The sequence below is a fragment of the Vidua macroura genome, chromosome 6, assembly GCF_024509145.1.
Source record: "Vidua macroura isolate BioBank_ID:100142 chromosome 6, ASM2450914v1, whole genome shotgun sequence".
In the NCBI taxonomy this organism is placed as follows: domain Eukaryota; kingdom Metazoa; phylum Chordata; class Aves; order Passeriformes; family Viduidae; genus Vidua; species Vidua macroura.
Genome location: NC_071576.1, coordinates 60083496 through 60218319, shown reverse-complemented (window position 1 = coordinate 60218319; position 134824 = coordinate 60083496). Strand labels below are relative to the sequence as shown.

At 40.4% G+C, this 134824-nt stretch overlaps 1 protein-coding gene and 1 long non-coding RNA gene across 4 annotated transcripts; one reads left to right on the top strand and one right to left on the bottom strand.

Annotated features, from left to right (window-relative positions):
- Positions 1–60721: 60721 nt before the first annotated feature.
- LOC128809173 (uncharacterized) lies at positions 60722–64234 on the bottom strand. The gene is made up of 3 exons (XR_008437642.1): positions 64088–64234; positions 63496–63593; positions 60722–61774 (listed from the first exon to the last, which is right to left on the bottom strand). It is a non-coding gene; the product is annotated as an uncharacterized LOC128809173 (long non-coding RNA).
- Positions 64235–66406: 2172 nt separating this feature from the next.
- Positions 66407–134327, top strand: SYT9 (synaptotagmin 9). 3 transcript variants are annotated; one of them, XM_053980933.1, is made up of 8 exons: positions 66407–66635; positions 96490–96835; positions 98896–99442; positions 125789–125909; positions 126955–127126; positions 127711–127840; positions 128420–128576; positions 129580–129669. In XM_053980933.1, the coding sequence occupies exons 1-7, from the start codon at positions 66488–66490 to the stop codon at positions 128525–128527; spliced, it is 1572 nt and encodes a 523-aa protein (XP_053836908.1). In that variant the 5' UTR covers positions 66407–66487; the 3' UTR covers positions 128528–128576; positions 129580–129669. The 3 variants fall into 3 exon arrangements, with proteins under 3 accessions (XP_053836908.1, XP_053836909.1, XP_053836910.1); XM_053980934.1 differs by lacking the exon at positions 128420–128576 and having other exon boundaries at positions 129580–134327; XM_053980935.1 differs by lacking the exons at positions 128420–128576; positions 129580–129669 and having other exon boundaries at positions 127716–127808.
- The last annotated feature ends 497 nt before the right edge of the window (positions 134328–134824 follow it).

Genomic DNA, 134824 nt, shown 5'->3' with positions numbered 1-134824 from the left:
TTCCTTCGTTCAGTCTGCAGTTCTGTTTTTGTAACCCCTTGTATTTTGTCAGTTCTGTCTCTCCAGCCATCCACCACTGTCAGCAGCTCCATTTCTGAGGGGGAACGTGGGGGTGAGGTGGGATTGTGCAGTAGAGCTCTTTGAACGATTCCCTGTTGTCTGGGTATCCCTTTGCCATCAATCATCTAGAAATTTATACTGCTTTTCAGATCAATCAAAGGAATTAAAGCTCTTCAGGACAAAATTCCCTGCAATTTCTTTTCCTGGCAAAAGAAAAAAGAAATTCAATCTGTTTTCTCTGAAAGTCCAGGGAAGTATTACATTGCACGCTCATGTTCAGACCGCTGAACATAAAGGTGTCTGGCTCTATATATCTTCATTTTCCTCTCCTGGAATCAACAATCATTGTATGGATAGGGTGTAAAAGCAGGTTCAAAGCCAGCTGAGGCAGAGATCATTTCCTTTTGATGCAGCACAATGCAATCAACATCTGCAGGAAACAAAAGCCTCTCGAAAGGGCTTACAGAGCTCAAACAAAAGAGGGGCCCGAGGGGCAGATAATCAGTTTACACAGAACTCACTGTGCCCGTGTTATCGAGATGGAAAACAGCAGCAGGAATTAGGCTGAAGCGAAATTCCGTTTTAGGATGGCCAGGGAGGGCACATTGCACCCAGAGCTGCTCCCCTTGGCAGGCTGCTGGTGCCACTTGTCACCTGGGCAGGCAAAGGGCTGAGCGGGCACTGCCAGGTCCCTCTCGTGTCCCCGAGGGCAGGCAGAGCCCTTGAACTGTCACAAAATCCCCCAGGAGAATCCGGTAGCAGCTAAAAGCACCTGGAGGATGAAGCACTTTGGAAACCGCCTGCCAACTGTAATTTGAAGCACTCCCCACTCCCATCTCCTGCCACCTGTGTCTGTCACCAGCAGAAAGCTCTGCTCCGTCTGAAATGTAGAATTTCTTTCTGAAATCTCATTTTGTTTAACCAATGCCTCTTGTTGCCTTTAAATCCTGATTTTGGGAATTCTAAAAATGAAGCACAACTCAAAAGGGAAAAAATTGCATTTTTCGCCCTCCATTTATGAATAATTTTGGTTTAATAACAATGGCTTTTTGGTGATGGCCTAAGCATAGCTTGTTTAGTTAACTATTTATCCAAAATAACTTCCCTGGCTCTAGCCATGGTCCCAGGGCACTTCTGTGCTATGTAAAGTTCTAAAATACCATTCTCTGCCTGTCCCAGTAGCATCACATCACAAAAATACAAAACTTTCTACTATATTTTCAGCACTTAGCCCTTTTTTTTTAAAACCATCCTTTGCCATAACATGAAGGATCTCTTATTGCACCAGTCATAAAAGACCTCAGAGATTTGTAATAGATCGAATGTTACTAACCCAGTCTGACATCAGAGGAATGAGGTCTAAAATGTTTCCTCAGAGGAACAAATGTCTGTAAATAACTCTATTGTGTTAAAAGGTCTGAGAGCAGCCACTTTATGACCTGTCCAGTGCCTGCTTTGGATGTGCTTCCCTTTAGAGACTCCAACAGCATTTTATGTATTTAACAGTTACTATGGAAAGAGGTTTTAATCCCACAGTAACTACGTCTGGAGGCATTTGCTTGGAATATACCAAATTAGGAAAAAAAAAAATAAAAAAAGTAAAAAAGCCTTAGGAGAAATAGCCCCATTATATTTCAAAACCAATTATTTCTGTCATAATTCTGCTGGTACTTTACCACAGGTTGCCATTTCACCATGACAGAATCCTCACTCTCCGCACTCCGTATTCTCTACTGCTATCACCAAAGTAACGAAGCATCTGAGATGAAAAACAGTGAAAAATTCAGTATCACCACTATGAATTCTTCTGTTGCAGCTGCTTTTCTCCTCACTTCAAATTATAATCCTCTGCATAGCCACAATATCCTAAGCAGTTGCATCAGAAGTGATTAAGATATTACACAAAAAGGAAGGATTATCAAACTGAGGGAATCCTGACTGGAGTACAGAGATGAACAGATGAATAACTCTGATCCTGCATGGAAAATAAAGAATTAAAATACATGTTCAACGAAATAAACTACCAGCTGTGACACAAATTAGTATTCCTGTCTTGACTTTCCTGGAGCTATGCTGATTTACATCAGGCAAAGATCTGTTCCACGGTTTAGCCTTGTCATGTACCATCAGTAACTTCTTTGCAAATTATTAACGGTGTGCTGGAGGCCAAGGAGGCCAATGGCCTCCTGAGGTGCTTTAGGGAGAGCATTGCCAGCAGGTCAGGGAGTGACCCTGCCCCACTGTTCAGCCCTGGGAGGCACATCTGGGGTGCTGTGTCCAGCTCGGGGCTCCTCGGGACCGGAGAGATGAGGAGCCCCTGGAGCAGGTCCAGGGGAGGGTAACAAAGAGGATGAAGGGGACAGGAGCATCTTCTGTCAGGAAAGGCTGAGGGAGCTGGGCCTTTTCAGCCTGGAGAAAAGAGCAGAGCCTGTCAGTGTCTGCAGAGAGTGGACCAGGCTCTGCTGGGTGGTGCCCAGCAACGGGGCAGTGAGCAAAACCTGATCCACAGGAGGTTCCACCTAGACCTGAGGAAGAGCTTCTTCACTGTGCAGTGATCACACCTGGAACAGATTGCCCAGAGAGGCTGTGGAGTCTCCCTCACTGAGATAGTCCAGACCCATCTGGACACAATGGGCCCTTCCAGCCTGACCCACCCTGTGATCATTTTCTCTGTTATTTCAGTTGTCTCTTTACTGCATCATCAGCAGCACTCTTCAACATACACATAGCATCCTCCCTGACAGCCTCAATTTCAGCCTTAATCCAGTGACTGTCACATTAGACAGTCCTTCTTGAAAAATGAAAGACTTCTAAAACAGAAGTTATTTAGAGCTATACCAGTCATTCTGAGGATCTGACACATTTGCTTTAAATAACTGTTCTCCCTCTTCTAAACTGTTTTGGGGTTTATCACATTTAGTAAGCAATACTTTTTCAAACTTCTTAGATTCCAGTTCCAACCCTTTTACCTTCCTGTGTCTACCAGTTCATGCTTCCATATAATGAGGCTGTGTTTTCACTGAAAATGCTCTGAACAGCAAATGACAGCCTTTCATCTCTCTCATGTGGCTATCAGACTTCAGTTTGCTAGCCAAAAAATGACTGCACATATCAGTTACCAAACACATTGAACCTATGCCTTTGTATGTTTCTCTCCAGGTAGACTGGAGAAACCACAAGGCAAAGACAGAGGACAGCTGTAAGGTAATAAACTGAAAGGATTTACTTCAGTCTTTGAGACCAATGTCACCCTTTTTAATTCACACGTTCAATATTCTGATCTCCTAAGTAGCTGCCTGTATACACGACCTTCTCAGGAGATCATGCTGCTAAAAGTCACTTTGCACACGCTAAGGGAACAAAGGGCTACCTTGAAATTTTATACATATTTACTGGGAATGGCACAAAACAATTTTGGTCGTCTACCAGATGGAATTACTCCATGTAGACTTATGAAAACATGCTTCCTATGCTGCACATTTTAGACTAAATTGTTGCCAGGATAAAGAAAATAAATTAAAAAAAATAAAAGTGAAAGAAACTCTCCTGCTGCCTCATATGAATCTCTGTATGGAAGGTGTGAGAGGATGAGAAGGAATAACAAAGGGCATCACTTGTGTGCAGTCAGATTGGACTCAGTTTCTGTAGATTCAAAAAAAAGTCTCAGATGATGCCTGGACAGGTTTTCCCCTGCTTTCCAGCATGCTGACATATGCTGAGCTTTATTGCTTCTGAAAGCACCCTTGCAGCCATTCCATGAGACTTTACAGCCTCCCGGTGACTCAATACTCACTGCACATTAGCAGCTCTTGGAATCTCTCACGGGTACTTTGGCCTGGCTTGAGCAATGTTAAATGTGGCTAAAGAAATGCTGCTGTGCTGCTGGGGACATTCTTCACATCACAGCTGTACCCAGGGACCCTGCCAGGCTGAGCTGGACACTCCTGCCTGGCCCTCAGAGCACAGCACACTAATGGCCCAAGAGGAAGAAACAGAAGAGAAAAAAAAAATGAAGTTACAAAGCCTTGCTTAAAGCTCAAAACACATCTTTTGACTCATGAGCCAGTACCTTTTGCCAAGGTCCTGCGTGCACAATGAGCAATAAGATCAAGCACAGAGTAAAGCTGCTTTAAATCACATCTCAAAGATTTCTCCAGTGCTTGAGGGCCCTCAGAGCCACTGTCTCGGTGCTGCATCCACCACTTTTAACCCTCACTAGGGAAAAACCTAAGGTGCAACTCATCTCAGAGTCCCTCTGTGAACAGATGGAGCCTGCCAAATCCTCCCTGCTTGATGCCTCAGGTTTTAGCTTTCATATTTTTCAGATTCTGTACTTTTTTAGTGTGCACTTCTGAGCAATATATTAGGGAATGGTGAGCGCTCTGCACAGAGCAGGGAGACAAAACAATTCCTGCTCCAGCTGGGCACCAAGGACAAATGACCCAAAGCTCAGGCCCAGGAGCACAAACAGCGTGGGCTGGAGAGAGAAAAACAAGCAGGATGGGAGTGCCTGGGCTAAAGCTGGAATGGGACAATGAACTGCAAGGTGCAAATGGAGCAGAGCTGATCCCAGTGAGAGCCCCCGGGAGCGCTCGTGCATTTTGGGACCATTTTGGTTCCTCTTGGCTGCAGCCCTGGCTGGGCTCTGGTGCTGCCCAAGGTGGATCCATGGAGGAGATCCTTTGAATCAATCCCTGCTTTATTCTTTAGCTCTGTCCAGCTTCTGCTCTAGGTCAGCCTTCCCAAGGCATCATGCTCTCACTTGTTTCAGACCCAAAGTGGAAATTTGGGGAAACTGAAGGCTCATGCCTGTTTTCATTTTTCATGCCTCAGGACCTGAGGAAGTTAAACCACTTCCACTGGGGTAAAACCACTCACTCAATTGTATCGTGTGACATTTCATCCACATTTCTGTTTTTAAGGGCAGCAAAATCCCACAATGGAAAAAATTAATGAGTTCTCCCATCCTGTTCATCCCACTGGACACAGAGGCTGACTGAAACAAATGCAATGCAAATTGCCTATATATTATCAGACAAAGCTGAATCCCACAACAAACATTAAATCTGCTTCCTTGCTGCCTATACCCCACAACCTCTGAGAAAGAAATAACAAAAAAAATGTAAAGGCATGCTGTATTGCAGCCTATTTAGAGGCCTACTGTGAAAAGGGCTACCACACAAATAAGTATGATGAAATCTACCCAGAAAATATTTTTTTTTCTCTCTTTACAGAATGGGCTGAGGTAAATGAGACAGTTTTATCTCATTCTGAGCTGAAATGACCTGTCTCAACAGCTCCTTGAGAAATGTCTTGCTTTTGTCTGCTACCTTCACCTGTAGCAGAGCTGCCCTCCTACTCATGTTTGCAAGGGAAATTAGGCATGTTACTGTGGTTAAAAAACAGCACAGCTCTGCAACAATATCATCACCCCTGAGTCAAGCTTTGAGGAATTTCTGCTTTCCCCAGCACTGAGCACGCTGCTCACATTGTGTGCTGTGTGTGCACGTCAGTGCTGCCATCTCAAACTCTGAATATTTACTGTGCTTTTATATCCCACTTCGGCTGTGTCTCCGAATCCCCACTCATTCACTTCTCAGCATCTGAGTAGGCAAACCCATCACAGTTCTTCTGGATCATCACTTAAGTCTCCAATTCACTGACTAGCTCCTCCTGCTGATTTACAGGCTTAAACCTCAGCAACTACCACTGGGTTTGCAATTTCTGAAGAAATCTAATATCAAAGGTAGTCATTACATGAAAAAAACCGTTCTTCCTACAAATAAAACCCAAGATTATTTAAAGGTACATAAATACAAACTCGCTCCTGGAGGAGGCAGAAAATTAATTTCTGATACACTCACAGTTTATCTAAGCTGCAGGATGACAATTTACACTCGTACAAGATTGGACATTCACCCATTATTGTTGTTGCTTCCAGTATCAGATAATTTCCTCCTCAGCTTGTGCTGCTGGTATCCATGGCAGCTGTGCCCCCCACCAGGGGCCTGCTGAAAACACCCTCCCAAAAGGGGCACACAGAAAGTACAGACAGAGGGCAGAGGAAAGAAAATAACACAAGGTTTGGAAGACAAAAGTGCTGCACTTTGATATTTAATTGAAAAAAAGCATGTTAATTAGAGATTTCCACAAGTGAAATAAGTCAGACATAAGACATAGACGTAAGTGATAATTAATGTATCACTAAAATAAATGCTAGAAGGCAAAACCAAAGCAGCCCCTCAAACAATAATTCTGTCAATAAAGAGTAAATAGTGAATCCTGAATACTTTTTATGCCCTTTTGCCTGCATTCTCCTTACACACAGGCAATTGCAACTGATGCCTTGTGAAGACTGACCTTGAGCAGAGTCTGGATAGAGCAAAAGAATAAAGCAGGGATTGATTAAAAGGATCTCCTCCATGGATCCACCTTGGGCAGCACCAGAGCCCAGCCAGGGCTGCAGCCAAGAGGAACCAAAATGGTCCCAAAATGCACGAGCGCTCCCGGGGGCTCTCACTGGGATCAGCTCTGCTCCATTTGCACCTTGCAGTTCATTGTCCCATTCCAGCTCCAGCCCATGCACTCCCATCCTGCTTGTTTTTCTCTCTCCAGCCCACGCTGTTTGTGCTCCTGGGCCTGAGCTTTGGATCATTTGTCCTTGGTGCCCAGCTGGAGCAGGAATTGTTTTGTCTCCCTGCTCTGTGCAGAGAGCTCACCATCCCATAATATGAAGCCCAGACCCACACACTGAAGCAGCACAGAATCTGAAAAATATGTAAGCTAAAACCTGAGGCATCACATCATTAAGAACCAGTCCAAAGGACGTTTTGCCACTTGTACCCAGAGGGTAGTGGAGAAGCAAGAAAATTCCACGTGTTTTTTCCAGGGACTCCTTCCTTTATTTTAGCCACTACCAGCTTTCCCTGGACATAATTCAGTCATACAGAGGAAACACAAAATTTTGCAGAAATGTCACATCAATACTCTGCCAGTGAAGACAATAATTTAAAAGTCAATATCTCATGTAGCAGGACTAAAGTAGCACAGGGTCAGGGCTGGCAGGGAGCACAGGGGCAAAGCCAGACTTCAAGAATCACAAATTTGAGGATTTGTCAAGGCTAGGAAAATGCTACTATGTCCAAGCAAAACATTTACCACTAGCATGTAAACCTCCCAGAGGCATTTCTAGTACAAATCAAAGCAAGGCAGGCATTCCTCAGCGCTGCACCACCTGAACACCTGTGCTGTTTATGTTAAAGAATAAAAATCTTTCCCCAAAACTTTATCATGAAACCCAAAGACTATTCTCCTGAACCTCCTCCTGCAGTAAAATCAAGTGGAAGATGTGGAAATAAATATTTGACAAAACAGCCACTTGAAAGAGGCCATTTAAAACCCTGCCTCATTCATAGAAAGAGACCTATTGATTGGAGTATGTGATTGATCAGGGCCTAAACCAAAGCCTTGTAGGTTTATTTCTGCCAGACATTTCTTTTTAAATCTTCCTCTAGAATAAACTGCAACAGGAAAATTCATATATTTCATATATGAGGTGATTGAGGAGTTCCAATCAACAAAATCCTTGAAAAACACTGAAAACTTGTCCCTAACTGTGAACTTTTGAGAAAATAAAAGTGGGTACAGCAATTACTGAGATGTAAAGCAGGAATTTCGTGGGGAGAATTAATAACAAAATGAAGCAAACATGTTATCACAATGTTGGAGGGAGTGAATTTCTCTCCACTGTATTATTTCTGTTAATAAACAAGACTAGAGAGAAAATACACTGAGAAATAATCCCAATCATCCAGCTACTTTTAAACTCTGAAGAAAAATGCCCCTGCAGTACTTCTTAATGCTAATTAATTTTCTGTAGCAAATCTCAATAGATCCACTGGATCCAGGAGCAACTTGAGCCTTTTGAGCTGGAGCAGACTGTAAACCCCCATCAAATTCTTGTTCTGGAAACCCCCACATCTGCTTAGGGATGGGATCTGGTGCAGTCCCAAGATCCAGGAGTCCTTGAGTCATGATCTTCCTTCCAAGGTGCTCATTAGAAAAATGCTAATTGTTTTTATGGGGAGGCAGCAAAGTAAAAGGAGAACCATTACTTTGCTGCTTCCAACAGCTTTACTACTAATTTTTGCATTCCCCTTTCTCCTATTTTATTTTTATCTGTTTTGAATGGCCCATGATTAAAAAAAAAAAAAAAAAAAGCTTACTTGAGTTACAGAAAACAAATTAAAAAATTCACAGCTCAAGCAAACAAACAAAAAATAACCCAACAAAAGTTACAAAACCCTTGGCTGAGAGGAAAATGTAGAACTTTTTACTTCTGCTTGGTAACTCATGGAGTACAGTAGATGATTAGCCATTAATTATCCATTAAAAGCAGAACTTTTTTATCATCTTAAACTTGGGAAAAGCCTTTTGGGAACAATACCTTATCAACAGCAAGTTTGGGTTTGCAATTTATAATCTATTAAACTAAGGCTAGCATTTTCTGCCCTCAAAATAAGAGAAAATAGATTTTTTTTTTCCCCTGTTATTTCAGATTCTGAAAATGTGTAGCATCTCTTTTATCTAAAGCTCTTCCTTCAATGTTTGAATGGGCAGGGCTTTGGCCACGTTGGAGTATAAACCAATCAATAGCAATGTCTCTGCACCTTAGCTAGAAAAGAAGAAATTCCACAGTGAAGTCCTCAGGGCAAATGCCAGTACAGAACAAATTTAAAAGCCACCCCTATCAGGGCTGAATGTACAAACCAAAAAGCTACTTTTCTATGAGCTTTTCCAACACTGAAATGTTCAATAAGTTCCAACACATAAGAATATGTTGAAACAAACTTATTTCCAATTTAACTAGTTGAACAAAACACTGCACCTTATGTGGGTTTTTCCTACCTGCTTTTGTGCCACAAGAAGTTCAAGCCTCCTAGGCTATTGTTAAATACAATTGTTATGTTGAGTATTAAATCCATAGAAAAATAGGGCTTAGACTCAACCCTCTCATTCAAGTGGAAAAAAATGGTAAAAGTCTAAGCCTTACATTCCTAAGCCTGGGCTTCCAGTGCTGCTTTTTCCTGCCTGCAGAAGCAGCAAAGTAGTTCCCAGATCTTTGGGAAGCTAAATCAATTGAACTTGAGTAATTAATGTCTTTAAAACATCTCGTGATTATTGTACAACAAACCGAGCTGCATTGCTAGGTTAAGTTACTTGAATTATATTTTAAGAGAAGATGTGTAAGTATTAAATAAATAACATCAGAGTTTAATACTAAAAATCAGCACAGCTGGAGTTATTGCAGCCTGAGGTAACAGATAAACAATCAGTATTTCACCTAAACAGATATGCTCTAGTAGAATTACTGAAATTACAATACCCAATTCTTTTCTTTGGAGAGAACTTTAATGCTAGGAAAAGCTCATTTTTACACAAGCACTGCCTTGTCTATAAAGTTAGCACAAACACCCTGCCCAAATACATCAGCAATTATTTTAATCAGATTCTCCAGCAAACCACCCCCTCAGCCATGTACATTATACCCAGAGACAGCACTGATAAGTGCTCATCACAAAATGCTAATTGCATGCCATTAAAAATACTCAAACAGTCTATATGATTTCAAATATTGCATGCCATTTCTGTCTAATTGGTCTAAAAGGAATATTTTCTTTTACCTTTGGTTTCCATGTGAACTTCAAAATTGTTCTGGAACCTGACAAAGACAAACACTTTGATGTTTCTTTGCGTTAGGAAAATCTTTACCCAATAAATTACAATTATGTAAATACTGGCCCCTCTGGGGTATAAGTTCCTCTTTGAGGCATAAGATGATTAGAGCAGAAAAATTATTAGATTTGTCCATGGCCATGCTATACTTTCCTTCCTCAGGAAATTCTGTTATCAAAGACTTTAATCCTATTCCCACTAAAGCAAGTAAATTCGGCCACGGAGTTAAATGGAAAAAGAATTCATTTCACCCATTCAGGCAGTCCCCTAAAAACCTGGATGATAGTAACATTCCCAGCATGAATATTCACTTCCAGTTTTTAACACTGTGCTTTCACAGCCGTGAACGGTTTTGCTCATTCCCCTCTGCGCTGATGGGAAATCTCAAAAACTGCACAGAGCTGCTACACCCCGCTGGCAGCTGGACAGGCAGCAGGAACAGCCCCATCTCCTGCGAGGTGCAGGGGGATTGCCTGCTGCAGGGGAGCACGCAGCACTGCTCTGGACATCCCTGCTGGCTGGGGGATGGCCTGAGCCGATGCTGGCAGGAAAACACGCCGGTTCCTGCAGCCCCGGCTCCATCACCGAGTCCTTTCTGTCCCCTCTGCACAAGGCACAGTTTGAACCCTGCTCCTGGAGGCTTTGTGTTGAGCTCAGGAGTCTGTCCAGGTAGCAGGCAGTTTTCTCTGTTCCATCTTGCCTCGTGTGATTATGAAAGGCTCCAAGAGAGCTTAACCTCCTTTCCCTCGGAGCAGCCAGCCGGTTTGGGATTCGGTGTAGCTGTTACCCTGTCGCCCTGATTTTTTAAGATTTTCTGAAGTTTACGTTCTTGTGGAGAACTTTCTCACACAACTTTCTGTAAATAACCTGTTGCTTTGCAATCTTTCATAGAGGCAGAGAAATTTGATGTACAGGTGGTTTGTCCAGTGTCGTTGGAGAGGTGGCACGTTCACCCTCCAACCCACTGGCACCTTTTGAGAACTATAAATGATTGGAGCCAGAGGAAATAAATTAATGTCTTCATCGTGACCATAGCTGTGGTGTGTCATTTTTCCTTGTGTCCTCTGGTGACATTTCCTTGTTGCTGAAGGCCACAAGGCAGTCAGTCCCCAGAAATGCAAAGGAGGACAGAGCCTCTTACCAGCAAGCGCAGTGGATTTGAGCTGGTTTGTGGACATACCAGGCTCCAGTGAGGGAAGGAGAAAGCATTATCTGAAATTTATGGATTTATATTCTGTGAAAAACGCCAATCGCTTGTTTTTTAAAATTTTAAAAGTTTATTAGTAATAAAACAGTTATAAAAATAGTAAAAAAATTAGAGTAATAAAAATGTGGACAATGAGGATACTACGAGACAATAAAAAGCAAAGAATTTCAGACGTCCAGATGTTTTTGGGCACTGAGCTGCCAAAACCATGCCTTGCAAACAAAGGAACAACCCTTAAAAGCAACAGCCTGTTGCATATTCATATATCTCATACATGATGCATACATTCCTTGCAAATTAAGATTTTTTTCTGGTTTTTGTCAACTTCTTCCCCTTAATCCTGGTGGTTCCATAAAGACGGAGAGAAGGTGGAAGAATGTTTGTCTTTTCTGATAAGGAGGCTGTAACTCTTTATGTGCCCTGTCACCTCTGTGCAGAGTTTCTTGGTTATTTTATTTCTTTCTTGAGCTAGTAAAAAATATTTTACATTGCATAGTTTCTATTTTAACATTATATTATAACCTAAAACTATATTTAACACACTACTTGAGAGAATTAATACAGCACAACTTTCTAACATTACACATATAATATTCATAGTAATATTTGTGAAAAGCCAATCATAAAATACGCATTTTTCACATATTCAAAAATAAGAGGCCAGAGAATACAGCCTCCTGAATAATTTACACATGAATGTTCTGGAACACATTTAGGAGAATGAATTAGGCTAGAGATCGGCGTGGAATTTTTAAGAAAGCTTTTTCTTCTGCACATAGAATAAAAGGGAAAGTGAATGGTGTTGCATGTTCATGTTATAACACAGAGCCTATACCCACTTTGCCAAGGGGTTATGGTAACTGAAGTGCTTAGCACAGAAATAGGCCAACATGCCAGATTCCAAACATGTTGAGAAGCTTTTGAACTATTTTCCAGAAGGAAGATTACTATTCCATACATTGGAGGGCTTGTCACCTGCTTTCAGCCCGTAACACCTGCTTAAAATACTTTTGTACGTACATGCCTGCATGAAAATAACATATTTCTTTAGAAGCACAAAAAATTATTATCCAGAACTTTGGGCAGGGCTGATGGGCCTAGAAAAATCACAGAGTGTTATGGGAGTATTTGATGTTCTCACCCTCAGGTGGGGGCTCTTTCCAGCCCAGCTGTGGAACACAACTTTCACTTTTGTTCCTATTACATCTGTGTTATGTTACACGCACGCTAATATGTGTATATTTGTGTTTATCATGCTACACAAAGATTAATCTTGTCTCCCTCCCCCAGTGCTATATTTGTACACAAAATTGGTATTTATGAAGGTAATTAGAGTTCACCAGCATTCACATGAGGAGATTAAGCCAGTGGTATCTGCTCACTTTAAGTGCAACTCCTGGTCCTTTGAACCTGGAACTCAGCATTCCTGGAAGCATTGCCTTAACATCTGAACAGAAAATTACAAGTTTTGCCCTGGTTTTCTGGGGGAAATTTTCCTTGCAGCAGAGAGGGATAGCTGAACTCCCAAGGGTGCAGAAGAACTCTGGGAATGAGGATATTCTCCTGCTGCCAGTGATGGGCAGGTCTGGCTCTGCCCCAGCCCACAAGCCTACTGAAGTGCCCATTGTAACTGATCCATGCACTTGAGTACAAAGGAGATTAAATTTTCTTTCTGGTCTACTGAATATGACTCAGCCACTCAGCTTCCTTTTTTTCTTTTTTAAAGGTTTTTGAAGAGAAAGAGTACAAAAGCTCTGCCAATCATGTTTGCTTTCTCTTATCCCATAGCCTTCTTCATACAAGACAAGCTGCAAAATATTCTTTTCAGCTTGTTTACCTGAAGTTTCACAAAAACCATACCATTTTGAAAGCCTAAAAGCATTTAAGGAGAATTTCTTTGTAAAACATTGCTAAAGAATGCAAATAAACTTTCACAGTGGCCTGTAAGTACCTTCCTTTGCCAGGTAATATTAGCATGAAAATACATTACAAAATTTTGTCTTGACAGCCTTGTCTTAGGTTTTTCACCTTTCCAGTGCTGCAAAGGGAAAGCACTATCCAAGAGAACCCTTCTAACCTTGAGAAACATGGCAGGGCATTGCCCAGAAAGGATTTATTCTCTTCTAGAGAGATGACTGTAGGTACATTCAGATATTTGTACACAATCCAAACAAGAGAATGTCTCCACTCTTATTACTGAGTGACAAAGTTGGCTGAGGTTGCAGCTCCAGACTTTGGCCCAACCAGTCCAGCACAGCAGAGAAATCCATTACTAAAATAAACTCCACGCTGCCCTTACTGCTGCTAATAAAGCTGCAGCTTAACTCCATTCTTACTGAGGGTAATATATTATTCTGTACCTGATTTCAGCCCATTTCAGTGTGTATGTTAAGGCAAGACTCAACAGGGTTAGGGAAAGGAAAATCAGGATCTGTTACTTATTTTCTGCCCTTCATTAGCATCTCAAAGAGAAGCAAAACAAAATGAGCAGCTTTAGCAAAATAAAATATCTGAAAGTGTGTTTTTGTTTTTTTCCCATTTCTTCATCTTGATAGGGATCTGCCAGAGCATTGCACTGTAGCTTACATATATTATTTATTTATATATACATGAACATGGCCTCCATTAACAAACTGCTACTAATTTTAACTTTCTCAGCAATACTATCACATGTCTAAATCGCTTTGGAGGCTCTCCAACTGATTTGAATGGTATCTGATCTTAATCAACTTTTCTTACCCTTATTCAAAGAGTTGGTATTGCAGCAATGTACAAATTTGCAAATATTGTGGCAGCTGTTTGGACTTTTACAAAAAAGAAAAGCATACATTTAAGCAACACATATTTCTAATTCGTGGTCTTCAACAAATCAGCATCAAAAAATCCTAGTACAAAAACTAAAATAAATAAAAATCAATGATGCCCTTTATGGCTATTCATCATTGTTAAGAAGTTACATCTACATCCTCACTTATCACTTAAAAGTTTTGGGACCTACTTTCTAAATGCCAAGGCCATTTCTCCATAATTTTCCTCTCAGCACTGCAGCTTCTCCTCTGGCAGTGATTTTCAGGTAAAGCAACATTTCAAAACTACAAAACTAACAACAGCTGGTTTGGACGCTATTCTCTCTTTTCCTCTTTACAGAAAGCAGAAGAAGATGGACTTACAGACAATCTTCTCTATCCTTATATATATCCTTTGTTACTATAATTATCTCAAGACAACAGACCAATGTAGGGTAATGAAAGAAATAGTTTAAGATCTGCCTGTGAGCAGACAAAACTCAATTCCCCGGTACAGGCAGGTAGCTAAAAACCTGATAAATTACTGCTGTATCACATATCTTTCTTAAAATTGGAAGAGAATGGACCAAAAGTAGCAGTAAGAGGGCTGTTGTGATGCATGAGTTGGAAGGAAAAATAACTACATTAGAAATGTTCCACTTCCTATTCAGCAGTGGAAATTAATGGAACATTGTCAATTAGCCTGAAACACTTAGCTTAATGGATTTGGAATTTGCATGATGGATGGTTTATGTAACTCCATAACAAAGCCCAGCACAAGAAAATTGGTTCCTTCAGCTTCTGAAACTATGTTCCTCACAAAGGGAAACAAAAAAAAAATCCATATATACACACCAATGTAACATTTCCCAAGGGTAAAGTTGGGCATTTGATCCTGCATTCAGGCTTTCAAACATTATCCAGAAGTAAAGCCCTTGTTAAAACCCCAGAGGCAGAATCTGAGTAGCAGTTGCACAGCAGACACCTCCCAAGCTTAACTCACATGTGGTTGTAGGACTCTGAGCACTGGATTCTAGATTTCAGACCTCTGAGAGTGCACCCTGCTGTCACACCTGCATGAACTGCAGGTGCCTTCTGGCCAACACCATCCTGTTCTCCTCAGGCAGAGCCACCAGGTAAAGCAGTGCCACAAACTGCACTGAGACTGCAGCCACTGGCCAAAGGGTCAGCATCCCGCTCAGGAGCTGGTCCTTGGAAAGTAAAGGAAAAAAATTCCCCTTGCTTGTAACTCTCTTCTTCCTGTAAAACTGGCACAAGAGCCACCTGGTGGTGCTTCTCCTGGACTAAAGATTGGTTTGTGCAGTGAAAACGACTTGTGAGTTTATGAAGAACATCTTGCGACACAAATGCAAACATCTCAACAGAGGGTTGTTTTGTTTTGTTTTAAATTTGGGATACAGGGAACTTTAAAGAAATCCCTAGTCATTGTAGCATCTCTAGACTAATTTTACATCAGTGCATTCCCCTGATGGAAGTTCAGCCATCTGTGTAACTCCCTATGGAGCAAGAAGTCAAATGCATAACACATTTTAAAAGTATAAACTATTCATCAACAGGCAAGACCTCCCTCAGGTTGCTCATCAAGAAGCCACATACTGGTGCAGTTATAGAGTAGTAACAGCATGTTTTGTCTCCACTTTTTCAGCATTAATTTAGCAAAAAATTAATTGGAGTTAAATAAATTTACATTCTTACACTTACTCCTGCTTTCTGTTGAAAAAAAATAACCTTCTTCTTTGACCTGAACTTTATGTGAGCCCCTGACTAAACCTTTCTCAAATCAAACTTTTTATTGAGCATTTGGCATTTGTCACTGGTATAGCTCCTCCCTTTTCCATTAATCCTGTGTTAAGGGTGAGATGAATTCTGTGCAGTTTCTTGAGCTTAGACCTCCCCCACCAAAAGTGATCAGTGACCTGGAAACTATTAGAAAACCTAGAGAGAGCTGCAGATGGTATTTCTGTGGCAGTCCAAAATGTTTAAAATCACTCTCCTCCCAGAGCCAAACCCAAACAAAAATAAACATAGCATCAGATGCCGTTACATATATTGGAGCTGCACACTCAGTTTTTCACTTTTATTCATAAAATGGAATCACAATCAGGTTATGTGCAGCAAGACACCTTCACCCCGTTAGGTTCCATCTGCTCCCTCAGAGAAGAAGTTGGAGCTGGGGTGGGTATGGAGTTTCCAGGGGATTTGTTGGCACTACCTTCTCCTGCTTTCCCCACAAACAGGATATTCCTGCAGCGGGTGCAGAGCTGTGGTATTCACACAGAACCTTCCCAGAAACTTCTTTAGAGAGCAGAGAGGCACAGAGAGGGCAGATGAGCAGGGACTGAGTGTGTGGGATGAGCTGCCAAGTGAAGGGAGGAGAGCAGGAGAGTTTCAGGTGGAGAGAAGACAGAGTGGTCCAAGGAGAAGGCAGATGGGCACACCTTGGCAAGGGCTCTGCAGGGGTGGGGAAGGAGTAGCTGGAGGAAAAGAGGCAAACACTGACACTGAAATCCAGCCAGCTTTAAATTCAAACAGATTAAATTATCCTCTATTCTTTTTTATTTTGTTATCTGTATACAATTAAAACATAAATCATCTCACTTCCAAGCAGGGAACTTTAGAATGATGAGTTAATGTTGACAAGAGCTCTGCTTCCAGAGGTATTTAGACCTACATAAATATAGTATGGTTGCTGAAAAATTTATTTTTTCAAAACTTCACTCCATAACCAACATTCATAATATACTCCTTCCAAATGGGCCCAAAGATGACGACGGTACTGTTTTCTTAGCTGTGGTTTTGAATTCCATATTTAATAGTGACATTTATTAAATATTAATTGGAAAATGCATAATTTATCCCAGTGGCTGGCATAGGTGAATAGTTCTGTCACTCATGACCTCTGCTTGAGCACTCATCACTATTCATACTCACTTGGTCAGGTGAAGGTTTAATTTTTTAACTCTTCATTGTGCCCAAGTTTCCCAATTGATTTAGCACCCACTTATGTTGGCAATCAATAGGTGTCCCTCTGAGCTCATCTGGAAGCCACCAAGAGCCCAGGGCAGAAGGAAACCAGCCTCTCTCCCATCTTCATCTTTGGAGACTGAGTAAAGCAATGGAAAACCCTGCAGAAATTCATGGCTGAGGAGCAGTGAGAACAGTTTTTATGACTGCATTAACCAGAAGTGGTTTTATGAATGCTCCAGGTCCATTTCTGTGCTGAGCCAGGCCAGGCTGAACCACCATTTGGAAATAATTTATGTTAATCTATTTGATGCTGCTTTGAAAGCACTGACAGTGGTCACTCAGACAGTAACTAACAAAGGAGTTGAAAAAGCAGTTTTACTCGAGCCAATTATTTCTTCTCACTTTGCAGTGACTGAGGTGTAGAAGACAATATGGAACATGGATTTTAGAAAGGAATTACCAGGAGGTGAATATATAAGAATTGACTGGTGCAAAGGCACTTACTGAGCTGCAGATGTGCATCAGTAAACCCACAGTATTAACCTGAACAAAGCAAGAGAGAGACCTGAGAGCTCCCTGGTCAACATGATCAGAACAATGCAGAAAATTCCCTGGCCTGCACAGATCTCTAAATAACTGAGAGCTTTTGCCTTGGGTCCTCCTGCACTTCTATGCACTGTTGGTGACACAGAAAATAATATTTCCTTGCATTAGCAGGTGATGCACAACATTCATACTCATAAGCACTGAAGTCAATGTGAATTAAGAATTTCCAGCATTTGATCAGGGTGAGATACCCTGAACATGTCAAACAGGTACTAAAATCTCATCTTTAGTCATGAGTGTGCATATATATATATATCTGTATCTAAGATATGTATCTAAAAGCATACAAATCAAAAATATTCCCATTCATTTGCTTGTAACTGCAGTTCAAATTCCAGAGGGAAACTGTCAAATGAACAGATTAAAATTGTAGATTTTCCTCATTTAATCCCTTTCCTACAACACTCAAGGAAAACACCAGGAAAAAGCCCAGCAGCAGTTTCATTGACAGTTCCCAGCCTTCAAACTTTGGTAATACAGACACAACAAATCTCAAAAACAGCCTGCTTAATAGCAAATTGTTTAATTTTTACCATTTCAAAGGCTGCTACCTCCCAGCTGTAAGGCAATTATAAAAGGCAAATGAGAATATATTTGCAAATGTGTTTTTGAACTTGCAAGCAGTTACACTGACCTAAACCCAATGCAGTGCCACTGAAATCAAATAAATTTCATGGGCATAAAGTTGGAGAAGAATCACAATATCGACATCCAAAAGTTAGCAGAAGGTGCATCTTATTCAGCAAATATCAAGCACTACCTTAAAACTTGTTGATTTCCATTTTCAAAATTTTAAAAATACTGGCATGTGGCAAATGATCAGCTGCAAATGCCTCATTCCCAAGAAACCAAACAGTTCATTTTTGTGAACTCCTTGCTTCAAAATTAACAATCAGTGGAACTTAATCATGTGTTCCTCACTTTTCTATATTTTTATTTTTTATAAATTTTATATATTTTATATATGTTGTATTATTTATTATACATATTATTTATTTATATTTCTATAAGTCATGAGTTTTAGAATATTTTGTTTTAATAAGTTAAAATTGGAGTTGTATTTTTTTAATAAGGTTTTTTAAGGATAAATTGTTTAAGAAATGATACTTAAATTATTTTTACTTTTAACTTAATAACTACTTGTGGTTTGTAATGTGGATTTGTTAATTTAATTATATAATACTACATAAATTTGTGAAGAAGGTGAAGAAGAAGGATTAGTTGCTATTTTAAAATTTTTATCTTATTATACATATATTATTATATTCTAAAACTTTAAAACTCTAACTTTTCTATCACATAATATTACACACTTTTATTTAAACTACATACGCATAATCTTAATTCTATCCTTTAATTTTAAAAATCTTCTCTACAACCTCAAATCAAATACAATATTTTCTTAAAAATCAATATCTATCAATACAAAAAAAAAAAAAATCTAAAATTCTCAATAGCCAAAATTCCAGCACCTGGGGGTTTTCAGGTTTTTTTTTTTTTTGGCTGAGAACTGAAACACTTCTTTGGGGGCTGCAAGGCAGCCTAAAAGCAATCCCCCATTTCCAAAATCCCTCTTTTCCAGTGTGGCTGCTGCCCTCCCATGCCATCCCTCCAGTGTCCTGGGATCCTGATGCAGCTGAACCTCTCAGCAAAGCTTTCCAGGCAAGGGAGAGGAGAAAAGGCACTAAGAGGGGCTCAAGGAAATCTCCAGGAAGTGTAAATGACATTACTGCCATGCCTTCTCCCAGCCTCCTGCGATGTGGAGCTCAGGCAAATTTTGTATTTATCAGCCCTAAGAGAGTTCCTCGCCCGTTCATTTCTTTGAACTGCTCTTGAAAGCTGTGTAAGCTTTCAGAATTTATGTCATCTTACTGGAAAGGTTTCCACTGCCTGATAACACTGGGTGAAGAACACAGGAGTAAAAAATGAAGATTAAGTTTCTGCTGTGGGCTTATTTTCTCTGAGTGTTCCTTCTACACCTTGATCATCTATCAGCCTCTCTAGCTTCTTAATTCTGATGTATTTGAAAAATATGGATTTATTATTCACCTTTTTTTTTCCCCTTCCCTCTCTTGTTCTTTCATGTTTAACCTGCTGGAGTCACCAGCCATTGTATCTTCCCCTTTGAGCACAGGTTCACCTCCTGGCAGGGTATTTTCCTGCTTCTTACAGCCCCCTTGTTCTGCTCTTTAACAATGACACTTTATTTCTGGGCTTTGCTTTTCAAAACATTTGGATAAGTAGGTTAACCCTGTTTTTCTGGTTCAGCATCCTTGGATAGTCCCCATTCTGCCTACAAGGTATTTACTTAGGTTTAAAAACAATTCCACATCATTTTTTTTGTGTTAAGTGTCATCATTTTAATCACTTTTTTGAATTCAGGTGAACCTGTCCCTCCTGTGTAGACTTCCAGCCCTCCAGAGAGTTCTTTAACCTTGATGAAATTGTTCCCTCACCCTTGTGGGTTCTCTCCCACATTCCCATCTGCACATGGAATCTTTCCTGCTCCATGTCCTTACCTGTGTTTACCTCCAAAGGGAACCACAGGCTGAACGCTGCAGAAAAAAGCCAAGTACAGCATGAAAATCTCATTTCAACCCTCAAGTGGCCCGTGATCATACAGGATAATCCCAGATTAACCCCCCCAGTGCAGAATTAGTGTAATTTGGGTGAGTTTGTTCAAGCCACGACACCAGGAACTGTGACCTGTTAGTGCCAATTTTTGCCTGCCTTTTGGAAGCAAATCTTAATCCTTTTTTTTCCAACCACCGAGCCAGAGCAGCTTCTGAAGATTTATCTCTAAGCACTGCTAATGAGTTGTAGTCCACCAAATATGACACTGCCAACATCTCAACCTGTCAGCTTTATGGGGGGAAAAAAAAGATAAAAGGGAGTAAAGAGCAGTTTGATAGCTATTAGAAATAAATCACACTCTCACCTACAGTTCATGCAACAATTTATTCAGCAGGGAACACAATGGCAAATAATAAATAATAAAATTAAGCCCCATTTTAATGAATATTAAGCAATCTTCCATTTGTTTCAAAACAGTGGCTTTACCATTGCTCTCATAGAAGCAGATCATTATTAAAAAATATTGCTCTGAATTTCTTTAAAACTCTAAAAATAGACAGTGCATCCTTATATACTATAATATAATAGTATATATATATACTATAATATAGTAGATATTATTAATATACTATATTCTATATTATTAATATACTATATTAATATACTATATTAATATAGTATATTGACAATATACTATATTAATAATATATAGTATGATAAAGTAGATATTAGTGTATATAGAGTATATAATATTAATATAACAGTACACTTATATAATATAATATATAATAGACATCCTTATCAATATTTTATGCTGATTCAACTGTTCCCTATCCCAAACCCATCCTGCTGCTTTGAACAGAGCTATTTTCACACTCATTTCAAATGTGCTTTCCTGAAGCAATCATTACAACATCAAATGAAGAAAAAGATGGAAGAAAAGTTCAGGCTCTCATTGATTTTGATGTAATGTGCTGGAAAGTCTCTCATGATACATCCAGTGTGTGAGCAGTGATTGGATTAGAACTGGAGTAAATTCTCCCAGCCAAATGCAACATTTGGTAGATACTGAAATGGCATTTGTGAGGTAGCACTATCAGAAAAAAACACACACAAAGGTAAAAAAAATGAGGGGAAAATACATCAGGGTCTCTGCACACAAAGTAATTCAATATATTTTCCTCTCCATCTGCTTTATTACAGCAACAAGTACCTGAGTAGGCAGAACTCTGCTTTGCTGCTCTTATCCTATTGTATTTTATATTTTATTTATTTTGCTGTGATTTAAAGGTCTGAGTTATTGGACACAAGTAGCAGCAACGCCAGCAACACTTCCTGCCTAAGGTTTATTCTTATCAAACTTGAGCAAATTATTACAGTGGGTGCTCCAGATTTCCAGAACATTAAATTATGCTGAATTTGGGCACAGCAGTGCCTTTCCCTCCATTTTTCTTACTACCAAGAGATTTACCTTATTTCTTCAAGCACAAATGCTACCAACCACCCTTCCTCCCACTGCAGATGCCTCAGTGTCCTGGAAGTCATGAGTGGGAATCTGTGGGGTCCTCTCAGGGCAAAGCTGGGAGCTGAACACCTGGGCAGACATCAAAACCTCCCTACTAGCAGCCAGATTAATTTCTCTCATTTCTGACTTTGTTTCGGGGAATAATGCCTATAATACAGAAAGAATTTAAAATACTCTAAATTCAAAAGGACTTCTGCAGTGCTCAAAGAAATTCTACTTCCTAAAATTTTCTTAGGCAGCTGTCAAAAAACATTAAAAGAACATAAAGGAAGTACCAAAGATGCTGTGCTAGAGCCAAACAGCTCCTGCAGAGCTCGTGCTGTATGGCTTTCTAGGATTCTGCAATAAATACAAGTTGAAATACCAAAAAAGCAAAGAGTAGATCACGTACAGCAAAATGCACTACAGAAATAAGGAATATGGTATTTCACCCTAAATTAGAACAAAAGAGTAATCTTTGATCTATTAACCCACCTGCCTTGGTGATGAGCCTTTCTTGTTTTGAATTTTTTCCTGAATAAAAGTCCTGTTCCCACAACAAATCAAATACTTTTGAGTCTGTTTTAATTCAGAACATTTTTTGCCTACTTTTTTGATTCACACCTCAAGTAAACAGGTTTGTTTTCATCATGAGTGGTAACACAGCCTTTTCCAACTAAACACAACTCTCTGCTGCCATTCAATATTATTTGTTCATTTTAAATAATGAATATAGCTTACCTAATGTACAGCAACTTTGAGATGCTTTATTACTCTAAAGGGCTTTGCAATGCACTTAGGAAGAAAATCGGAGTTTTTAAAAATATATATATATATAAATGTGATACTCCTTTCAGTATGTATTTTTATTTAACCATTCTAGTACTTCTAGCAATAGAAGCCCACGATTATTTAATTAACAATAACTCAGAAAGCCAAAGCATTTTTATATGATGATATGTGCCTATGCTATGCTGAAAAAGTGGTTAAGAAATGACGTGTCTTTATCACCATAATGGTTTCCATTGGATATTCAGTCACATCTGCAATTATTTTATTTATTTATAGAAAATATCAGCACGCAGTGGCATTGCAGACAAAATGCAGGTACAGGAGGGTGAGATTAGATGGGTTTTGCAAGAGTCCTAAGGGTGAAGAAAAGAAGAGTTATGCCAGATTAAGAGAATGCAACTGGTTCAGTTCAGGGCTTCTTGACAATCTGTTTCTCATGTTTTTGATGGGTCTTCAGGGAAAATTTCCCAAAAAACATTTTGTGAGGCCTCAACTCAATTGACAAACAAAGCAGCTGCTGCTTTCTCCCTTGATTTCAGCAGTTCATCCTTCCACACAGACTGTGGGTTTGGCCCCCTGAGCTCCCCCCAAGCTCGGGGCTGCCATGTGAGGTGGTGCCTCATTCCAGGAGGTGATTTCAAACATCCCCAGCCTGGACACGCTCCTGAGAGCACCAGTCCTTTAGAGAACCTTCAATTCCTGATAGAATACCCAATTCTAATAGAAAAGCCTGTTCATGTTGCACTCAACAATCAAATATTCTTGCATTTTTTTTTTCCCCCACATTCAGAGTGGCTCTGCTGGAGTCCAGCTACTTCTGCCAGAAGGCACCAAAGAGGCTCCTCTTTTCTTTCTATCTTACAGAAAGATCAAAAATAAAGATTCCTCCTGGAGCTTTACCTTCTCCCTCTTTAGCTCTCCAACTCCATGTGATTTTAATATCAGGTTATTTCCACAGCTCATACCAGAAAACAAGGTTTAAGTGCTTTTTACCCAAAATTAAAGAAAGCTAAACAGTTTGTGAACAAAAGGTTGAACCATTTTTGTGAGACTTAATTAATATTCTTGAAGATTTCAAGTATTTGAAGTATAGGTATGCTGTAATATACCTGCTCCTGTCTGCTTCAAGTTAATAAAACTGAGGGAACCAGATGTCTTTGAGATTATTGCAGATTTCCACTGCCAGTAACAATTAAGCCACAGCAGGGAACTCATGGGGTAGGAGAAAATTGTAAAATTAAATTTCAAGAGCCTACAAACTAATCATACATTTAAAGCATACTCCACTGATATAGTTTTGAAATCATCATTCTGGCAGACTATTATTTTTTCAAAGAAAATACAGATATCTGATGAAGAGAGCTTTAATTAAAAAATCTTGGCAAGACACCAAGGCTTAGTCCTTCAAAAGAGTATTCTTTAAAAGCTCAGTCTCAGGCCAAAAATGTCACCACAGAAGGAAAAAGAGACATACAAAGCTCTTAACATTTTAGGGAGACTCTGAGAGCATATGGGTAAAACGGGGGGGATTTTTTAAAAGCCCAAATTAAAGATTGGGTTGTTTATGAGAGAGAAGCAGTCAGCAGTTCTCATATTCAGAGACTATTCAAATATTCGACATTTAGAGTGGTCTTTGCTTTGAAAAATCAATGCAAGCAAAGATTCAGCAATCTAATACCAGAGCATTCTTGTCTTCTAGGAAGAAAAACGAGGCACTTTCCACCTGGCACGGCTCTGCTCTGCTCTCACAGCCCCAGGGTGGAGTTAAAAGCAGCGCTGTCAGTGGTGCTGAACTAATTTTCCCAAAATCTCCGGGTCCCTATGTCCGGTGGTCAAAATTAACTTAACTTCTGCACGTGTCTCTACAGAAAAATGTTGTCCTCGGACAATTTTGTCTCTCATGTCATATGCTTGTCAAGGGACAGATTTCTCCTGTAATAATGGTCTTTCATCAACAGAATTATGCTGCCTGTTACCACTATAGAAAAAAAAAAAAAAAAAGTCACATAGAGAATCACAACAGCCTTCTACAAATCCAGCATTTTAAGGATCACAAAGCCATACAGCACTTCCATCAGAAATCTGCAGGAATTCTTTTTAGAAAAGAGATAATTAAGCTAATTTAGTTATAGTCTATGGGTACAGGAATTGGAATAACTGTATTTTGTTTTAATGTTCTGTTTTGGATGACAATCTTAAAGGGAAAATTGTCTTAGGAACAATTCTTAATTTAAAATAAAAGTTCACCAAATAAGCTTTGTTGATATTCCTAAAAGAATTCCTAAACTGCCCAAAATAAATCCCCCAATGACCACTATCACCAAATATATAAAGAACAAATATTACTTGAATTAAAACACAATATCACAATACAGACCAGCACAGTCCTTCCCAAATGTTCTTTGGCACATTCCCCTGTTTCTGCCTTCATAACACATTGATTAACATAGTGGCTACTTTTGTGTTTCTGATTAAAGCAAAATCTTTGGACAGTTTTAAACAAACAAGGCTTTACCTGAGCAACAGGATTTGTTTCAGTGACAATTGCTACTGCCATGTAAATGAATCAGGCTCAGCTGGTGCTTTCTATTAAACTGTTACAAACTAAAATCTTTTTCCCATTTAACTTTTTTGCCCATAAGGCACAGTCAAATTTCTTTCTTAGCCAGATCTTTTAAGGAAATGAGATTTATGCATTGAAATTGCAAGACTTACAAATCCATCTGCAATTTTTCCTTAAATGCAGTGGAGATGTAAAAATCCCCAGGTATTGGAAGTGTTTATAAACTCCATTACATGCTCAGGAAGAGAGGCCTTTGCAGTCCCCACTGATGGCAGAAAAGGCTGCAGAATGAACTTGCTCTCCAAGAACAAAAACATGAGTTCAGTTTTCAGACATAAATTCTACCTATTCAGAAATAAATTGTGTTTTTAAACTTTCTGACCCTAAAAACTTTCATCAGCAGATGAGGGCTTAGGGAACATCACATGCTTTTACCACTCAGACAGCAATTGAAATGAAGCCTTCATTATTAATTCCAGGTATTTCCTGGAAGCAGCTATCCAAAAGCATTCTGGCTGGCTACCTGAGCAGCACTCATGACTTCAGTTCAGCTCTCAGATTGCAGATTTCTGTCCTTAATTAAACAGGGAACATCAACAATTTCCTCTCAAAGCTGCAAAGGGTGCAAAGGTGACCCAAATAAACTCTCAGTTTTGTTAAGCTCTCCAGATCAAAATGGTGTATGGACCACCAAGAACTTAGACTGCATCCACCATGTGCTTTCTAGACAACCAGAGGACTTTTGCCCCCCAGGCTCCTCATGCACCCCAATCCATGAGCAGTGGATGTGTTTCAATGCTATTTCATAGGAAGGTTCACCCCTGCACATTTGCAAGCAACCCAAGCTAAAACTTGAACAGGTGAGCAGCACTGACATTTGATGTGATTTCATCACAAGGAGTAAAATAAATGTTTATTTGAATCAGACATCCATGGACCTATCCAGGTCCAAATCATCACTGGAATGAAAATGACAGTGTAGCTCATAAACAGGTGGATGTACTCTCCACCAAGGAGTTTCTATTTTTTTTTTTAAGAATATAACTGAATTGTGAAGTCTTAACTTCTTTTTGCCAGGGTTGGGATTATATGCTCAAGACAATATTTCATGTTTGGACTCAGATGTTTATTAGTTTTTATCTATGTTACAGTCTTACAAACTGAGAGTTCTACAGCGCTTCACTCTCACAAACTAAAAATGGAGCCCCATCTCCCTCTCTATGGGGCCTTTTAAGGATAAACTGTCCAATTAAGAAATGACACCTAAATAGTTACTTTTAACCCAATAACCAACCACCCATGCCCTGCAATGTGGACTTTTTATCCAATTACACAAAACCACCCAAACCCATGCAGAAGAAGGTGAAGAAGGACCAGCCACTGCCCTAAAACCTCCATCTTGCTTTATATCTATTACTATATTCTAAATCTTTAAACTCTAAGTTTTCCACCCTGTGATGTTACACACTTCCATACAAACTCCACACCCACAATCCCAGTTCTGTCATTTCATTTTGGAAGCTTCTCCAGGGCCTCAGGCCAATGCAGTGTTCTCTCGGGGGTCAGTGCCTGTCAGCACAGAAAGTCAGAAATTCTCAGGAAGCAGGGTTCCAACACTGAAAGAGTAATTATTCTTCAAATTTATCTTTCAGAAGGATGAACAAATTGTGTCAGAGACTGTACAAATAAAAATCCCTCCAGTTTGCCCTCAAAAGCCAGAGGAAGAAATATGTGTTCTCAAATGTGCACACAACACCAGCACAAACATAAAACAGGAAAATGAAGACAAAAACCATCAGAACTGATGAGGGAGCTTTTTAAATGTGCTTTAATTGCAGCACATGCCAATTCATGGATGCTTACTAGAGGAGAAGCCCAGTTCACACTGGCCTCTGAGGATCCAGATCTGAGCCCAAACACGATGCTGCTGGATGTAACAGCTGCTAGCCAACCTCCTCTGCAGCCAAAACTCAAAGAAGGCAGCTAACTGACATCCAGCATGGTCATTTTTCCCCCCAGAAAATGCTGTCCCAAGCCAGAATGTCTTTGGAAAAGGAATTTAATATCCACATTGAGATTTTCAAAGGGGTTTTTCTGTTAAAACCAGTAAGGAACAGACTTCAGAGTAAACAGTTCTAGCTGTGAGCATAAAGAGGCCTGTAAGAATCACACTTTTTATAACATTCCCATATAATGTCTTCTATTGTAATAGAGACTAAAATTGTATGAACACTTAGCCTCAGGAACCTCTTCCCCAATGCAAATCTGCCTCCTAGAGCCGTCAGTATCAATATTCAAGTTATTAATAATGTTCACAAACTTCTGCTGACTTCTGATTGCCCAGGAACACTCAGGATGGCAGCTCTGCACCCACAGGTTTGGGATAAGGCATAGCCAGCCCCAAACTGAGCAAATATTCCTGTACCACAAACTTCACCCAGGGTGAAGCTGCCCACAAAAACTAGTTTTTGTTCTTAAGTGGCCTAGCACAGAAATATAGGAAGTCTGAGGCATTAACTTCAAACACTTAAGAGCTTTGCCCATGCTAGCAGCAGTTCTAGATGCTAACCAATATTTAGTTAATAAATAAAACTTGGGGGTCATCTACAAAAAGACTAAAAATGACAGAGTGCAAATATATTTAAATGGTTAAAGTTTCTTATGAAATGATTAAACTCAAAGAAATAAAATTTACCTTTTTTTTAATTTAATAACAAAAAAATATTTGTGCAGCAGCAGCAAAGAGACAATGGCCTAATACTGAAAAAATAAAAGTTCAATACATCTGAAGCCAGCAACATTCACTACAGGGTTGTTCAGAATACAAATTAAAAAAATGTATTCCTAGCAGCATTCCTTTAAGCCTAGACACTGTATTTTGCTCACTCTCTCTCACACAATTAACCTGAGAAAACATTAGTGGTTTTGTAATCCTCCATGGTTTCTTTATGTACCAATCTATTTCTTGCTATTGGCAGTGTGTGAGGCCAATAATGCACGTTCAAAGGAATAAAAGCTATATTTAGAAGCCAAAAGGAACAAAGTGACAAGGGGAAAAACTGCAGCTACAACAGAACTCACAAGAACGTATGCAACGTGGAAGAACAGAGGTCATCCTTGCTGGAGTGAACGGCAGACAGGAGAGCATGAAGCAGAGCTGGCAAGAAATGAGACTGATGCCTGAAGTTTTAGCTTCCATATTTTCCAGATCCTGTACTGCATTATTATACACCTCTGAACTTCATACAGAGTGTTAGCAAGTCCTCTTCACAGTCCAGTTAGACAGAACAATCCTTTTCCAGCCCAAGGACACCATTCAGGCCCAAAAAGTGTAACAGCAGTGAATTGAGGAGAGCAAACTGAGAGGATGGGACTTCATAACCTGAAGCAGTAATTGGACAATTAACCCCAATATGAAAATGGACCAAAACTTATAAAAGTGTGAAAACTCGTGACCAGTTGTCCATTTTGGCCCTAGCCCGGGCCAGGCTCTTGTACTGCCCAAGGTGTATCCTGTGAAGGCCTTTTAATAAATCCCTACTTTATTCTTTATCTCTGCCCAGCCCCTGTTCCAGGTAGTTTCTCAAGTCATCAAGACCACTAGTTCCACAGAGCATGCAGACTGAGCTGCAAGATATCAATTTTTCAATGTTTTATACACATCAGAGGACTTTTTAAAATTAATTCCCTTATTTTAAGCTGGTCCCTACAGCTCATTTTGATGCCTAACAGTACCATCTCTCTTTAGCTTTCTTTTCCCAGTTCTCAGGTGATTTCTTTAAACATCCTCCATTTGATTGAATTTGATTTCTGCTTTATATTCTCTTCATTTTCATACTAATGACACATCTCTGTATTTACTCTTCCCCAAGATGCCTACATTATCTCTTTTATCAGAGAATTTATCTTTCCATCCTTAAATCTACTGATTTTCTCTCTAGTCTAATTCCTTTTTGCTTTCTGTGATGCAGCCTGACCCTTTTATCAGCTATTCCATCACTTTTCTATCATTCTTCTCTCTCTAAAGTGACTCCTGAGAGACTGCAGACCTGAAACAGAGATCCCCTGAAGATCATCAGTGTCTGGAGAAGAGAGATTGCAGTTTTTGACATCAAAAAACACCCTGTTTCAGGGCTCTTCCCTCTTACAGAGATTACAAAAATTTCACAGCACCCTGAGAGTGCTGTGCCATTGCACCTGATATTCTTTTGAGGGGTGTGAGGACTTGAAAACTCCTCTGTGACTTGGAAACCCAAGTAGCTAAAATGCTGAGAGGTGACCCATTAGCCTCTCCCAGGACACAGGAGAATCACAGGAGGCTGGAAGAATGAGCAAGAACTAAAAGAAAGAATGTTTGTCTGCCATGTTCAAAAGCCAGGCTGCATGGATATGTGAAAGCCTGCCAGTCAAATGGGCATGAAGAACTTTATAAATAACCTGAGAGTGGAATTGCAGTGTACAGTCACGTGAAATGTGTTTCCAGCTACAATAGAGCCAAAATTCAATAGCAAGCCTCAGGAGTGTCTTTAAAGAGAGCCTATATTTGAGATTACAGCGAGTCATGGCTATAACCAAAGTACAAAGAGAAGCTTTTTTGATGACTTAAGGTACATATTAAATGATAGATTTTTGGATGTCAATGAATATTTTCAGGAAATACCTTCAATATCAATCAAAGCAGTGCTGCCATTCTGAAGAGATGTTATTTCTCAGCACTGAGAACAAAATCACTCTTAATCCTTGCCATAACTTCCACAACTCGGCTGTTAGTCACTGTGTTGTGACATATATCTCCCTATATGAAAGGCTGAGCTCTTGAGAGAAAACAAAATAAAAATCACAGTTGAATACATAGCTGAGCAGAGATTTGCTTTGAAATATCCCCACTTGAGGTCTAAACACAACTGCACTTGCCAGTTAGCTTTTTTCTCTTATTTCATGGCACATAATGGCTAAGAATCCAATCCTTTCAGTTTCTCATCTGGCTGTTTACTGTAAAATCTTTTAAAAATGTCACCAATAGTAAACTAGGGGTACCAAGATATCACTTGCTACAGGACCCGAAATGCCATTTGGCTATTTTCAAGTTCAAACAGAGCAAAGCAGATCCATCTTGGGCACTGCAAACTCTTCCCAAAAATTTAGGAACCATTGTTAGGTTTTATAAAAGCAGGGAACCTAAAAATAAAGTGAAACATTTATCCTGCCACTGCCACCCAAATGTTCTGGGCAGAAGGAGGCTCTCCCAGTGTGCCCCAAAGCCAGAGCTTGTCAAGGAGCCCGCTCACCTCCCACCAAAGAAAAGAAAGCCCTACAAATATAATCTTGGGCCTTGTTTTACACCATGGAGTCTGGTACATCAGACAGAAAAAAGAGAATTCCTCAGAGAGGTTCAATGCCACTTAGAACTCCACAGTCTGAAACACCATTCAGTCTACCCCAAAAGCCACGAAGGAGCGGGAATTTTTATGATGCTCTCGCACACACATCTACTTCTTCACAAAATTAAACAGCCTAAAAATAAAGCCCCCATTAAAACTGCTTTCTCTAATCCACTTGTGAAGATAAACAGTTGCTAATAAATCCTTTATTCTATAAACATCATCCTTAATTTCTTCATCTTTCAAAGACTAACCCAGACCTTTCAGGTTATACCACAATGGAATTAGGCAAACAATCCACAGCACATTATGTCAACATCATCAAGTTGTCACTGTTAAATACTCCTGACATTACACTGCTGGTCATAAAAATATTAATTATTAAATGAGAAAATGCATGGATTTAATAGCATATGGTAAATATTTATCTCAAATAAATGTTTTAGTATCGAGTGTTTCAGAAAAGGAAAACATGTAATGCTAATCTGACATAATGAGGAGTATTTTAGGTTATAGGATTAACATTTTACCTGGAAAAAAAGCATTATTTCAGGACTTTTTGCAGTAATTTCTGTCCCCAGGATCCATACCACGATTCTGGTTTTGTCTCTCAGGCTGCAGTGCACTTTAAAATATCCTGTGAATTGAGAGAAAAGTTTTTACTGAATATTCTTCCAAACAGATGAAAACAATTCATGTTAGAAGACAATTTTTGGTCCATGAATAATTATCCACAATACTCCCAAAGGGTTGAGTCTCATATACAAACAAAAACTGACATCTGTTTGCTAATAATGGTTAAGAGCATACATTGATTTTTGGATTGATTAACTGACTGGAAAACTGTTGGGTTAGACAATGAAGTCCCACCATGTGGAGAAAAACATTCTACATACTGCAGCTATTTCTCTACAACAATTACATCCAGGTGAGCAATTACAACCCTTGAAGTTCCATACATAAGTTTATTAGGATTAAGAAAAATTACCTTTTAATATCTTGACAGAATTTCCCCACTGTGCAAACAATCTTGGCACGCTTGCAGCTAAACATCATTTCTAACGTGGACTTCTGCATTGCCACCTGTTTTGCAGCTAAGCCAAGGAAAATGGTTATTTATATAAAAAGCTTCCTTGAAGTTTCATGATGAACAAGAGGAAAATTGTATTACATTTTTTTTTTCCTCTTTGCACTCCAACTCCTTAAAGTATTGTGTATTGAAGAGGCTTTTAACCTTCAGTTGGGGTTCATTGTTACTGCTGCCCGCTGGATTTTTCAATTCTCTCAAAATATTCTATTTACTGCGTCCATTATTGCATCCTCTAAACACACAGGGCACGGTCCTGACCCAGTGATCAGATACAGCAGAGCTGAAAGGGCTGCAAAAACTCCCTGTAAAGCTGCCTAATCACTGCACCATCTCCTGAGAATGCAATAAAGACTCCCTGTGAGCTGTAGGGATAGGATCTGCAGCTACTGCAAAGGCTGAGGCTTCTCTAGACAGCAACCAAGTGACAAGAGGAAGAAGTTACACAGGGCACTGCAAGGTCAGCACCACCAGGTGAAAGAGAGAAGGGGTAAATATAACCTCAAAGTTAAATCATTGCATTACCTTCTACAACAGCACCTAATGTCCATGCACACGATTGGAGAAGCAGTTTCTGGTTATGAATCCCCCCAGGTGTTAATTGTTCCACTGCCAGGTGTTCCCTGCCAGGTGACTGCAAACACAGCACTGTCCCAGCTGTGCAAGCAACACAGCTCAAGGCAGAGCTCCCTCCTGGAGGAATGTCTCCAAATAGAACATTGTGGTGAGCATAATTGGTTGCTTGTAACAAGAGTCATTTCAGCTGCAGCATTTAAAAATTACCCACAAAAAGAAAAGTCAAAAATCTGCCACCATATTTCTTAAGGAGCAAATATGAAACTGGAAGAATTAAGGGTAGGGATGCAGAAATCCACTTTATTTGGGATTTAAGGCAGGCAGTGCACCCAGGGAAGGATCTGGCTGAGGTAGAGGAGGAGGAGCCATCTAACTAAGAACAGGGCAAGTAGTTGTAACGCAGAGAAATATGAGCTGTGGCACAAACACAGGGCTCCCACAGACCCAGCTCCATGAAGTAAGCACACTTTTGGTCCTTTTCACCTCTAAACTACCTCCTAAAGCAACAGTTCTGCTGAGGAAGAGGCACATTCAGCTGCTGTTGATAATTTAATGCTCAGGCATTTCACAACCAGCGAGAAGTCATTTCACAACAATAAACTTAATTCACAAATGCTTTCTGTCTTTTTCTAGAATCACTGCACATACATTCCATTTTCTTCAGGAATGTGAACAACCTTCACAAAAAGTTGCACGCCCTACATGCTGCTCAGGGTAATCTATGCAATCAGCATTTCACCAGGGCCAATTTCTTTCTTCTTTTTGGAACAATGTCAGATAACAATTAGACGTCTCTTTCTCCAAGACAGGAGCTGCTTCCCAAAGTTTATACCTGAATGGTTTTCCTTGGCAGAAGTGACACGAAACAACTAACCATTAAAACCTAAGTTATTTTACCTGTATTCTTTCTTGCCTACAGCACTAAACTACTTGCTCAGTATAAAACCATGGTGCAGCTTAGAATATTTTTTCCTACTTTTGAATATCAACCTCCCAAACAGAGAGGCAAAACAACACGCTAAAAGCATGGTCTTTGTACGATCATAAATTCAGAAAGGAGGGCTTGCTACCCTTGGGGGTGCCAAGAGATTTCAAATGTGAGGTATTTTTGTCCACTTCATCTAAAGTATTTTATAGCATTACCTGTTTTCACAGTGTCTCTTAAAGACATTTGAGTTTCAGCATGCTTTGCAACAGCCAAATGACAGCTTAGCAGAGGATTACCTGTTCTCCTCTCTGTTGATTATTTCTCCTCCTCACACCAAGGGCTATTACTGGCAGCGCTGTGCAAACATTATTGATAACTTTGCTGCACTGCAGCACCACGGACCAGCCCCAGCTCTGGAAGTCATGACCAAACATTCCTGCTGGAGAATTCCCCAGGGGCTGGGCACAGCAGCCTCGCTCCCAGAGCCAGCAGGATGGGGCAGTGGGTGAAAGCAGAGGCCCTGCTGCCCAGCACGGAGAGGAGCGAGCAGCACAGCTCGTCCTGTCCCAGCGCCTCTCACCAAGCAGTGCCCTGGCACCCAGAGCAGCTCAGGGAGGGACTGGCTGGCACAGCACAGCTGCTCATGACAGCCCTCCTGGACTCATCTGACACAGAAATTAAAACAGTGCAGTGCAGAATGGTGCAGAAAGCCATATGCCTCTTTCTATCCCCAAACAAAGGACGTGATCATTTTGAAAAAGCCCTTTTCCAAATCTGCCTGGCTGCTGGATGAACAATCATTCATGAGTAACTTCTGGATGCTCACAGGTGGTGCAAAAGCATTAGAGAGAGCTGCAGAGTTCTGCGTGAAGCCCATAATTAAGCAAGCTAATGATCTGAGATGATGATCCATGGCAGAACTGGTTTGAGTTTATTTTGAACTGGCTTTAGAATTCTCAAAGAAATGTTTTGCATTAGTGGATAAAAGGCCCTGGTAAGTCATTTGTGCTTGCTGATAGATGTTAAATGCCTCTCAGAAAGCATATAAGAAGTCCCTGAAATGCTACAGATTATTACAGCCAGCATTCCCTCCAGTTAACATATTCAACCAACAGCAAAAATCAGAGAATAATTTCAAGGTTGAAAGGGACCATTTGGGCTTTATCTGATCCAATCCCTTACCTTCAAACAAACAAATGTTTGTAAATCAGGACCCTGGAGCAGTATTTCCAGTGCATCCATATCTCTTGCAGGACTGGGAACAATGATGTGCACAAGTCTCAAACGTGGATCTAAAGGCATAAAGATTTTCAAACCCCAAACTGGGTTCGTTTCACGTGGCATTAGCCACGGCAGCTCTGGCCCTGACGAAAACGGGATGTGGAGAACAACTGACATTTTGCTCACACAGACTGCATCACTCGGCACTTCTAAGAGTCTGGAATGCCCTGATTTGAAATGCCCCAGCTGTACCTCATGGCAGCAAGGGCTCAGCTTTCCCCTGGGCTTCCTCTTGGCTCGGCCACCTCGGGGGTGACATTTCCAGCAGCTCATCCCGCCTGGATGAGCGAGCGCCACGGGCGCCGCATGGCGCGCGGGCTCTGACCCAGAAAGGGAGAGATGAGAAGGGGCTGATGAGATAAACTGTGCCTGTCCCGAGTTAAACACCAGCACAGCCACGCTGCACTCGCAGCATACCCAGCAAAAATATCTGTTCTTCCCGAGGATTTATTTTTGTACAGCGTTTCCGCAGTAAACAAACTGCTATTAAATATGCTCCTGATGGAAACTGTGTCAACGGTGCCGTTGGAAAATGTTAGACCAGATCACATTTTCAAACTCCTTTATGTTCTCTTTTTTACAAAAAAAAGAAACTGTCAGGATTTATTTGCCATCTGATTATTACCTCTGTGTTAATTTTTACTTATTATTTGGCCTAGCTTTAAATTTTTTATTGAAACCTATTCTAGGTGGAAACATTGTCCTTTGAATAGTTGTAATCATGAGACAGACTACAAAAGAATGTTTTCTCTAACATCTCCCTTTCCCACCCAGATGCTCATAAGCAGACTTTACTTCCATTAGAATATTCATGGGGTATAAATAATAAAAAAAGCATGAAAGCTGCTGGAGTGTAGGTAGAAAATTTACTCTCCTTGCTAGTTCTTCACTTTCACCAAATTCCTTACAACTGGTACAATAACTTGAAGCAAAATCTGTCCTTTGAGAGGAACTTCTAAGCAGTTAACAATGTACTCCATCTTTTAAATCCACACACTGCCACAGGATATTAATGTAACAGTCTCATCTCTGATAATCTACACTGCTGCCTATTAAGAGCAGGAGCTGGGGAAGCTAAAAAAATGTTATTCAAAATTAAGCAAAGGAAATTTTTTTTTGTGCTTAAGCAGATGGTATCTACAGAAAATTTTAAAACAAACTTATTTCCAGTCTTTCTCAGGACAGTTCTCTCCCCACCAAACATAGCTTGTTTTACAAAACGTTGTTCTAATTTACCTTTCATTAATTGAGTAGCTTTCCACAGACTCTTGAATTTCCTTTGAGCCTCTACAGATATCAAGCATGAACTAGACAAAGTCTTGAGTTAAAAAGGAACAAAACTATTGGTTTTTTTTATATTTATGTTCTAAAAGTTATGGCTCATTATTAGGCAGCATTTCCCCCCAAACTGTTGAGGTTTATTATAGTAACTAATCAGTAGACATATATTGCTTATAAAGCATTACTACTCCAGCTGCATAATTAATGGTATATAAAGCATTCATGAAAAGTACAACTCAAGGTGCATTTACTAACATTTTGTGAATCATTTAAGTATGAACTCTTTCAGTTGCACTGTAGGTTCGCTATTAATAGAAACAGGAGTTTTAATAACTCAGTTTTGTTTGGAGTTTAATGGCTAGGTCTCCTTTACTAGCCACAGGATTTTCAAAGCAGTTACCAAACACGCGAAGGAAGATTTGAAAGAATTGGAATATTTCAAAATTCCTCTTCATAAACTTATTTTGCTTCATGAAACTTTGATTGATGTACCCTCTTCAAAGTGCCAAATTGCTAACAGCTACATCTTTCAGAAGTAGCTGTTAGCAATTTAGTGAGGTAGTTTATGTTGTGGATATTCTTTCTGGGAGGTTTTAGAAGTTGCCTGTACATCTAAGTCACTAAACTTCTTTTGCAAGACTGCTGGTGAATTTTTTTGCCATGTTTGACTCTTCCCTGGCAGATCCAGCACAACAGGATGTGCTACTTAGTAAGTTAGTCATCTTGAACATCTTTGCCTTGCAGAGCACAGAACATAAAGCTAAACTAAGCTCACACTGAAAAAGACGCCAGGGTTTCACCAAAAGAGTTTTACAAGATGCAGTCAACACTTTGCATTATTTGTCCTTTCTTCAACTCATGTTTTGACATAATATTGCTACAAGAGAATCAGTCATCCACACCTATTTTTAAGCTATCCAGGTTTAGAACCAAATGATTCTTCCATTTCTATAAATCAGGCTGTTTAAAATATAGCAACAAGCAAGTGTATTATTAATTCATTCTAATAAAACAAATCTGCTTTCAAAGCAGGGGCCCCAATTAATCGGATAAATGGAATAGAATAGTAAAAAAGAAAAAAAACCAACACCACAAGAAAGATTTGCAATGGGTTTGTCATTTCTTCCAAATGTTTTGGACCAGCCACGAGGCCTTGTCTGACCCAACTCAGCTGATTAAAATCCCCAGGGCACTGACTTTAACAGACTGAAGTGCACTCTTAGCCTGATTCTGACAGATCTCCTATGCCCCAAAGCACTCCAAGAGGCCCCAGTTCAGGGTAATATTCAGCTGGAAAGTACTATCAGCTATCCTGCTCCATGCCATCCAGGAAAGAAAGGCAACAAACCCCAATTATCCTTGTTAGCAGAGTTCTGGGTTGTGTTTAAGTTTTAGAACAAAAATATTTCAGACCAGTCCGTAGAATGATTGTAGAATGACAGAGTCCCAAACCCATCCCTTATTGTGGAGTGGTTTGGGTTGGCAAGTCCAACAACCCTCCAAAAAGCAGGGATGTCTTCAACTAGACCAGGTTGCTCAGAGCCCCATCTCCTTGCTCCTGTGTTTTACCGCCCTCATTGCAAAAATCTGAATTATCTGAATAATAATCTGAAAATCTGAATTTATCTAATCTGAATTGACCTCTTTCAGTCTGAAACCATCACCCCTTGTCCCATCACAACATGCAACCCTAAAATGTCTGTGCCCACCTTTCAGCTGCCCCTTAGGTACTGAAAGGCCACAATAAGGTATCCCCAGAGCTCTCTCTTCTCTAGGCTGAGGGCTCAGCCTTGGCACAGGGACTGACTTCTACACTCCCCTGGCTCAGTCTCACTCCTCAAGTGGAAACTGTACTCCACGTCTTGCAAGCCCTGAACAGAGGGGAAGGGTGGGAAGGGTGCCAGCTTCACTCTGGTTAACACAGCCCAGGTCACAGCGGAACAGCAGGAAGAAGCTGGAACATGCATTAGGATCCTACATTAGTACTACATTACAAACACACATCGTTGCTAAACCTTCAAAAAAAGCATTATTTGAAATAAAGCTACAGTTTGTAATTAATATGAGCAGTTAAATTAACAAAGACACATAGAAGGCAATGAAAAAAATTCTGACAGAAAATGACTGAGCAGCTTTTTCCTCTTGGGCATAGTCTTTAATAAGAGAATCAGTCAATCATTCTTTGAAATTCTGCTATCAGGACAAACAGAACATGTCTCCAGGAAATTTAGGATGACGGTTTCTGGAAAATGAAAAAAAAAAAAAAAAAAAAGAGCATTTCCAAAGCATTCATATCTCCATCCAGCATTTAACAGATGCCTTATAAGCCTTGAGCTGCAAGGACTGGAACGAGATGCTCTGTGCATTATTCTCTCACCTCCCCTGTTGAAATCCCTGCCTGTGTTAATATAGGTAACAGATTTTATGTTCTTACCATGAATCAAAGAGGTTTGAAACACAATGGTAGTTTTTGCAATGCTCATCCAACCTAATGGGAATTCACACACACCTCAGAGGAAATTTTACTTAAGACAGAAGCAGTGCACAATGTGGTTTAACAGCAGTTAGTATTTGCTGATCATTAAAACATTCTGCCCCACCACAACAAACTCATATTTTAGAGACATGTGGGCCCAGTGTCCTCACCAGTTTCAGTACTAAAAGTGGGCTGCTCACAAGCCAATGAAAAATGTACAGAAAATATTAATTACTAAATTACTCCTCGTCACATTATAAAGCACTGCTCACCTGCAGGCACGTTTTGATGGCTTTTTATGGTCCAGCAGGTCATCGTTGGACTCTAAAGACAATGAAGATTCCTGTGAAAGTCAGCCTCAGGCATACATTTGCCAAATCTTTCTTGCACATGCAAGAGAAAATAGTGAGGCATAAGAAGAAAGAGAAGCTTTCAATGTAGAATAGAAGGAAAAAAAAAAAAACAGTAGCTTTTTTTCCTAACAAGACTCCATTACATACTTCTAATTATATTTACTCAGAAAAAAATGTAGGTATTTAGAGTGGTAATAAAATTACAAAGGCAGTACATTGCAAAAAGCGTTTCCATAGCTATTGCAGTGTTCTTTCCCAAGATGAATTATTAACATTAGTATCACTGCATTTTTGAAGTCAGGGATGTGGAATCATGAATTCACCACCAACAAGACAGAGACACCGTGCACAGTTGCAAGGAACAGTCTTAAAATGGTGGCAAAAAAAAAGCAACAGCGTCTTTTGCTTGCTATTGTGAAGAGTTATGCCTCATCCTATCAAGGAGGAGAACAGCAGGATTTTATGTCTTTCTAATCCAGGTAGTTCAAATTCGCAATGAGAAATACTGTCACGAGTTACTTACAAGTGGGTTGCACAGAATTTCCCTTGCCAAAATTATTCAGCAGATATGTAAATAATTCTGAAAAGCATCTGGCTCAGAGTTACCAGGTTTTGCACACGGGTGTCACTTTATGCAAATTATCCCGTAAACACGTCAGTATGTTTCAAAATAAGACCGAGCAATGGACAAACTGTTCTAACCCAACCAGTTGTGGCAGATGGCAGGACGCAGGATGTCTGGAGCCTGCCAGATCCATGGCTTCATCTGGAGAGGACAGCCTGGAGAGGCGTGGCATGTGACCACCATTTCCTTCCCCCCACCATCCTTTTCTCTTTACGCCTTTCTACGTCCAAATTCAGAAAGTGTTAAAAAGATTAAGGTATGAAAAAAGGATATTTAGACCCAGCCAGGCAGTCCAGCTAAAGACAGGTAAATGCCTCAGCACAGACTTATATATATTCAACAGAGACCAGGAGCATCTTTGAGGGAAAAAAAAAGACAAATTACAAAAACCAAGGTGGGTTTTCTTGTCTAAGATAATTTGTTTCTAGCAATCCACTGTTTGGAAGCCTCTTGAACATCATCAGCCTGGGGATTTTTTCTCCATAACTCTATCAAATTTCTTTTCTGAACTCTTAGTTTTGTTCCCTATTGCATCCTCCAAAAGTAAATCTCACTGCTTAATTTTAACTGTTTTAAAGGAAAACCAAACCAAAACATCCTCAAGAGGTCAAAATTTTTGTGGTGACAGTATTGCCCAGGAATTTCATATCGAAGCCCTCAGGAAAAACCTCATTGCCAAACAAAAATAAAATGTATCATAAATTAAGACAGAACATCTCAGATTAGAAGGGTCCTACAAGGATCATCAAGCCCAGTTCCCTGCTGCTCTCAGGGCTACATAAAACTAAACCATAAGACTAAAAGAAGTCCAGACACTCGTTGAATTCTGGCAAAGCTTGGTTATGTTCCCCATTTACATTGCACATCTATACAAAACTACTTCAGCACAGCCTTTGTGTAGAAGACAAAAAAAAAAAAACCTCTAGCTATTAACTCCAGAGGTAGAAGTTTTGTAGCTAGAGCTGAAAAGTTATGTTATTTTTCGATTTTAATTGTATTTTTTCCCACATGCACTCAAATTATGCATATTTCTAAAGCACATACCATAAGCGTCCAGCACAGAGCACTGATGTATTAAAGAAAAACCTTTCACACTTAAAAACTTTTAAAGACCCTTGCAATGCTTCTCATCCCATGACTCAATATATTGCAGTACAGATTAAAAATGATAGAATCAAGAGCAATATAAATAAATAAATTTAAAAAAAAAAACAGTCAGCATTGAGTAGCTATCTCCCAGCAGAGTTTTTCAGCTTGCATCCCACACAGCTGGTGCCAACAGCTCAAGAAGGACCTGGGCAAGACAAAATTTTTCCAAGGACTTTGTGTACTTTGAAGTCAACGTAGCTATTATATTCTGTGTTTTAATTCCTGCTTTCTGAATGTCTGGGAGCAGCCACTTCTGTTTGATTCAGAAATTGCCTTAAAGAAATAGGAAAAAAAAATAGAAAAAGAAAAAAGAAACTAGTTTCATTGTAATGGAGAGCCATGCTTTATTCTGATGACTTTCAACTTTTGCTACCTCTTTACTGCACACTGCACCCAACTGTCTGCATGGGGAGGTTTGAACTTTATATTACAGCATGTCTTTTTTTTATTCATTAAAAAACAGGAAATTGTCCAAGTATTTTAGCTATTTCTCCTGACTCTTCAGCAAATGCTCTAATATTTAATTACTTTTCACATTTATGTTTGCCTAATGGTGGTTTATGTGCATAAAACAGCTCTACTGGAGGTCTTCTATCATGTTCCAGGAACGCACTGCTCAGATTTGGTCTAAGTAAAATCCAAGTAACATTATCAAAATAACATTTCTCATGTAATGATCCCTGACTAGTCATGATGAATTATAAAAAGTCACAAACAAGCTTAGTCTAGGAGATTGGTGTTCAATAGCAAAAATAACTGCACTTATTGCCACATTTATTTTCACATGGCAAGGCAAAAGAAGAAGCTGGATGCTATGTTAATGCACTGGCTGTTTCCCAACATCCTCTTGAACATCTGTTGTATCTTTCCCCTATAAAAATGGAAGTAGAATCAGCACTTCCATTGCCTCTTACATAGCAACTTAATCTAGCACTTTTATTACCCAAAAATGGATTCCAGCAAACAGCCCCCATATCCTAATGTAGCCAACATTCTTACTTCTCTTTTTAAACCAATGAGAAAGAGAAATTTAATATTTCCAAGAACTAGAATAGTTTTGAAGTTTCTGTAAAACTTGCAGAATCAATAGGTCAATAGGAAATGCAACAGTTAGTAAATTATCTTCTGGTACTACAGTAGCAACAACAAATAAACTGAAAGCATTATGAAATTAGTTGCTTTGTTTGGAAAACCACCCCAATGGAGTCCTGTTTTCCCCAGCAATCTAACAAAATATTATTTGTACAAAGGCATTGTTTTAAAAAAGCAGAAGTTTTGGAACCAATTAGTCAGTTTAGAATTTAACAGACTGTACAGCATCAAGTGATGAAATTGAGTAAGAGGGGATGACTGAAATAACATAAATATATTTCTTTCAGGCAGTATTAAAACTTCATCTGTAGCCCTTAGGACCATATTAAAAATGCACATATGCTCAGGAGACCTTTAATCTATGAACAGTTTATCAAAGCCACCAAGTTTTAACAGAGTAAAAACCTTTCCACAGAACAAGGGCTTCCCAATCTGCCTTTCCTACACATTATATCTATTACATAGGAAACATGAGAAGTTCTGCATCACATTTTACATTCTAATTAATTTCAACTGTATTCACCTCAAGCATTTTGGAAAGTGAGCTCACTTGCAGTCTCCTGGAAAACCTTTTTAGAGATATGCAAAATCTCTCAAACCCTAAGTGTCAGGCTAATCCAATAAAACACCCAAAGCAACCCAACTATTCAAAAATGTTTCATGTTGAAAATTCCACCTTGCTGATAAATAGCTTCATGTAAATTTGACTCATGTCAATAATTCACAGCATTATGCAGGAAACAGTTTAAAAGTTCCAGGGTTTTTATAAACTCCAAAGAAAACCATGCATTAGTATTAGAACAAAATGTTTGCTTTTATTTTTCAGCTTCTTTTCCCAGTTCCCTCTGGGTGGGATAAAAATATTTCAAGCCAAGCTGCAGTTAGTTACTAATATAACTGTGCATAGCAAAGAAAAACAGATTCATTAAAATACATCTAGCTGTAGAGATCCTCCACAAAGCAAACATCTATCACCAGTCATAAAGTGCTGACTTCAAAATGAAAGCAGAGCACCATTACACAAACTTTATCTTCAGCTGAAATTCAAATTATCATTTCAATACTCTCCTAGTACGGAACACTTTTTAATTCTATTATTGATCCTGCTTTCTTTCTGCTGTTGAATACTCACACCAGAACCATGGACACAAACTGGAAATTTTGCAAAAAAACTTAGAAGCATAAAACTAGAGCTTTATCTGGAAGTGAAAGAACATCAGACCACCTACAGCCAGTAAAGGCTTTATTAGCCCATCTCAGCTCCACTTAGTGCACTCGTTCAGCTTTCAGGATTATTCCCAATAGGCTAAAATCCTGACAGTATTAGACAGAAAAATTAAATTAGTCTTTACCAAATCACTTTGATATAAGTTATTCCCAGGCTCATTAGATCAATCCTGAACCATTAAAATGCTTTAGTACTGACTGGGAAAGAGTGAGACAATTCACAATTGATTTCCATGCAAGCTAAATTAAATTACATGGAGTTATATGTCTAGTTCAAAAAGGGCAACAACAAGTCAATGTTGTGTGCTTTTTAAAGAAAAAAAAATTCTCTAATCTCCACTTCCTACAACAGTCTTTTCCAGTTTCCATAGAGAAAAATCCAGCTAATACAGGCATCTAGGTGCTGTGACAGTAGTTTGTAGAGATTTTTTTCTTTTTTATTTTGGGAAGCATTTGTGAAAAAAAAAAAAAAGGGGTTTTGACCTTCCTTTCCAGAGTATCCTAAAAAGATAAGACTCTGTCTTGGGCCTTGTAAATTCTGCATGTAAGACTTCATCTGTGGCAATTTCAACTTTATTTGGACCATGCACGATTTACATGCAATCTTTTGCTTATTATTGCTTTTCCATTGTAAACTTCCATGGCATTTTCCAGCAGCCGTGCACTTGGCTGCCTTGGGATTTATTACTCTTGAAAGTATCCCCTGACAGCTCCTCCGAGCTGAGCACCAAAATATGATCTAACAATCTACAAATCCCCAGAGCTCCATCCTTGGCCCTGTGCTCTGCAACATTCTGAATGACTTGGACACGGGATTTTTGGAGGAGCTGTTGTCTCCCTGGAGCCAGAGGGGCCCTGCATAGAGACCTTGATAAATGAGAGGCCTGGGCAATCACCAACTGCATGAATTTTAACAAGGACAAGTGCTGGATTCTGCACCTGGGATGGGGCAACCCTGGATGTACAGACTGGGGAATGAGAGGCTGGAAAGGGACCACAGAAAGGGACCTGGGGTCCTGGTCAGTGCAAAGTTGAATGTGAGCCAGCAGTGCCCCGGAGCCAGGAGGGACATCCCTGTCCTGGGGGCATCAGGCACAGCATCACCAGCTGGGCAAGGGAGGGGATTGTCCCACTCTGCCCTGAGCTGGGGCAGCCCCACCTGGAGTGCTGGGTGCCACAATGGAAAAAAAGATATAAAGGCACTAGGGAACACCCAGAGGAGCCTTGAGAATGGGGATGGTTTTGGAGGGGAAGCCGTGTGAGGAGCTGCTGAGGACAGTGGGTCTGCTCATCCTGGAAAAGACTGAGGTTGGAGCTCACCACAGTTCCAACTTCCTTGTAAGTGGGAGAGGAGGGACAGCATTGATCTCTGCTCTGTGGTGACAGTGACAGGACCCAAGGACTGAAGTTGTGTCAGGGGAGGTTTGGGTTGGATATCAGGAAAAAGTTCTTTCCCCAGAGGGTGGCTGGGCACTGGAACAGGGTCCACAGGGAAGTGGTCACAGCACCAAGCCTGACAGAGCTCAGGGTTTGGACACTGCTCTCAGGCACAAGGTGTGACTCTTGGGGTGTCCTGTGCAGGGCCAGGAGTTGCTCTTTGGAGATACTTGTGGGTCCCTTCTAACTCAGAATATTCACTGACAATAAAAATTGGGAAATGTTTTAGACAGGCATATCTTTCTACATTCAGTGCTACTCATTTTGTTGTCCCTTGTTATATTATAAGTCAGGAAGAAGAATGACTAGTAACTTTTTCCTATAAATGATAAAAGACCACCCCTGTGCATAATTTAGTCATCATGCCCATTTGAAACTCACTACTGGTTAACCACAGAAAAATACTGCAGAACATTAAATGCTAACAGAAACTCATGTCCACCTCTCCATGGATAAATTTACCTGAACACACAGAAATCCCCTAACAAGCTTTGCTTTGCACAAAAAGACACATAGTAGTTATTTCATATTGTTGTATCAGATTACAAAAAGCTTGCCATTGATTCAAGGAGAATCAATGTAGCACTGGAAGTTGGGCTTCAGCCATTGTTCATCAGGACACATGAAAGCAACCAAAAATCAGGCCCTGCGCTGGGAAGTCAGAGAAAGAACACATATGCAAACCATTCAAATGCCAAAACAATTACTTGCCATCTAACATGTGCCACAGAACTCGCCCAAATACCCAAATGCACTTTCAGATCCAGTTTTCCATCAAGTCATTTCTAGCTCTACAGCAACCTGCTCCAGGCAGAACACAACTGAACTTCTAAAATTCAATGGACACGGTCACAAGATGTTTGATGAATTGCTGTTGGTTGGCATGGGCACAGGAGAAAGTCTGCTGACCAGGAAAAATCAGGAAAAGAGCATGAGAATGCTGTGGGAGCAGTGTGTCTCCAATTCTGTCATCATCAAGAGCCTCCAAGAGACCAGAAAAAGTAAGGGCATACAACAAGAGCAGAAAGGAAACACACACTGTACCAGCAAGGCAATTCTTCCTGATTTTTAGCAGCTCAGAAATTTAACAGAACAGAGCTGTAGGAATGTGCCTCCTGTTGACAGAGTAAACAAGTCACCCTTTGTCTCCTTAAAAAGGAAAAAAGCCCAGAAGTTTCTCTCCTCAATTTGGTTAAAAGACACCTCATAGGACCTTGGGGACTTCACCTCAAACTTAAGGATACCTAATTGGACAGGAGCCAAAAAGTCCCACCAAAGCAATTCCCTAGAAAAAGAAGAGAACAAAAGAAGTAAATAACTTTTGTGAAGTGTTTTAGCAGGAGCAAGAACCTCTTGCCCTGGCTCGGTTTTTCTCTGTAAAGAGCTTTTTATTTTGCCTTTTATTAAAACGTTTTGTTTCCAGCACTGTCACAGGAGCCATCCTGCTTCTTTTATGCCACCTGAGGTAGCTGAGCTATCAAGGGTATAATGCTTATCTCTGAGAGCTCATAAGACCTGGATTGAAGAGAAAAAGCATTACAGAGCAGCCTTGGAGACTGAATTTTCACAAGAGACAATGTGGATTGCATGTTGCACTAATTACAAAACCGTTATTAGTAGTGGAGAAATAATCTGCCAGTTGGACAGCCTAAGCCCACAATAAAGTGCAATGTGTGAAAGAGTCAGCTCTAGAGGCACATGGAACAGCAAAAACATAGCTGCTGTTCTGGAATGGTGCAACACACTCCTGGCAATTAAACTGGCTGCTGCTAGAGAAAACACTCAGCAATGCATCTGAAAAAAAAAAAAAAAAAAAAAAAAAAAAAGAAAATATATCCTTTCCCACAGAGATTCACAGGTACTGTGTGAGTTTGTTCAACAGGGGGATTTTCAAACCTTAGCATGTGATTCCTCTGGGCATAATAATTTGATACTAGATTTTTTTGTCGTCTGGAATCTTCTCAAGTCAAAATCCATACCCAATGCACTGCTCTGCTCAGTCCCAAAAATGGATTTGTTCTAGTTCTCTTAATAGTCGAGTACAGAAGCAAACCTTGTGGTTTCCCCTCTATAAGCAAAGTAGGGTTTAGAGGAAATGAGGAGTCAAGCTCAGGCTTTTGCTGTGACCTATGTGACACCCCATAAGTGTCATCTGGAGAGGAATCAGAGATGCATCACAAGACGAAAAAGTGAATTTTTGGCATGGCAGGAGCAATTCTATGCCTTAGAATACATCCATTACACTGTATGTATCTGTACATGAAGAAAATTCCTATCACACTGTCATCTTTCTAATGCCTGAAGCCAAATCATAAGGTCAATAGCTGTGATACAGATCAAACCCAATTAGGCTCCCTGCAGGTGGTCATTTTCCCTGCACTAAACACTGCAATGTACAAGAAATAGTCAGTAAATAAAGATGCTTAGAGACTAAATCTCCTAAGAGCACATCTGTCTAGTTGCTGCTTTTCACCGCAACTCCCTTAGGTAAAAAAATCACTCGTCACGCTGTATCTATCTTTTAAAGTAAATATACTTCTATTTGATCTGCTAAAAGTGTGTCTGACCTACAGTTAGTAGACTCTTAGCACCTTCCCATGTTCCTCCTCCTTGCAGTGCAGCACTAGTAACTCCATAATAACAGCTGCTTCAGTGGCACGGACCATAAATGATCTCTTTACCAACAGAAGTCTAAGGTTTATAGGCAGAACATATTCCACAAAGCTTTTATTTAAAGCATTTGCATGGAAATAACCTTGCACTGAAGACTGGACAAAAGACAGAGAAACTCCACAAACTGTCAGGAGTAAAAGGTGAAGGGAACATCTTGCAATGCTTTGATTTCTAATTAGAATGCAAGGTGCTTGAAGCAAATGCTACAACTGAGGTGGTCAATTAAGAGTGCTGTGATTGTTCTTCTACTGTAAGGCCCCCTCAACCTTGCAAAAGACAGAAAATCATTACAAAATCATTAATGCTTCAGTGTCTATGTGGCTATCCTTTGGAGAAGAAAAGCCTTATTTTTATCAAAATACAGATAGGACTAGAGTAATTTTATCTCCTGGTTTCCAAGGAGACAAGTGACCTCTATAGACTTCTCCTAACAAGTGTATCAAAGTCATATCAAAGCAAATGAAGCCATGAAAGCCATGAGAAAGTAGCTCAATGCAGAGAAAATCTGCTGCTCAAACCTGAAGTTTAACAACTTGGGTAGTTTTCCAACGCCAATTGCTTCGCTATCGGTGTCACTTCCCAAGATTCCTTTTAACAGAGCATTCTCTGTAACAGATATTACCAATCTTTACTTCAAGGCAAAATAACAGGCAGGAAAGGCTCCAACGTGGCAGCACAGACAGTAAATTACAACCAACAGCAGGGGCAACAATCTAACTTTAACACTCATGAGGCACACCTTCCCGAGACCCAAAATCCATCCTTTCACAGCCCATCAGCAACGTCCTGAAGCCAACATTTATGTTGCATCAGCAATTCTCTATTTTAGTATTCTGGATTCTCTGGAGGATTCTGCTTTCTTCCTCAGCCAAGCTCAGGAAACCTACTGGAGCCCACAGGATGTATAATCACGTTTGCAATGCCTTCCTAATCTACAAAAAGCAGATTTGTTTTGGCAAAGTGCACAGTTAAAGAGATTCACTGTCTTTCCCCACGTCCCTATTGTCACTCACACGTTCTCAACACACTAGGGAAACACTGAACCAGCTTTTTCTTGGAGAAATTGCTTCAAGTTTCTCCAGTTAAAGTTTACCATCCATCCCCAAGTACCTGCACGTGTTTTGGCTTCCTCGTGTGGCTCACCCTCATTTTCCTGCTGGTGTTCCTCCCTGTATTCACTTCAGGCAGTGCTGCAGAGCCGACATGGAGATGGTGAGCTGCAGGACTCTGGGGTGCTGCTGGGAACAAAGAGCATGCCTGGGGAAACTTATGATTAATTTCAGCCTGTCCTGATCTAGCTCAGCTGACAGCAATAAAAGGAAGCAAAAAAAAATCATTAAAATATATGAAAACCCTAGAGAGCAGTTCTGTGTTGTAACTGTGCAGCAGATTAATGTGTTCTCTGTGGCAATTCCAAGATCAGCTTTACAGCCCGGTATTACTTGTGGGGTAGGGCTGGGAAAGTGCCCTTGAGAGATTCACAACTGTTGGTGGCAAGTTCCTGCATCCTAAACATCTACCTGGGCACAGGCTAACCAAAAATTCAGGAAAAGCAATGAGGAAAAGTTTTGATTCAGGAGACAGAAAAAAAGTCAGGTGGAAGAAACTGTTATTTTAGACCTGACTAATGAAGCGTTTGAGAATATAAATGTGTGAAGGTGTTTTGAATGAGATCATGAGAGACAGCGCCAATGATTCTGCAGAAAATAAGAAGTGAGAAAAGCTGAACAGGAGCAAGACAGCTCTAGGTCAAACTCACAGGTGCCTCAGATGAAGCGCAGTGCTGACAAACGTGGGGAAAAAACATCGCCGTGTAATGCCAGAATTGGGGGTTGCAGTGTGAAATGGATTTGTGGAAAGACACAAATAGCAATAAGAAACATAAAAAACTAGACCTAGACAAATACAAGTCCAGGATTTCTCCAATAAGACAAATTGCAAATGCAAAACTCCCCAGACACTTTCAATACCTGTTTTGCTTAATCCTCAAAGAAGACTGAGACCAGATATTGAGCACAGCTGGTGATAAGAGAAAACGAAATAAGGAAAAGGGTTTGAAATAAAACCAGCAAAATCCCAACGCCACAGAAAATTCCAACACACACAATGATAAGGGTGGAGGATTGATCTAGTTGTTCTATTCCCCTTGATCCTGCAGCTGAAAAAACACACAGAAGAGAAAGTAGCAGAAGAAAACCCACAAGGCAAGGGCCTGGCGAATGCTCAGGTGCAGGGCTTTAATCCACTACCAACTCAACAGCAGAGTTGTCACTCAGGTTTTTACTCACTGCTATTTGTGATGAGTTTTACAGGCAACCAGCTGTAATACAGGCTTCTTTCTCCTACAGATTTCTCCATTTTCACACCCTTTTGTTGCCATATACATACTGCTCTATCACATTCTACCCCTTGACCAGTCAAGCATGTCTTACACTCATTTATTTGGTTTGTAATTCTCTCCTTGTTTGCATAAAGGATGGTCCTTCACTTTGTATGGGACAAATAGAATCAGTACTCACAGAAACGTATTTTTAGAGAAAAAGTGCTGAAGTTACCGCTTTTGAACTTCCCTATCTCAGAGGATCTCTGAGAAATTTGCGTAGCTCATTCACAGAGCATCTCCCCAGTGCTGCGAGCTCTCATTGCAGGGATAGAAAAGAAAATGAATCAGAAATCAAGTGTTGAGCATTCACAGTCCTGTTCTTGCTCCTCCTTCTCCTCGGAAGCACAGGCTCACGTAATCACAAGGCCCTCAGCACTCCCAGCTGTGTGGTACAACGTGACACAGGCGTGCAGCATCCTTTCAGAAGCAAGGTGGGAAACACAGGCCTCTCGCACCGGGAGCTCTGTGACAGGGTATTTTCCAGAATTCCTGGGCTGATAAGCATTTGATGATCCTGAAGGCTACATAAATAGACAGCGAGATGAAGGTAGATAAGAAAAGACGTGACAGAGATTGACAAACACATTTTGGGGTACAAGTCTTACAGCACAGTCAGCAGAAAGACCAAGGCAAAGTGGTATTTTATTAAAGTAAATCACATAGCATGGAGAAAGGTTATCAAAACTTCTCTTTTCATCACAAATGAAAAAAAAAAAGACTGCTGCTTACAATTTAAAGAAAGGTCTAACTATTATCAACCTTAGCCATGGAATTCTCACTGAAACTGCTGCTTTTACAAAAGGTCTTCTCTCTCCCACTGGCAAACAACAAAGCATCGGACTGTGTTCAAAAGTCCTCAACTAAAAGCAAAGTAACAGGTTCAAAACCACAAGTATGTCAAAGAGCTAGAAATAAAAAAGCTACAGTATAGTTTGGCTGAGTGTATGAGTTTCATTTTTTTTTTTTTACTACAATCAAAGCTCTTCATGTCTGTGCCCTTTGTGATTTATCAATAAACAGGTGAGCAATATTTGCTGTTGCTCAATCTTGATTCGAGGGAAGTAAAGGACCTACTTTACCTGCCATAATGTAAATTTATTATGCAATTGGTTATTTTACCTCTAATTTATCATAGGAGAGCACAGGGTTCCTGCAGTAGAAAGTCTTCCAGTGACTCACAGCTGCTGGGTGGAAGCACTTAGCTTAACATCACAGAACATCATTGTCTTCAACCACCAGCCTGCTGATCTTTCAAGGCACCAGGATGCTGGCAAGGCCTCAGCACTCAGAACATCTGGAGCACTCCAGGAATCTTAGGTGTTGCCAGCCTTCTTTTACTCTTCTCCTCATACCTTTTGGAAAAGAGTTTAAAGCTGACAGTAACTATGTGCATGCAGTTAGCCTTGATATAAAGCATTTCCTGAAATCTCTTAATAAAACAAACATAAGCCAACAGTTTTCATTCATTTCTGGTAAGATCTCGTTCAGTATGAAAACTCAAGATCTTAAATATGATTCTGAAAATTCAAGACCTGAAAACAGATTTTTCCATTCCTGATGTTGTACTAGCAAACTGTGTTTACAGATTCATTCTAATCTGGGTTTTCTGCTCCCAATCTACTCTGACAACATCAGCCTTCCAACCTAAATTCTGCTATTTACAGATAGGATATTACATTAAATTCACAGTGATTCCTTTGTAAAATTGATAAACTTCATTTCTTCAAGAGCAAATATCTTTTATAAGTATCCTTCATCATCCAAAGGAATAAATATTTTAAAAATTCTACCATTCAAAAGGTTGAAGAAACACACTTTGGCAGCTGCCAAGCTGGGAAGCATTGGAATGCATCAGAGAAAACATGCTTGGACTGAATTTAATCTAGCTGAGGAATCATGTGTACAGCTTTTTTGATACTTTCATGGTGAGGAAGGCTTCACCACACACATCCATGCTGGCTCCCTTGGATGGGAGCCAAGCTTTCCAAGAGATCTGCTGCCATGGAGAGATCATAGCAGGTTGACACATTTCTCAAGAGAGCACAGCACACAAAGTACTCCCTGTGCTTCTCCTGGAGAGAGGCTCTCCTTGGAAAAACCTAACCCAAAGGGTAGATGGGGGTGGGTGGGGAGCTTGAGCCTGTCTCCTTGCACCCTGAAAATGTCATGCAATTGCACAGGGAAAGGCTACACATAAGCACTGCTAGGGCTATTAGTGCATAGGACAGCTTTCTGTGGAAGAACAGCCATCTCTGAGAGTGAAAAAGTGTGGATGCATATTGAATTGGTTATGTAAATGCATTATTTCAACAGGCTTTCCAATCAAAATTTTAGTTATGATTTCTCCTGCACAGGTATAAACTCGATTTATCTACCAAAGTAAACACAGCAGAGAAATTAACAGATATATATTTCTAGGCTAGAGGTGTCAAGCAGAAAGTCTGAAGTCCAGAAAACAGAATAAAGCACTGAATTCAGTAATCCACACACAACTGCCTGAAGGTTGGGAAGAAAAGGGAGACTAAATAGTACTGGAAGGCCTGTAAACCTCAAATTGGTTTTGGATTACACCTCTGTTTTGGACAAAAATTATTTGACTGGCTACCTAGAGAATCAGGTTGGTAGCACTTGGCTAGGTTTATTACTTGGATTAAGGAGGCTCAGACTATGAACAGGGATCAGGAAAGCAGGGGCTCAAGCCCTAAGATGATGCTTGATTCTAGTGATGATAAATGAGAAAAAAGCTCTCTTTTTATAGGAATTCAGAGCATATTTAATCTGGACTCTGCTCCAGCTGGACATCTTACAGATGTCTTCCAAAATGTAACTCAAATTTCTCAGTTTCAACCTGAGGATGTATTCAGATGTATCTTTTCCCCATCTGATACATTTATGGTGTAAGCACAAGTTAATGATTTATTAATGATTTATAATTTAAATGGGAAGTGCAAGTCACATGGCCAGGGATATATTAAGAGATGAGGGGGGAAAAAGAATCTTCAGGACTAGATCTTAAAAGAGTTTCTAGCATGAGAAGACAAATAACAGCCCAATGATGACAGCTGAGATGGTAGTCAGGGATGGCTCAAGAAAGGAGAACTCATAAAGCTGAAACAGGCACTAAATCATAAAAGACAAGCAAGACCACAGGTAAAAGTATGATAAAAAAATATAAGTAAGGTAGAAGCTATGCCTGAAATGTGACTTGTACCTGCCACATTTTAGCTCTGTGGGTCTTAAAAAATCCAGCAGGCACTTGAAACCCTGCAGAATGGACTGCACCTTCCTGTCCTGTCCACAGCACTCACTTCATCCCTGTGAACCCTTCAAGACTCAGCCCTACTTCCAGGCTGGCAGATGCTCCTGAAATGAGAGTTGGAGGAAGCAGGGCTAAATGAGCTGTCACTCCAATTCAGGCAAGTACCAGCCAGCCCTACAACTACACTGGGAGACAGCTTTCAGGAGAGCAGAGAAGCAGGAGTGAGATGAGTGCTGCAGGCTGAGAGCCTTCCAGGTGACCTGGGGACGGTGGACAGAGGTTTAAACAAGCAAGTCCCACTGCCAGGCTGAAAGATGGAATTTAGGTTAAGGATAGAGTTTGGAAAAGGAGAGCATATGCAGCTGAGTGATAGAGCTTGACATGCTCACACAGCTAAAATAAGAGCTTGAAGAAGCAGGAAGCAATGTCATATCACTCCTTCTAAAGCTGGTATGAGACTCGTGGGTGCAGCTTGGGCTGTGGCTGGCCAGGTACAGAGAAACTCTAGAGGTGAAAACAGCCATGGACTGTCAAAGATGGGAAACCAGGACACAGGAATGAAACCATAGAAGAATTGCTACTCCTGCTACTGCAGGTACAGAGCAATAATCCAGTGAGGTTAGGCTGGTTTAAAGTTAGGAACGTAGAGCTGGAAAGCTGAAATTGATGGTGATTGTTTAAAACCTCACATGGAAAAATGAAGACTGGAGGGAGGAGAGTGGATTTATCTATCATTCTGTTTAAGACAGATACCAATTTATGGCAGCAAAAAAAAAAAGGCTGGATTTAGAAATAAGAGCCCCCAGAAGGCTGCTATTGCTCTTTGAGTGCTGAGCACAGCCAATTCAGTTTGCACTTGTCCAACAGCATAGCCTCTGCCTTCTCAGAAATCAAGTACAATGGGAAAGGTCTAAAGACTTGACAGAAATATCTGCCATCAAAGACTAAATTTAAGACCCAAGTAATGCTCCACACAAATATCACCCAAAATCAGTGCTACCTAAAAGAGCAAGTAATCACCAGCAGTCTCCAATAAAGTACTCTTCTTTTTACCAGCTAACAGAGGGCTTCGTACATCATAAGTAGTGCAGATGGTGGAAAATCATTGGCTTCAGGTTTCAAGTACTACCTCTCTGGAATTTTTAAGCATCTCTTGAAAGGCAGACCTTGTGAGGTTGAAGTAGTTACAGGCTTGGACTAAGAAGAAAGAAGAGAACTGCTTGCCTTGAAAAGGAAAACCCCTCCATTCTCTCCCACAGCAGCTTTGAACCATTTTTGCTTTAGGCAGGGGACACTGTTAAAGGATGTCTGGCATTAGGATCTGCAGGTGGTTACACAACGCCAGAGTTTCCTGTAATCTTGGGATTCTGTGAACTCATGAAGATGATTGATGCATGCTTTTGTTCAGCTAGAGACTGAAGAGTAAGTTAGCTTCAATTTGACTAAAATCAGGTTAGTTATGGTTGCCTCTCTCATGATTTAGTAGGGTTAACAGTAAGTAAACATACAGTAATAGCCAGCTGTTCTCTGAAAATGCAGACTTTTCTTGTGCTTTGCAAAGAGAAAGAAAAAAATCGTGGCATTTGTAGCACCTTATATTTCAAAAAGAAAATTTCTACGATTATTCATGAAGAAAAGGAAGGAATTCCAGAATTTTCTTAAAAATAAGGCTGTCAGAACCCTTTAGATTTCCACATACAGAAGCAGACACACAATGATGACAACCCCTTCCTAAAGTTTCGCTCATTAATCTGACATCACATGAGGATATTATGGTATTAGGCTGTTTTAGTCCTTTCTCTTGGCATTTTCAGTTCTTCTGATGATCCACCCAAATTCTCTTCCCCCAAGCCCCTAAGCAGCAGTGTTCACATTGGTTTAGAATCCAGTCTGCTGCAGCGTAGTTAAAAACATCTCACTTTTTAATTTCATAACAGTTTCTTTCATAGTTCCCATGCTCTTAGACTCACAGTGCCTCCTCTGTATTTCTCTTTGTCACCCTGCACACTCTCTGCTCTTACTGGTTTTATTTGGAGCCGATGCTCAGCATCTTTCAGAACATAATCTTATTTTATAGGCATAGGCTCTAATGGCTCCTTAGGGTTCGTCTGGTTATTGCTGTTTGCCTGGGATGAGCATGCAGTGCTCCCACAGCCACTGATGTGGCACCACGGGGTCTGTCCTGCAGGACCTGCAATCAGCAGTGAGGAGGGATGACAACAACCAGAGGAGAAGCAGACTGTCACCCCCTTCACCCCATGACACAGAGCATCTGCTGGACTGTACATCAGTGGGAATTAGCCCTTCAGCAGCTCCCAGAAGGAGACTACGAGACCTACCCATACCTCCAACTATCTCTGCTGTGTCCAAAGTAGAACTGTATTGCCCCAGATAGCCCAGCCTCTCTCGAGTTCAGGTTGTTCTGAGTTTAGGAACCTCTCCCACCTTTGCAAATACAACCTCTCCTAAAACAGCCAGTGCGCTATTTTTTCTAACCACTCCTCATTAGGCTGTTGGCACCACTCTGGGAGATACCAAAGATGGCTTTGAGAGAATAATTTTAAATGTTGAGGGCCGGATTGTGCATATTTGAGATGGGCAAGAACAATTTTGGTAACAAGAACTACATTGCATAATCTTGATATCAAGTATTCTTTCTGGTAAGTCTGCAACATCATCTGGCAGGGAGAACAGAAGTCCACACATTATTCCAAGAAAGTGAGATACAGCGTCACTGTTATGCCCACAACATAACTGTAACAAAACTATTTTATGGATGTCCATAGTCAAACATAAAATGCATGAGTAGAGCCTGGAAATCTTACCAAGTGCACTCAATGAAAGACAAAATACTGAAAACCACCTGTTTCCTACAGCCATATAAAGATATTATGAGCAAGACAAAGAGTACTAGAAACTATAAAAGCAGGGCATAAAAAGATATTTGAAAACTGTTTCGTTTGCAACCCTGCACCCTTTTATTTTCTTTTTCCTCAGATAACAAATGTTATCACACTCCAGGGCTTCAGTTTAAAACAAAGAAGCAAAAACTGAATACGGCACAATATTTATTTTGTTGCCTTAGCTCTACAAGGCATACCAGAAAGCCAAAAATTCCACAAGGAAATTATAGTGTAAGTTAACATGGAGAGCTGAGAGGAACAGCAAGCACAATGTAGGCTGAAATGAATCCTCGCTTGTATTCGCTAGAGTAAAGCAAGGTGTATTGAAAGAGGCCTCCCTGTTATGTTTTATTTCTTCTCCTGACAAAAATAATGAAGGTGATCTTCTTCACACTTATGGAATTATAAAGAATTGGTCTGGCTAGTGTCTTAGAATATTTAATCCCTTTACATCAGCAAAGGGATTCGCTCGCAGAGAAAGCGTGCAGCAGAGTGAATGCTGTAATCTTATTCTTTAAAAACATGGTTAGCACAGAAATTGTCCATTTTACTCAGGAGGATGCAATTACGTTTCAGCTTTCATGTAAAGCTGCTTCATGAAATTGAAAAGCCTGCACATGAACAGAAACAGAACAGCAGGGAAAAAACAAAGACTGTGGCTGGCTATGGATCATTTCTCCTTTTCCACATGGTTTGAGGGAAAAATAGCTGGCAGCAGTGGGTGAAGACAATCTGCAGTAAGCAGGCTGGTGCCAGGCTGCTGACCTAATGGCAGCAAGGAGTCTGGACTGAAGAGTTCAGACCCCTGGGGAAAGCAGGTAATCCAACCCCTCATGTCTGTGTGTAAAGACTTTATGAGCGACACAAGAGAAAAAAAAAAACAACCACGGGAAAAAAAAAAAAACAAAAAACACCACAGAAAGAAAACAACAAAAGATACAGAGAAATGGGAAGTCATCTGAGGTCTCAAGGGAGGAAGAAAAATCTTGTTAGCCAACCCTAATCCAGATGCTGGGACTAAAATAGAGAAGTCCCACTCACCGCTCGCTCTGCCAAAGCCTTCGAGAGACAGCAACACAAACTGCCAGCAAGGCTTTAGCTGAGCAGGTTTCTGTAAAGAAATGCCAGTGTGTTCATTTGGTTCAGGAATGCTAATAAGAAAAATAAACTCTCTGAGAGAGTCAAGGGGAAAAGAATTTAAAAGGTGAGTCTTTGTTCCTTCTTCCCAGCTGGATATGGCAATGGGAGGAAACTCACATAGAAGGAGATATTAGGCATTTGCTTCAGGGTGCTTTCTTCCCAAGATGACAGTCTTTGGTTCAAAAGTTCCACTTTTATCAGCAAAACCAAAAAACTCCAAAACACTCTGAAAAAAGCATGTTTTCTGCCCATGCTAGAACAGGAGCTATCATGAAAGTCCTCCAAATTTCAAATAATTGGAAAGATATTTCTCATTCATCTCTGGTTGCATGAAAGTTTAAATTCAGATACAAACTGTAAATATAATTTTCAGGTCAGAAACTCACAGCTTAAGAAATTACACTCTGATTATGTAAGGCTATAGTAAGTTAATTAAAATTTATTAATCAATGTTGGTTTCAATGTGAAAAGCAGAACATCCAGTCAGAAGAGACTGTTCCTACATTCACACGAATATGGTTTATGTTGTGAGACATAACTGAGTGTAAATCTTGACTTGTTAATTATCAAGGTCTTTACTGTGTAGTTTTAGATACTTGGATCAAAGGTTAAAATCTCCTGTGAGAGGTAGATGAGCATTTGGAAAAAACACAGTGATCATATTTTATTATAATTTCTCCTTGTTTTCTGAGTATAAAGTTGTTGGACAGAACCAAAAGTTCAAAGATCTTTTTGATGGATATCTTAAAAATGTCTAGTTGCTATCAGTAATGAGATTAAATTCCTGTACCTTTGATATCTGGCATGTCTGCCAAGGAAGAGCAAAGTTGTTAGCAATAACATCTTTGTTATGCAATGTGGATAAATTTAAGTCACCATTGACAGTTCAGTGAGGAGAACTACCAATAAAAAATCATATCACACATTCCTTGGTTTGCTCACATCTGTACTTTGATGAAGTATACACTGAGAAGTAAACATACTTGTCTTGTTTAATCATTTTGTATTTTTGGACTAAAAGTGAAAAAACAGAAAGTGTGAAAAATTAAGTCCACCGTGTGATTCAGAAGAAAGAGCTGTAAAGGTTTCATCTCCCAATCCTTTGGTTCTATGCAACAGTGCAGTGCTGAAGTGAGCCCACAATTTACAGTGGGAACTTAAGATGTGGAGGACAAGATGAGATTCGCCTTGAACTAAAATCCCCAGACTCCACACAGACAAAAAAATCTCAGAACTGACTGCTGCCATGTACTGGAATACCCCAAACACAGGCACCCTCACAGATCACTTTGCTTTTACCCAACTTTGGGAATAAAGGCTGTTTGACAGTGTGGAAAAAGTCACCACAGTCTTCACAAGGAATTTGCTGGGAGTTGCACTGAATATTTATTGAATGACCTGAGATGGGCTGCATTTGGAACAAATAAGAAAACCTTTTATGTTTTATCTGAACTTAATACACATTCAAGAGCAACTGCAAAGGCATGCTTATTCACTCAAGAAAAATATTTTCAATCAAAATAAATTTTTGCTAAACTAAACCACTTTTAAGACATCGATGTAAAATCCTTTTGCAAGATTTTCATTTGAGACAAAAATGCATTCTCACTTAAATTCTTTTCTTATTTGGTTAGATCACCTTCTATTGAATAGAAAACTGCATTTAGTTTCTTATATGTTGTGCTGATTATATTTTGCCCCATTTTTCTATGTAATCATACTCAATTTCTATTTGAAGAAGCCAGAAAACCTGGCCACAAAACCAACAATTTTTTCCACAGTCATACCATCATTCTCTTTTAGAAAAGCTTATGAAACCTATTTCTTTTAGATTTTTCTCACAGGAAATGCTTACAAATCATTGTTTTGTAAGATTATTTTTTGCTTCTTTTTTTCTGGAGACTCTTCAACTCATCTATATCTGAAATTGCAGTATCCGAAACTCGTGTTAGATGAAACATCAGCAATTTCAAATCAGAACAATTATGTCCTTTGTCTTCCATGCAATATTCCTCACCATAAACTGCAGAGTCACATTTGTCTCTTTTTGCAATAGCTTCACATTGTCAACTCGCTCTGTTTGTTTTTCCCCACGAGCCTAAGTTTTTGTTCCAAACCCTGCTCCAGCCAGCACAAGTACAGGGTGGATTATGCATTCTTCACCTTTTATTTTCTGATATGGGGCAAAGAGGCCACTGACTTTCACCCACAATCCATGGAGCCAGGCACACGCCTCAGCAAAATTCAAACTAGCTCTGTTACTGACCAAGGAGATTGCTGGCATCAACCCACTCAAACACCACTGCAGAGACAGCCCCAGGGAGTACTGGGACCAGCACCATACTTTACATTTCCCCTCTTTCCTTCAGACTAAAAGGGCACCACCAGCCAGCTGGAATACTGTTTAGAATCCTCTCCCAAAGGCAGGCACTGCTTCAGGAGGGTTAAGATCAAAAGCCACAGTAACCAAAACAGCAGGATTTCAGTAAAACAGCACCTCGCATAGATCACATTGGAAAAGGTGAGGCCAGGAGTCATTTCATCACAGAAAATATTTTTTTCCCACAGGTTCTGGCTCACAGAACAACTTATAGATGGGCTGTGCCCTCTGCCTTGCTAAAGCAACCTTAACTCTTCTGCCTGCAGAGATATTCCTGTGTTGAAAAGAGCTGAAAATCTCACTGCCTAAAGAAGAATGAACATGGCTCTGAAAGCTAACAGCAGCTGACAGAGGCTGGAGAACATTTTTGTGACAGCTTCAGTATTTAACCAGAAAAGTATGGAACATGAATCTTAATTTCCTATGTAGTGTTTTGGTGTGGACTTTAGTTCATGGAGTAATCAATGGCAAAAGGAACCCCACACAGTGAACTAGGTGCTTACCTGGTTTCTCAGCAAGCAACTCATGTATTCCAGAAAGTAATAATTTGTGAGAATTTATTTTTAACATAAATTCTGCTGTAATATGAAAGTTCAACTGCTACCGATTGTCAGTTTCCCCTAGATTTAGGCATCAATGTATTTTGGGAGTATGACTCAGGAAAACATTCACATGACCAAGTAAAGCAGGTGGCCAGGACCTACCACACAGCATCAGCTTCATCAGAACATCCTCAGAGAAGGAAAAATAGCTCCTAGCTGTTTGGGGAGATGATCACAGGGTGGAAGAAAAAACTGTTCTAAGGTATAGGTTATAACTGTTACAGCAAATAAAGCAAATTGCAGTGTCTTTTGCCTCAGTATCACAAAGAGATACGTTTCTAAAAAACACGATTCTGCTGATGGAAATGTTTATATTGTGTTGAAAAAACTCATTTACACAAGGGACTCAGTCACAAGTTCAAATTATGCCCCTGCCAAAGAAACAGCTTACCTGGTTCTCCCTCAAAAGTATCTCACACAGCAGCACAGCTCATTTTATTCCCCCAGTGTTTCAACTGCAATAGGGCAGAGGAGGTGTTTGTTAGGCTGCTGGGAAGGGAGATGCCCAAGATCCCATAAAACTCTCCCCATCCTGTGCCCAGATTGATGCCCAGCACTGGGCCCTGTGGCTGCACAGGAGCAGGAGGCTGGCACACACTGCACCAAGGTACCACAAGTCACAGTGTGGGCAAAGCACCCTGCTCCTCTGGGAGTCCTTCCTCCCCTCCTTCACCTGGATAAGAGGGATTTGTTATCGGTCCTCTGGGAGTCTTTCCTCTCCTCCTTCACCTGGATAAGAGGGATTTGTTATCGTTCCTCTGGGAGTCCTTCCTCTCCTCCTTCACCTGGATAAGAGGGATTTGTTATTCCTGTCATTCCCTTGCCCAGAAACAAGGCTGTGCCCAAGTCAGCTGTTACAAAAGCTGGGCAGTTTCAAGGTAAGTTTTTCATCCTTAGCCATGGATTTGAGGTAAGGATTCTGCCTCAGGATGCTCAAACCAGCACTCCAGGAGCACTGCAGGGGCAGCCCTGATTCACACAGACACCTGGGAAGCACCTTTAGGGACATAGTTTGTTCCCTTTAACTAGAACCAGAAGTGTTCTGGCACTTGAAACGGTGTGCGTGCATGTGCTACAACTCTGATTTGAATTCCTGCTTGTGGCAAAAGGGATTTTTAGCCCAGAACAGACACCATTTCTACATTTCCTACCTCAAGAATACCTTGCAGAAAGCATATTCTTGATGCAGCTAAGTGACTATTTTAAACCAAAAACTGCCTCCTGGATGGACTCCAGTTTATTTGATTAGATGTGAATCAGAACTAAGGAATAAAAATTTTCATCCCTCCACAAGGAGACTTGTGGATTTGGTTCACTTGCAAGCAGATCCCATCTGACCTGTCACTTAATTTAAAAATTCTTCCAGATTTAGCTGTCTTTCAGAGAAGTCCATGACTACAGAAACACTGGTGATATCAGTAAGTTACAAAGCATTAATTTACCATGAGTCAAAAATGAGGGTTTTTTTTGTTGGGTATTAAGAATTTGGTTTGGGCTTTGGTTTGGTTTGGATTTTTTTCCTTTTTTAGGTTAAAGTTCTGTTATCTCTTAAAGTTCAAGGATAAGGGACCATATCCACCTCACTGAAAGTCACTTCCTTAGCATTCTCTTACAAATTCATCATAAATCCACCAAACATTTTTATTTCTTTATTTTGGTTAGGAAATGTTAATTTGTAGCTGTAAGCAGATGAGTGGAAATACATTAGCAGAGCCTTCCTGTAGTCCTTATTATGACTGAGCTCAGATATTTCCTGATATGAACTCTACCACTCAGTGAGCTTGTCAATAAGAGTTAATTAAAAAAAAAAAAAAAGAGTTAACTAGACAGTGTGATAACAATTTTCAGACTATATTTTTTTTTTTTCTGCAGATGATTCTGCTTTTTGAACTAGGGAAAAATGCTTTAGAGGTGATAGCATTTACTTTATTCAGTAGCTTTAAGAAATTATGAGCATGGTTCAGGTTTTATACAGAGTCCTGAATACTGGTAGACTCTTACAATTAGAACATTTTTCTGGGCAAGCTACTTTCAGTGACAGATATTGCATCATCATTCCACCTTGCAGAAAATGGGCTCTGTATTTCATGCATTTAGAAATTCTCAAATGATATTATTAACTTGGGGTTTTTTGCTTATTGGCTGCCAATGCATAAAATGCAGGACCAGCTCCTATTGTTATTGTCTGGCTCCCATCAGCATGTTAATATAAACAACAAATTTCAGGGTGAGTTAAGGCACCCCATTTTCAGGAGGTTCTTTTCTGATATCAAACTTTCACCTTCCTTAAGAATTTGGAAATTCCGGCATGTGAGGGGAGGATAGTAGGAATAGAGTGCCTCATACTTAACATGATGACTCCATCAACTTTCTCTGGACTATCTTCAACATTCAGGTCCAATGTTAAAATCTGATTTATTAGTGTAGCAGGCTACCTATGGCTCTCCTTGGAAGCAGGAAGGTCCTTCAATGGTTCTCGTGTGTTTATTTGCAAGAGCAGAGAGCTGGTGATCAGGGATGGAAAGCCAGATAAAACTGCAGAATCTGAAGGGGAGATAAAAACCACCGACTGCAGAGACAGGACTTTCAATCCATGTGAGCAGTCAATAACAAAAACCACAAACCACAGACTTGGGAATTCAGCAATTCTCCTCAAGCTCAATTCACTCTCAAGGCTGAATTATTCAGTACACTTCTTTTTGTTCTCCCAGTAGAGTTTGCAAAAGCTGTCAAGGAAGAGATTGTCAAATTAGAAGGCAAATCAGAAGAGATGTGTTTTCCTCCCTCTTTCACAAGTTTTAAGGAAGCCTTCTTAAAATAGATTAAAATTGCATGTGACATGCTACAGCACCCAGAGTACTCTCTATAAACAGTGTGAATGGTATAAAGATCAAGAAAAAAAATGGTAATCTGTTATAAAATGGTCATGAAAGTGGTCCAAAGAGCTTGTGTTCATGTTGAGCTGTTTACAGTCTTCTGTGCAGTGTCTTCTACTTTGAGCTTGCAACTTCTCCTTAGGCAGTAAAGTTTTGTCCAATGGCAGCAAGGGGAAAAGAACAACTGAACAAAAAGAAGAAAGGAACCATAAAAAAAATCCCACTGAGGAGCTGCAGCCTTGTTTTTGCTCATAACCTCCATTCAGACAATTCATTCATTACCCACACCCCTTCAGCTCACTGTGCAGAACGCAGCTGAGCCCCAGCTGTACCAGGACACTGCCTGGCAGATGTCCACTCCTACTGGTACAGCACAGCTTTTAGTGACACTTGATGGCATCTCAGACATTTGACACACTTTTCCTCTGCTCAGGAGGGACACTTGCTCTTCCTTCAGGACCTGCTGGGAGAAAGCTCCCTACCATCATCCAGAAAACCCCAAAATGACATTTTATTCGTTCTGACATGGGAACAGCTCACAGGCTTCCTGCAGAGGAAAGTACAAAGATCGGTACTATCCTAGCACTTAACACTGGTTTTACGCATTACATTTTTAAAATATGAGCAGGCATCAATAAATGACATGTGAGTTCAAATAAAAAGCCCTAGGATTTTATAAAAACCATAATGAAAATACACTACCATCCCTTCTTCCATCAGAGTATGTAATTCTGATCTCAAAATCTTCGAATGACTCCATTATACTCAATGAGAGCTATTTTTTCATGCCAACATCATCAAAGTGACAATACCATCTTCCCTTTAGTTAACCTGTTTCCATATGACCTCTAAAAGTCAGTGATGAGAGGGAAAGCCCAAATGAGCACATACCTGCTTTCTAACTAACCTCCCTTTAAAAGCATCCCTAATACCTTCTGTGAAGAATAACTAACTCATCTCTAGAATGACACTGCTCAGAAAAGCATCATCTCAAAAAAAACCCCCAAGATTTCCATTCTCTTGTATGTTTACCTGAGCATTCTCTACTTTTCAGCAGCAGAGGAAGATCTATCCATGAAGAATAGAAGGGTAACTGTATATAGGAGGGAGAGTGAGGCAGAAAATCTGGCACAGCCAATAACAGAAAGATTTTTGATAGATGTATCCATCCTTGAGCCTACAATGACATTTCCCTTCTCCAGGCTGGACTACAAGTGGTGACTGCCTTTGTTGAAATGGCCTCCTTTAATCACAGCAATATTCTTGTTTTGAGACATTTTGTCTTCCTATTTAACTACAGATTCACAAACTTTGATTTCTTGGGGAAAAAAAAAAAAGTCTTGCTTGCTGTGTTCCATTAGTGACTTAGTTGTTCTATGTGTTTTCTTGATTTCCTGAAATACCCCTGGCCTCCCTTCCTCCCTTATTTTTAAAGAAAAAGGTACTCCCATGATGAGCTGTGCCCAAATGGGCAAATATAAGTCAAGCAATTACAAATACTCAACACAAATACTTGATAAGTTTTGGTTGCAGCATAGCCATAACAAAAATTCTGATGCAAGCTGCCTTACTTGCTTCCAGAAATGCATTTGTTCCATGAATGCCTCAGCTTTGAAGGTGACTTCATTGCCAGCAATCCTTGTGCTGCTGCCAGAACACTGTGGAAAAGCTTTATTTCAAGAAAAGAAAGACGAACGTGTCAATTGATGATGACAGAACTGTTGTAGGTCAAACAGTTAAACTTATTCTGACTCTGTGTGTAGCAGGCTTGGGGATTTTTTTTTTCTAACTTGTGAGTACACTGTATTGTGTGTGAGGGCAGCTTGAGCTAAACAGAAAAAAAAAATAGACTTAACTCAGTCTATAGACTTAAGGCAGTCAGTACAGATTGTAACTCTCAGGGTAAGGTTAATAAGAGCATCCCACTGCATCACTCAGTGACCTTCTAGGACCGAAGTTAATTAGTGCAGCATTCATTAGGGATCTCAAACGTAACATGGTCCCTCAACTGGGGAAATCTGCTGCTGACACAGGAGTAAACTAGGAGTGCCTGCAAGAAGACAAACATGCAATCAATGATAACAAAATGGCAGATATAACCGGGTTCTCAGAGGCAAGATCAGGAAGGAAATGTTGCACTTGCTTTGAGACACAGCTGATTACCTTTACTGCTGTTGTCTCCAGAGACATGGGCATTTGCTCACACAGTGCACTTAGAGCTCAGAGCTTTGGAGAATAGATGCCTTTGTTTACAAGCAGTGATGTCCAAATAGTTTCTCTCCTCCACCAGACTGAAAAATTTCCATCTCCAAGCACCTGTATTACAAACATTTCAGCACCTTCAAATTGCTGCTATTCAAAAAAAAAATGAAGCAACATTTTTGTTATAGGAGAAGGACAATGAAATTACTGCTTCATCACCAGGCTGTCCAGAGCTCACTCTGCAGCAAGCCTGAATCCCAAGCTAGCAATGGGCTTGTGGTCCCACAGGATAAAAAACACACTCTGGCATTTATATCACTTTGCAGTTGATATATTTGTCTCTCCTGGAAAGAGGTCAAGCTGTAGAACAGCACAGCCATCTTGGTCAGTGCCAAACGACCAAATTATTGCCAAGTAATATGTAAAATAACACACAAATTATAGGCAAATTGTATACAGTAATTCAAAATCTGGTCACACACGATCACTGGGCTTTGTACTTTACAGGTATCTCTGTCAGTGGTCTCTGATAGCTCCACTGTCCTCCCTCCTCTTGGACATATCACCAGCATTGGCCTGGACTTGATTTTCTGTTACAAATTAGAAAGTTTCTGGCTCTAGAGAGTTTACATACATATGAAAAATCTGATAGCCCTCTTGAACCTGTTTTTCCCTAAAAGACATTCTGGTACCTCTGGGTCTACAAAGTTCTTTAAGATTTGCCCCTTCTTCAGTGCAGTAGGTTAAGCAGCAGGACTGCTGAAGCCTGGTCCTTAGTTTCAGAGGAAGAGCTGTGACTGACAGTACCTCTTACGAGTTGTCTTTCTCCCTGTATGCTCGGAGAAACAAAAACTCCACTGTTTTTTTCCAGCACCAAGACAAGTATTTGTGCGGCATTTATTGAGACTAGCAGCAGAGAGTTTCACACGGTTAGATGTGAAAACATATACTGATGTCATCAAAATCTCTGGCCCTCAAAACCGTGATTACAATGGTAACAACTGTAACAGCTACACACTATTTTATTATCTATTATTAATTTTTAACAATGACAAAGCCAGCCTGAGCGAGTCGCCTGATTACTGGTGGAATTATGCCTGGCTTATACAATCATGTTTTACAGATATCATTTTTGTATTAAAAAGAGGGGGGTAGAGGGGGGAATGCCTTTCAGACATAAGCAATGTTGCCAAAGCACTAGGAGGCAAGTTATATTATTAAACAACTTTTCTTATTAATACCCTCTCCCCAAATGCATCTCATTTCAATGATATACTTTTCTCTTTAAGAAGAAAAAAGCTTCTACTAGAAGATGATGCTATTTCTAGAACCGTTATCAGCAGTCTTTAAACAGGAGGCTGAACATCCACACCAGTCTGAACTTCCTGAGCTTACCGTGGCCTTTGATATTTGCCTAAAGTATTATAAAAGGGAAAGAGAGAGAAAAAAAAATGAAGTTAAATGGAGCAGCCAGTTCTCAGCTTTTCCCCTCATGACACCCACCAGCCTCCCAGCCTACAAACCCAGAAAGCGAAGCAGCACCTTACGAATCCCTTACTTGTCAGGATAAACATGCCTAATGGCAGACATCTCCTCAGCCCCCACCTCCTCCGGGAAGGCTCTCCTGCCCTCCCCTCCGGCTACGGCTGGGTCTCAGGTGCCTGAGCTGTCTCAGCCGCGCTTTAACTCTTTTTAACCCGGCAGCATGAATCCGCTGAATGAAGATCGCCGATCCGCCCGGGCTGCACCTCTGACACTTTCCCCTCCCGACTGCGAGGGCGCGCGTTCCGGATAGCGAGGCGTTCGCAGCCGGAGCAGCCGGGCGAACGGGCTCGCTCCGGAGCAGCAGCGGGCACCGAGGCACAAGGGCGCACGGCCCGGGACGAGCCGGCGGAGGGCCGGGCCCGCCCGCCATGGGGAGGCGGGGGACGGGGCGCTGCCCGTCAGGACCCGCGCCCAGCTCCGCGCCCCGCCAGCCCCCGCGCCGCCTCTGAAGTTTCCCCGAGGAGCGTGTGCGCTCCGGGAGCGGGCCAGTCCTGCCCCCGGGGCGGAGAGGGGCGCGGCGGCCCCCGCCCGCTCCCCCGCCGGCAGCGCTGCGCCAGCGCGGCTGGGCGGCCGCGGCGCCGGCGCTGCCGCCCTCGCGTTCAACTGGTGGGACCCCCGTGCGCCCCCGGCCGCGGCACCGCGGGGAGCGGCGGGCGGCCCGGCCCGGCCCGGCCCGGCCCGGCTCGGCCCGGCGGGGCGGGCGCCGCCGGCTGAGGAGGATGCGGGCGGCGGCGCGGCGGCCGCAGGCGGGCGGCGGGCAGCGGCGCGGCGCCTGACCGCAGGGCTCCGCTCCGCTCCCGAGGATGCTGCGGGGCGATGCCCGGCGACAGGGAGGACGAGATCTGCCAGAAAGCGCTGCAGCTGCTGGCCGAGCTGTGCTCCGTCGGGGCGGTGGAGAACGAGAACTGCCGCGATTTCATCTACTACCTGCGGGACAGAGCCCGGCCCCGCCTCAGCGACTCAGGTACGGCCGCCGCCCTCGGGGGCGCGGGCACCGGCGACCTCCCTCCGGCCCCGGCTGCGGGAGGAGGGCGAGCTCCCCCGAGCATCCCCGGGCTGCCGGGAGCCGCGGGGAGAGGCCTGCCGGCGCGGCGGGGGCTGCCCGGCAGCGGGCGGCCGCGCAGGGAAGCAGGCGGCGGGGGGATGCTCCGGGACCGCGGCGCCGGGCGGGTTTGCCCGGCCCGGCGCGGGGAGGACGCCGGTCCGGGCTCGGTGCCTCGGAGCTCGGTTTTAGCTCCCGACGCTGGGGGAGACGCGAGCCCGAGCCCGCAGCGCTCCCCGAGCCCGCGGCGGGTGCGGCAGCGCGGCGGGGGCGGGCGCGCAACTTTGCGCGGGCGCTGCCGCCCCGAGCGGGTCGGAGCCGCCCTGGCCGGCGCCGCTGCGGTGCCGGCGGCCCGGGGCTGCCCCGCCGCTCCCCCGGATCCCCCAGCGCCCCGGGGAGAAGCGGCCAGGCGCTTCTCGGTTTAACTGGAGCGCGGGTTTAACGCAACTCCGCGGTTCCGTGTGTCGCGAGCTAAAAAAAGACTGTTCCTCCCGTTTCTGGGGCAGATGTGGGGGCTGTGGGTCTGACTGGGTGTGCGCTGGGTTGGTTTCTGTGTGTTTGTCAGGGTTATGGCTGCTACATCGTGGCATAACACTCTTACTTAAAAACTTTAACTTAAGGAAGCTTTCTCGTAAGGAAGCTGAGCTCTAGCTGCACAAAACCAGAAAAGATTGAGGATTTGTCTCTGGATGCAAGGGAAGGGCAAATTGCAGTTTAGAGTAGGAGCTTATTATATTTATTTTTGCATCATCAAGTTGAGGTTGCTCGGTATGGGGAGAAATTTACTGAGTTAAGACAGAAGTTGATAAACGTTTGCAGTACTGGAGAGCCTTGCTGTTAGATCAGCCAGTCATCGCAGCACAGTTTTCATTGCTTCATTATTCTCTGAAATAAATCAGTCCATTTAGCATAGGGCAGTCTAATGACACTCTTTTCTGTAATTTAGTAACCTCAAGTAACACTCAGAGTGCAACTTCCTGACAAATCCTTGGATATGCTGGAGGCCTGGAGAAAACAAGTAAAACTAAATAAAAAAATACTCAATGGAGGAAAAAGATGTGCTGTCACAATAAATGAATAAGGAATTTTCCATCATTCAGTTTGCTTGTATCCAAAGTTATTTGCAGCCATTCTGGCTTTTCACTACTTAAAATATTCAAATTGGAGTGATTCATGCGATGTTTGATAGGGTTTCTTTAAAAGTAGGCAAATATAATTGTTTGGTTCATATAGGCAGATTTAATTACTTTGTTGATATAAGCAGTAATTTTAGGACAGACACCTGTGATTTTCTGTAATTTTCATTTACTAGAGGATCAGTCATGTGTTTGTATATCAGGTCATGATTCCAAAGCCGTCTGCTTAAATCAGTGCTCACTTTGGATATGAAACTACTTGAAATGCGCATGGAGACTTTAACCTCCGCCACTTGGCTAACAGCTTTTCAGATTTCTTTCAGAAGCTACCTGCTTCTTTTTTTTTTTTTTTTCATCAGCCTCAGGCAAAAAGAATACCTGGCATCTGTTTGGGAGTGATTTTAAAACATGGCATGCTCAGTAAAAATTTATCACCTCTACCTAAAGATGGAAAAAAAGAAAAAAAAAAAAAAAAAAAAGTGTGTTTATTTCTACCTGTTTTGCTTGAACTGTTATTACACAACAGCCTTCCGGTGTCATCACGAACCTGCTCGATTACACAGAGCAGCAGTCCCTAACCCTCGCCAGCCAATGTGCAACAACACTGAGCAATTATGCTGCAGGCAGCATCTTCCCATTGGCCTCAAGCTGAACGTTTTTATTTTTTTGCAGCTGCAGCCAGTCTCAGGGGGTCTAGCAGGCAACTTGTTACCCATAAACCCTGACTTGGAAAATAGTTCTGTGAGGTAGTCACGTCAGGAAGTTGTTAATTTACCTAATCTCGTATTTCTTTGATTAAAATGTATTTCTTGTCCCAGTGTGGCTGTCCACGTGGTTTGTTTAGCCGGTCCTTGGTTGTGGTGCTGTGACTGTAAGAAGACAGCGCACGTGACTTCCAAAATGAAGCAATACATAGTGAGAGGGCAGTAAATACACTGACCAAACCCAGCTTGCTGTGTGGAGTGAATTTCATTGACTTAACAAGGGCAAAATGGCCTTAAAAAGCCCTGACAGCCGATCCATTCCCTTTGCAGCCGCTAGAGGCCTGAATAGGGATGTGGAGGAAAGTGGTGCTGAAGGACAGCGTCTCCTTACCGGAGCTGGGCAAAAGATGAAGCTGTCCTTGCTCCAGCTTCCTGCCTCCCGAGGTGTGAACGTGATGTGCTTTAGTCAGACCGAGCAACTGGCTCTTAGGCCACCCAAAACAGCAATCTAAAAAGATCAGAGTGGAGAAAAGTGCATGATTAAGTATCTGATGAGGTACATGACTAGGTAATTGTGCAGGAATTAGTGCACGGGGACACGCTTTGAAAAGTGCTTCTGAAATGAAGCCTTGCCCAAACCCAGTGACATGGTGGGTACAGATAATTCTGCAGCACCTTTGGCTGAAGCCATTCGTGGATGTGGGCTCTGTCCCCTGTCAGGACTTGTTAGAGAAACCCACCCCTGGCTGGGGGAGGGAGGGAGCTGAGGGGCTGCTGAGCCTGGTGCCAGTGTTTGTGTCCAAGCTCAGCCTCCCAGTGCCTCTCAGCCCCAGCGTGGAGCAGCCAGATCCCTGGAGATCCACTCCTCTCTTGCCTGACATCTGATGCACTTGGCTGTGTGACTCGGGCCAGGAGGGGACTGGATGCTTGTGGTGTGTGCCACATCTTTATTTTTCAGTTTTTCAGTATGTTTCTGTGGTTTTCCCCTGTTGTGGGGAGTGCTGCACGTGCTTTGAGCACGAGTTTAAGGGCTAATGAGATCTGGGTTTAACATGCTGGTCCACTGGATTTCAAGGGTGACACGAGTGAGTCAGGTTTTAAAGCTTTTCATAAAACTAAAAATGCAAATTAGGCATTTAGTGAAAAATCTTCAATTAGTTCAATAAGAGTTATGTGTCAGAGCAACCTTGAAAATCCCCAAAAGGCATCCTTAAGCATTTAGATACCTTAATAAGCTGACTCGTTTTCTGTTCCATTGTAAAATGTCAATAATATTTCAGTATCACTGAAGGGCTTTCTGAGGGTAAATTGCAAAGTCTGAACACGTCAAGTATGTAATGCATTCATAAAGGAGAGTCAGATGGACCTCTCAGACATATTCAAGTAAAAACAATGTTTGTCATATGGGCATTTGAAAGCAATCACTCAAGATCATGGAATATCACCCCACGATACATGATAAAGCAAATATTGTAGGGCAGGAATGTGCAGAAGAATTCCTTCAATGTGTAAAAAAAGAAAAATCCAGTAAACCAAAACAACAACAACAAAATCATGAAAGCAGAAAATCTTGATAGAGAGACTGACCATTAAAAGAAGAATTAAGACAAAAAGGTTGCTTATGAAATAAAGATCCTAACAAAAGTCCACGCCACTAATCATAGGGAATTTTTCATTAATTTTGTAATGGAAAAATGAATATAAATAAAAAATAAAGTTTTCTGATGCTTTGGATTGCACATCTTGAGGATGAGCCATCAAGGTCTTATAATATTCTTAATTATGTTCTTTAAAATTCACTAATAGATGCTGAAACAGAATACATGATGAATATTGTGGGCATAACAATGGCCATTAGGCATGAAGTGTTTTACAGGTCATAAGTATGAGATCAATATTTCACAGTGACAGAAAGCCAGATTTTAGCACTAGATGGAGGTAAAGATAGCTGACAGTCAAGAAATTAAAAAAATCTGGGAGTGGAAATGTGATGGATATTGAAGACAAAATGTACGAGAACCTGCAATTATGGTCTTGCAGTAGAATTGAAGCATTTTATGAATCAGTACTTTACTTTTTAATGTCCACTTTCAGCTTCAGGACAGAGAAAAGCACAAAGAAGCAGAAAGCCAAAGTGGCATAACCGTGGCCTCCCAGCCCTGTGGTGGAATGTGAGAGCCAAGGTTTTCTGTGGAGAGTGTTGTTCCAGTAGGATGCTCATTCCCTAGAAAGCTAACACTTGCAATTAAATTGCACCTCAAAAAGTTTCCCTTTAATTCAGAACTGAGTCTAAAAACAAAACCTGTCTTCAGAAAGTAGTTAGATTCCTTAAAGAGATATTTTAAAATTTTTATAGCTTAAATTCCTTCCTGATTTATTCCCACCTCACCCCCCAAATCTTCCTGGAGCATATCAAGCTGCAGAGTTCCATCAAGATGCTAAGTACATCTAGATTTATCTAGATAAATTCAAAAAGCATTTACAAGTTTTAAAGAGATGAAATACATTTGAGTGGGCGAAATAACTTCCAGTATGGTTTTTTTTTTTTCATTTTATTTTCCTCACTGTGAGCTGTTGCTCTCCATATTTTTTGCTTTTCCTTTCCTGATAGTATTCAATGTGTCCTGCTAGTGCAAGACTTTGTAGGATAGAGGACAAGTGTAAATCATATTTCTTCTCTTGAGGTCAAATGAATGAACACTGTGAGGCCCAAGTTCTTTGGGTTTTGAGAACCAAAGTGCTCTTTCAAGAGTTGAAAAAACTACAGTGATGTTACGTATTTTAGACTAAAAATAAGTATTCATTTTATCTTTTGAAAAGTCAGGAACAAGTTTGAACAAGGTAAAAACAATTACTTCCTGTTGCTTGAATTCTAAAATGCTCTGCTAGTTTAATTCCCTCTAAACAAAGAGGCTCTCAGAGACTTTCCTGTCATACTGGAGGAGTTTAATATTGTTTTTCTCCTTGGAAATCTGTTTTAAACAGATAGCTAAATTTTGAAATAAATTGTAGAGAAGAGCAAATCATGTTCAAAATAAAGGGACTAGCTGTGCACTTAATAATGGCTTGAAGCTGTAATTAAGGTAAATAAATTTAAATAAAAGTAAAGATTTTAATTTATTATAACCACATACAACATTTTCCTGGAATGCATTTTTGTTCCTTTAGCAGCAACCTGAAGAATTATAGGTGTTTAAGTTATGACTTAACGCTTCAGAACCAGAGAAAAGGACGACTACAAAGATTTTCCTCACGATGAAACCAAGCTTTGATCAGGCTGGAACACAGTCATGTTAAATACTCTTCAGATATGAAAGAGCCAGCTCTACTGAGATCACTTTATATTTTCCAGACATGCAGAGCAGCTGCACTTTAGCTGGAGAAGCCAAACATGAGGAGGTTTTCTGTAGTCCCTGTGACCAGACCTCACTGCGCTGCTGTCCCATGGATGCTCCTGGACACTGTGGGGAGCAGAAATGTTTCAAGTCTATGAGAAAAAGGCAAGAGGAAGGTGGCTTCCAGCCCTTCTTGGCCTCTGCATCCAGAGATGTGGAAAGTAGGAGCTTCCATTTCCATTTTGGTTTTAGTCCTCACTTACATGGGGATTTCACCAAATGTTTGTTGTTCATGGTCTGCCCTTATACCCTGAAGCTACAACAATGTGTAACACCGGGTTAAATAGGCTGATGCCAACAACACCTCTTTGTATTTAACAGAAAAAAAATGTGTTTGCTCAAATATGACACATATATAAAAATAATACTTATTTCCTGGAGTCATTGCAAGCCCATTTGTGAAGTAATACTACAGGTTAGAACAACTACAGCCACACAGGTTATGCAAGTCTCTTCCAAGCATGCAATGAACATTAAGGAAAACGAGTTAGTTTCAACTGCAAGTAACAAAAATATCTATCAGTGAAAACAGCCTGAAGAGTAATGACCTTGGAAAATTAGGATGTCTAGATAGCATACAGTCTTATACCTGAATTCCTGTTTAAGTGCCAGTTTTGCTGATGAAGACAATAGGTTAATTTAGCCCTTGTGCATACAAACTGGTTTTGCCACTAAATCTTGATCGCTGCATTTGTCACACCTCCTATTTCAGTGGGGTTTGCACATTCCTCCTAGATGGCAGGAGAGGGGAAAAAAATTTCTAATCATGTTTTCTTTAGAGCTACCCAAAATCTTTGTGCAGGCCACAGTTTACATTTGTCACCAAAAGCGACTGATTGCTTAAGAAGAAGTGTAGCTGTGACAGATTTATGGGTTATTAATTCCTAAAAAACCCACAAACTTGTGTTACAATAATGACATTTTAAGAGTTTTATTATGGTAGAATACTGAATTGTTAGGTATTTCTGTGATCCACACATTTCGTGTCCCAACTACAAATGATCAGCCACATGTTGCCCCAGATATTTTTCTGGAAAATTCCTTTCCAAACTAATTTGTGTGAGTTTAATTACACTGACAATTCAGAGACCTAGAAATGTAAGTCCAAAATTATTGCTGTCATAACAGCAGATCTGCTTAAACTCAGTCTCGAGGCTGTGCAGTTCTGTACCAGCTTTGATGTGCAATATGTAGAGGCTGAGCACAAACTGCAATTTATGTATTTTTATTTAAAACCACATTTCTAGGGTTTAGCTCTTCCCCCACTGAAAATAATGATCATTGTTGATGTTGTGCAAAGCTGTACTTAAGAACATTGCACTGTACATTTTTTGCTATATTTTGTCATTCATTTAAGCTCTTCTGTGGCTTTATTTAGACCAAAGAGATAAAGAGAGATTATTTTGACCTAAAGCTTTATGTCCCTTTCATATTGCTAACAAAATTTTAGTCCAAGGGATAAAAATTTAAAATAATTAATTACAGATGCTGTCAGTTGCAACTGCAGTTTTTAAAGTTCATCATTTTGCAAGATCAATCTTTTTTGTATGCTTTGTAGTACTGTTAAGTAGAGAGTACTTGATCCATTTATTTGGAGAGTACAGAAATAAAGTGTTGTGTATAACAGGTGGTGGTTTGCACATTTCTTGCATTTGCTGTTGTGGTCACACTGGGTATTATTTTGTGGCTTAAGCTGCTCAAGACATTCAGCTGCCTCTCTTTTTTTGGATTTAGGCATTCATTAGCCTAAAGTTAGCTGGAATTCAGAAATGCAGGAGATGCAGTCGAAACTGGCATGTGTGTGTGTATGTTTGAAGCCAATTTACAGTTGATGTGTGTCTACCAAAGCTAAATGTTGGAAGAGTCTATAATCTGTCAGAAAAAGCTTTCAGATTATTTCTGTAAATCCACCATGCTAACAAAAAAATAATAATAAAAAAAAAAGTCAGGCACTAATGATTTTGGAGGTAAAACTTTCAAAGAGCTTCTTCAGAAACCTTCCAAATTTCTTTTTAAAATAAGAATAACGAGGATTTGAAATAGGATAATTCCTGCCAGGGTACTTTACCACTTTCTTTTTGTTCCTGCTGAGTTTCACATGCACACAAAAAGAGAGCCTTGCTGACTTCCCTTGGATGTAAGTTTCTTCAGTTCATTACATGTCCATCAGGGAGTTTGTTTAGAACATCCTAATTCTACTTTACAGTGTGTGAAACTCCCCAAATGCTTCCTTCCTCCCTGTGATGGACCTTTCCTGTGTGTATACAAAACACTTAATATTTATCTTTGAAAATTTCTTCTGGTAAACCAGTCTTCATCATTCCCATCCAGGTTACTTCGTGCCTGGTTTCTCCATCCCTTTTATAAATCTTGTGTGTATATACACCAGTGTTCCATGTGTTTGCCCACTGGGGTGTTCCCACTCCTTTTCTCAAGCAGCATCTCATTTTATTTACTGCCCTATTTTTAATCTCTTCAATTCATCTCTGTTTTAGTTGTCTGACTTCAGCAATATAGTTTGTTTTTCTTCTCCCATTTAGTGAAATTTCAGAATGCAGTGAGAGTTTCAGTAGCTCTGTAATCAGTCAGTACATAAAGTTGGACCCATCTTACACACTTGTCTCACTGGGCATCTGTCTGTAGCTATATAAAATTCCTTTCGAGCTCCCTTTGAAAACTTTCTGCTTCTTTTGTTGTTTGCAAGAGGTTCATGGCTATGGAGTTCATGGTTTCGCCAGTACAGATAAGGACATTCCAAAAGCTGTTTCTCACATCTTTCCAATTTTATAAATAATTGCAACTTGTAATTCTGTACAAATTATCCTACTATTACAGAAAGGAATGTACAATGCAAATTAGAAAATGATCAATGAGACCAACAGTCTTATGATCTTCTGTTTCCATTTGTAACAGATGTTTTACCCATTTAAAAGAGGAGTTTGTTTTTTTTTTTTTCCCCTAGAGAAGTGAAATGGATAAGATTAATGCCTAGTTATTCCATCTCTTTTTGGGAAGCCTACCCTAAACAGGCTGATCTCAAGTGTTCATTATGCTAAGTTCTCTCTGCACAGCAGAAAGGAAAAGAGAGTTTCCTGAGCCTGGCTGCAGGGAAATGGGAAATGCAGCAGGTATTGAGTTGTTCTCGCTGAGTGCTCTCCTATTCCCTCTAGTAGGGCTGATGTAGGATATGTGTAGCAGTGGCATTACCTGCTGTAAAGAGATTTTAGGTCCATTAGCAACTCAGTACAAGAGAAAACAGATCTGGTATTGCTTCAAGAATATGTAAAGCTCTAAAGAGAAAATTCTCTTATCAGTACATTTCTGGTTTTTTTTAAGCTATACCAGTTTACTTGGGGTAATACAAGACACAAATCTAAACCAATTTTGTTTTCTTCTGTGATTGTGTTCTCTCCTGCAGTAGATCATGCATCAAGAGAGTATATTTCTCCAGATGCCACTAAGGCATCCATGATAACAAAAGTCTAATGTAAACTTTTCCTCCTTTTTGTTTTCATTTTAAGTTGACAAACACTGAAGATGACTAGTGAGTTAAAAAAAAAGCAGAGGTGAGAAATTAGGCTTAGCAGGTAAACAGAAGGTGAAGGGCTGGCCCAGTTTTGTCCATTTGTTTTGTTTGTTCAAAGTTCAGGGGGGTTTCCACAAACAAAGAGCGCTGAAACCTCGAGGTGCAGCAGGCACGGGCATGGTGTCTGTCACTGTTCTGCTCAGGAGATGGACCTGAGGAGCAGAACAGGCAGCCAGGTCTCTGAAGAGAGAGATAAAACTCATATTCCTAAGGGACCAAAGAGCATCAAGCAGTCTTGTGTCACCTGGAAATTAGAGTTAGCAGAGTTGAAGCCTGGGCTTCTGAGGACCTGCCTGTGGGGACATAGTGGACAGGAAAGGCTGTGGATGTACTGTGTTATACATCTGCCTTTTTTGTCCTGATCTTTGAAGGCTTTTGAGCTTCTTTGTGAAGTTCGATGTAGAAAAAAAATAGATAAAGCAGACCTGTCCAAATTCTTTGTCTGTCTTGGGGTCCTATCGCTGGTTTGTTCGTTGACTGGTGGGTTTTTTGTGGGTTCAGTAGCTTTCTAAGCCAGCCTGAGAAATCAGGATTTGATGGTGACATTTGGGCTGTGGCTGATCAGTAAACAGAAGGCTTGGCCATCGTGGCTTCCCCTATTCTGGAAAAGCTGTCACCTTGACTCTTCCCTGTGCAGCAGCATCACTGTTCCTGCCAGCTTCTCTTAGCTGCAGAAGGTGAAACATTTTTATATCTGCTCTCATTCTCAAGTTAATGCCTTGTTCCTGCCTACCTTATTCGTTCTGTACCTGTCTCTTGTTCTGTTGTCATTGTGTTATAAAGAGCAAATTGACTAGTCAAGATGATTTCTTTCCTGCTGCTGCTAGGAGCCAGTGATGATAAAATAGCTAAAAGCAGTTCCCAAAATAGCAGTGCACAGGTATAGGTTTGCCAGAGTGATTGAATGGTGATTACTCTATAGGTCCTTCTGTAGTGTTACAAGTCAGACCCAGCACTGTGAACAAAAACTGCTCTTTCTTCCTGTGATGGATTTTTCTTCCTTTCTTTCTCCTTTGCTTGGGAGCTGGAAATCAGAACAGACCTTAATAGCAATAGGACCAGCAGCATCTTCAGCCAGTTCAACTTTTCTTTCCTTCCCAGATTAGGAGGAAGCAGTTTTTCACCTTCAGGAAGATCCAAAATTCAGTCTTGGGATTCACTTTCTTGTCCTGAAGGCTCGGCGCACTGAGAGATGTAGCAGTAATTTTGTTAAAATGGAAGGCTCAGGATTTAACATTTTTGGTTGTTTGGCAGTTTTACCTCCCTTTTTTCTGTACCCCTCTCTATGTAGAGGATTTTCAGTGGTAGTTGTTGCCATGGCACTAAGCAGGACGAAGTGTCTACTCCCGTCTCAAAACTGGATGTTTACGGCCGTATCCTGAAAAATTATCCCTTCTGACAACTCGGGGTTGTTTACACAGAATTAACACACCACTCCTCGTCTTCCAAAGTGAAGAGAGGCTCTTCAGGTCATTCCCTGTGTGTCAAGACAAATGTGAGCTTCAGCAGTGCTGGAAAAGCCTCAGAATCAGCTCTGTCCTTCCACTCCCTCGTTAGCTGTTCAAATGAACAACCGCTTCACGCCCTGCCGAGCAGCTGATTGGCCTTGGAGGGAAGAAGCATCTGAGGCAGTATTAATGTTTCATTCAAAATCATGAGAGCCAGGGAGGAGGGGAATTAGGGAATTCAAAACCCAAATCAGTACTGCCTTTTATTTCACCAGGTCCTGTTCTCTTGAGCAGCATCCCAGATTTTCTCCCACACTGGATTTCCTCTCAGGATGGTCTTGCTGCCTTTGTGAGTTGTTTTTGCCAAGGATAAATTTAACAGCTCTCTTCCCTTTGCTTTTCTTTCTCCATTGTCTGCTTCTTCTCCCCAGCCCTGTTGACAGTATCTGCTATGACATATGCTGTACAGGAGATGGAGAGACAAAGAAACTGTGCAGTCCCTCCATCCTCTTCCCTTTTCCTTTCTCAGGTCTTCACTGCTGCATCAAGGCTGGTGAAAATCCCTTTTTACTTTCTCACCAGGCAAAGTAGATCAGAAAGCTGAAAAATTAGTGCCTCAAAATGCTATCTCAAAGATATGTGAGCAAACTGGATATGATAAAGCAATCAGTAAAGGAGTGTAGTGGAGTGTATGACAGCAAGAACAGCCAGCTGCATCTGGGAAATATGTAAGTCCTTGGACTCCAGCAGTAGAAAACTTCCCAAGCTGTAAAAGAAGAGCAATTCTTTCTCTTTTGTGGCAGTCCCAGTGGTTTGAAACATATTTTGCAACTAATAATTGCAATCATAGAGTCATTGACTTTAAAAGAAACACCTCACAGTGGGTATTCACGTAAGATCTTGGATTCATTGTACGTAGTATAGCACATGGTGGGGTTGTTAAATTTGCAGATGTTGCTAATAAATAAAAATACTTTTATTAGGACAGGAATAGAAAAAACATTAGATACAGAAGTGTTGCATAACCAGCCTTCATGAGCAGGGAAGCTCCCCTTCTGCAGCGTTTCAAGAAGTACTGTTCCCAGTAAATGACAGCAAATAGATCCTAAATCCCTAGGTCATCCTGAGAGAAATATTAACACTGCTGTTTTCAAAAACCCAAATGTTGCGTTTTCTTGTACCTGTTAGCCTCTGGAAAAAAAAAATAAATAAGGGGAAAAAACAAGCTTTGACAGAGTATTTCCTGACTCAGCAGTTGAATGGAAGGGATGATGCTGATGCACTTGGTTCAAGGTAATGGAAGGACTTCACCCCAGCTGAGGAGGGAATGAGCACACAAAACAGCACAGGAGGTACCTGCCTGTAAATCCTGCTGACCAAATATTACTCAAGAATCTGTTAATACAAAGGTGTTTAACTCAGGGATGTTTTTTAGAGACAGGAGTCGTGTTTTAGCTGGCTGCCATAGATTACTAGTTGGGACTGTGAAAACTAAGGCTGTTTTTTGAATAGTGAACTTGAGATCTGATCTTGTAGAAATCTGTCAGTGCTGGTTTTCCCTACCCTTTCAGCTGCTTTTTCAGTAGTGATATGCAGTAAAAATTCCATCTAATGCTGTGTCTGTAATCAGCAGAGAAAGCAGGGCATGTCTCAAGTGTGATGCCAGTAAAGCATTGAGCAGAAAATGGCCTAAAAAGCAGCCAAGAGAAAACTGTGGGCCCAAGGATTTAGGTGGAAAGTAGCCAGCCTGAATATGGCTCACTCTATTTTCATAGCAAACACAAAATAAGAGCCTGGGCTTTGCTGAGGCCTCTCAGCACTTTACTCTTATAAATAATAAACAGAATACATTTTCCTCCTGTGTGGGTTAGCAAATAGAAATGTGCCTCTGTTATCAGCAAGGAAGCCATAATTGAGAGGCAGTGATTTTGTGGAATACACATTCAAATGGGACTAAATAAAAGCATGAGGAGGATTTCAAAACTTGTATTTCTATGCTAGGTTTCATATGTTTAGCTATGGAATTTATTCATGATACCTTTTTGCAAGCTTGGATTTATATTCTCAGACTCAAATCATGCCACTCACTCCAGCCCGTATCTGACACAGCAACAACTCTAACAGGGTAACTTTAGGTAATCTTTTGCATATCCCAGCATTTTGCTGTTTACTGCCCCATTTTCAGCATAATTTCAGAGTTTTGAGTGTTTGCTTTCATGGCTGGGCTTGGATTACAAATGCACATCTTGGTGTGATACCACTTGAGCCTGAAACTGAAAGGAATATGGTCATGGTAGTCCTGTTCACATTATTGTAGCAGAAATGCAGAATAAAACATATTTTTCTTGGAGAGGGGCACGTTTCTAATATGCCCCATTTCCAGCTTGTGTCCCCCTCACATTTGGGATTAAAGAGTGTATTTTTACTGGCTCTATTTACTTGTTCTTAAGGATATCTGTTTATTCATTTCAGTATGCCTCAATGTATGTTGTGCTTATGTTTAGGAAACTTACAGAATTAATTACCCACCCCTTACATGAAAGTTCTCTAGAGAAATTACAGTGGGTAGCTTTATTCAACAACCCACTAACAGCACAACTTTCACGAGTCTGGAAGTTTGGAACATGCAGTTCTTGGAAGTGCTTGGCCCTTTTCCCTTCTTCTTTTTTTGTCAGTTTTTTTCTTAATGAATGTAATGTCATACCTACAAGTGAAAAGATTTCTATTTTCTTAACATTCACATTTAGTCATTCAAAAATTATTCCTTTTTTTTCCTACAATCATCTGAGTCAACCCGATGGTGGGAATTGTTTTGATTTTAAGGACATAGGATCACAGGGACTTCCTGAGAAAAGGATGTGTACAAGCACCTGAGTCTAAAGAAAATATTTAAAGTACTGTTCATGTAATTCAGTTTTAGGGTTTTTTTTTCCCCTGATATAATCAAGCTATCAGATGAGTGATTTTATTTTCTTCTTTCAACCTAATTTCTTTATTTATTTTGAGGGGCCATGTGGAACCAGGGTAAGAAGTAGGTATTGGTGGGTGCCTTATTTACCTGTGTTGGATGACAAAGGAAAAAGAACCAAGTTCTCAAAAATTATCCTAAAGTCATTCCACTGAAGTGGCTGAAAAGTTAGCAAATCCCATCAGTGTATTCCAGCTAGAAAGAAAAGTGGGATGTAGCTGTCTCTGCAGAAATGAGAACCCCCATTACTATTTTTAGAGAGCAGAAGATGAAAAAACTGTGGCTATAAATTTACCATCCATTGTATTTGTTTTTCCCTTAGAAGTAGCAGAACTTCTTAAGTTCTTCAAAGCCAAGGAAAACCCCAGATTTGAGAGCAATCCAGCTGAGCAAGTCTTGGAGGAGGAGAGAAGATGTGAAAGCTCCGTGCTTCCACGCTGCTCTCTGAAGTATCCCTCAGCAGTGGCATTCTGGTTTTTAGGAACAAGGGCTGACACCAACATCTCCTTCACATTCCTTGTAATTCTGGGAGGGAAATGAGGAGAGCAGTGGTTCTCCCCTTGGAATAGGCCCGAGGAAGAGCAGTCATGAGTCTGCCAGGAGAAGGTTTCAAGGCTGATGGTCCCTTCTCTACATCCCATTTGTTTGTGTGCGTCCACCTGGAGAGGCTGGTGCGTGCATCATGTGGAAAGTGTATCACTGATTATGATTGAGCTCATCCTAAAAAAACTGTGCCATACCCCATGATTATAATTTCTCTCTCTGCTCAGGTTGTTTATCTTCTCTTTCTTGTTTATTGCTTGAGTGAAGCTAGCACATTTGAAATTCTGTTTTAGAAGAAGTAGGATACAGTGCAACTGGTGGTATTTCACTGCAGAATAACCCCAGAGGGATTTGTAATCCCCTGGCGCTATCATCCAGTAGTGAGCCAAACTGAATAATGAGCTTGATGCCATGAATTCAGCCTCATACTCAGCCTCATTCTGCATTGGTTGGCATTGCTTAGAAATTAATTAATTATTACTCTGCATTTATGCTCTCAATGACATCCAGTGGCTGGCCTAAGCACTCTGGAGCCACTGGCAGCAGCAGCAATATATGTACATGCAGATATTTTGTTCTCCCTCTATAAATATGTGCTGTAGACTGTCTTATAAAGGAGCTGTTACTGCTTTGTCTTCCCCACAGCTGGACACAAGCAGGCAGTACATGCTGGACATCAGTCAAAGATGCACAATGACACATAGTTTGCTATTAGTGTTTACAGGATTTGGAATATGGTAATTGATTTTGGCACTGAAAGTGCAGTCTGGTAAATTGCTTGTCACCCTTGTTTCATCCCCGGTCTCATTGAGAATCTCATATGCAATTAACCATAATTGCTATACTGTATTTATTCTGAAGCACACAGCACATTGCTGGTTTGTTGTTTGGTTCTCAAAAATGGTGAGTTAATTGCTTACAAAAACACAACTCAAAATAAGGGGACCTTTGTGGTGAGGGACTTTTCTTCAGAGTAGAAAATTATGGAGACTTTAATATCATCCATGTTCCAAACTCATGGCCCTCCTGTGCTTGAAATCTCCCTGGCCTCAGGGACAGGAACTTGTGCATAAAGTCATGAAAAGTCAATTTCCATTACCAAACTGTGGGACACAGCAAGAGGAGCTGGATTCTCTGCACACCAGGACCGAAGTTAAAAAGTTCTTGTGCTGTCTGTAAGACAGAGCAATTCCTTCTGCATGTGGAACTGGACAGGAATCCTTTAAAGGAATGTATTTGCTCCACATCCTCTAGGTCACAAGGTAGAAGCAGCACTGAATGGCTCACATTAATTCCTCTGCCAGTTTATCCTGGCAATATTTTCTATTTAAACAGCCAAGGCTCCAGAATTAGCATGGACTGTCTCGAAACCTCAATAAAACGAAAAGCTTTGCCAAAAAATAGGCTAGGACAGAAAAAAAAAAAAAAAAAAAAAAAAAAAAAAGTAAAGCCCTTCTCACAGATCAACAACAAGAATCTGCAAAATTTTCCTTCCCAGGAATGAAGAGCTGTGTTTTCTCCTGCTGGAGGACAGGTCTGCTTCTCAAGATTAGGATGAGGGCACCTGCTCTTTTCATGTGGTACTGGATTGGTCAAGGAAGACCTAATCAGAAATTTCATTGCTGAAGCAGAGGATACTCTTGTGTTAAGAAACCAGATGTTCTAATTTTTTCTGGAGAAAGTAATGTCAGGAGGTAAGATACAGATCAAGCTAAATTAACTTAATTAAAGAAAATGCAAATGCAGTCGAATACATTTTCTAGTAGTGAGTGTAGATTCTACTTGCTGCAAGCACAAAATATCTCCAAGAGTCTGGATTTGACAAATAGTGGCAATAATTGTACGTCTAAAAGATTAAAAATATCTTCTATCAGAAGGCTGGATGAAAAAAGGAAATTTTTTTTTTTACCCTTGCAAATTAAAAAAACAAGCCTAAAGACCATGAACTGATTTCCAGGATATTCAAACTACTTTAGATCTTACTTTTAATCCCGTTAATTATTTTTCTATTCTCCCTTCAACCAATTATCAGATTAAGGTTCTTATGTAATATGTAAAATGGTCTTTTGATAATAAAAGATTATAAAAGAAATGCTGCAGAGTTTGCTTCAGAAGAAAGCTCAGCAAGATTGAAATCTGCAGAATTCCAACTTGAAAGAGGCTATTAACTTTGATAGCAATTGCATGTACCATTAAAATTGCACGTTCCACAAGAAAATGGGGTGCATCACTTGGGGCATGGAAGACAACTGCAAATCTTTACTGTAGGAATCATTAAAGACTGTACATAAATACCATTCCTTGGATTTTCTGCTTAGATCTTCCAGAATTGCTACATTTATCAAAACCTCTATTTCAGTTTTGTTTTGGTTTTTTTTTTTTATTACAGATGTTGATTATAACTGATTTGGAACTTTATAGTTGTACAGGAAGGACATTAATCAGAGAAAGGCCAACAAGGTGATTAGAGAGATGGAGCATCTCTCCTGCAAGGAAAAGCTGAGAAAATTGGGTTTGTTCAGCCCAGAAAAGAGAAGGTGACCTGAATGGGGCCTTCCAATACCTGAAGGGAGCCCGCAAGAAAGAGGGAGAGGGACTTTTTACAAGGACAGGACAAAGGGAAATGGCTTCACACTGAAAGAGAGTGGATTTAGATTAGATATTAGGAAAAATTTCTTTGCTGTGAGGGTGGTGAGGCCCGGAGAAGTTGTGGGTGACTCATCCCTGGAAGTGTCCCAGGCCAGGTTGGATGGAGCTCAGAGCAACCTGGTCTGTTGGAAAGTGTCTCTGCCCTTGGCAGATGGTTTGGAAGTAGGTGATATTTTAGGTCCCTTCCAACCCAAACCATTCTATGATTCATAGATTCATAGGTATTTCAGTCTTTCTAGAATCTATTCTGGAAAAAAAAAAAAATAGAAATCCTTCTGTTTTACAACCTAAGAACTGATGCTCAGCATGAGTTTTTTTACTCTGCAGGGTTGGTGACGTGGCTTTTCAGCTGCCTGTATCACTTTCCTTCTCCAAAATCTGTTCATCCTCTCAGTCCTTCACGTGTTGGCCGTGTGCCTGCTGAAAGCAGGTGCATTTGGAGAAATGACAGCTTTCTCAGGACTCAGTTATTTAATTAACTCGTTTTTAGCTGGATCATTTGAAAAAGCTATCCCAGCTGTCTGGTGGTCAGTACCTTGCTTGTGTGCTAAGCTTGTCAAACTCCCTGCTTCAGTTGCATCACGTTTCTCTAGCAGCAGCTGGAAGGTTGCTAGACTCACAGTGAGGAGTGAGAAGATCCAGGTTCCCTTTTTCACTTTTCAAACTGTTTTACAAAGGCTCACCTTGAGAACTGTGCTGTGTCTTGGCTTTCTGCTCCTATTTCTAAAAAAGGCATTTAAGTAACTATGACATTTATAAAGGGAAAAGCTACTTAGTGATAAACAGTTTAATCACTGAGATAATTTAACAGCTTTTTTTCTATGGTCTACTTGGTATTGTGAATAGAAAAACAAACAATTCTTCAAATAGCCACTTGGGTTTCTGAGCACATTTCTGCGCTGTTTACATTCCATTAACATTCTACTGATACAGATTTACTCACAGTGGTTTTAACTGTGTCTGTCCAGACACATTTTAATGCTTTCTCACAGCTTTCATGAGTAAATCTTGATTTAAAAAAAAAAAAAATAAAATTACTCACTCTATCAACAACGTCAGATTCCTTGATTATTTAAATAAGGACAGAAGGCTGTCACTTATGTCTCAGATATATAGCAGAGGTCACTAAACTTAAATAAAGACTGAAAAAAATAGCTTGCAAATTGCTCTTTAAAACATTAAAAATTACATCTTTCCAATTAAAAATCTAAATTTTCATGTCTTTTCCTGTTTGTATGATATTTGAAAGCACCAGAGAAAAATATTTTTAATGGACCTTCATGTCATAGTCCAGGAGGTCAAGAGGCATATTGTAAATTGATGGACATTAATGAAGTAACCTGTGCTTCAGAGAGGTGGTCTGGAGACTTGGGACAAGAAAGTGTCGCCTCCTTCTCTTAATCACTCCTGAAGAGTAATTAAATGACTCCTTAAATCAGGGTCTCATAGGTGCTTAGATGGTTTAGCTTTGTAATTCTGAGCTCACTGTGGCTGATGACTGATGACATCTTCATTGAATCACAGCACAGAATCTTTAAGGGTGGAAAAGCCCCTTTAGGATCGAGTCCAACTCTTAACCCAGCACTGGGAATTCCACGAAAACCAGGCCCTGAGTGCCAAGGTGCCCTGTCTGGATTTCAAACACCTCCAGGGAGGGTGACTCAGTCCCTGTAAGGTCAGGGAGGGCTTGACCCTCTTGGCTTTCTCTCTCAGCTCCTTACAGCTCCATCAAAACAGAGCAAGGAGCTGTGACTCCAGCCATGCACATCTCTCCTACTCAGCATGAGTAATTTTTTAGACCACCAAAGCCCTACAGGAAATATCATTTATTAAGCTTGTGTCAGTGATCATTTTATGTGTATTTAATACATATGTCAGAATCTTATCTTTCCACCCATCTCAGACTTGGGATGGCTTTGTGTGAGTGTGCATGTCAGAGGGGAGGAGAGAGAGAGAAGAGGGAGAAGAACACAGGAGCAAAGGAGAAACGAAAGTGAAGGAGAAACCTCTGAACAAACAAACCAGAGTAAATGTGTGTGGATCCATCTGCAGTGTTGGAAAAAATGGAATGTATGAAATGTGCCCGTTCATTGTTGTAGAGGGAAATAGATTAAAATCCTCAGAACGGTTTTAAAATATTAACCATTCATATTTTAATTGCTGGATATTTTTACATGCATCAAATTAACACACTTCTTTAAAGTGGTTGATACCCTTAAATAGAGTTCCACATGCAGCCATTGCTATAAATGACTTTTTGTATAAGAGCTTCTGATCCTTTCTCAGGCCATAGTCTCTGGTGTTCAGAGGTTTCTTGAGTTGTGGCTCACAGTGATTTTAAATATCCAAACTAAAAATACCTCCTGCTTTTCTTAGGTGCAAAATCCACCACGAAGCCCCTTGCAGCTTTTGAAACCCCCAGACAGATGCAAGGCTAATGTGTTTGTGAAGTTACTATCAGCCTTAAAACCCTGAAATGCTGAAGCATTGCTATCTTGACTTTTATGTCAAGATGAATGAAAAAGGAATTAACTTCTAGGACTGCAGGACTGCATTTGTTTGAAAATGTCGGGTTTTACATAGAGGCGGAAGGGCAAAAATAGGCTGTTCTTCATTAATGCTGAATTATCTTAATTTTGATTATCTTAATCTTGATGGTTGCCAGAATTTCTAGCCTTAAAGAACTAGCTATTGACACTGTTCTGTGGCATTTCTGGTTTATTATTCTATGGGTACAAAGCTCTGGGTGTTGTTAACAGAAAGGTACCAGAGGGATCAGGGTGGAGAGCACGAAGGTTCTATCAAGTCTCATCTTTGTCCCTTGTCCCCAACCTGTCTCCTTCTAAAATAATTTCCTTCTAAAAAATAAATAAAGCCTTGTTTTCCTTATGAATCCAGCAGGTTCTCAGCAGCTCCTGACCTTTTCACAGTAAGTGATTTGTTGAGTGTGCCCCTTTGGCTGTGTGGCAGGGCCTTGTTTCTCCAGGTATGGGTGCCCAGTTTGACTCAGGGAATTTAAGGGTATATTAATACTCCAATCTTCCTGAGTCACTGACAGGAGTTTTGCATCCCATCCATGAACTCTGGCATTTATGTTGGACAGGAGCAGTCCCATGGTTGCTTCACTGATGCTGAAGTGTATGGCTCTGATTTATCATCATCTTGATTTTTTTTTCCTCTTTTTAATCTATCACGGCTCAATCAAAGTGCTTAAATCAGCAGCTGTGGGGAGTAAAGCCCTGAATTCATCCTCAGAGAACTACAGTACCTCCAGTTTGCTGTTCCCTGAGAAAGCTGCAGGATTGGATGCCTCCTGCCCACTGTGGAATGAGAAATACAAGAAGAAAAAACCCCTCAAGCTGCCCAGTTTCAATTTTATATTCACGACTAAATACAACATGAAATGATTCAGTTCATAAAAAATTGTTCCATTTACAAGAGTTGTTGCTACTTGTTCTTTCTACAGATTGCTTTTAATAAAATGTCTTGCATGGCTGTACAATTAAACCCAAGAAAACAGCGATCCAGATATATTCAGATCTTACTCAAAGCATACATTCTTTAGTATATGCTTTGCAAAAATAAGCAAGTTGAAGTTCTTTTCTGTATTCAGGTTTGCCAAAATTAGGAAGGCTTCCAAGAGCATTTCAGCTTTAAAATAATCCATGTCTAGGAATGAAAAAGCAGAAGAGCAGTCTGAATGATAATATTATCAAATCTGTTTCTCAGTTCTGTTCTTTAGCTGCTGCATTCCTAAGATGTTTCACTTCAGATTTCTCTCGATTTTCTCTGTTTTCATATCTGTTCTGCAGTTTTCTCTTAGACAGTGCTGTTGACAGACAAGACATTTGGACTTGATCTTAAGGATCTTTTCCAAGCCAAATGATTCTACGAGTTTATGACTTCCAGAATCACCCACTCATAATTCTGAAAGTCTTAAGCTATTTCTTTTGCTCTCTAGCAATGGACTATGAATGGAAAAAAATATATATTCCATATTTTTTTTCCTAACAATGAATTCATAGTAGACATGATTTGATGGTAAATTATTAATTAGTTTTCTTTCCTAGCAGTAAATGTCCCTGCCTGTAAGGCTTTCATCACACTCTAATACTTATGGATCAGCCCAAAAATCTTCCTTTTATGAAGTGGGAGCCCTAAGTTCACAAAGAACAACAGACACACAATACATTGGCTGTGGCTGAAACATTTTTAACAGAAGTCAATGTGAGTGTTGCAGTGCATCTGGCTCCTCATCTGAGAAAGATAAATGCTTTCAAGGCTGCCTTTATTTCCTTTTGTGCCAGCAACTCCCTCCTAAAAGAAAAATCAGGCTATTTAATCAGCTTAAGATGTTAGTGATTTGTGATTCTAATAAGCAATAAATTTCCTCTTTATCCATATCAGTCTATGCAGGCAACTTTCTTGAAGTCCCTTGTGAGGTTTCAACACTTGTGACAACCTTTTTATGATCTGCCAATATAGAGAAAGCAAATGAATTTTGGCTCTTCCTTAAATGTAAAGCAAGTATTGTAAATATTGAACTACTGTCAAGTGCCAGACTCCCATAATGTAGGCTTAGAGTCGTTGATTCTGAAAAGGAAGCTAATGAAATAATTGACCAATTTTCCATTGCAAGCAATCTGACTTTAAAGAGAAGCTTGCACTTCTACTCTATGTAAATTGTCCAGAAAAGTAATACTATCTTCTTATTTCTTAAATATTTATTAAAAAAAAATAAAAAACCACCAAAAAATTAAGAAAGGTTCAAAAATAGATATTTGTTGTTCGGTTATTCAAAATTAGAAAGGCTAAGGGTTTCCACTAGACTTAATAAGGTTATAGAGAAGGAGAGACCACTGGTATGTGAAATTCAGTGCTTCTAGTAGGAAAAAGATTGGAAGTCCCAAAGAAAAATACAGACTTTGACTAGAACTCATATGAGCAACACAACTCTTATTAACCATGGCTGTCTCTGTGAAAGGATCTGTTAGTCATATTCATCACGTTATAGATTTGTGTGTATGTATTTTTAGTCTTTAGGTATTAATGTGAAACTTAAATTTTGTTGAAGCTCAAACAGCCCCTCGTACTCTTTAGTGCTCTGTCCACATCTCCCAGTCCTTTGTATTAATTTAATTTCACAAATTTTGGAAGCTGTCCCTGCCCGTGGCAGAGGGGTTGGAATGAGATGGTCTTTAAGGTCCCTCCCAACCCAAACCATCCTATGATTTTATGATCTCTCTAGCTGTCATTTTGAGCACTTTGGGAGAATATTCCTGTGCAGTTTTATACAAATGGGAAATGAAATGCTGCTCTGTCATTTCCTTTAGTACTCTAAAACACTTTACTGTTATTGCAGCTTACTGGGCTTTCAAGGACTATAATGGAACTTGGAGCTTATTGGCGTGGTTCAAATGAGCTGTTTGCTCTTCCATAACCTGGGGACTTCCTGCTGCTGGCTATATTCTGCAGAAATAAATGGCAATTTCTCTTCATTATTATTCATAGGGTCATAATATTCAAGATTAATGTGTGCTCGGATGGCTTAGTCATTAAAATATTCACAAATCTTGACAGTTTCATAATTTTTAACACACGCAATTTGTCCAAAAAAATTTCTACTGGAAAATTTCTCTTAGGTTATTCTTTATTCATTCTCTATCATTCATTTTGCTATTAAAACCTTTCATTCTGCTAATGAGGGAACATACACAGTATTTGCCAAAAGTGACTAGTCATTTTGTTCAACTGGATGAGAAGTTAAATCCTTCAATTACTGCATGAACTTCTATTTTGCATATTGTAAAAAAAGCCAGGATAAACACTTGCAAAACATTAATTAACAGCCCCATTCGCGTTGTGAAGGATCCTGCAAGAAAAAGAAAAGTCAAAATGTATCATATTAATTGTTTTCTTGGAATAAATAATCTGATTCTGTGATTTAACACATGCAGCGAAGAAGCAGAAAATGTCACAGGAACTTTAGTCCTACAAACACAACTGCTCACCGTGAAGGACCTCACAAGCCTGATGGTCACAGGAATTTGCAGTGTGTGTCTAGTCCCAAAATTCCTTTTCCACTTGTAATATCACCAGCTTTCCCTTTTAGCTAAGAAGACACAAGCATGCCTCAAATGCCAAATGGCTTTTAGAAGATTTTGTGTTCCTTTGCTCCAGCTACTTTTCCTGTCCTGCAAATGCATCACTCCCCATGATTCTTCCTAACAGGGTAAAATAGAACCATTAAAGCCATCTCCATACACAGAGTACTTGAAAATCTGCCATGGTATCTTTAGAACTGCTGTCCTCTCTTCTGTTCTATTTTAATTTATGGATTTTTCCCCCCAGTTTATAATTTTTTACACTCGGCATTAGAAAACCAAAGGTGTACAGTAATTCTGCACATTTTATCAGTTGTATGAAGTGAGTAGTAAAAGAGAAATCAATAATAAGCAAAAAAGAACCAAGAATGAGGCGTGGGAACCTGGGGAAAATTTTACAGCAGCCGTGTATATGCAGACATGAAAAATTCTTTTTTTTCTACTGCACTTGGTGTCCGTGTCACTTGTGGAGCAGAAGCTTTTGTTTTACCAGAGGAGCAGCATCATTCTTTGTCAGTAGGCACTGCTGCAGGATGGCAGGGAAAAATGCAAGCCCTTGGACATACGACTCCTCTCAACTCTGTCTTTAAAAATCACTGCTCATGCAGCCAGCTGTCTGATTAGTGAAGGCTTTTTTGTCACTTACAAACTGTAGCACAGTATTATGTGTCAGCTAAGTTGTCAAAGATATTCACATTAATGCAGACTAAATATATTAGAGATCCGCTGTGCAAACAGTAATAAATTCTTCTTAGAACAAGTTCACATACAATTTCAGTTGTAATTAATCAACTATCTAAGTATGAAATGACCTTACCTGAATTACAAACAAGACATTGTGCTTACATTACTTTTCTTCTTTATAAGCTAAACTTTCTTTTTGCAAAACAAAAAAGGTGCAATTTACTGTGTTCTGAGTACTTTTTTTTGTTATTTAATGTCCATGAACAATTTGCTTTAGGTTTTGTTGGTTTGTTTGGTTTGGGTTTTTCTTTTTTTTTTTTTTTTTTTGCCTTAAGCTTTAGTTTTCTGATCTTATCAATAAACTATTATGTCAATCTTCTGTCAGTTTTGAGTTGTATCACAGCGATTTCTACTAGAAAAAATACTCTGCACAAACAAATCTCTTACTGCTTTTGCACTTGTTACTGTGAGTATTTTGTATGGCCATTTAGTAATTCTGATTTCATATGGAAATTGTGCTGTGAAATTTATGTAGATTTAAACTAATTGATAAGTACCTTGGTGAAGTCCTAGGATTACATTTATGAGACTTAGTTAATGTTAAGCAATATCTGGAAAACACGTTAAACAAATTTGTAACCGTAGCAAAGCAGATGAAGAGAAAGCACGCACTGATAAACTGGAATTTGTAACACTTTTCAGGAATAAAAAGACATGCAAGCCACTCAGAGGATTAGAACAGTGCCTTAACCAACACAAGAGCTTTACATACCCTGAAGCCTACCTAGAAGATGTAGAACACACAACCAGGGAATAAAAAAAAAATCACTAAAAGCTAATAACAGCCTCAAATACCAGTGAGACCCTGCTACAGATATATTTTTGGAGCATGGAGAATGTTACTACCATGTGAAGCCCTGACACTGATCTCATTTAGGCCTGTTTTGTTGGTCCACACTCATAAATGTCAGGGTCAGACACAGTTGGAGCATGTATGTGTTATAAAATGAATATAACTTGAGATTCATTCCCTTGGTTTCCAGCTGCCTTCCTTTTAAGAATTGAACTGAAAGTTTCTAAACAAGGTATTAAGGATAATTAACAACATTTCAGAAAAGAATACATTAGCTGAGAATTATTCCTCTGCCCCAGGAGTCTTTGCCAAGGGACACCTTCCATCCTGAACAAGTGCCAGTTATGTTAATTAAGAAAAACTTGTGAAGCACAGAGGAAACTACAATGCAATGCCAGGTAAAAATTGCTTCAGGTGCTTGATCCTAACACTTCTCCTCTGGAAAACTTAGGGGTTTAGGTTTAAAAACTTAGGGGTTTAGGGTTTTAGGTTTAAAAAAACCCCTCCAGTTGCTCCTGCAGTACAACCACTGAGCTGAAGGATGGCTACTAACCCTCCATGGATGTATTTGCACAAAAGATAAACAATTCAGATTGTCAAAAGCACAGCTAGGATTTAAGCAATAGGAGCTGATGTTCTCATTGTTTTTCAAGAAACCAGACTTCTAAACATATTCCTTAAAATCTCCCCCCAAACAACAAAAAAGTAGTGAAAAGAGGAATTTTTTTCCCCGCAGGAAATGACAGCTTGAAATTTCCACTGAATTTAGACAGAATCATATTTGCAAAGATTGATCTGTCCCGATATATCCTATATTCTAGTAATAGGATTATTCAGAAAAAAAAATTTACTTCATTATTTTATTTGAATGCCTTTTGAAATTTATTGGGTGTAAATAGGGAAAGATTGCATCTCTTGGACTAAAAATACCTGTATTGCAAGATTTTGAATTGCTGCGATTTGTTTCACCACTTGCTAGCCAAACTTCACCCAACAGATTGACTGCATATTACAATACTTCTGGAATATTGGAATAGTCATTTTAATAAAAACAGGAGAGTAAATCAGCAGAGAGAAGAAAGCTTGTTGTACTTTGATAAGAGTGTGTAAAAAACTCTCCCAGTTAGGATTTCTAGTAAAACTCCTTCAGCCTCAAGTTAAACCAAATTACAGCCAGTTTGTTGGGATAGGAGTTCATTTGGTAGAACACCAGTCACATCCAGGCACCCAACAACTTGATTGTCTAAATAATTACATTATTGATCAGCAGTTCCTTTGATTAAATGTCCTCTCTGTGCCTGGATGATGAGAAATTGCCTGTTCAGTTGTTTTTTATTTCTTATATGTTGGCTCTTATTTGAATCTTTTGGAGTCAGACGAATCCAAGCAGTATAATTTGTGCTTTTTGACTCCACAACTCCAATTACGTGTCTAGACACATAAATTGATCTGCATTAGCTATTGACCTTTCCCATTGCTGGCTAATTTAGATATTTTATTTTGTATAAAACTTAGCAATCCAAATGGTAACTAAATAAATACAAGGAGGGGAAAAAACACTTCAATCCTTGTTTCACATACGAAAAAGCAAAGCCACCACATTTCTGTATTTTGCTGGTCTGATTTTTGGGTGAGATTTTTCAGCATCACAGTTTTAGAGGATAAAGCACAATGATTTACTCCAGGAAAAATAAGTCACAGGCCTGCAATGTGGTACTGTCAGTGTTTGAATGGAATCATCATGCATTTATCTTTGGTCTTGCAGCCTCCCATACTGAACAACACTCATGCACCATGAGCTCAAGACAATTCAAATTCTTCTAGAAAAACATAGGATTTTATTCAAAGTCAATATAAAAGTTTATGTTCAGTGGATCTATACTAAAAACCTTTGAAATATAAATAGAAGCATAATTTTATTTCCTTTCTTACTAGATAATCTACGAAGTGCAGTTATGCCTTACAGCGTTACCGAAATTTTGGTTATTGTGATCTAAAAATGTTACCTACTTAGTATTTTATCCCTGCCAAAGTGAGATTATGCTATCAACCTACTTGGTGACTCTCAAACACTGGAATAGGTTGCCCACAGTGGCTCCATCTTTTGGAGAAATTTCATCTGGGCATATTCTGTGTGAGGTGACCTTGCTTGGGCAGAATGTTGAACTAAATGATCTGAAGGGTCCCTTCCCCAAAGGTTCTGTGGTTCTCTTTAATAGGAGAATCTGAAGACAAGATAATTTATATTCCTATCATACAATCTCTTGACATAAAAAGTGGGATTTTTCTTTTCTGTGTAACAGATCTACATTAAAATGTAAGTAAAAAAATGGAAAAAGATTCAGCATTCAGCAATGACCAAACTGAGTCTTTTTGATAAAAGGGCTGAGGGTTTTTTTTATCTCACTGACTGTAATAAAATCTGTCACAGACAGAAAGGCCACATTCATCTCTCCAGTCTGTGGTAACAACTGATGGTGTGATCCAAAGGTAGAAAACTCAACTTGCTATTTCCACATCATTTTTAACCTTGTGATTGCTACAAGGAAAAAAAAAAAAAAAAACAAAAAAACAAACCCAAAACCAAACAAACAATAAGGAAAAAAAAAAAAGTTATGCTTATAAGCATAGTAGAAAAATGAGGCTGAAGTCAGTAGAATAAAAGGCATTGAAACATGGAAACCTGGTCAAAAGTTTATTATTGCATCAGAATATCTGTAAGACAATGCCATGAGCAAGAAGTTCAGATATCCCGTGTCCTTCCTGGAAACCATAGCTGAATTCCTGGTTGTTGGAGCTGCATGGAAATAATGGCAGTGCCTCCCCAGTGTCCTCTAACAATGAAGTCACAGTCTCAACAGACAAAGAATTAAAGGGCAGCTACCAGGCCTCAAGAATGTTTAATCTGGGGCCACCCTACAGGTCTGTTCTCTTGTTTTCTGTCTATCCAAAGTCCTCTTTTGCTAGTGGGGAGCACACTGCCCAGCAGCAGCATGCTATAATCAGTGTGCTATAATCCAAATATTCTGACATGCTGGAATTTGGGAGCTGAGCTCTTAGTGCAGCCATGATGACAAAGGTAGAATTATGAAATTTTGACTTGGATTCATATCAAGATGCTTGGCTGGCGTCATGGCATTCACAGAGGGAATTCAGAAGCAGCTGGATTTCTGAGGAACACTTTCTGTGCTGCAGATCTCATTTCTGTGAGGACAAAGTAGTAAAGACTTACCCTGCTCTCATTACAAAGCAGAGGAAATCACTGGCATCAGATGAGTACTGCTACCACAGGAGAATACAGATAAACAGGCTTAGAAAAACTGAGACATCTGGAAAGATGGAGTAAAAATTATACAGAAAATACAGTATGTAACAGTACAAGTGGCTAATAGAAAAGCAGCTCAGGGATGCAGCCAAAAATCTCTTGGCGTGGGACTGTGCTCACCTCAGATGTTCACCATGGATCTGCACTGTTGCTGAAAATTGCCTGCCAGGCACACAGGATGTGAAAATTACTGTCTGATGAAAGGGAAAAGCTTAAAGCACTACCCTTTAGTCTACTGTCTTCCACAGAAGCAAGACGGATACGTGATGGTCTCTTTTCCACCCACAGAAACAAAAATTTCATACGAAAACTTCTTCCTGCCACAAAGGAGTCGGGATGAAGTAAAACCAAGATGATGGATAAAAACGTCCCCTGTCATGTTGTGACCTGCACTGTTTGCTGCCCAGCTTCTCTGCAGGCAAGCTGTGAGATGAAGGTGTTATATATGTTATTAAAGCCCCCCAAACTCTCCAAATGAAAAAACAGTTCGTATTGCACTCGTGTTTTTTCTCACAGTGTCTGTTCTCTAGAATACTTCCTCTGCTCAAATCATCTTCATGGTAGGGTAAGGGACTGCTGATATACTTTTCAAATTGCTCCTCACCTTCCTATTCACACGCCCTTATCATTGGCCAGTCTTCTGTTCTCACCTTGTAATCTTCTGGCTGCTTCTGATAACTCCAAATTTCTCATTTTTTTCAATGCTGGGTCATTTACTTGAATCAGTTCTTTGAAAGAAATGTCCTTTTTGCAGACTTCTCATGTATTTCTTGCTTCTTCTCCAGGGAGTCCAAGACAAATTACTTTATTCTAAAGGCCTTCTTTCACTTCTGTATCCTTGATCCTCTGCTTTTTAATCAAAAAGAGGTTGTGCTCTGCCTCCACTGCCAGATTTGTTTGACAATAAATATTAAAAAAAAAAAAAGTATCAAGAACTACCATTCCACTCCTCCCTTTTATGCATGGGAGGAATTTCCTTAATTAATTTTAGCTCTGGAAAACTCTTTGCTGTAATTCCAAGCAGCTTCTATGCTGTGCCCACTGTTCATGAGCTTTGTCTTGATATGACTCTGAGAAGGACAGAAAGGGCCATGCTGGCTAAAATTGTTTGAAATTGGTTTGCAGCATGCAAAATAAACTGGACAGCTCCTGTGTGAAATGGATTGCAGTGTCACTCCCCCCACTGTGGAAATTTAATCTGGCTGGCTGGTGAGAATGAGACTCACAGCAGGGGCAGAAGGTATTGACTTTTCCACTTTTTTAAAAAAATGTTATTTTTATTTTGGAATGGACCGGGGCTGTTCCATTTGAATTGTCATTTTTAAATAATTGTCTTAGTAGAAGCAGTGTGTTTCAACCTTCTGTCATCCTTTGAGAATTCAGGCTGGCTGTTTGCTTAGAGAGATGCAGCCTGACACTCTGAACCTACACACAGTGTGAAAAATTGCTTTGATCAGCTTGTGTTTATAATTTAAGGCAGTAAAATAGAATCCTCACTAATTGTGTTCAAGGCATGATGTATTGTGTAATCCACAGAGAGATTCATTTCAAAAACATTGTAACCACAAAACCAGCTGTTCCACTGAGTCATTTTCCCAACGTGCAACTTAAAACAAAACATAGCAAAACCCACTCCCATAACTTATTCCTGTTGATGGAGTAGGATAACGTTGGAAATGTGGGGAAAAACAACAGAAAACTCATATCCACATTCCTTTTTACACCAGAAGTTTGGAAAAAGAAAAGAAAGAGCCTTTGGAGTTAAAAAACCCAGTAAAACCTCAGTTTTGAAGAGATATTGGTGTCCTAATTAAATTCCGAAGAGCAAGCCATGCATTGATAGTCAAAAATAATTTGCAAATATAGGAATGAGTCTATAATTAGATGGAATGGAATTAAAATAATAAACCAAGATACAGCAGTGCAATACTTAAAAAATTCTTGTCACGAAGGTGCTTGTCTGCATATTTTCTTGGTGTTTAAGCCTAATACAGGATCTGGAAGAGAAGCTAGCAAGAACTGGTAAAACAGGTAGAGGAAACTGCACTACATGAAAAGAAAAAGAAAACCAAAAAGATAAAATGCAGGCACAGCTCTTTCATCAACAGGAAGTTGAGTGAGCAAGTGAAAAACCCTTCTCACATTTAGAATGACCTTTCATCCCACCCAGCTTTTGTAGGGAAATTGTAAGCTAGCTTCAAGTCTTACACTGAATTCCAAACTTTTTCTTTTCCCTTGGGGGGAAAGAAATGAGAACTTTTAATAATTTTACGACCGTTGCGGGGACCAGAATTTAATTTGCAGTGCAGAGGTGTTCGCCTGCCGTGTCGGCGCTCCGGGTCTCCGGAGGCGTGACGCGGATGCGCTTCTCTCGTTCGCAGATATCTCCATAAGCCTGCTGTCCCTGGTTGTCACAGCCTGCGGCCTGGCTCTGTTCGGCGTGTCCCTCTTCGTGTCCTGGAAGCTGTGCTGGATCCCGTGGCGGGAGCGGGGTTTGCCCTTCGGGAACAAGGACAGCAAGCAGGAGCCGCTGCACTACGCGGACGCCAATGAGCGCGACTACAGCGAGGAATACCTGGGGCAGCCCGCAGCCTACCCCGAGGCCTCCATGAAGATCAGCCACACTTCCCCCGACCTCCCGCTGGACACCCAGGCGGGAGCCAAGGAGAACTGCGTGCCCAACGTGCGGGTGCAGCGCCAGACCACTGAGCCCACCTCGTCTAGCCGGTCAGTAACTCCGGTTTCTCTCTGTTCTTCGCGAATGCAGCCCAAAAAAAGCGCGGCACACTGATCTTAAAAAAAAAAAGGTATCATCTTCTTGCCACGTTCCTTAAAAATATATATCTATATATATATATAAGTTATTCACTGAGGTGCACAAACCTCGAAGCAACAGGATCACAATCCTATTCCACTCTTCTCGCAACTGATGCCATGTTGGGACTACCTGAAAACAGAGGCCAGGCAAAATTAAGGGAATAAAATGCAGTTACATTTATTGAATAAATAAATATATTTATTCAATAAATATAAAATAATATTCAATAAGTATAAAAAAGTACCTGAAGGCCCATTATTGAAGGGCCTTCAGGTACATTTTGGGCAGGCGAAGCCCAACCAGGGGCTACGCCTAAAATGGAGGATGCGTCACAGGTTTCATACTTTTATAAGTTTGGTTCATTTGCATTTTGGGGGTTGATCTTCCAATTACAGCTCCAGGTAATGAAGTAATTTGCCCGCAGTTTGCTCCTCCCCAGCTCACTTTTGTTTACACCTCTTGGGGCCTGAGACAGTGAGGTGTCCTTGATTGCCAGGCCTGGAGAGGAATTATTCTGCCTGACCAAACTGGGAGAACAGCAGTTCACACTGTATATGGAGTTTAGAGTTACACACTAAAGAATTGCAGGATTACAAATATATGAAAAATATAAAAGCTAAAATCCTAAGACATCACAACTACTGTCTCATTGGTGTTTTTCCCTCAGGAGCTGGATAACGCAGAGCCCTGCATCCCTTAAAAGCACCAGCACAGCCTAGATTTAGCTTGTAAAGCATATTCATTTGCACTTAGCACTGGTGCTGAACACCCAGTAATATCTCCTCAAAGATTTTTCCAAAGAAGAAAAGTAGGGCAAAGCTAATGAAACTCTTGCAAGAGTTAGAAATAGGATTAAAAAAATCGTAGATTTTAGCCACAGTCATGACTGTGGGGGGAAGAGTGACTGAACAAGAGTCAGTGAAGTCTCCAGGGGAACTGGAAAACCAGTTACATGAGGGAAGAGGAAAGGGGGAGGCTGAGAGTGTGTGCAGGGGCAGGTGAAAAAAGGATTATGTTTCATACAGTGAGAATAAGGATCAGCTCTTCATGTGAAGAGCCAGCAAATATCTGAGTCAAAGCAGATGCACTTCAGTTGGAGAAGGTACAGCACTAGCCTCTTTTTATTCCTCCACAGGATATTCTAGGCCTCTCACTGCCATGAGGTGCTTAAGGGTTGAACTTTTTTTTTCCCTTTGGTGACATGATAATATTTTATGCTGGAAATGACTAATGTAGAGCCATAAGATTATGTATTTATTATGCAACAAGAGAAAAAACATTAGGATAGCACATAAGAGGCTGTTCCTGCTTTAAGCATGGGTAAACAGATATTTACCAGGAATGAATGAACAATTATAGCAGAGGAACTCTTGCTGATTACATTCAATATAGATAGCTTTGAATTAATCCTGTGCTGGCATTTTCCACATGCTCTTTCTGTGTTCAACCTGAGCTCCTGGTGCTCTAAAACACTGATTGCTGCATGTGAATAGGACAATAAAATGGAACTCATAGAAGATTAGGGTTTTACCTAATTCAACTTTCACATCTCCCTACCTCAACAGGGACTGAAAATTTGATTTTTGTTACCATCCACGAAGGAGAAATTTCAGTCACAGTAAGTGTGAATTATTAAATTTTACTGGACCGAAGCTAAAATCAAAGCTAATGAAAGCAAAGGAGCTTTTCAGCCAAAGTACCTCCGCGTTTATTACATCAGGTGTGAGAGAAAAAGGAAAACAGTTGTTGGGGTGATCAGCAAACCATTTCAGCCCAGCTTGAGACACGGGAACAGACACTGACGTGGCGTTAGCAGTCTGGTGCTGAAGGTCAGCTCTCACAAGGGCTGGGTCTCAGTGTTTATCCCTTTGTTACAAACCCGACCCCGCCGTACGTTACGGAAACGCGCCAAACGTGAACGTTGGCGTGTGTGCACAGCCTGTTTCAATTCTTTCTCTTTGGTTTTAAGGCACAACTCACTCCGGAGACAGCTCAACCTGTCCAACCCCGACTTCAACATCCAGCAGGTCCAGAAGCAGGAGCAGCTGACGGGCATCGGCCGCATCAAGCCAGAGCTGTACAAGCAGAGATCGCTGGACACGGACGACGGCCGGAGGAGTAACAGCAAGGCCTGTGGAAAACTCAACTTCATCCTCAAGTACGACTGTGATCTGGAGCAGCTGATAGTGAAGATTCACAAGGCCGTCAACCTGCCGGCAAAGGACTTCTCTGGAACTTCAGATCCCTACGTGAAGATATACCTGCTCCCTGACAGGAAAACAAAACACCAGACTAAAGTGCACAGAAAGACCCTAAATCCAGTGTTTGATGAAGTTTTTTTATTTACTGTCCCCTACAATGATCTCAACACAAGGAAACTCCATTTCTCTGTGTATGACTTTGACAGATTCTCCAGGCACGACTTGATTGGCCAAGTGGTAGTGGATAATTTTTTAGATTTGGCAGATTTTCCCAGGGAATGTAATATTTGGAAGGATATTGAATATGTCACCAATGTAAGTATTATAATTCTTCTTTTTGAATTTTATTTGTTTCTGACTTTATTTCCCTAATCTGATTAAAACTGAAATTGTGTGTTGAATTTGTGAAGGAAAATACTCTATTCTCTCTCTTTCTCAAGCTTTGACCTTAATCCAGGGAAACTGACAGTACATTTTCAGTCCTCAATTCTTGTTCTTTGGATATATTAAAGAATGTTTTATGTAGGAGACAGTGGGTTTAGTCATTGCCCTGCTGATAGGGCAGAAATGCTGGAGAATGTTTTAATCTTACTTAATCTGAAGCTTACTTAAGGAAATATTACTTTTCTTATTTTGCCTCTCTTCCTGTTTTGCATGATTTTTTATGTAACTTACAGCACACTAATCAGCCAGAACTGCAGATTCAACATTTCTTATGTAGCAATCTTCAGTTCTTCAAAAGACTGAAGACTTTATTCTCATAAAGTCAGAAAACCCCACAGCTATAATCCAGCCAAACAGAGTTCAGACAATTCTGTTCCATGAAAGCAGTGAACTGAATTGGTTTAACTCTTTGTTTGGCACCGCTGTGTTCCCAGGGAAATGAGGAACGTATTTTAGAAGTCTGTATTTCACTTATCCCAGAATCTCTGTTATCAAGTTCTGTGCAGGAATCCAAACAGTCATTATGTATAAAATCATGGAAATTACTTTCAAAAAAGAAGGAGCTTTCTACTCGGAGCAGGAGCCAACCTCCTTGTAATGCCATTAGAGATGAATCCCACGCATCCTCGGGAGGACAGACCTTCAGTGAGAGTGATACATTGCAGAAACCCACAGGGGTGAAGGCACCAGTGCCAAGTGTCAGGAAACATTTCATTTGCTATGTCAAACCATACTCCAGTGGAGTGCACATTTTAGAGTCAAATAAACCAGACATCATTAGCAGTAAGATCAAAGGGTAAGTTTGTTAGACCTCAGTTCAGGAAAGCACTGAAACATCTGCTTAGCTGAGAATAAGAAGTCATTGAAAAGTAAAGGATGTTCTGAGACAAATACCTTTCCTGAATTCACCCTCACTGTATACCTCTGTGGTCTGCTAACATGCCCATATTACAGACCAAATTGATTTTTTTTTTCCCTTGGAAAATTCTTTATGGAAATGGATATTTTCCTAGCTTTAAGGAGAATTCTCTGCACAATCCTGTCCCACATGAGGATGGAAGTGCAGCAGCAGCACAAGCAGTTCCTCACTTGGGGTACAGGCAGGGACATGGACACTTGGTGTCAGGGAGGATAAATCTGGCTTTTGTAGGAGAAGTTATTTCTTTTCAACTGCAAGGGAAAAGTAAGGTTGTGACAGAGCAGATGACAGTCATTCCAAGTGAAAGGCTGCCTTCATACAGCATTAAGTGTCCAAAGATCAACTTCATTTTTCACAGTCAACTGAAAGCTGAATGTGCACGCACACTGGGGCTGCTTTGATATGAACAGGTCATTTTTCCCTGCTTTAACTTAGGCAGAAGATTGGCTCTGGTATTTTCTTTTGAATCACTTCTTCCAAATTTCAAAAGTGATGCAGCATATCATTTGTATTCAGATTTTCTGTAATATATGAATTGAAATTCAGGACTGAAACATGAGTCATTTATTAATTCCTCCTGATACCAATTTTCCCATGAAGTGTAACCCTGTTTATCCAAACAGAACACACGACCTGCCATCGAGACTCGTCACTGGCTTTCCAGCTAACAGAGGCCTTTTCAAAGCAAGTGACTCATGGCACATAGGAGACACATCCAATTTTGGGTAATGTGAGTTCTGAGATAAGAGTATCAGATAAATGAAAGTGTGGAGTACCCAGCTTACCAATTAACATTTCCGAAATTTCAAAGGTTAGAATTCATTCCATGAGGTTTTGAGAAATACTCCATGCATCATTGAAAAAAACCAAGTTTCAGCCCATTTTCTTGTCTGTGTAGCTGAGATATCTCTCAGCCTGACAGCAGAAGCTGGATCCTGATCCAGGGCTACTTGGTGAGGCTGCTGCAGTGAATCCTCCTGTGGCTGCTCTCCAGGCCAGCAGACAGCTGTAGTGAAACTCAGAAAGAAATTTTGGCAAAGTTTTGAACCCCATTGGGAAGTTTATGGTTGGAAACCAAAACTGTATCCACTGTAACAGATTTTCAATAATTTATATTCGTCTTGTTTCAAATAATAATTAGAGAACAGAAAAATGCTGGGCAAAGTCACTGAAGGGAATTCACTTTATGTAGGTCAGCAGAAAGTGCACACAGGAAGGATATTCCTAGGAAATGAATGAGAAAAAGGGAAGCTCCACACAAACTGCACATGACAGGTTTGTCATACTTCTGAAGAGTACCATTCATTTTAATTCTTTGCACATCTTATTACACTGCCTAACCAGCGAGCCCAAAGGCCTTTATTTTACATTCTCCATTTTATTATGTTCTAATCCAATTTGACACAGCAATATAAAAGAATGTATCAAATCCTTCTCTGCCCAGCAAAATGTCCTACTCCAAGTGAGCACTGCAGATTATGCCTGAAATGTCAGCTTTACTGCAAACAATGCCATTAAACTGACCTATTATGCTATGTGCTTTTTTCTGTTTTCTAATAACAGTGGTAGATTTTTTTTATCCTAAGCCAGCAGTTTTCATTCTTTAGACTGTAACATCTGTTACCATCCCAGAGTTTGAAATTATTTTGTAACACAGTTACATTTCAGCATAAAAATTTTTTACGTGCTTAAAAGCAGTCTGGTGCCAAAGACAAATCTCCAGTATCATAATGACTGTTCTTCTAATCCCAGGTCCTCTGAGCATAAAATCTCTCTCCTGTAACACTGACACTTTTTCCAAGCAGGAAAAAAGCAGCAGTGGGCTGTATAATGGTAGAAATAATTAAGTGGATCAACTTTAGCATGAGCATGAAATGAACTAGATAAGCTTTTTTTTATCTGCCAGTCAGATTACACTGGTTTCTGGCTTATCAAGAAAAAAAAAGTACTTTTTATTTTTAGCCTGGGCATCTTTTGTTGTCATGTTTTGTTTAGTAGCATCTAAAACATAGTCAGGGTTTGGGGTGGGTTTTTGGTTGTGTTTGTTCACGAAGTGATGGCATGTTTGAAGAGAAAAAACAAGTGGTTGATATTGCCTTGGTTGCCATCTTCAAACTCAAGTGGGATCAAGCAAAAACACATGGCTTTGGCACAAGATAAAATGGAAAACCATGAAAGAAGAAGGTGTCAGATACGAAGCAGGAGCGTGTCAGATGGTCCATTTCAGACAAAGGAAAACCTTCTCTTTCAGAAGGTGCCAAGTGTCCTCTTACATAACTTGCTGTGCCCCTAGAAAGGAAAATCCTTTGTCAAAAGTTGCTTGTTAAACATCACCAGCCAATGCAGGGCACAGAGAGCGTTTCTGCCTGCTGGAAATACAACTCTGGTTCCTCCTGGCTCTTGGGATTCTCAAAGTGCTCAGCACTTGATAAGCAGGTAAACTTTCTTGAGGAGTTTTCTCAACTTAGATGAGAGGAATAACTGGAGTGAGGAAGTCATTTTAGCAGGTAAATTTGTGGCTTTGGTCTTAGAGTGTAATAGCTTCTGCCGCTGATGCTCTTTTCAGCTGTCAAATATAGTTACGTTTAAAATCTAGGCAGGCAACAACAAAAACTGCTCTTTTTTCTGAATGTTTAAGTTCATATACACACTTTAAAAAAATCCTATTCCTAACACCCAATTGGCAGCTTTCTCTCATCTCAAAAAAACCCAATATATCAAGGTGCAGATAGAAATGGAAACATAGGGAAATATTCTGGATCTAAGAGAGAAGAGAGTACAGAAACAAGACTCTGGGTAATACAGATAGAATTTGAGAAGTAACATGCCACAGACTTTAAGGAATGTGTTTACTAAAACCCAAAAGAGAGTTATGGATAGTTCAAAGCTATGAAGAGACATGAGCTGTATATCAAGTTGTTCACTTTGACATCCAGAAAGAGCCAGCATGTGCCAGAAATTTCAAACCCAAGAAATTGATTTCTTCTGTTTGTAGGAATCTTCAAGCTCTGCAAGTCAAAACACCCTGGGTCAAAAACATAACAGTGTATCAAATAATGCTGAATTCCTTTTGCAGAGATTCAGGAAATAAAAGTATATTGGAAAAAAAAAATTAATATGCATGTTGAAATGCATGTTAGTGTTTTGGCAAGGAGAGAGTTAAAAATTAGGGTGGCTATAAGTATTTGAAATTCTGCATTCTAAAAAATGCTAATTGTTCATGGCTGTTGTTCTTGAGTTTGCCCAAGCAAGAAAGATTTGAGAATTTATATTTTTAGGCATTTATGTTGTATAACTGAGATGCAACTGGAATAACATCACCAGAAGGAAGTTTCAAGTTCCCTGTTTTGGAGATGTTAATGCCAACCACAGTATGTGTGGAAGAGAGATGAAAAGAGGCTAAATTTTTCAGTCAGTTGTTCATGGAAAGCATAATAAAAATATAAAATACTGAAATCTGACTGAACTGAAAAGAACTTCCTCAAAGGCTGCATTGCTCAGGTCCATTCCTGCTAAGAGCTGTGAGCAGTTCAGCATCTGCCAAATGCACATGAATAGGTGCAGCTCGTAAGGCTGACAGCTTAAACCCTCAAAAATCGAGGAAAATAAACATTCTTTGAAAGAAATAGGTAAATCCTGCCCCTAGCTCACCTGCAGAGGAGCAGGCTTGGCCAACAAGGACAGGACTTGCTCAGGACACGGCGCTGCTAATGGCAGAGATGAGGGCAGGTCCAGGATCTGCAGATTCCTGGCACCAGCCTTAATCCACTCCGCTTGCACTGCTTATCTCCCTCGACAGTGTGCAGACTCTGGAGCTGGCAGGAAGTCAGCTAAGTCCACCTACTCCAGTTCTAAAAACTGTTTAGCTTGTCAAGATGTTTTAGCTAGTGTTTCTGAAATCCCTGTTCTGGCAACTTGCAGGGTTTGGAGAAGTGATGGCAGTGAATAAGGGCTCAGAAAAGCCTTTAAAATATTTACGGTGGTTAACGAAACTTTTGAATTTGGGGAGGAACAGAAACAAACCAAGTCTCTGTTTATGAATTCAAATCCAACCCATCAATGCCAAGTGCCATATCTACTTTTTTTTTTGTGTCAGTAAAAGAGAAACAAAAATTGATGGTGGGGTTTTTTTTTTGTTTTTTTTTTTTTTTCTTCAATACAGAAAACCTATCCTGTATTAACCTGGTGTTCTATTTCTTTAGGCTTTGGCATCAGGGAAGCAACCAGTTATGGTTGTGGAGATGTTCCTACTTAATTGATTTGCAAATGCAAGTCTCTTTAGAAGAGACAGGTTTGCAAACCCATGAATCCTCCCTGTTTAAAATCATGGCACAAGCTTAGCAGCAACAACATCTATTTGATGGCTATTTTAAGGCAGTAAACACAAGGAGTAAGATTCACCTTGTTTAATGAATTTGTTTAAAAATTAAAATTAAAAAAAAAAACAAAAAAAAAAAACCAAAAAAAAAAAAAACCCAAAAAAAAAAAAAAACCCACAATCAAAACCAGAAGTACTCAAAAAAACCCAAAACCAGAAAGCCTTTGAGAGGCAGATCAGTGGGTATTCATCTTCTCCTGAGTCACAAGGTTACCCTTTGTTGCATGATTTTTTCTGTCTATTCTTAATCAACTACACAGAAAAAAAAAAAAAAGAAAGTGCATGTGTAATGAATCATTTCATAGCCAAAAGGTGCTGGGAAGTCATAGATCTTTAATCCTTCCAATTCCTAAGGGTCACCACAGTAAGGAGGAAGTAGAAATTAATTAGGCTTCAGCATCAGCACAACAGGTATAGTACTTAGTGTACAGTAGAGAACAGCTGCAGCCCTTGTTTTTCTGTTAAATATATTTTTAACTACTATTTAAATGCATTAATTTTCAAAACTGGGGTTTTCCTTTTGTCTTTTGGGGTTTTTATCTTTGTAAATGTAATGATTGCAATAATTACTTTGTGGAAGATTTGTCAGGAATGCCATACATTTAAATGATTAGGGGCCAGCATTCAGCATGGCTAAACAAAGGACAGACACGGTTATGTACAATCACACAGGGTAGAGATAAAATATTCACAGGTTTTCAGAAAGTTAAAGGCAGCAGATGCCTAATTCTGCTGGAGCAACTGGGTCATGGTGAGAGTAATAAACAACAAAACTTGGGAAGAGTCAGGAGTAAAAAAAAAAAGACAAATGCCTTGGAGAGCAGTGGTTTGATAAGGAATTATTTTTCTGTTGGTCCTGAATCAGTACAAGCACTGCAAACTTGCCTCCAAAAGGAGTGAAGCCTGCTTCATGCAAGGGATTTCCCAACAGCCTTGTAATTCCACAGGCATGGCCAAAACCAGGATGGGTCCTGTAATATTACTGAGGCTTCAGCTACCATTTACTGGGGGTTTGGGAGCAGTTTAAGGAAATAATAATTCAGAGAGCTGTGTCCGTGTGTATGCACCATGTGAAGTTTACAGAGCCCGGGAGTGTGGCCATCAGAATTTCCAAGGGAGCTTTTTCAGGATGGATATTTCTCGACAAAAAACAAACAAACAAACAAAAAAAACACCCTACATACAAAAAAATCAACCAAACAAAAGAAACTGAAGCAGCCAAAAGAATAAAAACAAAACCTGTGTTGTAGAAATGGCATCATTCCAGTTAAAAAAATTTAATAGAAAAAAAGTATTTCAAAGTTGGCATTTTGAGCAAACTGAAATTTCAAGATAATTTGATTTCTCATTTGGAATGCCCTTCTACGACTATATTTTAAAATATTTTGAAAGCAAATTGTTTCAAGTCAAGCAATGGGTATTCTGCTTCAAAATGGAAATAACTCAAAATTCCTTATCAAATGAGAATGCTGCTTTCTGAACTTTCTGAACTTTCCCTGCCCATCAGTGCTGCATCTTCTTGAGTTCACCGTGGTCCCTGTGTCCTCCACGTTTCCCTGGTACAACAGCCCCAGAACAGCAGTGGTATATGAAGAGTAGTTTCCTCCACGCATTAGCTGCATGCTAAAAAAGGTCAGACACCATCCTAAATTCCTGCTTCCTTGTTGGTGGATGTGTCTCTAAGTGTCCCTGTTCCACACGTCCCCCTTCTCCTTTCTTCTCACCCTCCTCTGCCAATCCCTTTTTTCCCCCAGAAATCTCTCTCTCAAGCGAGGCTCTGGGAGAGAAAAAGCTCACAGCAACACTGACTGCACATAAACCAAAGTCAAAATGTGATCCCGGTCAGCCAAACCTGTCCTTCAATTATACCATCCAAAATTGTCAGTGGGAGCTGCAAATACCAAAAAAAAAAATCCTGCTCCAGTATTTTACAATTCATAGGCAGCAATTCTTGAAGACAAGCAAAGAGCATTTGCACAGTGCTAGCACTAAAATAGCTGTATTAAAGGAATCTTGGTTGCAACCATTCTGCACATAATTCAGGATTAGACTGTGCCATAGCCTTTTTTTCTACAATGTTACATAACTTTCAATTTAAACATGTATTTAGCCAGGCAGGAGGAAAAAAATCACTTCAAACACGCATTTAATTATTGAACAGTTTTGGGAATGCTTACTCCATCTTTTTTTTTCCAACAGAGGTCACAAAAACCATTTTAATAGCTTATGGATTAATCAAAATTTCTGCAAAATCCTACTCTTTAAATTAAGTTTCAATATTTGGAGCCAAACTTGAAAGTATTCTTCCCTCTGAACATACTGTGCTTATGTGAAAAGCCTCAAGCCATTTTTAGCCTTTAATCCCCACTAGATATCACAGCCATCAGGCATCTTTCTCCACCAAACAGGGTATTTCAGAGTTTTACAGTTCCCTCTCCATGCAGTCTGTTTACCCAGTCCTCATGTTATTTTGGCAGGGCCTTTTATTTAAGAGTAAGTGGATTTTTCTGTTCCAGTTTCCTCAGGGATTCAGTGTAAGTGTGCCCTGAATCAGAGCAGGATTTCCTGGGAGTTGGGGCAGGGGACAGCAGAGCTGTTTGGGAAGCACGTCCAGCACACCAGATCCGACAGGCTGGCTATGCTAACACAGCCTGAAATGTGGATGTGCCAGGGCACAGTCCTGACTTCATCTTCTCTAGTACATCTGTGACCCAGGTGGAAGAGAAAGTGCCACTCCACCCAGGCTCTTCTCTCACCAAAAGATTTGTCTGGCCCCCTTCAAAGTCTTGTTAGAAAACGTCAGCTGTGTCACACTTTAACCTTTCAGGATTCCAGGATCTGTAACACAGGGCAAGATATCATCTGTACAGAAGGCAGGAATTGCTGGATCATAGCTAGTGCTAGGAGGCATGAGATTAAATTATAGATCGTGCCAAAATTAAGATAAGGCTATACCATTTTCTAAATAATCACATGAGGACTGTCTTCAGACCTCTTCACTGCCCTGGTAGGGGGAAAACATTAGAAGCTGCAGCTGAAGTGGGATCTGACCTGAGGTGAAGGACATATATCCCCATAGTATGTATCTATATATGTATCTATAGATTCTCTAGCTTTTCTCCTCATCCAGGAAACTTTGAACTGCCATAAATGACAGCAGGAACTTCAAAGGACACACAAACCATTTTTCCTAAGATTTAGTGCAAGATTGGCCGCGCTGGTCAGAGCAGGGTGCTGGTAATGCCAAGGTTGTGGATTCAATCCCTGTAAGGGCTGTTCACTGAAGGGTCGGGCCGGGTGATGCTTGTGGGTTCAGACTGAATATTTCAGAATACTCTGTCGTGCTGTGGGAAGTATAATTCCAGATATTGTGGAGGCCCTGTTTGTCCCTGGGTGGCTGTGGAGGTCGAGGTGTGTGGCAGCTTTTCTGTGTTCACAGCCCCTCAGAGCACGAGGGCTCTCTCTGTAGAGAACCTTGCCCAGGTCATTGCAGAAAGATCCACAGCTCTGCTCCTCCATTCTTTCACTTTGTGAAAAATAGGCAGCCAAACCACCCAGGGAAGAGGGGCAGAAGACATCACTCTTTCATGCTAAGTGAGCTATTCTTCTGAGAGCTGAGCTGAAGAAACAATGGCAGAAATGAGGACCTGACTGAAAGCTTTTCCATCGAGATTTATCAGCCCCAACTTTATGACGCCTTTGCAGCAGAGAATTTCATTTTAATTCACTGTTTCATTTCATTTCCTGGCATGTACGCTCATTTCTCTAAACATTCTGAATGCATGTGTATCAGGAACAACATAAAAAGTGTGGTGCTCCCTGCAAAAAATCCAACAGGCCATGGCAACATCACTTTGTGCTTGCCTGTGGAAGATTAAATGACAGACACACAAATCTCTGAATTCTGCACTGGTCCTCACAAAGGCAATGCATGCTCAATGCACACTCCAATTCTAAAATCATGGATATTATGACCCCTGTAGCTAGGCTTGCTGAAGTTACTGGAAGTATTCACAGGGGTAAATGAGGCAGAGAGGCTTTTGCAGTGTCTGAGCCTTCCTGTGGCTCCCTAACAGAGATTTAGAGTGAGCATTTCACACCACGTACTGTGGAGAAGTGACAGGCTCAAATGATGGGAATGCTTTAGCAATGTCTGTGCTATCATGACATTTGGGACTTGTGTAGCTACATTCTCCTGGCCCTTCATTGCTTGATTAAACACCTTGCTCTATTTACTCAAGAAAACAGAAGTCACAAAATACCTCTTACCTTAGTTGAGTGCTCAATCATTCACTACTCCCTTCACCAGGCAAACTTCAAATTAAAGCTACGTGCACCATCTGGAAGAGGATTCCTGACTAGTGGTGGGACCTTGCTTGTGATGGGCAGGGAAGCAGAAAACAACTGACAGCTGGAGGTTTTCACAGTGGATTATATGAACTATTGGGGGAAAAAATCCCCCACTCAGATATTTGGGGAAAACCTGGCATCTAAGAAAATAGCAGTTTATCACAACATCAGGAAACGTCACCTTTCTTGCCAGGCAACCAATTACTGTCATCCTCAGAATGTGTGTCCAAAGTCATTGCCCCGCTACCTAACATCTCTCCTGTTTCCTGCAGTAAAATTATTTGGAAAGGAGCAGTGAATAGGAGAAACACTTTGAAGGTTAACTCCAAAGAACAAAAGAACAATTCTCCATACTGTATTTTGTACATCTGTTTTCGGAATTCATTGTGTTTTCTCTTTAAAAGCATGCTGGGGTTTTATAAGTATTTTTAAAAGCCAGCTGTGATTTAATCAACCATCTGATCTGCATTATGATAACTCTTCTGAACAACCCCAACAATAAAATAAATATGTATGCAGTAAAGTGAAACAAAAGTGTGTACAAGAATTATAGAAAAAAAACCAGATGACTTTAGTTCCAAGCACCCTAGAGAGATATTTATGATCATCAGGAAGAAAGGAATCACTTAAAAATAATGAAAACCTTTCAATATCCGTACTTCACTGAGCACAGAATCTTACAGTAAATGCTAATTTAACTATAAACTTCACTCTCTTGGGACCACCACACTTTATGCAGGTAGAAATGAGTAGTGCTCAGGATTAGATCCTGACTCTACTGTAAAGTCAGGGAAAGAATTCCCACTGAAGCTAGATTTCATCCACGTCCTCTTGTGGAAATAGTGTCTTGTAAAGTATTAGTACCAAAAGACAAATGTGTCTTGTAAAGTATTAGTACCAAAAGAGAAATGTATCTTGTAAAGTATCAGTACCAAAAGAGAAGTGAAATCATGTAAACAAGTAGCCTGAGCTATACATCAGGAAATGCAATAGAACAGAAGAATAAGCAAATAACCACCCTTTTATTCCTCTCTACAAAAGAAACACCTGACAATGACTTACACAACAAAGATTTGAAGGTAGTCCTCCTCCCCCAAAATCTGATTATTAAAGTGTGAGTGAGCTATCAACTTTGGGTTTGAAGAAAGCAGATAGGGTTCTCTCCATCAGGAATTACCTGCATTCAACATCTGCTTCTTCAGTTTCTGACTGGCTGCAGCCATCCTGACGGAATGAAGATGGATTATTTTCCCCCAAGGTTTCTGCTGTGAGCACCCTGACCCATGCCTTTTGGTAACTCAGCTTTGTTTCTCATTTTCCAGCTCCTTTTCCAAATCCTTCACTTAATGTTTAGAGCACCAGCATTCTTGGGAAAGCCATGGAAAACACTTCATTTGACAGCAAGCCTTTATCATAAAAGGACATATAAAAAGCTTCTTATCCCATCTATAACAGTAATACTTTGTTCATTACAATACAGATATTTTTAAAAACAAATGTATCTATAGCATTAGATGCTCATTGTCTTCATCCCCATCATCATGTCAAAAGTTACTTATTTTGAGAAACCTTTCAGTGCTAAATCAGCACACACATCCTTTTTTTCTGACAGTTTTGAGTCAGGATGGTCAGAGGTAAGTACGCTAAATTCTTTCAAAATCATACTTCCAAAAAACTGGAGTTTGGCCCTTTCAAGGTATCAGATCAAGTCCCCAAAATCAGATTAACAGAGTTCTAAAGTATATTCATAATTTAGGACAAGCCAGGTCACAACTCTCATCTAAAACCATCAAATTATTTAAATTACAAAACTGATCAAACTGATTCGACTAAACTGAAAACTTGAGAAGGCATTTAAGTGACCATGAGATTTTAAGTCACAAGCTGCCTAACAGTAGTACTTTTTTTTTCCTTACCCATAAGTGAATATGTACTGAATCATACCATTTATTCTGAATATAGTCATAACCAGCTCTAAGTCAGGGCAGCTCACCACATTCATCTCAATTCCATGAGGAAGAGCAGAGCAAGCTGCAGAAAACAGTCATTTTCCTCTCTAGGTGTGTTTCACATGTAGCATGTGTAAGGTAAAACAAGTTAGCAGAAAAATCTGCTAGGAGGAGAGAGTTCTGTTTGACTCATCTTTATGGACTTAAAGCACTAAAGCACTTCTATATTTAGTGCTCTCTTTATCTCACATCTTACACTACCCTCTGTGCATTCTTTGGGAGAAAAAACACATGCTCACTGAAGTGGCCCTAAAATTGCCTCCAGTGCAGTCTAAATATAATAGGGAGGCAGGAACACATCTGATAGAGAACAAGTGTTACAGAAAAAGAACTGTTATCACACTCTGCACAATCACATCTTCTCCTGCTCATGCTCTAGACACCTGGATGGATGATACACTCGATTTCAGAGTCTGCATTTTCTAAAATGGATTCCTGTCTTCTCTCTTCGCCTTCCTTCAGCTTCCTCACAGTCTTCTGTTTTGCTGTAAAGCTCCTTTTTTTTCTAAGTAGATGCAGTGCTGGGTTGGTGAACTGCTTAGCAGCTTAATGATTAAAATATTCTGTTTATTTGTAAGGTAGGTGGAGGATACACAGCAATAGCACAAATTCTCCATGGCCAGATCCACATATGGCAATGTGTGTCAATTTGTGTCCTAATGACAATAGTCCAGAACTGTCTCTGAAGAAAAGCAGGCAGCTGGATTTGCATGAACTTCTGGGCAGCACCAGCAATGAAGAGACCAAGACACAGTGAAATGCTCCTGGTAGTGCCTGAGAGAGGTGGATCAGTATGGATTCCATGGCATTGGTTTGGGAGGTGAGGTAGGGAGGTTTGCCCTGGCAGAGTTAGATACAAACAGCATCTCAGCATGACATGCAGTCAGCAGGTTTTGCAGAAATTGTTAGGAAATCCTCAATAGCACCTCTAGGAGGAAACAGAAGAGCCTTCTCTCTCATGTTTTCCCCCCATGCCACAAAAAAACATCACCAAAACCCCAACATCTCTCCTGATTCAAATGTGTAATTTTCTTTTTAGCATGGTTTGAGAACCCAAGGATGAAAACTGTCCTCTTGTCCACACTTCTGGAATGATGCTGTCTGGTTATCATTAATTTTATTGTCATCCTCTTTCTTCCTCCCTCTACTGCTTTAATTCCTTTTGTATTTGGAAACCTGAGAGATTCTAAGTTACAAAATGAGATAATTTTGCAGTATTGAAGATGTAGGAGTTCCATCCATATTGACATATTTAATAACTGGGTTTTATAGGATTAAAGTCCTTGATTCTATCCTTCCATTTAAGTTGCAGTTAAAATAGAATGGCTGTGCAAGGACACTCAAAGCACTACAACTGCACACCTTTGCACCCCATCCATAAGTAGAATAAAGCCAGCAGTGAATTATTCTCTTTACCTTGGCTGCTTCACTTGGAAATTTGCAGATATTTTCTTTTCTATATTACCCGTAAAAAGAAGTGAAACTTCTGTGGAAATTGTTTTCTCTGTCTTTAAAAGTGGGCAATTTTATAAAGGAGTGTCATTAGTACAATGCATGTTGTGAAATTTAGTTGTGCTTTTGTTCCAATGGAAGGTTACATGGAATGCTCTCAGAGTTGGTTTTGAGTCATAATGATCCCTTTTCACCTTTTCTCTGGTGGAGGAAACTTTCTGTGGATGGTGCACTGGAGTCTGGCACTGTTAGTGTTATACAGCTGTTACTGTTATTTAGGTTACTGTGACACAGGTGACAGATCACAAAGTGTATTATTTTTTTTTTTTTTGTATTTAGTGGCATAATTTAATTTAATATAAATTTAAATTTAATATAATTTAATAGCAACCAAGTCAAAGGTAACAGAATTTCAGCATCAGGGAACTCTAGAAATGAAGTTGCTTTTTGGCAGCAAAAAAATACTTCTTCAGGTGAAGAAGCTCACTGTTGCCTGACCTGAGGGCGTGCATGGCACAACATGACAGAATTGTCTCCAGAGAAACAAAACACATGGAGAAATTTAGAAATTTCAGCAGAAAGACACTTGATTATTTGCTTTAGAATCACAAGGATGCCTAGGAAAAGAAAAAAATAAATGAACAAAACAAGACCTTTTAATAGCAATGAAGAAAATCCCTTTGTAACTCATAGAAAAAAAAAAAAAAAAAGTAGAAGAAATAGATTCATGAGCCAATGCTGCTTTCCCCACCTGCTGAATTGACACTGAACTTAAAAAGAGATGCTCACAGAAAGTATTGCTTTTGAAAAGTCCAACTTAGGTAATAACTCTTGTATTACTTTTTTAGTGGGATGAGGAGCCAAAAAGGATCAGAGAGAGTCAGAGAAAAGGCACACCAGGGATTTCATTGAATGTGGATTTGATATCCTGACATCACAGAATTGTTTAGGTTGGAAAAGACCCTGCAGATCAAGTAGTCCAACCATTAACCCAGCACTGCCAAGGCCACCACTAAACCCTGTCTCAGTGCCACACCTCCATGTCTTCTAAGTCCTTCCAGGGTTGGGTGACTCCACCACTTCCTGCTCCACTCAGCAGAATTTTTTAATGATCAGACAAGGTTTGGATTAATGGCACTAAAGCTATTTTCGTGGTCTGTGAAGGGAGCACAGTATATCCAAGGGGTCAGGATTTAGGGGCAAAGTGCTGCTTTGCTGCCTGTTTGCAGGGAACAAGGCACATGTGCTTCTCCAGCTTCTGCATTCTTTACACTGGCCACCATATCTTCCCCCCTGAAATCCCACCTGGAGTGGAATTCCACTGCAGATGGAAAGGTCTTATCAAGAAACATCTGATTAAATAAAAAAAAATAAACATATCTCAGAGAAAATTTCTAGAATGGCAGGCTACAGCAGCATAGAGTTTGACATTAACTTTCTATTTTTCAAGCATGATGCTATTTGGACTACTCTCTTTTTTTGTATCGATTTCTGCAAAATTGTAGGGAAAAATTAGACTGATAGTAGATCCAGATTTGTGAAAATGGCTTTTCCTTATTACCCGTTTTGTGAATGCCCTGTGCTAAGCCTGAGGAGCAAAGTCAGTACAGAACACCAAATGTGAGTGCAATGAACATGTGTACATCCACAACACATTATAGCTGCTCCTGCAGACTGAAAAGAAATTTTTTTCCCCCGATACTGTGACTTTCTCCATCTTTTTGCAGCATTACCCAGATACTTATTTTCTCTCCTTCTGAGAGTGATGTGCTCAGAATGCATGATGTAACAGTCAGCTGCTTTGCACAACACAAAATACCTGCACTGAGAATGAAATTCATATTTTAGTGGAGCTGTAAGTTCACATGCAGCCATTGTAACTCAAAGTAGAGTGAAAGGCCAGTCCATTCATTTGCATACAGATCTAGTTTAAATTGACATTTTCATTTTAACACACTAGGGGGAAAAAAATTAACAGGCAAGACATTTTGGATTAAAATATTTTGATTAGTTAACTTCCTTTTAAAACCAGCTTCCTCCCTTGCAATTTTTCTTGGATGTATTTGAAATTTTCATTATTAGTGGTATATGGAGATAATTGAACATATCTTTCAACTTATGTCAGAATGGAAGCAAAGGGTAACTGGCAAATAATTCGTGGTAGAAATAATTTTATGCATTAGAATGGATTTGCTGCTTCATTTTCTTTAAGCTGATGTTTGCCTAGAGATACTGAACACTTAACACATAATTTAGCCTCTCCTTCATACAAGGAACCAGCCTTTAGCCTTGAAACCATGGGGGTTTACTTTCTCATCTCTTTCCATCTCTGTGATGTTCACTAAAAGTTTTCTTTTTAATCTGCAAGGTTGGCCCCCCCAGGTTAAACTGATTTAAGGCAGTGCATACTACAATGCCATTAACCTCTGCTTCACTTTGGTCTTTTCAGTCTCACTCTTTCACAAAAAAACAGTGGGCTAATCCAAATAGGTAACAGTCTGTGGAAAAATTACTGGGTTTCATATGACAGGTGCTGATGGACATTCATAAAAACTTTTTGTCCTTAATTTAGGCAATGAATGCTTCAGAACAAATCCAGTCACTGTCTTAATTCTCCAGATTGCACCGTTCAACTGGCTTGTGACACTGCCCTCTGTGAAACATTGCCTGTCTGCCTGACCTACCTGTCCTTCCATTTCTACTACCTTCACCTGACATCAAAACTCTTTATTTTTTTCCCAGTGGAAGCTCCCTCCTCATTTCCTTTCAAGAAAGCACATGCCCTCCAAACACATATTCCTGTCTAGGGCAATTTGCATTTCATTGCTATTCCCAAACTTGTCAACATTTCTGAAGCAACCACTGCCTTCCCTGCAGAGGGAAAGGTCTGACTCAGCTCTGTGCCAGAGTGCTCCCCCTTAAAGCTTCAGCAGTGGGAAACCAAACCCACCCTCACGAGGCTCTGGAAGTGTCATTCCAAAGGTGTGAGCACTGATGAGGTGGGATACCTGGAGGTGGCAGAAAAGGAGAAGGCAATTTCTCCACAGCACCGTGCCTGTGAACTCACAGCTCGCAGGTTATGACATTTTTATGCATTCCATCGTGAAGGTGCAGTTATTTCCTCTACTTTTTCCTACACCCACCCACCCACAAACACACATGCACCCCCCTGCCTCCCAGCACCAACCAAAATTATCCAAGGCAGCCTGGAAAACAAGGGCCAGGGCAGAATTTTTTGTATTATTAAGTCTATACTGAATTTTCCATTTTCTAGAAAGTGACAAGCCATAGAATAATTAAAAAATAAATAAAAGGCACTAACAATTCAAGAAACTGACATAACTTTCAGAGGAATCATTTAATTTGCAAGGAGGAACTTAAGCTTCAATTAACTTCTCTCTCTGGCCAGCAATGCCATCTAGCAAGCCTTCAGAGCCAATTCTGTACTTGTTTCCTTAATAACTGATGAGGGAGTTAAAAACTACTTCTATTAACTTCTCTACAGAAGTTTCACTTTCAGAAGGCCTCATTTCTGTTTTTCCCATGAAATCAATTTCTGACATAGGCACACACACATAAACAGGACAAGTGCTCCAGCTTTTGCTGTCGTGTCTCTGCTAATTTTTATTAGCTCAATTCAGATTATCTCTGCAGTTCATCAATTTAGTTTGGAACAAATTAAGACATTATTTCTATCTCAATAGCTACGGGACAATTCATTAGATTCACTGTTAGGCCCAGATTCAGCAAACCACTGTGGTTGTAGTGAACTGAAAATCTGCATAAAGGATTCAAAGCCAGGATTTCAACATATGCTTAAGAACAGGTATGGGATAAAGTTCATCTGTACTGAATAGAGGCTTTTTTTAAAAGGATCTTAATACAGAATGATCCTGTAAATGCATCCCAAGGATCGTATGCAGCTCACCATTTGGAAAGTTTCAATAATCACTGCCACCTTATTTATATAAATGATGACAGTGGAGTTGTTGGGTCTTTAGAGAGAGATAAGAACATTGATTGCCTACCAGAAAAGGCCTCTGTCCTTGATTCTGCTGAGGACATTGTGGCAGGAGAAAGTTTATGAGTATGTTCTCCTCAAGGACACTGACTGGATTTGTTCTGGAGCTTTCATGAAGTGAAAGGCTCCTACTTTGGCCCCTCATTTCTGAGACATCATGAATGACTGGCACAGCACAAAGTTGTGGCTGGAGAATCCTTCTTATGTGGCCTGGATTAAAGAAAAGTAGTCATGACACAAGGATAATGGAATCAGGAGAGGAATAAAACCCCAAAAAAACCCAAAACACAAACTCTAAAAATCCATGTTAAAGATCTTCACACTCTGAAGACAGAGGATATGGTATTGGCTTTGTTTTTGACAATGTCTTTATAGAGAAGTTGCCAAAATGCTCAGGAAACTGCAAAATCCAGAGTGAATTACATGCAAACACTTCAGCTTTCTTGTATTCCTTCACTGCAGTGAAAACAAGCTTCTGAATTGTTTGTTCATGGTCTTTCCCAGTAAGTGAAATCAGACAGACCAAGCTCAAAAGGCTTCTTTGCGTATTTGCTTTCATTTTTAAGAAAAGCATAAAGAAAAGAAATAGAGACAATGAAATGAAATTTAAAAAATGAAATCACAGTGAGAAAATGGCACCCCTTGAAAATTAACTTAAAACATGAAATATAGCCTGACATTGATGTATTGAAAGAATAATTCTAAAAGATTGGCCATTCCCATTTTCCACTTACTTTACCTAATCACGTATCTGTAGATATGGATTGATTCAGGCATTAATAAATATCTCCCTTACTAGAGTTCATTTCTTTGATTTAAGATGTCATGAAAATAGAATTTTCCAGTCATATCTTTTCTATTCATCTCAAAATGTGTAATGAGAAGCAACTGGCACTCTTCTAGTCACATGCAAATTCAATTAAAATCCAACATTTCAAAAGAGTTTTTATCAGTATATATTTCTCATAGATATAACTCAAAATGACTCTATGATGAAATTATAAAAAATGTAGAGCTAACTTCACAAATTCTTCATATTAGATACTTTAGCTTTACTATCATTCCCAAACAGATTACAGTCTATGGGATTTGTATAGTATTTGTGTCCTGGACATGTTCCTCAGCAGAATTAGTATCTTATCACTCAAATCTTATTCCAAGCTTCTCAACACAGATAAGCAATTTAATAAATGTATATTCAAAAAAGCAGATAACACTGCTTAAAGCATGTGCAAGTCATTTGGGCTTAACACATATACCTCATGTACTTAACTCATCCTTGTCTTAGCTGAATGAGCCTCCTCTGAAATAAATCCTTGCAAAATTCAAATCCCTTCATTAGCAAATATTAGAATGATGTACAGTGAAACTTGCACCCTAGCAGCATACATTCCCTTAATTCCAGGAAAGATTTGGAATGAACTAGGAATGCTTTCTTGTTGTTTAAAATGCAACTAATGCTCCTCAGCTTGGAGGGGAGAAGAAAGAGAGATTTAAATAAAATAGTGGCACTCTGTCCTTTCTGTGAGATTCAAATGATGCCTTCTCACTCCACGACACCTCTGCTGTGTTCCTGTTTCCCTGTGTCCTTTGCAGAGACATGTCCAACTGCTACAGGAGGCAGCATGCAGAGCTACCATGGCCTGAGCTGTACAGCTCTGACACAGCAGCAGGAATTCAGCAAATCTCTAAAACCACTTCTGCCTCGAAAACCTCTCTCAAGAGTTACTGACTTAATAGGAAATAAGCAAGGGCATCAGTGCCTGCTAAGTGCTCCAGTTAATGTTATGTTGGTGAGATGCATAAAAATACATGTGGGCACCTCACAACCCATAATTAGTTTTGCAACATAGCAGGAAAGTGAAAAAGTAGTGTCTGTCTTTTTATAGCTGGAGAAGGGAGGAACCTGGTATAATTGAGACATATGCTTTAATTAGAGTGGCACAGGCACTGCGTGGTGCAGGCCCATCACAGCTTCTCTGCTCCAGAAATACAAAACTCAAGTTGCCAAAGAAATGAGCACAAACCTTATGAATGCCTAACTCGGGGACAGCAAATCTCCTTCCAGATCCGAGGCAGGAGCAAAATTATATAAATTGTCTTGTTTTCTTCCATCCCCTGCTGCCTGCTTTACATACCCATTTTCTGCACTCTAATGTATTTGTGAGAAGGAAGAGGAGAGCTCTGATCCCAAATGTCATCCCCATTTTGTCAGAATGTCCCTAACAACCAGGTGACTTGGAGGTTTCACTGGGAAGGTTTGATCCAGCCTGAGCTGCTTAATGCAGCCTCAAAGGCATCAAAGGTGAGGCCATTTCGGGGCCCTTAGTCACCATCCTCTTTGAGGTTGCACATCTCCCTGTTTAATATGCTGAGTTATACTCACTAAGCAACAGCATGGGGCTGCTGACACAGTACTGGGGAATGATTTATCCTGCAGGCTAATCTCAAGAAAAATTGAATAATGTTTTTTAAAACTATAAGCAATGTGTGATTATAGACTAAAAGCCTACTAATGTTACTATTAGAATTCAGCATTTTTCAGAGGTATATTTATTCTGGGCTAGTTTTACAGGGGGGAAAACCCAAAATGTTTTCTGGGAAAAGCAGGAACAATAGCCCTTCCAGTAGAAGCCACTGAAAATAGTTTAAAAAATATGATTTTTATAATGTATCAAATATTTTCACCAGGAGCAGAGCAAGGAGGAAGCATAATATGAGAGGGGGGGCATGTCTCCATGCTCCTAACATCAATCTTATTTACCTTGAGGTTTCATGGATTATGAGATTCACCCTTTTTGCAGTTTTCAGGCAGACCTTGTGATTTACACCTCTGGTTTGAACTCTCCCAGGTAACACTGAGCCATTTTCAAGGAAGAAGCTTCATGCTCTTGCTCCGTTGAATAAAGAACTGCACGAACACAGCAAGGGCTCAGAGACAAATCCAGGTGGGATTATCAGAGGCACAGCTCACGACATCAAGGCACTCAGCCCTCAGCCCGAGCCTGGGGCCCAAGCAAAGCTGATCCCAGTCTTGTTTCACTTTTTTTGGAATACAGGAACAGGCAGGTTACAGATTAAAAATAAAGGCTGTGTTTCTACCTCTGAACCTGGGCAGGTTTTGAGAACAACGGGAGAACAGTATGTTTGTTAGAGGATATTTATTCAGTGATGCTACCTGCTGAATGGGACCAAAAGAAAAATAGTATAGGGCATGTACATGTAAGTAAATTAGAATTTCAATTTAATTATCTTCTGATTATTTTCTCTTGAGTTACTAATAAAACTGACCAGCTATTAGGTCTGGTTATATTAAGGCTGTCACAGTCGCACTGCAACATGCCCAGTATGGTATTACTACCACACTGAATGAGGTTAGGCACAAATTTGGAAAGTACAACATGCATGACTTGATAGCCTACATTATTTATGAAATCTTCTCCTAAGCAGGAATTCCAAAATGCCTCTGGCAGTATAATGCCTGTAGTGCCACGTTTTGTGGAGCGTACACAGTAAAGCCTTAGCACCCAATTCAAACAGGAACTAATCCTTGCAGAAGATCCTGCCCTCTGTGCTTGTTAATTCTGTTCCTCGAAGTGATTTCTTGCTAATACAGCACACCTTTAGTGACAATCCGTGGCTTAAGCTGTGTAGCTCAGTGATTCTAAACGTGTGAAGATGTGCACTAATCCTCTCTGCGCTCTGATACATTGGCTTTGGTTCTCTTAGCAAGCTGCATTTGTAGAAAAGACCTGTGTTTGCTGGATGTGAGGGCCATGCCTGTGACAGCACCAGTCCACCCCCAGAGAGATGAACACACACGTGCAGATTCTGGGGGGCTGGGGTAGTGAAGCAGCAGGCCAAAGGTCTGGGACTGCAAGCAATAGTAAAAGTCACTAACGTGTCCACACCATACCATTGATCCTGGTAATTACAGGCCAGTTAGCCTGACCTCAGTACCAGGTAAGATAATGGAGCAGTTCATACTGAGTGCTATCACACAGCACTTACAGGATGGCCAGGGTATCAGACCCAGTCAGCATGGGTTTACAAAGGGTAGGTCATGTCTGACCAACCTGGTCTCCTTCTATGACCAGGTAACTCGTCTGGTAGATGCAGGAAAGGCTGTGGATGTTGTCTATTTAGACTTCAGCAAGGCCTTTGATACTGTCTCACATAGAACACTCCTAGATAAGCTGGCAGCCCACGGCTTGGACAGGAGCACTCTTCGCTGGGTTAGGAACTGGCTGGATGGCTGGGCCCAGAGAGTGATGGTGAATGGTGCAGCATCCAGCTGGTGACCAGTCACCAGTGGTGTCCCTCAGGGGTCTGTACTGGGACCAGTTCTATTTAATATTTTTATAGATGACATGGATGAGGGCATTGAGTCCTTCATTAGTAAATTTGCAGACGACACTAAGCTGGGAGCTTGTGTTGATCTATTGGAAGGGAGGAGGGCTCTGCAGAGAGACTTAGATCAGTTGGATGGATGGGCAGAATCCAACAGCATGAAGTTCAATAAGTCTAAGTGTCAAGTTCTACATTTTGGCCACAAAAATCCCCTACAGCGTTACAGGCTGGGGACAGCGTGGCTGGACAGTGTTCAGGCGGAAAGGGACCTGGGGGTGCTGGTCAACAGCTGGTTGGATATGAGCCAGCAATGTACCTTGGTGGCCAAGAAGGCCAATGGCATCCTGGCCTGCATTAGGAATTGTGTGACCAGCAGGAGTAGGGAGGTCATTCTTCCCCTGTACTCGGCACTGGTGAGGGCACATCTTGAGTGCTGTGTCCAGTTCTGGGCCCCTCAGTTTAGGAAGGATGTTGAGATGCTTGGGCAACGAGGCTGGTGAGGGGCTTGGAACACAAATCCTGTGAGGAACATTTGAAGGAGCTGGGGTTGTTTAGCCTGGAGAAGAGGAGGCTCAGAGGTGACCTCATTGCTCTCTACTACTTCCTGAAGGGAGGCTGTGGACAGGTGGGGTCGGTCTCTTCCACCGGGCAGCACTGACAGAACAAGGGGACACAGCCTCAAGCTACGTCAGGGAAGGTACAGGTTGGATATTAGGAAAAAATTTTTCACTGAAAGAATAATAAAGCACTGGAATTGTCTTCCCAGGGAGGTGGTAGAATCACCATCTCTGGATGTGTTTAAAAAAAGATTGGACATGGCACTTGGTGCTATAGTCTAGTTGAGGTGTTAGGGCATAGGTTGGACTTGATGATCTTAGAGGTCTCTTCCAACCTCATTATTCTTTGATTCTGTGATTCTGTGAAAGCTACACAGGCATAAAGCAGGGTGTGCAAAGCCATGTTTGCAGTTCACAGAGCCATTGCAAGATGTGTTAGAAAAACAGATAGTAAATAAAGAAGCCAAAGAACAAATAATATGTCAATCAGCCAGAGATCATGCTAATGAAGAGCTGTCAGCTTTCTCATGGCTTCTGTTGGCTCGAGTCAGGAGTCAGTTTTTAGGCCTTTGGCTGCTGTTTCACCACCAAAGTTTGTGGGACTTTCTGAGGAACATTCCCTCATTAAACCTTTGTAACTGAACCTTGAGGACCCATTGTTTGCAACAATTTTCAGTGTTGCCCTTTGCTTAGAGAAAATAGGGGTAAGACAGGGAGGAATAGCCAGGTCAAGTGGAAAAGCTCTCTCTGTTATAAAAATCCTTTCCAAACTTTAGAACACCTTTGCAAGTAGCCAGGATGATGGAGTAGTCATTAATTCCCTACAATTTAAAATGAAAGTGTGAGAAGATAGGGCCTCTTTTTCAGACAGGGAGAAGGATTTGCATGGCAAAAGTTGTCTCTTCCCTGCTGCTGCCTGCAAGCTGCCCTTCAGTCACATTCTCAGGCATTGGCTTGTGAACAATCTCACAATCATCTGTGACCTATTGCTACAACACCTACAACTTTTACAGCTGGAAAAGACTAAAGAAATCACAGGCTCTGTTTCCAGTATAACTCTGGTTTTTTTCCCCATATAATGCCTAGTGCAGTTTTTCAAGAAGCATTGATAAAGTATCATTATATATTATATATATATCACACGTATGTATATTATATATATCACAGTATTTGCTAAAAAAAAACCCATCACAGTGCAGGTGACAATTATTCAGTTGTAAGGCAAAGCTTGTGGGTAAGTATATTATGGCCTGATTCTTAATACTGCATTCAACACATGTGATCCATTCTTTTCCTAAGCAGTTCCTTTATGCAGTCATTTGTGCAGTTATATATGCAGGGTGTGACTCTTCAGACTGTTCTGTGCAGGGGTGGGAGTTGGACTCCCTGATCCTTGTGGATCCCTTCCAAATCAGGACATTCTATGATTCTCTGATTTTTCTTGGCATCTTGAATTCAATTCCTAAAACAATTGTATAATAATTCATTTACCTATAACCTTCTTGATAAAAATTGGATAACATTTTTTAAATGTTCATTCAGGATGATCAAGTCTGGAGTGGAAGCTTCTGTATTTGGTAGTGGCAGTAAATTTACAGTACTCCCAGAATGAATTCCTAGTCAGCACGTGGAGCACTGGAGTTGAATATGGAGTATTTAATATGGAGTATGGCTCTGAATTTTGTATTCAGAGAGACAAAAGAGTTGGAAATATCTGCATCAAGTACTAATGTACTGAGTGTCTAACAGTGTAGTACAAAGTATGTAAGAAGGACATTCTACAATACAGATATAAATATATCTATATATTTCAGTGGTGCATAGGTCAGTTGTTGTTTATTGAAGTACCTCCATGATTACATAAAATCCAAAATACTGTGTCAGTACATTCTGAAACATTTGAAGTCAAACCTACCCCTATCCGATAAAGATGAACTGCAAAGTGCTACAAAATAAATTACAAAAAAAAAAATGTAAAATCCCCAATCAATAACTGTCCATATTTATGCATATAAATATGCCACAGCTGACAATACTGACGTATGCCAAAATACACAATTAAAACAGCAGATGCCTGATGGGCTTCTCTGTGGTCAGGGAAAATCTGACTGATTCAACAACACTGTCTTCTAAAGAGTAGTGACCAATTCAGGAAAAACAACCTATCAATATTTGCAAGAGTGACAAATTCCCAAAAGATGGCTTCAGTCAATAATATCCTTAAATGGCTTATGGAATTTTGGCCCCCTCAGAGCTGCAGCACAAGAGAGAACTTCACAGCTATGAATCTCAGCACCTCAGAGCTGGGGAAGTACATTTACATGTTGGAAGTTGCTCTCACAGTGGGAAGGACAAGTGAAAACTTTGCTCCCTGTTTTCCTGGTCATAGGCATCGAGCTCCAGCTGACCACTGGGAAAATCTCAGAGGTCAGTTATTTTCCTGTAACGTTAAGGGCAGGTGTTAGCCAAGAGAAGTTTCTCCTGGATGTGCTGACACCTCTTTAACCTGTAGGACTTCTCGCAGCATCCCAAGCAGCACTTTGATCCTCCCACCAAGTGAGTCAGGAACACAATTTGTTGCAGCAGGTTTGCTTCCAAGTGGGAGCTATCAAGAGGCACTAAGCAGTCTGAGTCATAGCAACCACCTCGATATTGTCCCAGCCTTTATTAGCTTTTCAGCCACCCTGAAACACTGATCTTCAGAATGGAAAAGGTGATAGGGTTAAAAGCTGGTTATTCCTGACAAATGGCCCATAATATCAGCCTTTTCCTTCTTTGACTGCATCTCTTAAATAACAGCACAATGAAAGGACCTGCTTTTGAATGACTGTACCTGTTGGGTTTTTTCTTTGACTGATCTGTGAGCTAAAGCAAAGTTGTCTCTCCTGAGCAAGGGGTTGGACCAAGTGACCTCCATAATTCCCTTCTGACACAACACTTTTCTACAGCTCTGTGCCAGCAATGCTTTCTGTCCTGCTCATGTCCCCTGCTAGCTCATGGAGGGACACAAAGTGACTGCACAGGCTCTGGGCATCAGAGACAAACCTGTGCTAGGGGCTCTTTCCAGGTATTTTCCCTCTCCTTCTCCATCATCCACCACCTTTCAGCTTTTGGTGACTGACAGAGAAGGAACCAGCTCGGGTAAGATGAGAAGCTATTGCACAAAGCTAAGTAAGCAAGATAAACATACTCCACAGCAGCTGTATTTCCCTTCCCTAGAAAACCTGGAAAATGGCCTTGAAACTGCTAATTTCAAGAATCAGGTAATTTTTTTTTTTTTTTCCAGTCAGGAATGAAATATTAAGTTACAGGAAGCAGGTCTGTGAAAGTGTGAATTCACTGCTCAGTCCAAAAATAAAATGCAAATCAAATCAAAGAAATAATTTAATGCAATCCTTCCTTTGCTATTTTTTTAATGAAAGATCTGGATTTCCCTCTTTAAAAAATAGTGATGCTTTGTAACTGCGAACAGAGTTTGCAAATTTTCTATTACTTTTCTGGAACTCTGATGCCATCAACACAGGAAAGGGTTGCAAATTGTCAGTAAAACAGATGGATAAATCTACTTAAGGGAGCTTGTCTGTGTGAGGCACAGGAAGTTGTTGTTATTATTATTGTAATTATTATGATCAAAAATTAATAATTACCCTTACTCTTCCTCTGGTGGAGACTGTCCCATTGCCATAGATAATTTTGACCTGTCACACCAGAGTTCATACAAACTTAAGAGTTGGAAAAAGCTTTGTCCTGCCCAAACCATGGGGTTTTTTTTCCCGTGACTGTCTCTGTGGGTTTTCTCCTGCAGACTGGAAAGAAAGGCACAGACTTTTGTGGCTGCTTGTCAGTGAAAAAGACAAATCACTAAAAAACATAAAAACAGAACAAAGATTTTCCAGTTCCTCACAAGGCACCTCATCATTTGAATGTGTGTCATCTCCAAGGACTGAGTGCTAGAAACGAAATCCTCATTTATCCTGGAGAACTTCGGTGGTCTAGCAACAGAGTGACTTGAATTTTGTATGCACATGGATAGCTGTTTTTTTCAGATATGGTTCAGAATGAGAATTCAGCTTTTACTGCATAACTGTAGATCCCCAAAGGTATATTTTCATCTTGAAATCCTGCTAGGAGTAGAAAAATTGTTATTATTGCTTCACATGATATTTTTTTTCTCTGAACAGGATAATGTGGATCTTGGTGACCTTATGTTTTCGCTCTGCTACCTTCCAACAGCTGGTAGACTAACTATTACAATAATAAAGGCAAGAAATCTAAAGGCAATGGATATCACAGGAGCATCAGGTAGGAATTAATTTAATGCTCAGTGTGGATTTCTGTCCCATTTTCCTCCCAAGACACAGAATTCAACACTGTCAAATCCCGGAATGATTTTTGAGAGGGGGGATTTTATACTGTGAGCTCTACTTGAGTGCAGGAGTTGATGAGAAATAAATAACACATTTTAGTTAGCTTAGATCCAAGGAACAGTTTAAAATAAGTTGCTCTGTCAAAAAGAGTGCAAGATTATTACTTCTGTAATTATTATTATTATACTGTAATTCAGAGTAAAACAAGCTGGCCAAAATGCATTCCCAGCACTGGGAATTTGTTTGTGCAGCAGACTGTTACAGCTATGACACAGAGGCAGACTGGCCCTCTCTGACAGTCCCCAAGAGCCACTGAGCCAGTTCTGCTGTTACTGGCATATGGAGAAAGCAGTGATCATCCCAGAATCCTTTCAGCAACCCTTTCAAAAGCCCACAATAAAAATCAGAAACATAAATAAGACTTCATAGATGTCTTTTAAATACTAGCAGAAAGCTGTAGAGCTCTCAGAAAGGAGCTACAAAGAAATAACTTTCTCTTTTTGCTACATTCAGGAGTTTAAAAATAATTATCATTCTCTTGAGAAATATAAGCCACTAATTGTTGCACTATGAATTGTATTTAACCATACATCAGTAAATCCCTTTGTGAAAAACATTGTCATCTTCTGTCTGTCCTACAAATCTAACAAGTAATTAGGCTGCTATAAATAGGCTGATACACAGGCTGATGTATAAAATAGTCATGTATAACACGCTTCAGTGGATATTTTAATACCCTTTGAGAAGCTGGTACACAACCAGGAGTTTCTTGAACCTAAAAAGTTCATTATAAGCAGTGAACCAGGTAAAGCTTTCAAAGCTGCTCTGCCTCCCGTGCATTCCATGGTGACAGAGAAGCTCAAATTCCAGTCAGGTCCGGGAGATTTAATCCTGCAAGCAGGAATGGGCACACAGGAAGTCTCCCTTCACTTTCCATTTGCATTTGTCAAAAATCAACATTGTTCTTATGACCCACACAGATCCCTACGTGAAGGTTTCTTTAATGTGTGAAGGAAGGCGGCTAAAGAAAAGGAAAACTTCCACCAAGAGGAACACTCTAAATCCTGTTTACAATGAAGCCATAGTCTTTGACGTCCCTCCAGAAAACATTGACCAAATTAACTTGTCGATAGCTGTTATGGATTATGACCGGTGAGATGCCTGTAGCTGTCAAATATTGGCTGATGAAGTCTTGCACGCTAGATTTGCACCCAGAAAGAAAGTTACTACTTTTTTCCCTATAGGCGGGGAATTAATGTCAGGTTGAGCTTGGTAGAAGTCTCCACATTTTTTGTCTTGCCGGGCAGAACTTCCTTACTAAATTTTAAAATGTAGATTTGGATCTATAACTGACATCAGTAAGCTGCAGGTGTGTTTAGCAGAATGGGGTAACTGGGCATTTAAGCGCTGATGTTCAGTTTGTACATTTATGCTAAGCCTTTACATACACACGCTCCATTTATAAAGTTGTGTCTTAGAGCCTGTTTGCCTTTGCAGCTAATTGCAGAACACAGGGGAAGAACCTTTTGTGTGCTACAAGGGGGGGATATATCAAATTGTTCTGAGCACTGGGAAACACAAAGAGCAAGCGGTACAAAGTATTTCCGAGCGCGTTATGTTCTCCAGGCAAGAATTAATCCTAAAAATCCACCATTAACGTTTCTGATGAAATATGCAGCTGGTGTGGTTCCAAAGGTAAAATTTTAAGAAAAAAATATTATGGACCATTTTCACAGTGTAGGTCACAATGAGGTCATTGGAGTTTGTCAAGTAGGCAACGATGCAGAGAGTCTAGGTCGCGACCACTGGAACGAAATGCTCTCGTACCCTCGGAAGCCCATCGCTCACTGGCATCCTCTTGTGGAGGTAAGGCATTCCTTTACTGCTTCCCCCTTGCAATAATCTGGAATATTCTCCCACATGGCGTTAGAAGTTGGACGAAATTTTATGATCAAACCCAAGATCCGTGTGCATGAGGTAAATCCTGGAAAGGGGTTTGGAAACACTTTAAAGCTGAAATGTGGCACACAAGTTAAGTCTGCTCCTTTCAGTTTTAGGGAGACAGAAGGTAATTGTTGTCTATAATATACAGACATGAAAACACCAAACGTTATACACTTGATTGAGGGTTTAGTTTTGCTTTTTAAATAAGATCTTGGGTAACTTTCACTGTTAATTGATGTAAAGAAATGGACCTTGTTTACAGAACAATCAAGACCTGTTTTTTTTTTATATGCAACAGCCTAATTTGACTTCTTTTCTTGTAACAATATATCATCCATGGCACTAGCACATCTCAAAGGATGCCTAACTGCACTGACAAAAATATGTTTAAGTGTCTTTGGAGATCTGAGGCGCTCATAAGAAGCAATACAATCAGAAAAGCTTTTCAAGGTTCCTATGTTTTTTTTTTTTGTTTTGTTTTGTTTTGTTTTTTGTCTTTAGGGCCCTATTCAGCAGGAATGTTATGCAGGTCTTCTGCGCTTGGATGGCTGCCGAAGAGGCTTCCTCACCCTTTTAACCTATTCAGCAGAAATTTGGCATTCCTGTTGAACTCTTTCTTAGCCATATCCTCAGGGGCTATTCCACAGAGTCCAGTGGGGTAAAGATGTCCTTTTAATCCCTCTGTCTAATCCTCTCCCCAATACAGGGAACACTAATCCTGATTCATGAGACACAGAAATTCATCAAAGATCAAACTAAATTGCTTCCTAAAGTTACCATGACTTGCTCCCATTGTTGCTCTCACTGGCTGAGTCGGGCAGTACTCCCAGTCAAATGGAAGCATCTTGTATATGAGCAGCCCCAGAGTTATCCTCAATGTTGAAAGACAGGAGCACAGAGCACAGTACCCATATGGAGCCAGGAATGATGCTGTGGGCACTAACACTTGGAGGCAGGCAGTTCACAGCCCCTCTGAGTTTACTTTCTGCACCAGAGTGCAGCTGTGTTACCACTTCAGTGCCACTGAAGATTTCCCTGCTTGGTTGTGAGCACTGGCCATAGGCAGTTCCAGAAAAGATTGTCAGGCATTTTGAAGATGCTGCAAGCTGGGAAGAATCCCACAGTCTTGTCCTGTGTCCATAAGGAATTGTGTTTCCTGGTGCCACAGCAGCACAGTCTGAGCAGGCAGTGCCCACAGGCGGTGTGGCAGGAGGAAGGCTCGATGCCTTCTCAGCACAGGTGCTGCCAGCAGTGGGGCAGCTCTGCCCAGGTGTTTGTGCCCCCAGTGACAGGGCAGATGCTGGCTGAAGTGCCACACTTGAAATGCTGACCTGGGCATTTGGGAGCTCTCTGCTGCAGCCAAATGTTGACAGGAATATCCTGACACAGCACACAAGGTGTGGTGTAAGGGTTACTATTGCCCAGAGCACAACAAGTGTCTCTTAGCAGAAGTTGTCTACATCCTTATATCCAACCTGTCTTCCCTCTTTGATAAATTTCATTGCAGCCAGAGCCCACAATTAGGTTTTGACAGCTCTTCCCTTTTCACAGGCATCCTGTTCTTTTCATACATGCCTGGCTAACTTCTTTAGATTTCATTACTGTGGATTGCTTTTCATGTCACTGAAAGCTAAACAGAGACATATTTTTTTCCTTCCCAGGAATCAAGTGGGGGAGGGTGTCCAGCGCATCCAGGCTGTGCAGAGAAATATATACACAGCATATCATTTTGGTTCCTGAATCAGGATTAGACTCAGCGAGAGCTTCTGGAACCTCTGTGGCCACAGCCATAGGACCCTGAATATTTGCTGAATAGGACCCTCAGTCTTCAACTGTGTGAAGAGCTATTGGTTTCAAATAGCGTGATGTTATCCACTTGTAGCATTAATTCTCCAGCTGACACTACTGCTACTGATAGATTATTTGTATGGTCGTAAGCATTACCCAAATTCAAGTCATCATTTCTGTTCAGTAGAATAACCCAGGTTTACAAGCAAAATGATAGCAATGTAAACCAACAAATGTGGGAAGCAGCAACAAATATTGTCCTTGTATTTGCAAAAAAGGTGCAGTATTGTGAATGATTAGCTTTCTAAGTATTTTTTTTTCAAGAATGATTGCCATCAGATACTTATTTTTTGATGACAAGTTGTGTCCTCAGTCTCAGCTGGTGCCTCCTTTCACCTGACATGAAAACAAATTAATGTGGTTCCTTGCAGAAATCCTCCAAATCTGAAAAACTGTAAAAAAAGTTCTGCTGGGTGAGAACAAGATGCATATGGTATTTGTAATGACAGCATGTTATTTGAGAAAGGAGATAACCATCTGTATAACATGGAGGTTGTTAGTCCTCGACCTTTGTGGATGATTTTCCAGTCAGCGTTTCTGAGTCGTGTCCACGACGCTGCAGACTGTTGGAAGCGTGTCCCAGGTGGCAATGCTGGATCATACAAACAAACACACACACCCCCCATGTCGTCTGAAAATGCTGTTCCAAATATATAATGCCTGTGAAGACTTCCTTTATTATTTGTGGTAGAGTTAGCAGGGCTGTTTTACATGATGGTATATTGTAAATTCTGACAAATTATGTCCATTAAAAGAAAATTAATCAAAGCGCTGCATTTTGTCACGTAATGAAATTTGTGCCCCAAAGCAGGAGACCCTGGGATAAATTTTTCGCCACTTATTTAGCCATGCATGGAGTTCTCTCATCCTCCAGTGTCTTCTACAGAGAACTTGACTTGTGTCTTTACATGGGAATTTTTTGTTTAAAAGATGCAAATGCAAAGTATGGATTTTTATACAATACAGATGTCTGCTGTGTACTTACAGAGAGGGAGCCCTGGTCTTTACACAGGGCTCAGATAAGTTTATGTGCACACACATTGCTTCACATCCTGTATGTGCAGATCCAAGCATTTTGGATCTGCAACTCTGCTGACGCAAATATGCATGCACAGATTTGAAGAAATATCTAACATTTTGGTCTCAAGGCTGAAAAATTACTTTTGTAACCTATCAATGAGGATCTTCCACAAAATCAGAATTACTTGTGGGTAAAGAATATCTTGGAACTTGCAGGAGATCTTGGATCTGCTGTCAATGTATGCTGCAGGTATAAATGAGAATTCCTGTAAGCACACCTGTTTTCAAAAATCTCTTGCCATGCCGTGGAGAATACAGCTGCCACAGGCAAGGGCATACCTGGCAAACTGAACAGCACTTCCAAACCTGCCCAAGCACAATTTCAGGAGGGCAACCACTGGGCATTTCCAAAAGAATAAAAATAATATTGCCATGGCAAAACTGTTTCACTGCACCTTCAGCTTTCTATCAGGAGGTGCTCCATGATAATGTGCATATCTGCTCATGCATCAGCCTCCCCTCGGGCAGAATCCTGTGCTCTTTACCCAGGAGTCACCAGGGGGAGATGGGCCTGAGCAAAGGAGGAAGGGCTCTTCCTTGGAGAGGAGTTCTCTGATTTCCTGGACAAATCACTCTACATTTCATCTCTATCTGGAATGCAGTGCAGGCACGCTTCCCACTGCAATATTAGCAACAGAAACTGCTGGGAAGGGGAAAACACCTACACAGCAGGCTCAACTTGTGTCCATGGAAAAGTGCAGGAGCCTTTCTAGGATTTGTGCCCAGCAGCTCAAAGGGACATCAGCTGAAAAGTGGTATAATTGCCAGTGGGTTGCAGTTCTTCTGTTTTATTACCATGCTCAGTTTATTTAATGCTCAAGGGTCTGGCATCAAAAGAATTATTTTGAACAGAGCTCTACTAAAACAGGGAAAGAAATCTCTGTGACAGTGAGCATTTAAAGTGGAATCCAGCAGACTTCAAAGGCTTAGAGATGAGGAAAAACCCCTAAATTTATTGAATTCTCCTAATTTTTGCTCATGACTTGCAAACTATTACTCAGGCTGTGGCATTACTATGTGCTTTTTACAAATACTTGCCTTATCATAGTGGTGCATCTATGGAGTGATAGATATTTTCTATATTTGGATACTTCTCTCTTCATCTTTATACTCCACTCAACCAGTGATATTCCCTAGACCCTAAATATTTTTCTGCTCTGGTTCTGGTTGGTCAGTAGACTGCTGCTGTCTTTGGACTGTGTTACAATAATACCACAGCCTGCTGGAAGGAACAGAGGATAGATAATTCTGCTACAAACTCAGCTGGAAACCCAGGGAAAAGTATGGTCCCAATGCAGCTCAGTCTTTACTTTCTGAACTATAATTCTCAGTGGTGACTTAGGAGTAGACTGAAGAATGTTTTCAAAGCTGAAACCCTCATTTATTTTCTTATTTGCTGTGAATGCATTATTTCATTGTATGACAAGTATCGTAACTCTAAAATAGAAAAGAAAATAACTTAGAAATGCATCTCAGCAAGATTTTAATCCCATTTTGCTCTTTAACAATGTGCTGTTAAATTCTTACTTTTAGTTTTCCCTAACAAGCCTCCGTGTCAGGTGCTGTTCTGTGAAAAAGCAGTGAGTGGCAATGGGAAAACCTTCTGAGTTCCTGACTGTGAGGCGAGTACCATGGACAGTGGCCTGATATTCCCATGACAAAACACTCAAAAGTGCAACTCCTCTGCAGCTGAGTGCTCAAATATTTCTTTATCTGCTTCCACTGGATTCACAAGACATTAAAAGCATTGCTGTTTTTTTTTGTTTCACTTTTCCCTGCAAATAGCCCTGGCAGTGGAAAAGCAGAAATTCATCTCAATCTGGGGAAGCGGGGACTACCAGAACAGAAAACCAATACGTAGCATAAACGACCCATTGTTAAAACTGTTCTTACCAGCCATTTCATGGCTCAGTTTTCCATGCCAGCAGATCCATAAAACACAAAAGCAGCACGTGTGAGACATTTGTTACATAGAGGTACAATTTAACTGCTGGTCTGGGAACTCCTGGATCAATACAAAATGAAACAACAGCAAAGGGCAATGCAAAATAATGGAAAAAAAAACCAAAAAAAGAGGTTATTTTAGTCCACCCTTCTTGGCTTGAGGGGATGGTTGTTGAGGGGGCTTTTAGTTGTTTTTTATTCTTTGGTTTGGTTTGGTTTGGTTTGGTTCCATTCATGTGTTTTAAACACCAAGCGTGTGTATGTAGCTATATTAACGTGAGCACCCAAAGCCAGAGACACAAGAGATGTATTGATTTACATGCTTATCACCTAGCAGCACTCAAGCACTGAGGGGACGTGTCTGCAACGGAAATAAAAAATAACTGAAAACTCTTTTGATTTAAAAGTAACAAACAATAAAAGGAGACCAGGAAATTCAGTTGAACAATCTGTTTGACCCAGCTAGAAATCCATCTGAAATGACTTTGCTGTTAATATATTTTGTTTGAACAGAGGGAAGTGAAAAAAGTGGATCAGGTGACTCCATCTGAAGCGTCATTGATGAAATGCTTTTTTTCCCCTTAGAACAGTGCATTGCCAAACGATTGCATCTCAGTATCAAGAGAGAAAGCAATGGATTTCTTATCTAGTAGGGAAAAAAAAAAAATCATGTAGAGAAAGTAATCCACAACACTGTAGAATTTAATAGAAGCCCCCTGTGCTGCAGAAAAGGGCAGCAGGACAGACTTGGTGACAGCAGCAAGGTGTCAGCTGTGCCAGGTGCCAGTTGTATTCCAGCGGCACCGCGGCGCCCAAGGCTGGCTAGTTCCAAGAGCTGCGCTTACAGTTCCTTTCTAATACAGTGGGTTGGGCAAGGAACCACAGCTGGAAGTTCTCCAGGGCCCTGCAGTTCTCTGGGAGCGCGTCCATCTCCTTGGAGGTGCACAAAGGGCTGCCCGGGAAAGGCGTCACCCGCGGCGCGAAGGCGGCGCGCGCGGCACGGCGGGGGAGGTGACGGGAGGACTTGCAGACATCTGGGCTCTTCATTTGTTCCTTTGTTTTGTCCGGGCTCTTTAGTTCCTCCTCCTTTCTGCTCAAACATAGACGTTGTAAAACTGAGATGTTTTACTCGGTTGCATGCTGGCCAGCTGCCATCCTCGATACCCATCGCAAAGGTGCGTGAAGAGAGCTGTGTTGTTTTGGTATACTTTTGGTTTTGGTAACACATCGACATTGTACTATACTTTATTATTTCTTGTTCAATAAATAGTCCTGGTATCTCTATGTTTCATGTCTAATTTTGGAGAGTAGGGCCATAGCTGTATCGAGGCTCTCTCAATTAGGTGGGCATTTTGTTTGTTTAGTAGAAATAATGCATGATTCTTTTCGCAGTGATGGTTTGAGGGACAAAAAAATTCTTAATTTTGTAATATGTATTACAATCTTCTGAACACAAGTAAAAATGTACTGTGATTTATTTATATAAATCTAGTCTGAACAAATAAGTTTTGATCTTAATAAAAACTGTAAGAAATTGTGCAATTGTAATTTATTACTATTTTGTATTTAATAAATATTAAAGTTCAATTCATTATTCAGAAAGCCAGTAAACACTTTGGAAATATTTTTGCTTGGTTTTTCTCCACAGATAGTGTGTTTTGATAAAGTACACGAGGCCAGAGAGAAAAGGCTTCTAACTTTACAGCACTCACACATAATTTAGGAGTTTGGATACTGAAACCTCCTCGTATTTCATCCCATGTCTACAGTCATCATGGCAGAAAGATTATTTGACATGTCAGTGGTGAATCTCATCTATGTTTCCTATTAAGAAGAAAATCAAGAAGCTACAGAAGTGCTTCTATCAAGTGACATTGTGTTAAATTACCAAAATTAGTATTTAGCATGGCGTGCTGGCAAAATTAGCAGTCCTCCTGTCAACACCTGACATGTAACTCCAGGAATTTCTGAGAGGTTCCCTGGCAGAGCCCAGAAACAAATGGAAAAGAGCAAAAATATATCTTGTATGACCAC

What these genes read in the sequence shown, in the direction of transcription:
- SYT9 (XM_053980933.1), top strand. Translation starts at nt 66,488, where the DNA reads ATGCCCGGCGACAGGGAGGACGAGATCTGCCAGAAAGCGCTGCAGCTG. An exon ending in GCTGTTATGGATTATGACCG is followed by an intron (nt 127,127 to 127,710) that starts GTGAGATGCCTG and finishes CCATTTTCACAG; the next exon opens with TGTAGGTCACAATGAGGTCA. An exon ending in ACTGGCATCCTCTTGTGGAG is followed by an intron (nt 127,841 to 128,419) that starts GTAAGGCATTCC and finishes TTTTGTCTTTAG; the next exon opens with GGCCCTATTCAGCAGGAATG.